The 143,777-nt window shown below is 42.8% G+C and overlaps 6 protein-coding genes, 1 non-coding gene and 1 pseudogene across 8 annotated transcripts; 6 read left to right on the top strand and 2 right to left on the bottom strand.

Moving 5' to 3' along the window:
- Window positions 1-23,700: 23,700 nt before the first annotated feature.
- Window positions 23,701-33,284, bottom strand: REM1 (RRAD and GEM like GTPase 1). Of its 2 annotated transcripts, none has more exons than XM_065919742.1 (5): window positions 33,164-33,284; window positions 31,762-32,135; window positions 30,436-30,518; window positions 25,754-25,955; window positions 23,701-24,310 (listed from the first exon to the last, which is right to left on the bottom strand). In XM_065919742.1, exons 2-5 carry the CDS (start codon window positions 32,099-32,101, stop codon window positions 24,039-24,041), a joined length of 897 nt encoding a protein of 298 aa, XP_065775814.1. In that variant the 5' UTR covers window positions 32,102-32,135; window positions 33,164-33,284; the 3' UTR covers window positions 23,701-24,038. The 2 variants fall into 2 exon arrangements, with proteins under 2 accessions (XP_065775814.1, XP_065775815.1); XM_065919743.1 differs by having other exon boundaries at window positions 31,762-32,290; window positions 33,164-33,267.
- A 4,102-nt stretch (window positions 33,285-37,386) lies between these two features.
- Window positions 37,387-40,129, top strand: DEFB124 (defensin beta 124). Its single transcript, XM_065919741.1, has 2 exons — window positions 37,387-37,444; window positions 39,981-40,129. Exons 1-2 carry the CDS (start codon window positions 37,387-37,389, stop codon window positions 40,127-40,129), a joined length of 207 nt encoding a protein of 68 aa, XP_065775813.1.
- Window positions 40,130-55,490: 15,361 nt separating this feature from the next.
- DEFB123 (defensin beta 123) lies at window positions 55,491-67,589 on the bottom strand. Its single transcript, XM_065919176.1, has 2 exons — window positions 67,532-67,589; window positions 55,491-55,636 (listed from the first exon to the last, which is right to left on the bottom strand). Exons 1-2 carry the CDS (start codon window positions 67,587-67,589, stop codon window positions 55,491-55,493), a joined length of 204 nt encoding a protein of 67 aa, XP_065775248.1.
- Window positions 67,590-70,453: 2,864 nt separating this feature from the next.
- LOC136157953 (ATP synthase subunit g, mitochondrial pseudogene) lies at window positions 70,454-70,898 on the top strand (annotated as a pseudogene).
- A 2,482-nt stretch (window positions 70,899-73,380) lies between these two features.
- On the top strand, window positions 73,381-73,487 carry LOC136162001 (U6 spliceosomal RNA). The gene has a single exon (XR_010661854.1). It is a non-coding gene; the product is annotated as a U6 spliceosomal RNA (small nuclear RNA).
- A 28,612-nt stretch (window positions 73,488-102,099) lies between these two features.
- DEFB121 (defensin beta 121) lies at window positions 102,100-103,434 on the top strand. The gene is made up of 2 exons (XM_065919740.1): window positions 102,100-102,154; window positions 103,307-103,434. Exons 1-2 carry the CDS (start codon window positions 102,100-102,102, stop codon window positions 103,432-103,434), a joined length of 183 nt encoding a protein of 60 aa, XP_065775812.1.
- Window positions 103,435-119,552: 16,118 nt separating this feature from the next.
- LOC136157951 (beta-defensin 119-like) lies at window positions 119,553-120,947 on the top strand. The gene is made up of 2 exons (XM_065919739.1): window positions 119,553-119,610; window positions 120,763-120,947. Exons 1-2 carry the CDS (start codon window positions 119,553-119,555, stop codon window positions 120,945-120,947), a joined length of 243 nt encoding a protein of 80 aa, XP_065775811.1.
- An 8,600-nt stretch (window positions 120,948-129,547) lies between these two features.
- Window positions 129,548-130,027, top strand: LOC136157174 (beta-defensin 119). Its single transcript, XM_065919174.1, has 2 exons — window positions 129,548-129,551; window positions 129,834-130,027. Exons 1-2 carry the CDS (start codon window positions 129,548-129,550, stop codon window positions 130,025-130,027), a joined length of 198 nt encoding a protein of 65 aa, XP_065775246.1.
- Window positions 130,028-143,777: the final 13,750 nt, after the last annotated feature.

Genomic DNA, 143,777 nt, shown 5'->3' with positions numbered 1-143,777 from the left:
GAAAAGACTTAACATATGTCAATTGGCAAGGGAGAAATATTTACAAGGTCCAGCTCCATTATCACAGAGCTGGCAAAAATGGTAGATTTAGAGCAGTAAGTTGATTAGTGATACAGATAGTGTAAAAATCACACCGCCTGGATCCAAGCCAGACAGGTGGTGAGGTGGGGTTGGAGTATACGGTTCATAGTGAGAGGAGACAAAGGCAAGGGGTCAGACTAAAAAAATTGAATAATAGAGTTGTTTGTCTACTTAGTGCCAGGCACTGTACTAGTAACTTTAAGAGCATTTTGTTTGATCTCACTGCTGAGATACGATTAGTCCCATTTTGCAGATGATGAAGCAGGCTCACAGAGGTAAACTAGCTAGCCAGGTCACACAGTTCAGCAGAGGAAGAGGATAGACTTGGACTCTGGTCTGTAGGGCTCCAAAGTCTCTGCTTTTTCTAATATTTCAGCTACAAAGAAAGCTAAGGAGTTGTTCCCAGAGTAACTTAGTTCTGGGCAGATGGTGTACAGTTGCAGGCTCTGTTTTTCAGAAGCTGGACATGACCTGGGTGGATGGGTGAAGGCAGTGTGCCTGATGAATTCATCCATCAATAATTCAGGCCACAGGATTTGCCCAGCAGCTGGGCCTCATGGCTCCAGGCTCTTCATCTGAGAGCGTACAATTGGAAATCAGAGACACTCTAGCTTTGTGCTAGGCTGAGCACTTGATTTAGTTTGGCCCGGGGCAGATCTGGCCATCTACCTTTACCCTCGTGGGAGACTGTGAATATGACCTAGGAAACTGAGGGGTCGACTCAAGTTCAGAAAGCTCCTGTCAAGGCTTCTGAAGAGTTGGATTTCTGGCTTGGAGCTAGCCTGTCTTGATAGTCTCTGGAGACAGGGAAAAGACAATCTTGAGGAGGGGGGATGGTGCCCTGAGGCTTTATCTGCTGGAACCTTCTGTATGGTGTTACTTTCCCAGAGAGATCTGAGCTGAGGTCAAAAACAGGGCCTGTCTAGTTAGCCTGGAATAGTTAAATTACCAAACACTTGCTCCAAAGAAAGATGTAGATCCTACCCCCTCCCCTTTCACTTATTACTGTGTTTGGTCACTGTAAATGGATTTCAGGTTTTCCAGTTTTTTTTCTCATATATGCTCTCTCTCTCTTTCTCTCACACACACACACTTGCACACACTATGTGCTCAAATAATTCTGAAAATACTAAGTAAGGATCATTATTGGATGCTAAACTGTGGGAGAAAGGTTTTTTAAAAGCACAGGATAGTCACACAATAGCAGATGACTTGTTATTTATAAAAACAAAAACTTGCCTTTATAGTGGAGTGATCTGGTGGACACTCCCTTATCCAAGTTATCAAACTTAGCCATTACTGAATGGGATGGGACAAAAGGACTAGATGTGATGCAATGTGGGGGACACATCACCTGAGCAGTCTTCTTGCCAAACACATTTAATCTATATCTACTGACGAGGAAACATCAGGAAAAACCTGAAGATGTCAGACTGTGGCATATTCAGGATAGCTAGCCAGAACTCTTCAAAAATGCCAGTGCTGTGAAAGAAAATAAAATTCATGGTGTAGATGAACAGAGACTGAAGAGAGGTAAAAAGCAAATGTAATGTATCATCCTTGATTGGATCTTGGATCACAGCAGTTTCAAGAAGGCTTTAAAGATCATTTTCAGATGCTTGGGGAAACTGGAATGTGGATTTTTTTGTGTGTGATGATGGTATTGTGGTTCGGTTGCACCTTGCTGATCAGGGTGTGATTCCTGGACTAGCAGCATCGGCTGGAAGCTATAAGAAATGCAGATTCTCAGGCTCCACCAGACCTACTAGATCTCCAGGTGATCCAGACACACATTTCATGTGACAAATGCTGGTATAGGAGACCTCTTGTATTTGTAGGAGGTATATTCCTGCCTCAGGAGCCCAGGTGAGCCTGTGCTCTTGATCCCTGGGAGAGAACAGGTAGGAAAACAGTGTAACTCTGTGTAAATGTTTACTGTTATATTATCTGCTGAGGTCACAGGGCCTTTAAATATATGTGCTCAATAAATATTTGTACGTGAATGAATGAGTATATTGTTCCCTCCACCTAACCTACTTAATCTTTCCCCACAACCCTGCTTAACCCCTACACATCCCTCAAAGCTTGAGTCACATGTGATTTCCTCAGAGAACCTCAGGGAACTCCTGTTACTTCTAGCAGCACAGAGCCAGCTAGTAAAACTCCGGTTTTTAACTAAGGTAAAAGAAACAAGGAGAAAAAAAAAAAAACAGGGGGAAGCAGTCTCTGTGCCCCTATACCTCCTTACAGTAAGGCTGGAATCCTCATTTGTGAAGATCTTCTTGGAGGCCCAAACTGCTCATGTGGCTGTTTTCAGTTCTATTATCCTAGAGAAGTTCTCACCCAGCTCTAGAACTTGTCTAAGAATTTTCCTGCAGTGTTTTTTTTTTTGCAGTGTTTTTTTTTTTTTGTCTGTTTTTCTTTTTTCCCCTGGTGGTCACAGGAAGTTAGAGTGAACCCAGATGTGTGCCCCTGGGGAACAAATAGACAAAATGTGCTAGGTGTATACCATGGGATACTAGACGGCAACAAGAAGCAAGGAGCCAAATACCTGCTCGGTTAGCGCATGTCCTGGTTTGGGCAGGACAGGTGTGGTTTCTGCCCTTTGCCATGGCTTATTATTATTATTTTAAAATATTCATATTTATTTATTTGGCCGCACCAGGTCTTAGTTATGGCACACAGGATCTTTGATCTTCGTTGTGGCATGCTAAGTCTTAGTTGCAGCATGTGAAATCTAGTTCCCTCACCAGGGATCGAACCTAGTCCTGTGCATTGGAAGCATGGAGTCTTAGCCACTGGACCACAGGGAATTCCCTGATTGTTATTATTATTAATTTTTTTTGACCCCCCCCCATTTATTTTTAATTGAAGGATAATTGCTTTACAGAATTTTGTTGTTTTCTGTCAAACCTCAACATGAATCAGCCAGGTGTACATATGTCCCCTCTTTCTTGAACCTCCCTGATTATTATCATTTAAAGAAAATATTTACTTATTTGGCTGTGCCAGGTCTTAACTGCGGCATATAGACTCTTTAGTTGCAGCATGCTGACTCTTAGTTGCGACATGTGGGTTCTAGTTCTGCAACCAGGGATCGAACCCAGACCTTCTGCATGGGGGGCCCAGAGTCTTAGCCATTGGACTATCAGGGACGTCCCTGGCTGATTATTAATATAAATAGAACCCCTTGCATCCTCAAGTGTATACTAGTTTGGATGATAATGTGTGGTCATTCTCATAGGTCAGAGAGCCTAAGATGAGAATTCTTCTTTTAGTGCCTTTGGTGGGGAGTGTCCTTAGGAGGAAGGGAAGGAAGGAAGGCAGGAGATAAAAGGCCAGGTGAGAATGGGGTCTCAGCTGGGGACTTGCTCCAGCATGATTCCAAGGGGACCTCTGGGGCGCACTAACTGCACAAATTTGAGGCTTCCTTTACTCTATGTCTGTTGGTCACTGGTCACAGTCTAGAGGTGAAGGAGGAGGGGAAGTCTCCCTGTCTAGTTGGCTTCTGTTTGACCAAGGGCAATTCTCCAGAGAAGGTGGCAGCTGAGTGTTTCTTAGCCAAAACTCACAACAGGTAGGGGTCAGATCACTATGTCTGGTAAAAAGCATCTGAATGGGGTGCCAATTACATCCCTTACAATACCCCTGCCCTCCTCAGCATGTGTAGATCTTTAAAACATAGAGCTGAGCATTAAGAAAAATGTGTGATACAGTTTATGTAAATTACAAGTACATATCACATTGATAAACCCTAATGGAAAAGAATATGAAAAAGGATGCATAACTTAATCACTTTGTTGTGCAATATAAATTAATGTGCGTGCATGCTAAGGTCGCTTCAGTTGTGTCCAACTCTTTGCAACCCTATGGACTGTAACTCACCAGGCTCCTCTGTCCATAGGGATTCTCCAGGCAAGAATACTGGAGTGGGTTGCCATGCCCTCCTCCAGGGGATCTTTCTGACCCAGGGATGGAACCCATGCCTCCTGCACTGCAGACGGATTATTTACCGCTGGGCCACTGGGGAAGCCCCCATGTAAATTAACACAATGTTGTAAATCAACTATACTTCAATAAAATAAATTTTAAAAGTACATATTACATAGCAACATTGCAAACCTAACAAGGATATTTACATGTTAAAGAACACTTATTGAGCATTAGAATGGCTGCATACAGAGGGATGGGAATAAGAGTGGGTGTTGGTAATGAAAACAAGCAAAAAAAACCATACAAAAGTAAAGTAGGAACCTTGTGGAAAATAGTGAACGTAGTCTACTATGAAGGAAAGAGTATGATGAACTCATCCCTCTACTCCTGATATTCAAAAAGGAAATAAAAGGTCTTTGAAGACTTTAAGAAAAAGTTGTTACTTTGAACTCCCTTTCTTCCTTGTTGGTTTGGGGCCAGATGCTGGGTTTGCCAAGGGAAAGAGTGCTCTTCTGCAGCAGCGAGGCAGGGTGCTGTGGCTGGTGAGGGCTAGAAGACCAGCCGGATGTACTTTAGGCAAAGGTAGGAATGTATGGGTTCTAGAACTCCTAGGAGGTGAAAAACCAACCCCTGACCAGCACAGGCAGGGACAGAGCTGGGTTTAGTTACCCACTCGATACCAGGATGTCTGTATTGTCAGGATCTTTTCTTGGCTTTTCTCTGCACGGTGGCTTTATTTTCTTCCCTAGCAAACCTGTGCGTGACAATGGCCTGAGTTAACATGCTGTGTTTGCCTCAGGAACCCGGAGGCTCTCTTGACTCAGTGCGGTCAGGGTGTCCAGCTCTACTGACACATGTCCTCTTTGGAGGGAGGGGGAGAATGAAGCTTCTATTACATGATCTGAGTCTGGGGTCAGTGACGATTTACATAATCTCAGGTCATACCATACGATGTTGGAATGATGGAATGTTAGTCACAGAATGTTAGCACCACCCTGTACTCAGGTAAAAATGTTATTGTCTTGGCATTGGTATTTTTCCTGGGGAGGGAATTGTATAGTGAAGTTGCTGAGTCATGTCCGGCTCTTTGTGACCACATGGACCCCATGTGACCCCATGAGGAGCCTACCAGGCTCCTCAGTTCATGGGATTTTTCAGGCATGAATACTGGGGTGGGTTGCCAATTCCTTCTCCAGCAGATCTTCCTGACCTAGGGATTGAACCCAGGTCTCCCGCATTGTAGGCAGATGCTTTACTGTCTGAGCTACCAGGGAAGCCCAGGAACAGTATACATATATATATATATATTGTGGGAAGAAAAACCTTCCCAGGTGGTGCCAGCAGTAAAGAACCCGCCCGCCAACGCAGGAGACATAAAGATGTGGGTTTGATCCTTGAGTCAGGAAGATCCCCTGGAGGAGGGAATGGCAACCCGCTCCAGTATTCTTGCCTGGAAAATCCCATGGACAGAGGAGCCTGGCAGGCTTCAGTCCATGGGTTCGCAAAGAGACAGGCATGACTGAAGCGACTTAGCATGCATGCACGCATGGAAAGAACACCTTGACAATCTGCTTGAGAGAATGTGAGACCCCAAGAACCCTCTCTGGCAGGTGCCAAAGAAACAGAGATGGCAAATATGCTTTGCATTAGAAATGATCAGGAATTTGTGGACAGAAGAGAACAAGACAGACAGAAATGAAAGGGAGGATGGAGAAAGGAGAGGAGCCAGTGGGATGGTGAGGCTGGGACACCGTGTGGAGAGAGGGGATACATGTCAGCGGTGGGCGGGCAAGTGCATTTGTAAGGCTTTGATGTGAACATCTCTTTTCTCCTGAATCTTCATACAGTTTTCCATGCCTGCAGTATGCCCTGGGTGGATGGGGCTATGTGTATATTGGGGATTTCCCTACTGGTTCAACACTGAATGGCATGGGGGCCTTCCCTGGTGGCTCAGCTGGTGAAGAATCTGCCTGCAATGCAGGAGACCTGGATTTGATCCCTGGTTTGGGAAGATTCCTCGGAGAAAGGAACATCTACCCACTCTAGTATTCTGGCCTGCAGAATTCCACGGACTATATAGTCCACGGGGTCGCAAAGAGTCAGACATGAATGAGCAAATTTCACTTCACTTTACTTGAATGGTATGGGGAAATATACACCGAGGAGAAAGGATTTTGGAGTCGGAATATACCGTGAGCACTCTGCCTGCTGAGTGGGAAATGGATTGGCCAGGACGAGAATGATAGTGAACAAACAGACCAAAGAAGAGATGGTGCTGGCTTTGGCTAGGGTGTGGCTGATGGAGATAGAGAGAAGTGGATGTGACTAGATATAAGGACATTCCTGACTTAGGATTTTATTTAGAAAATAGAATCAACAGGACTCCCTGGTGGGGATCAAGGGAGAGCTACTGGATGACAGAGATTCTATTAACTCAAAGGGGGAAGATTGGATGTCAGCCAGATATCCTCTCTTTAACTTGAGAACTGTGCTGCTTCAGGAGGCCGCTGCTCCCCTTGCGCTAGTCCACTCCTCTGCCAGCAGAGGGCAGCCGAGGCCAGTTTACAGATTGGGCCCGGGTGAAATGGGGATGTCCAAAGCGGGCCTGGCTATGGGAAGGCCACTGCCTGGCTGATGTAAAAACAGCAGGTCTGCTCTGAGGCTTAAATCCAGACTTTGATTTTGAGGACGATTCAGATGCAGAAATCTGAGCTGTCCATGTCCAAGGCACCTGGCCAATCCAGGACATATTACCTCTTCCAGGCTATTTTAACAACTTCCTTATTTGTCTCCTGAAGTCACCTGCACATTACGCCTCTTTGTTTGAGACCCTTCGATGTCTCCCAAATGCCCTTGAAATGACCTTATGCTCCTCACTATGGCCTCTGAGGCCCTGCTTGGACTGGCCCTGCCCACTTGTCCAACTCATCCTTGACTGCTCTCCTCTTTTGCATTAAACTATTTTCTGCCTCAGGCTATTTGCGTAAGCTTCTTCCCTTGCCAGATCTTCTCTCTCCCTGATTGTTAAGCTAGTTCCTTCTCATGGATTTCAGCTTCTGTCGCCTTCTCTGACCACTTTCCTATTCTTTCTCAGCTATTAAAAAAAAAAAAATCCTCATAGCGCATCACCCTTTCATGTGCAATGTGCTATCTATCAGGATAACCTGATATGTTAATTTGGTTTTTTTTGCTCCCTCTATTTTCTCCTCCCCTTTCTGTATCTCTTGGAGGCTTCCCTGGTGGCTCAGATGGTAAAGAATCTGCCTGCAATGTAGGAGACCTGGGTTTGATCCCTGGGTCAGGACGATCCCCTGGAGAAGGGAATGGCAATCCACTCCAGCGTTCTTGCCTGAAGAATCCTATGAACAGAAGAGCTTGGTGAGCTGTAGTCCGTGGGGTTGCACAGAGTCAGACATGACTGAGTGACTAGCACTCTCAAGGGAGGCTGGGTCATAAGATTCACAGCAGAAGTTGCCTCCAAGACTCTTTCCTTTCTGGCTTCATTTTCCATGTGTTTAAACATCATAGAGCAGATAACTGCAGACTGCATTTCCTAGGCCTTACCCTGCTCCCAGATGTGTTCTGTATGACCTTCACCAAAGTCTAACAACTGCGTTCACTCATTTGCCAAAGTAAAAAAAATAGAGCAATTTCGAAATAAAAATTTGGGTATTTGGCTTTTCTTGAATATTTAGAAGATCTGGCAGGCTCAGCCCTGCATTTCATGCAATGGGCACTAAAAGTTACTGAGTACCTGCTAATGTCAGACACTGTTCAAAGTGTTTTCTTGCTTGAAGTTGTTGTACAGGAGGTATGAGTAGTATTCTTTTTCATGGTTAGGAAAACAGGCACAGAGTTGTTAAGTGACTTGCCTAAAAACCCACAGATGCTAAACAGCAGCATCAGAATTTGAACCTAGGCAACACAGCTCTAGAATGTGGGCTCCTAACCACCAGGCAACACTGCCTTTCGGCAGTTTAGTGAAGCTGAGCTGCGTGGCCCTCTTTAGGTGGGATGTCCTCTCTGATCACCAAGTCTCACACTTTCTTTTTCTTTTTGGTTGCCTGTTTGGTCCCTGGAGTCTTAAAGACTTTGTAAACCTTTGGTGTAGAGAGGGTGCTCATTTCTTTGGAGGTCAAGGATGGGGGAGAGCAAGGAGCTCTTGGAGGTTTTGAAGTGAAGGAAGGTCAGTGGAGTCTGGGATCAGGGGATCCTCCCCGTTCTAGGCAGGGCCCCAAGAGGTGGCCAGACTGTGGGGATTAATGGACAGTGTGCTGCTGAGAGGCTGGACCCAGCCCTGGTGATCCCAGTCTCCATCAAGACTCCCAGGTCCCTCCTTGGCTTGGAAGCAGGGGCTGCTGGACCTCAGGCACCCTTGAGGGCTTGGGTACTGTACTTAGAAGCCTCGCATGGTTCAGTGCCAGGGAGAGCCCCCTCGCTTCCCTCCTTGTCTCCTGGCAGGAAGTAGCCTCTGGTAAGGATGAAGATTGAATTTCCTTTCAATCCAGAGGATTAGGGAATAGGCGTAGAATTTAATTTGGTTTTTGAGAAAACAGGGAAATGAATGTTTCTTGCTCACCTGAGTTTGGGGGTTAAGATTTACATCTGATGCAGCAATTTGTAATTATTATTATTTTTTGGTGGAGTACAGCATGCAGGGTCTTAGGTCCCCAGCTAGGGATTGAACCTGTGCCTCCTAAAGTGGAAGCCTGGAGTCTTAAGCACTGGATTGCCAGGGAGGTCTCTGCAGTTATTTTTACTGTTTTCATTTTTATGAAGTTTTTGGCTTTCAGCTTGTTTCCCACATTAGACTGTAAGCCCCTTGAGGGCAGAATAATGTACTGTGTTTACCAGGGTTCACACTGTACATCTACTGTCTAGAGGGTGCCAGGCACATAGAAGAAGAAAAAGTGTTAGCACATAGTGGAAAATGTCAGTTGTTCAGTTGTGTCCTACTCTTTGCGACCCCATGTGCCGTAGCCCGTCAGGCTCCTTGGTCCATAGATTCCTCTATGCAAGAATACTGAAGTGGGTTGCCGTTCCCCTCTCCAGGGGATTTTCCTGACCCAGGAGTCAATCCTGGGTCTCCTGCATTGCAGGCATATTCTCTACCATCTGAGCCACCAGGGAAGTCTAGCACATAGCAGATGCTCAGTAATCATGATTACAGTATGCATTAATGGAGCACTTGTTTTCATTCATTGTGGTTAACATTTACACATATGTATTAACTGACTTATTTGAGCTTCATACCACCTATCTATGGGCAGGCATCTTCACACAAGTGGAATCTGAAATACAGAGAGGCCAAATAATTCACCCAAGGTCACACAGTTTGGCTGTGTCTAACAGACACTCACTGAATCAATGGATGAATGATTCCCTGGCATGCACCTTGCTCTCTTTGCCTCCAGGCTGTCCCTCATCTCACATAGTAGTATCCACAATATTGGAATTAAGTGGGTCTGACCCTGGCAGGGGACTGTCTCAGAGCCTTCAGTGAGTGCCTGGGGCCCACCCCCACAGTGTCTTCATCCCTGGGGCTAGTGTGACTGGTCCTTTTTAATCACCTTTGACCCCTCCTGTAGTCTCCTCTCTTCACTCCCAGCTTTACACCCTACACTTCCACATGTCAACTACTCACAGGCTCCTAGATTCTTTCCAGCCCCCTGCTTTTGCTCAAGCTCTTCCCTATATGGGGACCATCCTTCCAAATCAGAGATTGGAAGAGATAAATAATGAGATTCCATTATTCTGGAAGATGCTAGCAGGAAGGTGGGCCAGTTCTTTAAACCATACCACCCCATTTCTGGTGATACTCCAATGCCAGATTGTATCTGGTCTCCAGTCACCTTATGGTGACGGAGGTGATTATAAAACAGTATGCTCATCTCCATCTCTCTGGTGGGATACCAAATCCCAGAGAAGAGAAGGAACTTGATAAAAGCAAAACAGGAGATCAGATTCAGATTGGGGCTAGAATGCAAGTTGCTGGCTTCCCAGCCCAGAGTTCTTTCCACAATGAGGCAGCTCTGTCTGGCATCACAGAGGGTCTGACCACCCAGAAAGAGAGCTCAATTCTGAGCTAGCAGTGCCTGAAGTTCCGCCATTGGAGATCATTTCCTCTGGGGGGCTTAGGGTGTTGAAAGCTTTTCAGTCTTCAGGGAGCCCCAGCTAATGATGAAAGCCCCTGTGATGAGTCCTCCACTAAGTTCATGTCAGCCAGTTCCCAGGAAGATGAGTAGCTGACAGGCAGCCAAGGGTGAGATGCCGTGGGAAGGAGATCTTGACTGAGAGCAGGAGGAATATGGGAAGCACTAAGGCAGGCATAAAAACGGGGGCAGGGGTGGGGGTGTCAGCCATGGGAGGGGCGGGGCAGCTGTGACCTTGGGCTCGGGACTCAGGAAACTTGGCTTCACCAGTAACTTGCTCTGCGATGCTGGACAAGCTTCTTTCCTATGCCGATCTAGGTCAGTGCTGTGGAACAAACTTGCTTCAGGGTTTATCTTAGGGCTCTTGGTGTCAGGAAGTTGGGGCTCTGGGTAGTAATTGCCATGACAACTATCTCTGAGGTGACGGTGACCAAGGAGACTGTTGCCAAGTCTATGATTACTAGGTACAAGAACCAAGTGATTGGCTCTCAGTTCTGTCTTGGGACAGCTTGCTCCCTGTTACCTCCTACCATCACCTGCTAAAGTTCAGTGTTTGTGGGGCCAGACAAGTTGACACCCAGGGATTTGTCAGGAGTCATTGTGTTCTAGGGCCTTTCCTTATGCTGACAGGCTGTGTGACCTTGGGCAAGTCTCTGCTTTTCTCTCGGCCTTAGTTTCCTCATCTGGAAAATGAAGGGTTTGCATAAGGCCCTTTCACCTCTAAATTTCTATCAATTTGCTTTTAAACAAGAGCCAAAGTGAAAATGAAAGTCGCTCAGTTGTGTCCGGCTCTTTGAGACCCCATGGACTTTACCGTCCGTGGGATTCTCCAGGCCAGAATACTGGAGTGGGTAGCCTTTCCCTTCTCCAGGGGATCTTCCCAACCCCGGGATCAAACCCAGGTTTCCTGCATTGCAGGCAGATTCTTTACCAGCTGGACCACAGGGAAGTCTAAGCAAGAGGGTCATTTCCAGGAATGATACAAAAAGTGTTAACTGTGCTGACTGCCACTCACTAATGTATCTACACATTATGGGCAGGTACTAAGTCTTCAGTGGCTGTAAGTGGGGAGATCTGTGTGGCTCCAGGGGAGGGTCTGGGGTGGCCATTACTCAGGGGTTATTTAGGGGCATTCGAGACAGGGGTTCTGAACAGCTAGTAGCATTGTATCTAAATATTTTTGACAACCAGTATGACCGTACTTTGCATCCTGGCTGATCACCAGCCCCAATCATATCTATGATGGTGGAATTGCAGGCATTGTGAGCAGCAAAGAGATTTTCCAGGCAAAGGGGCTGCACTGGTGAAACCGTGACTCTCAAGCCCAGCCCTGGTCAACATCTCTGAGAGTAGGATCAGTCCCTCTTCCTGGCCACGGCAGCTCCCTGAGTCAGCTGTGCACAGTCCCCAGAGACTTGGGTTTGCCAGCGTCTCAGTTTCAGGATGGCTGATGCCCAAACAGGCGGGCAGGGCACAGCAGGAGCTGGCAGAGCGGGAGAGCCCAAGGAGGAAGCAGGGAGCTCGGGGGACGCCTGCTCCTCCTCTCCCGAGAGACCAAGCCTTGGGCCAATGCCAGATCCTTGGCCTCCCGGATCTGGTCCCCTCCCCCCTGCTTTCACCTCCTTGCCTCTCCCAGCAGGACTTTGCAAACAGCCTCTCCGGATGGGGGTGAACACGGCTGCTGCCTCCTCCCTGCACACTTTCCATTCCCAGCCCTGAGCCTCAGCCAGGGTTCCTCAGGAAAATTGGCTGAAAGAGACATTTTCCATGCTCTTGACTCCTCTGCTGGGTGGCTGTCCCTGCCTCCACTCTCTTGTCTCTTCTGCAGCTGGTCACCCAGACCCAGCAGGAGGGGAAATACTTGATCAACGGGTCGCTGCTCACTCACAATTTAATTTTATATGTTATTTTATCTCCCTGGACCTCAGGTTCCTATTCAGTGAGATGAGCTAGCTACCCTGGGAAGCAGGTTTGGGAGTCAGACATTGTTGATTTAATCCTTAGCTCTGCAGGTTCCTAACTGGGTGACTTCAGACAAGATACTTAAGTCTCTTGGAGCCTCGGTTTTCCTCACCTGTAAGATGGTGTTGTTTCCTACTGCTGGGAAGATGAATGAAATAGCTCTGGTAACTAGAAGAAAGAACAACCCTCTACTCCAGGCAGAAAAATATGAAGAATGGAGTAGCCCAGGCTAAGATTTCACTCCAGGACTTGGAAGTTGCAATTTCAAAGCTTTACTGGGATTTTGGGCAGTGAATAGGCACAATCGTTGAAATATTGCTCAACTTTGGAAGGATCAGAGAAATGCAAGTAAACAGTGAGACACCTTTTCTCACAAACTTCTTTCACCCTGTGCCTGAGAGAATTTGTGTGTGTGTGTGTGTGTGTGTGTGGTGTGTAGTGTGTATGTTTGTGTGTGTTTCCTCATACCAACAAGCATTCTTGGGCACCCTGCTAGTGTCAATTCTGACCCCATCTACCCAGAGATAGCATCTGATCATGCAGACAAAGGGCTCAGTCCCAACAGAACATCCTCCATTTTGGATGCCAATTGTCAGTCTGGGTTGTTACCTGGCTGACCGGCTATAAATCAGAGGTTCCCATGATCCCCTTGGGTTTGGTGAATGGCTCACAGAACTCAGGAAACCCTTTAACTCACTAGATTACTCATATATTACAAAAGATATTAAAAGGACATGGACTCAACAGCCAGACGAAGGGTGCATAGGGTGAGGTCCTGGGAGTCTGCCAAGGAGACACATGGAAACGGTCTGGAAGCTCTCTGAATGCCCTCTGTTGGGATTCACCTGGGCATGATGGATTAACCCATTGGCCATTGGTGACTGATTCAACCTTCAGCCCCTTTCCCCCCCCTGGAAATCACAGGGTGGAAAAAAAGTTCCACCCCTCTATTCAGGGTTGGTTCCCCTGGCAACCAGACCCCATCCTTAGATGCTTTCCAAAAGTCACCTTCATGAACATCAACCCAGTTGTGCTGACATAGGGCTTATGAATAGCTAGAAACTCATTTCATCATTATGGTTCTGAAGCTAGTTTTCAAGAAATGAGGACAAGAGACCAAATATTATAACAAAACATTCTCCCATTGCTCTTACGACTTATCCCAAGAGTTTTGGGATCTGTGAGGCAAGAACAGTGGATGAAGACCCAATATATATGAAGAATATACTTTGGTTGTCTGAATGACCAAATATATATTTTCTATAAATTATAATATAGCAACTGGTAAAATTTAGTGTGGAGAATTGGGCACTGTTGATATGAATATAAACAAAAAGAGCTCTCTTGGAGGGCAAGTGGCAGTCTGTCAAAATGTAAATGTACATGCCCTCTGACTTAGTGAATGTCGATTTGGTAATTTACTGCCACACTATAAAACAGTTACATTAACCTAAATTCACCCACCTTTGATTGGTAAAATATGTGCATCCATATTGTGGAATCTTTTGCAGTGATGAAAGAGAATAAGTTAAAGAAAAATGGATGGACTGAAAGGAGAAAAAGACCCATCACAATCATAATAGAAGATTTCACCACTCCTTTCTCACAAATTGATAAAACAAGTAGACATAAAATCACTGAGTAAATAGAAGACTTGAACAGCATGTTCAATCACTTAGACCTAATTGACATTTTAAGAAGACTGCATGCAACAATGGCATAGTGCATATTATTTTCAAGTACACATGGAACATGAATCATGATAGACCCTATATATAAAACAAATCTCAAATTCTCAATTGGATTAAATTAGAAATCAATAACAAAAAGGGCATATAAAAACCTTTCAAATATTTAGAAATTAATATATTTTTGCATAACCTGCGGGAAGAAGAAATCACAGGGAAAAGGGAAAATATTTTGAACTGAATGATAATAAAAACACAACATACTACAATTTGTAGGATGCATCGAGAGCACTGCTTAGAGGAAAATTTATAGTTTATAGCTTTTTTTTCAATATAGCTTTATGTGCTTGTATTATAAAAGAAGAAAGATCCCCCCAAATAATCTAAGTTTCTATGTTAAGAAGCTAGAAAAAGAAGGACAAAATAAATCTCCAGATAATAAGGTTCATCTATATGTACTGGCATGGATAGAAGGGCAGGATAAATTAAGTGAAAAAAGCAAATTATAAGGACTTCCTGGTGGTCCAGTGGTTAAAATTCCTCACTTCCAATGCTGGGGGCCTGGATTCGATCCTTGGTCAGGGAACTAGATCCCACAAGCCATAACCAAGTTCACATGCTGTAACTCACGCCACAGCTAAAGATCCTGTATGCCACAATGAAGTTCAAAGATCCCGAGTGCTGCAACTAAGACCTGGTGCAGAAATAAATATGAAAAAGAAAAGCAGATTATACATAATATGTATAGTATCAAGGGAGAAATATCAATAACCTCATATATCCCTGGAGAAGGGATGGCAACCCACTCCAGTATTCTTGCCTGGAGAATCCCAAGGATAGAGGAGCCTGGTGGGCAAAGAGTCAGACACGACTGAGTTACTAAGCATATGCAGATGGCACCACCTTTATGGCAGAAAGTGAAGAGGAACTAAAGAGCCTCCTGATGAAGGTGAAAGAAGAGAGTGCAAAAGCTGGCTTAATACTCAACATTCACAAAACTAAGATCATGGCAGCCGGTCCCATCAGTTCATGGCAAATAGATGGGGAATCAGTGGAAACAGTGACAGACTTTATTTTCTTGGGCTCCAAAATCACTGCAGGTGGTGACTGCAGCCATGAAATTAAAAGAAGCTTGCTCCTTGGAAGGAAAGTTATGACCAACCTAGACAGCATATTAAAAACCAGAGACATTACTTTGCTGATAAAGGTCCGTATAGTCAAAGCTGTGATTTTTCCAGTAGTCATGTATGGATGTGAGAGTTAGACTGTAAAGAATGCTGAACGCTGAAGAATTGATTTTGAACTGCGGTATTGGAGAACTCTTGAGAGTCCCTTGGACTGCAAGGAGATCAAACCAGTCAATCCTAAAGGAAATCAATCCTGAATATTCATTGGAAGGACTGATGCTGAAGCTGAAGCTCCAATACTTTGGCCACCTGATGTGAATAGCTGACTCATTAGAAAAGATGCTGGGGAAGATTGAAGGCAGGAGGAGAAGGGGACGACAGAGGACAAGATGGTTAAATGGCATCACTGACTAAATGGACATGAGTTTGAACAAGCTCTGGGAGATGGTGAAGGACAGGGAAGCCTGGCGTGCTATAGTCCATGGGGTCACAAAGAGTCAGACAAAACTGAGCGACTGAACAACAACAAATTAATATCAAGCCAGCAATTGCTTGCTGCCCCTTGCTGTCCCTTCTTTCTTTAAAACATAGAATCACTGATATTCCCTGATTTTGAGCTGGTATATGGCTATTCAGAAATAAAGTATCCTAGACTTCTTTGCAATTAAGTATGGTGATGTGACTAAGCTCTGGTCAATGGGATATAAGCAAAAGTGATAACGTACATTTTCTGAGAGGTAGTGCTTTTTTTTGAGCTCCTAACTACTTCTTGTTGGCTGAAATGTGAATGTGACTACTGCAGCTTGGGCAGTATAATGGATCAAAGATGGTGGAGTCACAAGATAGAAGGAGCCATGCCAGCCTTAGACTGTTTCTGGATTTCTTTTCCATGAGAGAGACACATACTTCTATCTTGTTTCCATCACTGCTATTTTGGATTTCATCTCTTCCAACTTTTCAGTCTCTTGTAGCTTTCATCCCTATGCAACTGAACACATATAACTATGACCCCATTTAGGTGGAGAAAAAAAAGCAAAGAAACCTATTTATGTGCAGGTGGTTGATTTTTGACTTTGGCACAGAAATCCCCAAGGTAATTTGCTTCAACATTGAAGAAGTATTATCTTATATAACAGTAAGTCCAGAGGCGGGATAGCTTCGTAGTGGGCTCATTCAGTGGCTCAACTTCATCACCAAGGACTCAGGGGCTTCCCATCTTTCAGCTTTGCCACCTTCTGACTAGATCCCATCATAATTGCAAGATGGAATCAAGCTCCAGGAAACATGTTCATACACTTCAATGACCAGAAGAAAAAGGACTTCCCCTTTTCGCTGTAACTCTTTTGTTTGCTTGCTTGTTTTTCATCTCTTTTTCAAAGGCAAAGAAACTTCTTCTAGAACCCTCCAGGTTTGTAGGTCCATCTTTAATTTAAATTAATTAATTAAGCTGTGTTGCGGGGCTTGTGAGCTATTAGTTCCCTGATCAGGGACTGAACCTGGGCCCTTCACAATGTGAATGGTAAGTCCTAAACACTGGACCACTAGGGAATTACCAGGATTTGTTCTTTATTCCATGGTGGAAAAGGAGAATAACAGAGCAAACTGTGACTCTTGACAGCGTGGAAGAAAAGAAATATGGCCAAATGTCTGCTGCGATGTATATCTAAGTGGGCTGAAAAATCAGGATGGATACACCCCAAACTGCTAACAGTGGGTACTTTGGGGGAGAGGAATGGGATGAAGGGAGAATGAAAGGAGTCATGTAGAAAGTACTAAAATTGTTATCCAATAACCCTGACCCACTTCTCTGTTGCTTGCAAAAGGGATGACTCATTGACTCAAGCCATGTGTGGTGGTCTCATGCCTTTTTGACTGATGGTTGCTTTCTCAAAGTCCCTTGCAGTTAGTGATGGCCAGGAGACTCAGTCTTGTAAGTGAGATACAAAAGGAAACAGTCAAGGGAATAATTTCCTCCTTAATAAAAAGAAAACCTTTTTCTGTCCTTTCCCCTTCCATTCTTACTTGAAACACTGGTGTGAGGATGTGATGCTTGGAGTGGTGGCTGCCATGTTGCAACCATGAAGGAAATGCCTAGAGGTTTATGGAAATGCAGACCCAGTGTCCTGGTATCATAAGGTGGATGAATCAACCTTAGAATTGCTTACTTCTGGACATCCTATAAGAAAATATCCTTATAAGGATTTGTATTGGGTGCAGTTGAGGGCAGTTTAACAGATAAATGCATTTTTACTTTTACCATATCTTTTATGTGGTTCTGATTTATCTTTACAATTAAAATGTATTATTTATGTAACTCAAAGTTCAATTTAAAAAATGTACCACTTGGCGTTGGGCACCTTTGGAATCCCAATAAGTCTGAAGAGGCACTCTTGAACAAAAAGAACAAACTGTTCTTTATAAGTACTAACTTCATAGTATGAGGGGTGACCTTGCTGACTGGGGGATGGCTGAAAATACATTTCTCTATCACTATTTGGGTTTAAACCAGAGATTACAAGCTCTCAACCTCTGGTCAGAATCCTACTGGGGGACATGATTTTTTTTCCTGTCCAGGGCTTAAAAAAATTGGAATTAGAAGTAATCATTTAGGAATTGGGATACTTCACATAAATATCTGGCTTGCTGCCTTCCTTAGAAAAATTGAAATATCTGGCAATATTAGGTTCACATCCCAACAGGACTAACAGAAAGCTTAGTCCTGTCTCTCTCTTTAGGCAAGGCAGGACTTCAGTTTGCCACAGAACTTGATGCTTCCTAATGCCCGCTACCCAATTGACTTCACTGATCTATATTCTCTGATTCTGCGAGCACTTGCATTAGTGACCCTTTTAGGTTTTGGAGTCACCGTGCACATGTGTGTACATACACACGTGTATATAAGATTCAACTGTTTCCTAGACAACAGACTGTGAGAAAAGGCATGGAAACTTATTCACACAGGTGGGCAGACCTTAAAAAGGACTAAGTTTGAAGTGGTCACATTTACTGTGGACTGTTTTGTAAGATTAGAAGTGGTAAAAAGAGCCAAGAGCACCCTTGACTGCCCTGCTGGGACACCTGGGGTCTTCAGTGAAATTTGCTCAGTCGTGTCCGACTCTTTGCAACCCCATGGACTGTAGTTCATGAGGCTCCTCTGTCCATAGGGATTCTCCAGGCAAGAATACTGGAATAGGTTGCCATGCCCTTCTCCAGGAGATCTTCCAATCCCAGGTCTCCCTCATTGCAGGTGGATTCTTTACTGTCTGAGCCACCAGGGAAGCCCAAGAATACCGGAGTGAACAGTCTATCCCTTCGCCAGGGGATCTTCCTGACCCAGGACTCGAACCCATGTCTCCAGCACTGCAGGCAGATTCTTTACCATCTGAGCCACCAGGAAAGCCCAATAGCTGGGATCTTAATCCAACCCCAATAACTCAGACTTCTGAAGATTATTGCTGAGGGAAGGAGATCGTTCTGAGGCAAGACTTGCATCTGTCAGTAGAGAGTAGGGTTTTCCGGAAGGTAAATGAAGATTTCCTCAGGGTAGGCTTGAAAGAGCTGGTGCTTTTGGAGAGAACCATGGTCTTGAAAAAGGAAGACAAGGTCAGACTCTGGGGACAGTGTCCTGTGCCCCTGACATCCCACTAGGAAGGAACCCCTTTACCTTAGGGCCTTCTCTGTGTACTCATTAGAACAAGACTGAGTTTGTGTGTTGGGGGAAAGTAAAAACCTAGCCACAGTCTTCCTACAGCCTCCACTTTATCCTGGCATGGGTTGGCTCCCCCCTCCCCTCAAATGTCCATGTCCTAGTCTTTGGAACCTGTGAATATGTTACACAGCAGAAGGAAATTGAGGTCACAGATGGAATTTCAGGTTGCTTATCATCTGACTTTAAACCAGGAAGATTATTCAGGATTGTTGGGGTGGGCTCAGTGTAATCACAAAGGTGGAAGTGTGAGGCAGAAGAGAGAGAACCAGAGAGACGATAGCATGAGATGGACTTGGCTTCATGATGCTGGCTTTGAAGATGGAGCGAGGGGTCACAAGCCAAGGAAAGCGGCTGGCTTCTAGCATCTGAGAAAGATGAGGAAACAAAGTCTTCTCTAGAACCTCCAGAAAGTAATGCAGCACTGCAGACACCTTGGTTTTAGCCCAGTGAGACTCAAGTTGGACTTTTAGTCAATGGAACTATAATCGTTAGCTCAGTTAGCTATAATAGTTCCCAATTAGCTCAGCTGGTAAAGAATCCTTCTGCAATGCAGGAGACCTGGGCTCGATCCCTAGGTTGGGAAAATCCCTTGGAGAAGGGGATGGCAACCCACTTCAGTATTCTTGCCTGGAGAATCCCCATGGGCAGAGGAGTCTGGCCAGTTACAGTCCATGGGGTCATGGAGTTGGACATGACTAAGCACACACATAAGATGATAAGTTTGTGCTATTTTAAACCATTAAGTTTGTGGTAATTTGTTACAGCAGCAACATGTAACAAAAGCACCAGGTCACCTGGAGAGGCCCCGTGTAGGTGAGACTCGACTTTACTGGCCAGGATCAACCTCCTCCAATGTGAATGATTCCAGCTCCAGACGTGAGATCACTCTAGTCACTCCGGACTTTGTGAGTTTCCCAGCTGAGGTCCCAGAGAAGAGCCGTACCCACTTTGCCCTGCCCAAATTCCTGACTCACAAAATCTAAGAGTATAATAAAATGATTGTTTTTATGCCACTAACCTTTGGGTGGTTTGTTATGCAGCAGAGAAGCTAAAAGAGGATCCATCTTAGCCTTGAACTTGAATCAGGTGGAACTGGGAAAAATGACACACACTGCTGAACCCAGAGCTCCCATCCCACTGTTAATATTATTTTTCACTAAACCCTGAGCTGAACAGAAGGAAACAGGACCAAAATTGAAACTGAACTTGTATGTTTTCTCAAGCTGTTCCACTAGAATATTCAAATATTCTTGAGACAGCAGCACAAAGAATTCTACCCTAACCCCTTCACCCCATATATTTTGATGTGCCTAAGGTTACCCAGTCATGGCAGAGCTGAGAGATTCTTAATCTTTAAAAACAACTAAAAAAAAGACACACAGCAGCCAATTGTATCTGTCTCTGTCCTCCTTAACTTCCTTCAGAGCACACACTCTTGTCAAAGTTTGAATAAAGGAAGGATTGAACAGTGCCTGTGAGATTCCACCATCCAAAACCGAGGGAATTTCAGCCTGAACCTGATTCCTTCCTTGGGGGTCCCTGAGTGGATGCTCCATGCCCGTGGCTGAGAAGCTGGAACTTTCTATCCAGGCCAGGATCAAATACGGATCCTCAGTATTTGAGCAGCCAGGCTGGGGTGTGTTGGGATCCAGGTGGCCTTCATCTCATCTGAATCAGGCCAGCACAGTTTGTGGCCCTCCCCTAAAGCTAAAGGAGGGGGGGAGATTCTGAGGCGACTTGGGGCCCCTGGGGAGACATTCATCTTTCCAGAGCTTTATCACTTTTTCCATAACAGTACCCTCCCTTCAAGGTGGAAAGTCCCAGCTGGCAGCTGAGGATACTCTCAATGTGCTTTTGTTCTTCACCCTGCCCCCAGCCAAGGCAGCAGGGTGCGGGGCAGACACCAGCTGCGCTGAACTTTCTATACCATTGAACACCACCATATAGATGGCCCCTCACAGCATGGGACTAGATTGCCTTGATTCCAATCTTGGCTCTGCTATTTGCTAACTGTTCCACCCTGGCAGGGTTTGAATCTCTCTCTGCTCTAGTTTCTCCATCTGAAAACTGGCATGGTGATGATATGACCTGTTTTGAGGATTTAATATATGAAAAGCACTTAGCACAGTACCTGATACATGATAAGAGTGAAGGAACTGTTTTCTGTTATTATTGCATAAGCTTGGGCAATTCTCCTTTCTCTGGGCCTCCGTTTCCCCATATGTACAGTGAAGATGGCAGTTCCTACCTGCCTCTTGACAATTTATCTGGTTGTGAATCCTGACTACCCTTTCTTGCTGTGTGGCCTTGGACAAATTTCTTCGGTTCTCTTAGCCTCAATGTGCTCATCTGTTATGTTACTTAATGATAACTATTAAGTAGATGGTGATGATGAAATGAGAAAATGCATGCCAAATATGGAACATAGGACCTACTACATAGAAAGAGCTAAAACAAAGTTAACTTTCGGGGTTTTTTTTTTTTTTTTTTTTTTTTGGTTTGTTTTTATGTCTGAGAAAGAACTTTCTAAACTGTCATAGGCCATGTCCCTGGGAGGAATATTGTGGTTTTCTGGCATGCTTTCCCAGCCATGCTTTATTCACAGACTCCTAGAATCCGAGAGACTGGGATTGGAAGGGCCCCTTTACAGATTGGTTAATAAATCGATTCAGCAAATATCTACTACAATGAATAGTAATCTTCTATGATGAGACAGGTTTTTTCCCTAAGGTTTTAAGATATGATAGTAAGAACCAGCATTTACTGAATCTTCCTAGACACAGGAACTGTTATAAGTCCTTTACACATCTTAAGTCATTTAGTCCTCCCATCAATCCTGAGGGAAGGAACTGGCATGAATTTCATTTTATGGATGGGAAAACTAAGGCACAAGAGATGGAGGGGGGCAGGGGTTGACCACCAAACCCCTGGTTTAGGGTCCATGCCCTCCACCACTGCGTTGTCTTGCTGTGTTGGTTGCATACCCAACCTTGTATGCAGTTTGCACTGTTTCTTTCATCTTTCCCTCCACTTCCTCCCCCTAATCCTAGTCTCAGTGATTTTTCTCCACAATCTGAGTAGCTTCCTCTTGCTTTCTGGCCCTCAGTTTCCCCATCTGTGACTTCAGAGAATAGGATTATTTTCATGACCACTCTGATTTTTAGTGCCTTATAGTTTGTAATTATTTTAAACATATACTTGTTTTCTAGTGTGTTCCAGGGAGTAACACCCTAGTCCGTCTGTCCACCACTGTCTCCCTAGAATCTGGCACTCTGCCCTGGACTTAGTAGGCCCTCAATTAATATCTGTGGATGAAGAAGAGAAGGAATCGCGGTGATTATCCCCGGGTTTTCCCAAACCAGCTCCTGTGCTCTCTCCCCGGCCCCTCTTCTTTTCTGTCTGTGGGGCCTCCTCCTTCCCTCCCTCCCTCCCACCTCCCAGGGCCAGCTTGGGCCCTCCATCCGGCCTGCATTTTTCCGGGTTTGATATCATTTTTTCCACTCTCCCGCCTGCTGCCGGCTGCCTCTGCCAACTTTCCACAAGTATAGCCCCTCCCCCATGACCACAGGCCTCCAGAGACCGCTTGGGGTTGGGGGAAGACCCTCCTCCTTTTCCCTTCCCCAGGCTGAGGCTGGGACAGGAAAGTTTGCCAAGACTGCCCACCGGCAAGATTGGGGTGGGGGCAGGTCAGAGCTGGAGGACATGGTGGCTCGCCTCCCTGTGCTTTGGCGTCCTGGCAGCAGGGACTTGGCCCACGTGTGGGGCTGAGGCATCTGAGCAGGCAGCTGGACGGGGGCAGTGGTGTCAGGCATCAGGGACACAACGGTCCGAACCTTTTGCATCTTGTTCTCCTCTCAAAGTAGTGTGACACCACTTCTCCTTAGGCTGGAAACTCCTGACCTGACCCCCAAGGCCCATCCCCACCCAGACTGGATGCTTCACTCCCTCCTACTTCTCACAGAGACGTAGGAGAAGGCTGGGCCCTGGGCTCTGGTCCTTACTCTCACTGGCTGGGTGGCTCTGGGGCACTCACTTCACCTCTCTGGGCTTCAATTTCCACAGCTGCAAAAATGAGCGACTTGGATTACATTGCGGGTCCATCCTGAGGATTAATGGATTGAATTTTATGGAGTCCACCCACCCCCTTTATGTTGTATGCAAAACTGTGTTCGAAAGTCCATTTCCCTGAGAGTCTATAGTTTTTTGTCACATTCTCCAAGAGAACGGTGGGAGATGTGAGGGACAAGGACGCCTGGTGTGCTGCAGTCTATGGGGTCACAAAGAGTTGAACACTAGTGACTGAACACCACCACCACCAAGGGAACTATGGGGAAGTTGGGCCCAGCCTTCTAGTCTCACAAGCCTGGATTGAATTCTGGCAACTTCACTTACAGCAGCTGTGTGATCTGCAGCATTAAGCCTTCACTGTTTGTTCCTCTGTTTTCTAGCTAGTTAAACATGGGTTGTGAAGATTAATTGTTGTGACAGCTTTGTATCCAGCCAGCTCCCAACAAACACCAGCTATTATATTGTTAGGGTGCAGGCTAAAATTCCTTTCAGAGAATATTTTGTGAATTTAAACTAAAAAATGGATTAATGAGAAAATAGGAGGTTATCACACTGAACTGTGGTTGTTTGTGCTCTACTAGGTCTCCCTCAGAGTTGTGGGGCAGGGGCTGTGCCCAATAGTTCCGGGAGGAGCCTGAATATACAATTTGTCCAGTGATCTTACTGACTAACCCTGATACCCAGAAAGTGAAAATTAGTCGCTCAAGAGTCCTGTCCAACTCTTTGGGACCATGGGTGGGAATCTCCAGGCAAGAAAACTGGAGTGGGTTGCCATTCCCATCTCCAGGGGATCTTCCTGACCCAAGGATTGAACCCGGGTCTCCTGCATTGCAAGCAGATTCTGGGCTACCAGGGAAGCCCCTACCCTGACACCCAGGTCAGCAGGCTAACCCAGTCTGTGTATATGGGCAAGCAGGACACAGAGACACCTGGACGAACCGCAAAGAAGAGGTCTGGGCACTCAGACAGGAGATCCTTCTGGTCTGGTTTATTGTGGTGGGCATTTCTGAGTGTTGGCCAGAGCCCAAGGACAAAAGAATTTTCGTTTTTTCTTTCTTTCTTTTTTTTTTTTTTACAAAAAGACACCCACTGCATAAAAAACCCAATTTAGGCTTTGGCCCCGTAGTCTGTCCATCACTTCCCTAGGGCAGAGGTCCGTGAAGCTGTGGCTGGGGTGATGCTCTGTCCCATGGGGCAGCGGGCGGCCAAGACCCACGCTACACACTCTAACCACCAAGACTCTGCCCCTCGGCGGTGCTAGTGGAGCCTAGAACGCACCCCAGTGTCTCATCACCCCTTGGAGGGCAGGTGGGCGACCTCAGAGCACGGCCAGGTTGTGGCAGGACTTGGAGCGGGCCTTGAGAGCCCGGCGGCGTGCGCTGCGGGCTGTCAAGCGAGCCAGGAAGCGTCGAGCACGCTGCCCCAGGCTCGCCCTTCGTCTGGGCGCGGGCGGCTCCCGGGCTGCGCAGTCCCGGCGGCGCAGGCGCAGTTGGCGCACCACGCCTTCGAAGAGCTCGGCTACGTTGTGCTGCAGCGTGGCTGACGTCTCGATGAACTTGCAGTCGAACACCACAGCGCAGGCGCGGCCCTCTGAGAGGGCGGGGTCAGATAAGCCAGGACAGAGCCACAATCGGAAAGAGATAAAGGTAGCAGAAGGTGTGGTCAATTTCAACCAGGAAGCACAGTTTTTCCTTTCCCCATACCTCGTGCTCCATGCCAGGGGACTCATATAAATCTGGCTTTGAGGAGTTAGTTCACAGGCTAGTGATTGATACTGGTGGCAGAAATGAGGCTGGGAAGACAGGGAGGTTCGGAGCAGTTAGGTCCCACAGAAGAGTCTTGAAAGCCAGGGAAGGGGTCTAATCTGTGCATCAGAATTAGATGGGGGAGTTTGTTAAAATGCAAGATTGTTGAGCCCAGCCACGGAGATTCTGATTCTGTAGGTGAGGCTTGGAACCTGCAATTTAACACAACCTCCCGGGGGTCAAGTTGCAGAATTTCGGGATGTCTGCTTATAAAGCATATGGTCTTCCAGCTGCAGGATGCCACTGGACTGGATGTAGGGCCCTGGGGTCTAGTCCTCAGTGGCTGGTGACCTTGAGGAACTGGCTTCCCTGCTCTGGGTCTGAGTTTCCATAGTTTTCAGATTTTACCCTATGAGTAGGGCCATTTTAAGATCTGTATCTTGGGATTTTCCCAAGGTGACACAGGGAATTATGGCTGCATTTGCCCCCTGATCTGTCTAAAGTATAAACCTCATTCCCATCCTACTAGTTAGATCATCCCAGCACTTCTTCCTCAGCCAGGGTCTCAGTACCCTGAGAAAGACCTGTATCTGTCTCACCTGATACATCAATCATATTAAAATAGTCTCCATCCCACTTTAAATACAATTTGAATATAACTTTAAACATTTTGGTTTGCAGTTGCTGGCTGAAAAATATTATGTTTTGTAGACAAACCTCTGTGAAATTTGAATTTATAATTTTCTAACTATTTTGGAGCCAATAATTGTCTTTTTCAGGTCTCAGATGTTAAGTCCCTGAAAAGTTTATAGGCACTGGGCCTGTCATGCCTGGTGAATTGTGTCTCTGACTAAGGGCACTGGGGCACATAGGGGGATTTTTAGGCAGAGAAGTGACAAAGTCCGCTCTAGTTCTGGAGAACTCCGGCAACTGGTGGGGAGAACCCATGGAATGGGGACAGAGAAGTATAGGGGTTGGCCCAGGCTAAAGTGGAGATGCCAGGATGGGGCAGAGGTTGTGGGCATGGCAGGGGGAGGGAATGTGGGGTTAAGGGAAGCAGACTTGACAATATTTGGGGACTGGTTAGAGGGAGTGAGAGAGGAGGCAAAAATGGTTTCTAGCTTTCAGGTATAGGCAAATAGATGTAGGATGGAGGTGGCCGGGGGGATGGGGTGGGGTAGGACTGAGGTGGGGGGTGGAGCACGAGTTACTGAGAGGAAGAGCGCTGGAGGAGACACAGTGACGGTGGGGCTGAGAGAAAGGCGGGGAAGGAGGGTGGAGGGCTCACCTTCCACGGAGACTTCTCGGCAGCGTGCCAGATCTGCCTTGTTGCCCACCAGGATGATGGGCACATGGTCCGCCTGATGTGTGCGCCGAAGCTGGATGCGGAGCTCAGAGGCACTCTCGAAGCTGCCCCTGTCTGCGATGGAGTACACGATGACGTAGGCGCTGCCCACCTGCAGGCACGACTCCTGGCTCCAGCTTTCATCCTGCAGGGCAGGGAATCAGAGGGTACTGAGGCCCTAGCTGAGAAAGGAAGCCTGGGATGGTCTAACGGGTGGGATGGGACTGAGGTTTATACTTTGGACAGACTGGGGGGCAAATTCTGCCATAATTTCCTGAGTCACCTTGGGAAACCACCAATCCTCTCTGAGCTGCAGTTTCTTTGCTTGAAAAATGGCACTACTTCGCTCCATTCTCTCGTTCATTGATTCCTTCTATAGGCAGGACAGAGGGGCTTCCCTGGTTGCTCAGCTGGTAAAGAATCTGCCTGCAATGCAGGAGACCCCGGTTTGATTCATGGGTCAGGAAGATCCACTGGAGAAGGAATAGGTTACTCACTCCAGTATTCTTGGGATTCCCTAGTGGCTCAGATGGTAAAGAATCCACCTGCAACATGGGAGATCTCAGTTTGATCTCTGGGTTGAGAAGATCCCCTGAAGAAGGGAAAGGCTACCTACTCCAGTATTCTGACCTGGAGAATTCCATGGACAAGGAGCCTGGCTACAGTCTATGGGGTCACAAAGAGTAGGACACAACTGAGCGACTTTCTCACACACATAGGCAGGACATCGGAGACAAGATTTATTTGGTTCCTGTTCCTTCTAAGGAGCATTCTGACTTTGCCTGTTTAGCTCTTTTGTCTCGTCTGAGGAGGGTCTGGTCTTGCTGGACAGTTCTTTTGACCTTTTGCAGTCCAGAGTTAAGAGAGAAAGGAAGGGAGAGAAGTGAGGACAGAAGGCTGTCTTCTAGGGGAGGACTTTTTCTGGATAGTCTTGGAGAGTTGGAGGAGCAACAGTGGGTGTGAGGGAAGGGTGTGGGTGAGAGGCAAGGGGCATTTAAAAAAGTGGAGTCCTTTCAAGATGTTTGACAAGGAAAGGCAAGAACTGAAATAATTTTGGTATTCTGTTTTGGATGATGGTCTTTTGACAGGCACAGCACTCAGACTGAACCACCTGGGTACGAGTTTTCTAAGTGTTTAATAAGTCACAGTTCCTGCCCTCCAAAAGCTCATGATCAGGAAGGGATGCTATGGAAATGGAGATATAATGCAGTGTGATATGTACCATTAAGAGAGGCATAGGCAAGTGACTGCAGGAGCCATGGGGCTTGAGGCAGGGGTAGACCAGAAGAACTCAACTGGGCAGAGTGTGAGAGGGCTTCTAAATAGACTGGTAAGTGGGGTTAGAAAGGATGAGCAGGCTGAGCAGCAGGGAAGATGGTGGGCAGGAGTGGGAGATGCAGAGTGTGGTAGAAGCCTTGTTTGTTAGGGGAAAAGAAGCCAGGAAAGTTTTCTGATAACCAAATAAAGTAGATAAGTAGGGAGGCATCGGTATCCATTATTGTCAAAGCGGGTAAGTTCTCAACAATCATGCTGATCCTTCCCAGATAACTCTGAACTGAGTCAGACAGATGTGGGTTCTCATTCTGGGTTCTTAGCTTTGACTACGGACAGGTTCCTTTCTCTCTCTGAATCTGTTTTTTCATCTGTAGAATGAGAGGGGGTCTTGACCATTCATTCATTCATTGCACATATTTATTTATGAAGGATTTGCTATGTGTTAGGATCACAAAAGCTGGTTGGTACATAGATTAGTAGGTAAGAACCCCTTGAGGGTTGATTAAAAATGTAGATTCAGAACCCCACTTTTATAGGTTCTGTTTCATTAGGTCTGGGGTGAGACTTGAGAATCTGATTTTTAATACTCTCCAGGTGACCCTGATGGACAGCAAGGCTAAGGTACTACTGTGAGCCAACAGTCCTCCCAATCCTGTCAGATTTTGTCTCTCTGACATAAAAAAATATCATCTAACCCAAGGATAGAAAGAATGGATGTTTATTTCAATAAGGCTGCTGCTGCATGGACCCTCTTTGGGAAATGCCTTCACAGACACTGGCCAGGGAATCTGCAGGGAAACCAAAGGCCAGACGAGAAGAAAACACTTTCTTAGGCCACACAACAGTTGGGCGTAGAATTCCAATTCCTGCCACCTAGTCCAGTATTCTTCCTCCTCTGTCTCCCACATGGGACTCTTAGACTGATCACCCTTCTTAAGTCCCTGGACTCTGCCCCATAGGATTCTCAACTGTATCCAAAAAGTGGACCCTCTCCAGACACTAGTCTGTGAGCTCCATGAGGCCAGAGGACTTGTCTGCTCTATTCACTCCTAGGTCTCCAGTGTCCTGGCCCATGGTATATATCCACCAATGTTTCTTTCTCCCTCCTTCCCTCCTTCTCTCACTCCTCCCTCTTTCCTTCCCTCCCTCTATTCTTTAATAAATAGCCTGGGGTATGAATCAGCCACTGGATCCCCAAGGCTTTCCACTGGGGCAGAAGTATATGGGACCCTGAAGGCTGCCGCCACCTGGTTGACCCCAAGGCTGGCCATGTGCAATGGGGCCACAGGGACCCAAGATGAGACCCTGGGGTGGGCCTTGCACACCTGGCCCTCCCCTTGCCTTGGTTGAGGTGTGGACCAACCAGTATTTCTTAATGAACAAGTGAAGAAGTAGAACCTTGGATGGAGGAGGTTCAGAAGGTGATGCTCCCAGTGGGGATAGAAAGGGGCAGTCCTAGTGCATAAGAGCACAAACTTGGATTTCCCTGGTGGTTCAGTGGTTAAGAATCCCCTGCTGATGCAGGGGACACAGGTTTGATTCTTAATCCGGGAAGACCCCACTGGCCGAAGGGCAGCTGAGCCTGTGTGCCACAACTACTGAAGCCCTTGCACCTACAGCCTGTGCTCCACAACAAGAGAAGCCAGCACAATAAGAAGCCCACTCACCGCAGTGAAGAGCAGCCCCATTCGCTGTAACTAGAGAAAGCCAATGCACAGTCAAAACAAATAAATAAATATTTTTAAAAAGAGTGCAAACTTTGGGGTCTTATAGATCTGAGTTTGAATCCTACTTGCTATCTGAGAACTTTGGACATGTTACTTAACCTCTCTGAGCTTTTGATTTCCTCATCAATAGAATGAGAATCAGAAGTACAATCACTCAAGTTTTTGTCTTGACCGAATGTCATAATATATATGTCTAGTGCTTAGCACTCGGGGCTGACACTCAAGAAGAGGGTGTTCCATCAGTGTCAGCTGCTCTTAGGAGAATCATCATCATTATTATGATGTTCATTTGGACCTGGGTTTCCTTTTATGCTGGGGAAAAGGAATTGGTCCCATAGCTCCTTCATCCCTAAATTTGGGCCTATCACTGGAGCTGTCAGCCATTCTTGTCAATGACCCAACACTGTCCCTCTAAGTCCCACTCTGTGGACAGGCCTACCCCTTAGAGAGATGGGATCCAGGCGATTTTTGGATCCTTCTCTTTGCTTAGTTGTATTTCTTCAGGGTTCTATAGTGAGCATACCTGTATAGCAAGAAGAAAAGAACTCCCAACAAGATAAGAAAAAGCATACTGGGAACATGTCCTTGCCTGATGCTCTCTTCCTGCTTTGGAATGGGCTATCGAGGGACATCCTTGGTGTCCTTTTTTTCACTAGCTACCAAGTTATGATTAATAAGAATTATCTTTATTGCCAGTTCTTCACTCATATTCACCAATTTTTTCATGCTCCAAACTGTGCTTACCTCTGTGAAACTGCATACTGCTGCTACTGCTAAGTCACTTCAGTCGTGTCCGACTCTGTGCGACCCCATCCCTGGGATTCTCCAGGCAAGAACACTGGAGTGGATTGCCATTTCCTTCTCCAATGCATAAAAGTGAAAAGTGAAAGTGAAGTCGCTCAGTCATGTCTGACTCTTCACGACCCCATGGACTGCAGCCTACGTCCATGGGATTTTCCAGGCAAGAGTACTGAAGTGGGGTGCCATTGCCTTCTCCGTGAAACTGCATAAGAATGTTAGAAAAAAAAAAAGCGACTAGCTGGTAAGGAAGGCAGGAATGATCCACCCATTTATCAGGTGAGAAAACTGAAGCTCAGAGAGGGTAAGCCAGTTGCAGAAATCCTATGTGTAAGACAAAGGAACGACGGTGTGGGGGGGTGTTCCCTCCTCTGTGCAATGTGAGTGGGTGAAGTGGGATGAGGGTGCTCATGAGAGGAGGTTTGCAGGGGTAGAAGCACATTCTGGGATGCTATCAGGAGGGGATGAATAGACTGAGAAAAGAGGGTCAGCGTCATTAGGTTCTTCTGGCTTTGGTTGGAAAGGCTGCTGAGGAGCTGTGGATTTGGGTACCGCTCACAGCTCCATGAGGAGCTGAGGATGGGCCCTGCCCCATCCCTGCTCTGGATGTCCTACGAGAAGACAGGGGTCTGGTACTAGCCTCAGCACTGCTGCCCGGCTGAGTCGCTCAGTCGTGTTGGACTCTGTGCGACCCCAGGGATGGTAGCCCGCCAGGCTCCTCTGTCCATGAGATTCTCCCAGGCAAGAATACTGGAGTGGGTTGCCGTATCTTCAGGAGATCTTCCTCAGCACCCCTCCCCCCAAATCCTGCCTTCTGTGCCATACCAGCTTCTCAGCCTCCCAGGTGTCCATGACCAGCAGCGTGGTGTCCTCTCCATCCACTGTGAGTGTCCTCTCGTACACATCTTCTGCAAAAGAAGAAAGCTGGGTTTCAGGGAGGAGACGCAGGCCTGAGGATGGCTGTAGCCCTTCCTAACCCCTCTTTTCGGTCACATCGCACCCTCCACTTCTTGAAGTGTTCACCATACTTGTTTGACGTCTGTTCCTCCTGATGGGTCAACAAGCGCCAGGAGTCCTGGCTCCCCTGCTCCCAGCACAGTACCGGGCACATAGTTGGTGCTGAGAAAGCTTTTGTTGGTTTGTTTGACTGAACAGATGTGGAGCAGTGGGGTTAAAGTGGGGCTGGGAATTCTCCCAGTCCTGCTCTGTCCCTGGCTTAGTGTGTGCTTCAAGAAGGTCACATCACCCTCTCTAGACCTCCGTCTTCCCATCTGTTGTACATACCGGTATACATGTATAGACCTTTCATACAAGTTCTCACTCTGCGCGACCAAGGCTGGAGAAAGGGCCTGGTCAGAGTGTCTCCACCTCATCTCTGTGGTTAAGCCTCCCCTCCCCCTGCCCACTCCACACACACACTCATCCTGGGTCCATTCCACCAGCCCTGAAGGGATCCATCTTCATTTCTTCTGTCCTGTCCCTGATCCCCATCATCCTGGGACCTCCAAGCCCTCTCAGTTCACTGCGCCTCTTGGGAGTAGAGGAACCCAGGGCCCAAAACTTAGAATCTGGGAGTTTCCATTTGGGGCAGGATTTCAGTTTGGCTGCAGGTCATGATGGATATGGATGGTTGTCTGTGGGGCTGGTAGGGTCTGAGAGTTGGGAGAAGTCCACTGTTTCTTTATAACTGGGACTTGTGGAACTCAGAACTGCTTCCCTTATGACATGAAAATGAAGCACACACCTCTCAGCCATGAGAAGTTAGCAAACTTCTCAGCCGCTATTCAAGGAATTCCCCTCCTAGATCTCTCCCCTCCCCTAGATCTTTGTGTGGGTTATGCCCTGCATAGCTCTGCTGCTGCTGCTAAGTCGCTTCAGTCGTGTCAGAGTCTGTGCGACCCCATAGACGGCAGCCCACCAGGCTCCCTGGTCCCTGGGATTCTCTAGGCAAGAACACTGGAGTGGGTTGCCATTTCCTTCTCCAGCTGCACAGCTCCAGGGGGCCTCATTCACTTCCCAGCTTGGGTGAATGACGCCCCTTAGGGTTGAGCAGGGCAGGAGTTTTACAGCAGTTCTTGGCAGCCTTTTGTCCCAAATGAAAGGGATTTGACTCCTTTGACCAAAACCCAGCCCAGCCCACAGGCTCCCTACCTCCCAGCTGTTCGTGGAGGTCCCTCTCTTGCTTCCCTGCAAAGAGACTGGCCAGACTGGTCTTCCCGACACCAGGATCTCCGAGCAGGACCACGCGATAGAGGGCCTCCCAAGAGCTTTCAGAGTCGCTGGATTCAGAGGACCAGCCGTTGGGGGCAGGTGAAGGTTGCCAGGTAGGGGCGTTGAGGGAGACTGACTGGCCCAGTCGGGGATGCTGGGACTGTGTAGAGGGTGCTGTGCCCAGAAGGCCAGGCTGGTGGCCCCGGGCGGACAGGGGCAGTGGAGTGCTGGCTCGGCGACGCAGGGGGGTCTTTGCTTCTTGCTGAGTATTTAGGGTCATCCTTGGGAAGGGGGGTTTCCTTCCTTCCTTCCTTCTGCAAGAAGTGGGAGTGGGTGGTGAGCCAGGTGAGGTGCTTTGAGCCCCTTCTGTAGAGTCCTGATGAACTGCTGCGCGGGCTTCCTCCAGAGCCCTTTCGAGTCCCGATGGGAGGAGGCGGCACCCAAGATCCTCCAGATGGGGGCTTTCTGGCTTCAGGCCCAGAATGAACTTGGGTCAGGCCGGGAGGGGTGAGTGCGCGTGAACACACACACGCATACACACCCAGAGGCCACTTCCTATGCTCTGAGGACGACCCACTCCCCCCAGACACATAGGCAGAAGGGCAGCAGGGAGACAGGATGTCCACACAAGCATGCACACAGAGCTGCCCCCCGTATTCTGAACAGGAGACCCACGTTCATGAAAGACCCCTGAATTGCCCCCTTCTCCGCTTCCCCACGGTTGGATTGGGGTTGAGGAGTACAAGGAGAGTTGAGAGCTCCTTGGTTGGGGGCGGGGTGGGGTGGGGTGGGGAATTCACTTCTGTGGCATCCCAGGAGAGCTGAGGAAGAGGCCCGGGAGGACAAATCAGTACTGCCAAAGACTGGGGGTCTGGCGGGGGCGGGGGGGGGGGTTCTGTCCGGCTGAAACCTGAGAGCCCCGGTGCCATGGGAACAGCGTGTCCGGCCCGCCCCCTCCGTGAAAAATTCAGGAGCGACTGGCACGACGGCCTCCAGCTGCTGTTGGAGGGCGGGGCTGTGACAAGAAGGGGTCCCGGAGGGCAGGGGGGTGGGTGGAGAGGAGACCCACAGAGCCCAAGAGGGCATGGCATTCGCAGAGTCCGAGCTGCCCCAGTCTCGAGGGTCCTGGGTGTGAGTCCCCAGATCCCAGGAGGGTTCCCAGGCCATCTAGCTCTCCCGACCCCAGATCCGGGGACCCTCACCCCGGGGGGCGGGTTCGAGGGCCCCCTCCTCCTCCCAGCTTGCGCAGCAGAACCCTTCCGCCCCCCTCCCCCCCAACAGACGCCTTGGAGAACTCCGCTCCAACTCGACTAAGTTGGTGGCGGGCTGCGTGGGCCTTTACCTTGGAGTGGGAAGGGATCCAGGGTCCTCGGCGGCCGCAGCTGCCGGGTGCTCCAGGCTGTACCACTGCCTCGCCGCGCAGCCCCTCGGCCGGGTCCCGCCCAGCCGCCAGGGCCGGGGAGGAGCCGCGACCCCGCCCCGTCCAGCCCCGCCCCATTAGGGCAGCCCCGGGGTCTCCGCCCCATGGCTTTGGCTGCTGAATGAGTTTTTGCAGAACTCCGCTGACCCATTGCTTTAAGTTCCTTGCCAGGGAGCGGGGAATAACAGTGCAAGGACACAGGTCCCAGATTCCTGAGCCTGGATCCGCTTTGCATCCACATCTATCCACTCCATCAGTGGGGTGACCAACTGTTGTTGTTCTCGTTCAGTTGCTAAGTCATGCGGGACTCGGCGACCTCATGGACTGTAGCACGCCAGGCCCTCCTATCCTTCACTATCTCCCAGAGTTTGCTCAAATTCATGTCCAGTCTGAAGATGCTATCTAACCAGCTCATCCTCTGCCTCCCCCTTCTTTTGCGTTCAGTCTTTTCCAGCGTTAGAATCGTTTTCCTATGAGTCCGCTCTTCATATCAGGTGACCAAAGTATTGGAGCTTCAGCATCAGTCCTTCCAGTGAGTAATCAGGGTTGATTTCCTTTAGGATTGACTGGTTTGATCTCCTTGAAGTCCAAGGGACTCTCAAGAGTTTTCTCCGGGCTTCCCTGATGACTCAGTAGGAAAGCATCTGCCTGCCAAGGTAGGAGACTCGGGTTTGATCCCTGATCTGGGAGGATCCCACATGCTGTGGAGCAGCTAAGCCCATACACCAAAACTACCGAGCCACCATGCTAGAGCTTGCAAGCCACTGACCCCTGATGCTCCCCTGCCCTAGAACTCATACGCTGGAACAAGAGAAGCCTCCACAGTGAGAAGCCCATGCAACCGGAGAGTCGCCCCTGCCCACTGCAACTAGAGAAAAGCCCAGCAACTAAGACTAAGCACAGCCAAAAAAATGTCTTCTCCAACACCACAATTCAAAAGCATCAATTCTTCAGCTCAGCCTTCATTATGTTCCAACTCTCACATCCATACATGACTACTGGAAAACCCATAGCTTTGGCTATATGGTTAGTCTAATCTTCACAAAAACCCCTTGGGAAACTTGTTAAATATTCGGTTTCCTGGTCCCACCATGCAAGAAAGACAGATTCAGCAGTCCTGTAGAGAGGTTTGAATATCTGCATTTTAAACAGATGGCTAACTGAGCCTGATGCAGGGTTCATAGACCCCACTTTGAGTAAGTGCTTTGGATGGAGAATTAATTTTGGAAGGGGGTTGGGGGGCGGAGGGAGCCCAGGAATTCTGCCCTGCAGGGTTCTGAATGTCTTGTTTTGATCATTCATTCATTCAACAAATTCTAAAGTAAGCACCCCTTATGCAGCTAGGGCTGTCCTGTGCCCAGAAGAATGACTGTCCCTTACTTGATGAATATTTACTGAAAATAAATAAAGTATTTATTTATTTTTGGTTTCACTGGGTCTTTGTTGCTGTACATGGGCTTCCTCTCGTTGTGGAGAGTGGGGCAACTGGCAGTGGCTTCTCTTGTTGCAGAGCATGGACTCTAGGTTCCCAGGCTTCAGGAGTTCCAGCTTGAGGACTCTAGAGCTCTGACTCAGTAGTTGAGGTGCAACTCAGACTTAGTTGCTCTGCAGCATGTGGAATCTTCCTGGACCAGCGATCTAACCTGTGTTTTCTGCATTGGCAGGTGGATTGTTAACCACTGGACCACCAGGGAAGTCCTTACTGAACTCTTGTGCTGTGCCTGGCATGGTTTGAGCATGTTGCCTAGATTATTAGCTCGTTTAATCCTGATACCGCACTACAAGGATAAACATAGTGTGGCTTACCTGGGCCTGGCACTCAGATCTCTGTGTACTGACCCTTTCTATCATGGTCTGTGCTCCTCCCCATCCCCTCCAGTTTTCCTAGGCCTGTAGGAGGAGAAAAGTGACATTGTGAACTTCGTAAAGAAGAGAAGTTGCCTGTAGGAAACTTGTGGTTTGGCCATCCATGGGTCTTTGAGCAGGGTGCTTCCTTTTAGGTCGTGATAGACTAGGGTAGGTATGCCTGTGGACCCCATACGGACCAGGCTGTGCCTGTAGGTAGGCCTCATTGTCATGGCTGAGGGGGTCCAGGGGTCCAGCTCAGGGCAGCTCCCACAGCAGCCTGGCAGACTAGCTCAGCCCCTGCAGGGCTTTCGGCAGATGCTGAACTGTCCCCGCCCCGCCCCGCACGCCTGGTTTCCTTCTGTGGCTGGGCCCTCTAAACTTCTCTTTGCTACCTACAAGATGGGCTGTGAGTCGTGTAGCATTGTTTGGGAGTAACACAACTTTTAAAACATTTATTTATTTATTTGGCTGTGCCAGGTCTTAGTTGCGGCCTGCAGAATCTTCCATCTTCATTCCTTGTGCCATTTAGGATCTTTAGATGGGTCCAAATGCTAAAGATCCCGAGTGGCACAAGGAATGACAGTATTCTGGCTTGGAGAATTCCATGGACTGTATAGTCAGTCCATGGGTTCCAAAGTCGGACACAACTGAATGACTTTCACTCCCTGGACAGGGATTTTTTTTTTTTAATTGGGGTAAAACTCATTTATTTATTTTTAATTGGAGGATAATTGCCATACAATGTTGTGTTGTTTTCTGCCGTACAACAACATGAATTAGTCATAATTATATATATGCCCTGCCTCCTGAGCCTCCCTCCCACCCCTAATCTAGGTCATCACAGAGCACCAGGTGGAGTTCCCTGTTGTTATATAGCAACTTCCCACTAGCTGTCTATTTACACATAGCAGTGTATATATGTCAATGCTACTTTCTCAATTCGTCCCATCCTCTGCTTCCCCTGCTGTGTCGACAACTGCCCAGGGATTGAACCTGGGCCCCCTGCAATGGGAGTTAGCCACTAGACCACCAGTGAGACTAGACCAGTGGGAGTGAGACAACTTTGAGTCCCATCTCTGCAACTCTATTGCTGTATGACCTTAGGCAAGTCACTTCCCTTCTTTGGGTTTCAGTTTCTTTATTCAAGGGCTTCCCTGATATCTCAGTTGGTAAAGAATCTGCCTGCAATGTAGGAGACCCCAGTTTGATCCCTGAGTTGGGAAGATTCACTGGAGTAGGGATAGGCTACCCACTCCAGTATTCTTGGGCTTCTCTTGTGGCTCACCTGGTAAAGAATCTGCCTGCAATGCGGGAGACCTGGGTTCAATCCCTGGGTTGGGAAGAACTCCTGGAGAATTCCATGGACTGTATAGTCTATGGGGTCACAAAGAGTCAGATATGACTGAGCAACTTTCACTTCTTTATTCATAACTATAGTCCGAACAGGTTACACTGTTGCTACAAAACTTAGAGTTGTCTACCAAATAGAAGCCTGAACTTGGCATTCAAGGCCCTTTGTGCTCTGGCTCTAGTCCTCTACAGCGCCATTTCTAGTCTCTCCGAACAAATCCTTTGCTCTAGCTAATACTCTTTTAGCCACATTCTCTTCCTTCAGACTGGAATACCCTTCCCTCTATTCATCTTTCAAGATGCAACTCAGGTGCCTAGGTACCAGACACTGTTATGAGCTCTGTACATGTATTATCTAAGTGGTCCTCAAGCTTTCAGTTCAATTCAGTTCAGTCGCTCAGTCGTATCTGACACTTTGCGACCCCATGAATCGCATCACGCCAGGCCTCCCTGTCCATCACCAACTCCCGGAGTTTACTCAAACTCATGTCCACAAGCTTTAGTGGTGCATAAATTTACCTGGAGGACTTGTTAAACCATAGCTTGCTTGGATTCACCCCTAGAACTTTTGATTCACCGCATTTGGATTGACCTTGAGAATTTGCATTTCTAACAAGCCCTGGGTGTTGCCCCACCTCTCAGGTGGGGAAGTTGTCCAGGTTCTGACCCCAGGATATTGCTTCAAGACATTCTGTCCCCAGCTTCAGAGCTCAGCAACCTGCAGATGGTATGGTTGATCAGTTCCCCACATAGCTGGCTAAGATCCAGCTATACCCTTGGAACCACAAGGCCTCAGACTCCCACTTAGGTCTCCTGCTGCCCACACCCCTGCCTTGATCTGCAGCCCAATAAAGGCTGATCCACAGGCAGCAAGACTCAGCGTGCGTGGTTCCTCTTCTCTTGTGCTCCCCTCAGTGGTCCCCTGCCCCCTCCAGCACCCTGTGGCCATGACACAGCGGCTTCTGCTTCTTGTGGCTCTCCTGGTCCTGGGTCATGTGCCGACAGGTAACATCACCCGTGTGTGTGTGTGTGTGTGTGTGTGTGTGTGTGTACAGAAATGAAGGACAGATTCTCAGCTGCTGGGGAATAGAGGAGGCCTAGATCAGTGTTTAAGTTCTGGCCTCATCACTGACTTTGCTGGGCAATTTAGAGTGAGTTGCTAAATCAGCCTGCACTTCAGTTTCCTCAGTTTAAAAATGGGATTCACTCAACAAATATTCATTATGAAAATATTTACTGTGTGCCAGGCACTATTACGATTTCTGGGAATCAAGCAGTGAAAGCAAACAATGTTCTTGCTTTCATAAAGCTGATATTTTAGTCAGTAGAGACAGAAAATAACCAAATAAACATATAATATGTTAGGTAGAGATATAAAAGCGAGACAAGGGGCTATGTGTCAGGTGCATGGGGAGAGTGATGGAAGTGCTGATGGGGTGGTGAGAAGGGGCTCTGATCCTTATTTTTAAAAAACGCTTTTTATTTTGGATCATTTCAAGTTTACATGAAAGTAGCGAGAATAATACAATGAACATGGCAAGTTAAAAATCTGTTTATTATGGAAAAATTTAAACTTATACAAAAATAGAAAATAATGTAGTGTTTTTAAAAGAACCCTTCTTATTTTTAGAAATTTTCAAGCATAAATAAAAGAAATAGTATAAAAACTCACATGTATCTATCACCCAACTTCAACAGTTATCAACTGGAACCCGTGCTGTTTTGTTATTCACCTGCTGCCTCTTCCTCAGTGAACTATTTTGAAGTGAATTTCAGATCTTTTATGTGGGGGAAGCATGAGCAGAGATCTGACTACAGTGAGAATACAAAGGAGATCATTGCAGGCAGAAGGAGCAGCAAGAACCAGGGAGGCAGGAGGCGATAGGTGTGCTGGAGGAGCGGTGAGGAGGTCAGGGACGCCAGGGAGCAGAGCAAAAGGAGAGAAGTGGAGAAGGGTGAAGTCCAAGATATGAGGAGGGGACAGCAGATCATCAAGCAGAAAATATTAACCTCTGTATCTCAGGATTGCTGGAAGGTTGAAATGCAATGATATGTGAAGAGCAGTTGTTGTAGGAACTGACCTCACCTGAGAGTCAAAGTCTTGAGTTCTGGTTCCAGACCCACAACTTACCGGTGAGGAGAAGTCAGGCAAATCCCTCCCCTTCTTTATCTGGAGTGAGAGGGGTTGTCCAGAGTGAGCCCTAGGTGCTCCAACTCTCTAAGCTGTCATACTGATAAACCTTTCCATTTATTGAACATGTACTGTGTGCCTGACACTGTACCCTCTGAAAGGGGGGTATACAGACGAAGAATCTGAGGCCAAGGTCATTCATCTGGGAAATGGCATAGCTGGGATTTGGACCCAGGGAGTCTGAGCTGGGTTCACACCAAACTATTAACCATTGCACTGCATGCCCTCTTTGGAGTGTGGGTTCTTTGTCTCATAGAGATTTTGATACCAGCTCTGTATCATTGGAAAATTCTCTTGGCAGGATGTGATGGGCTGAATAACACTTATGGGTAGGCCCAGGGGATCATGGGAGGATTCCTTGGGATGTCTTTTAATCCAGGGAGAGGCAGGCAAGCTTCCCCCATCCCCCCACCTCCCACTCAACCCCAGTTCTTCTGAGTTTCTGGGTCATATATCTGGAAATAGCGCTGTAACAGACCAATCTAAGTGGTCCTCCTTTGTCCTCACTTCCCACACCTGTCCTAATTGCATCACAGCACCCTGATCACTTATTTCAGGACACATACTGCAACTCTACTTATTGTATTTATTTGCTTGAGTTTTAATCCCCTTTTCCCAGTTGACTGAAAGTTCCCAGTGCCCCACGTTTGCTGAATGAATAAATGAAGGAGCTGCCCCTCGTCCCCCCATGCTGTGACCAAAGACCTTTGGAAGGGATATTGACCCAAAGCCTTAACTTTTTCATGGCCCATTTTTTTTTGGAAATTTCTTCACTAAATCTTAACATTAAACAGGTCCCTATGTATAAAATACAGTTTGAATAATGGTTGCAAATGTGGACTCTGGAGCCAGACGACTGTGTGACCTTGGACGAAGTTGTTAACCTGTCTGTGCCTCAATTTCCTTACTCATATACTGGGAATATAACAAGACAAACTGTAATTGAATACTGCTGTTATGAAAAGTGCTTAGAGTGTATTTGGGGTGTGCGTTAACGTGGATGAGAAATTTGTCTTTGACTTGTAACCAGTGGTCTAAATTGTGACGAATGGGTTAAACTGGACTGAGATCTGTGGTTTAAATTGTAACAGGTTGTCTTATCTATGACTCGTGGTCTAGCCTGTTACCTCTAGTCTGACCCTTGACCTATGTCACAGCTCTTGTTCTGTGGCTCAACTTATGATCTGAAGGCTGCTCTATGGCCACAGTCTAAGAGCTAACTGGTGGCATGTGTTCATCCTTGTGGCCAGTGGTCTAATCGGTGACCCTGTTCTGTAGTGAAATCTGTGACCAGTGATCTAACCTGCACCCCCTGGGTGGCTCTGTGACCCTGGGCTCTCCTCTGCATAGGGAGAAGTGAATTCAAACGGTGCTGGAATGGCCAAGGGGCCTGCCGGACTTACTGCACGAAGTATGAAACCTACATGCACCTGTGCCCGGATGCCACCTTGTGCTGTCTGCCTTACGGACTCAAGCCTGTCAAGACCCAAAAGGTTTAGTTGGTTCTGGGACTGACACCCTTGCCCTCCAGTAAAATGCAAGCTGCCAGCTGTCTCCTGTTGTCATTACCTCGCCACCCCCAGGGCTGGAGTGAGGGGTCAGGGAGGTCCAGAGTGTGGGAGGGATGGAAGGATGGTTGATGGAGGGAAGTGAATTGCCCAAGGAGAGTGGGCACTAATAGTCACTGAAAATGGTTCCGGTCCAGCCTGTAACACTTTCACTCTAACTCCAGAAAAATTACTCAGCTTCCATAAGCCTTTCCAGATTCCTCATCTGTAAAATGGGGATAATGATACTATCAGGAGGTTAGGAGTTTATAGAAGGGATGAAAAAAAGAAAGGTAGAGTTAATAGTAATGATAACAAGAATTAAATAATGGTAATAATTAGTAAATAATAGAGTTAACAACAAGCTTCTGGTGTTCAGAATGGGATAGTACATCTGGCTTGAAGGACAGAGCCTGCTGAGAGTGAAAGGATTTTTCTATGTTCGTTTATCTTCTATGTTAATATTTCAAGAGTCTGCTCAGATAGAAAGGACCAAGAGGATTTTGTGAAAGCAAAGTCCAATGCAGGGGACACGGGTTCATCCCTGGTCAGGGAATTAAGACCCCACATGCTGCAGGGCAACAAAACCCAATGAGCTGCAACTAGAGAAGCCTGAGTGCCATGTGCATGCAAGACTCTGAACAACCAAAAACAACAACAATAATAATAAAAACCAAGCATCCCCCCCCCCCCCCGCCCGGCCTCTAAAGTACTTAACCTCAGAAGACATTGGAAGCCTGGAGCCTGAGCACAGTCTTGGTGGCTTCCTGCCGTGCCAGGTGTTAACTCTTTAGTTTCTGGTATGAGAAGGATCTGGAAATCCCTAGACCAGACACAGGAAGCTGCAAGTGAAGGGGGAGACACCTGAGGGCTTGGCATGGTAGCTTTTACCAACCAAGAGGGAAGCAACGCATTATTTAATGACAAAGCTTACCACCGGAACCTCAGTCCTTGCTCTGCTCCTTCCTTAGTTTCTGGGTGGTCCAGACCAGAGGTCCCCAACCTCTTTGGCACCAGGGACCAGATTCACAGAAGACTATCTTTTCCATGCATGAGGTAGGGGCTGGTTTCAGGATGATTCAAGCGAATTACATTTATTATGCCGCTGAAGATCTGACAGGAGGTGGAGCTCTGGCAGTACTGTGAGCGATTCAGGAGTGGCTGTAAACACAGATGAAATTTGCTAGCCCCGTTGCTCACCTCCTGCTGTGTGACCTGATTCCCAGCAGGCCACCAACTGGTACTGGAACGAATCTCTGGCCCTGGGAATTGGGGACCCCTGCTCTAGACATTGAACCGATTGCCAGTGGGCCTGTTTTAGAACCCAGTGTGGTAGAGGCAAGGTGGGCATGGTGTCTAGAGCCTAAAAAGAGGATAAGAACCCAGACATGGTCACAGGACCACAGAGATCTGATATGGAATGGCGTGTCAGTCTCCTGTTCTGCCTCCAGGCCTCAGTGAGTCTGAGAGAGGCCAGAACAGTTCACCAGCAATTTGACTTAAGCGGGAAGCAGTGGATGTTTTCAACGACAGGCCCAGACTCTCCAGACTCCAGGGGATGTCAGCCAGCATCAGACCAGCGATCCTCCTCGCTCTTACCCCGCCACTGTGTTTGGGAGGAGCAGGGAGAGGAGAGGAAGAATCCAAAACCCTGAGCAATTTTACCAAAGAGACTAAGTCCCTAAGAACTCAAGAAACCTCAGGAGACTATTTAAATTGTTGAATTAAACTGGATTGAACTAAATTTAGATCTGCACTCAGACTCCCCTGCCCTCCCTCTCCCCCTCCCCGAGTTTTTTTTTTTTTTTTTAATTTTTTTATTTTTCAGTGGGTTTTGTCATACATTGATATGAATCAGCCATAGAGTTACACGTATTCCCCATCCTGATCCCCCCTCCCACCTCCCTCTCCCCTCCCCGAGTTGTTTTACAAAGAATACAGAAGCTGTTTTCTTTGTGCACTCCCAGACATAGTGCAAGGGAATTTGTGACTTTTCTTGCAGGAAAGATGGTGATGATTTCTAAGTGAGGAGTCAGACAGACTCAAGTTCATACTCTGCCACATATAGGCCACAGGCTGTGTCAGTGGGGCGAGTCACTTCCCCTGTCTGATGCCAGGGACCTTCTCTGCAAGATGGGCATAATGACAGCTTCTTGTGGGGTAGCTGTGGGGTCAGAGGGGATTGTCTGGCCCTTCATAAGTGCTCAGCAAATGAAAGCTGCTGCAGCCGCTATCACTTCTACGGAGCAAGAGACACGCCACTGGCCTTCTCCATGGAATTTCAGACCTAACAAAAATCTGCAGGAACAGTACAAAGAATTCCCATAGATCTTTCACCCAGATTTCCCAAATATGAATATTTTACCACTGTAACCTTTCCATTTCCGCCTCTATATATACATGTATACATGTATGAATATATGCGGGCATGCTAAGTCACTTCCGTCGTACCTGACTCCTTGAGACCGCATGGACTGTAGCCCTCCAGGCTCCTCTGTCTACGGGATTCTTCAGGCAAGAATATGAGAGTGGGTTGCCATGCCCTCCTCCAGGGAATCTTCCTGACCCAGGGACTGAAATCAAGTCTCGTCTCCTTTTTCTGCATTGGCAGGTGGATTCTTTACCACTAGCACTACCTGGGAAGCCCATATACACACACGAAAGTGAAAGTGTTAGTCACTCAGTAGTGTCGGACTCTGTGATCCCATGGACTGTAGTCCAACAGGCTCCTCTGTCCATGGGATTCTCCAGGCAAGAGTGCTGGAATGGGTAACCATTTCTTTCTCCAAAGATCTTCCTAACCGAAGGATTGAATCTAGGTCTCCTGCACTGCAGGCAGATTCTTTACCTTCTGAGCCACCAGGGAAGCCCATATACATATACATATATATAAAAGTATATACAAATATAGTTTTTTAAAAATATCTGTTTATTTGTCTGTGTTGGGTCTTTTTTAAAAAATAATTTCATTTATTTATTTTTGGCTGTGCTAGGTCTTTGCTGCTGCACAGGCTTTTTCTCTAGCTGCAGAGAGCGAGGACTACCTCCAGTTGTGGTGGGCAGGTTGCTCGCTGCAGTGGATTCTCTTGTTGTGGAGCATGGGCTCTGGGCAGGTGAGCTTCAGTAGTTGTAGCACGTGGGCTCAGTAGTTGTGGCTCCTGGGCTCTAGAGCACAGTCTTAATAGGTGTGGCACATGTGCCTAGTTGCTCTGCAGCATGTGAGATCCTCCTGCATCGGGGATCAAACCCATGTCTACTGCATTGGCAGGTGGATTCCCCACAACTGAGGCACCAGGGAAGTCCTGTGTTGGGTCTCTTTGTTGCATCATGTAGGATCTTTCGTTGAGGTGCATGGACTCTCTTGTGGTGTGTGTGTTTATTTGCTCTGTGTCATGTGTGATCTTAGTTTCCCAACCAGAGATCAGACCTGCACCCCCTGCATTGCAAGGTGAATTCTAAACCACTGGAGCACCAGGAAAGCCCCACAAATATAGTTTATATATGTGTACATATATATCAGATATGACAGCCTTTTATAGCTAAATAGTTTTGGATTTTTCCTAGAAGCAAAGGCATTTTCTTACATAACCACAGTACAATTATAAAAATCAGGACATTAACATTCACAAATTTCTATTGTCTAATCTTTAGCTACGGAAAACCCCTGGATCACACATTCCATTCAGTTGTCATGTTTCTTTGATCTCTTTTAATATGGAACAGTTCTTCATTCTTTCATGACACTGATGGTTTTGAGGCATCCAGGCTGGTTACTTTGTGAAATGTCCCTCAGTTTGAGTTTGTCTGATGTTTCCTTGTGATTGGCTTCAGCTTTGGCATTTTTAGTGGGAATTCTACTGAAGTGATGCTGTGGGTCTCTCAGTCATGTCAGAGGCAGCCATTGTCCTTCCAAGACTGAAACAGGACAGAAAAGATCAGACGTTTCTGAAGTTTACACACGTGCCGGGCTATTTCCCACCCAGTATCCTAACAGGCCCTCATTTAAGCCTACATTCAACCTCCTAAATCCCAAGGATGCATCTAACAAGCCAAGGAAACAGGGCAATTCTAGGGTAGAAGATTCCTCAAGATACTTTACAAATGAGGTTCCAAGCCAGAGAGAGAAAGTGACTTGTCTAAGGCCACACAGTTCCCAAGGCACACAGCTAGAGCTTGGACTTAAAGCTGTGGACTTCAAGTCGAGACTAGTTTTGAAGTAAAACAGGAGCCACCCATTGGTAGGACAGGCCAGTGTGAAAGGGAAACTTTTGGAGGAAGGGAGTTCCATGGCACTGGAGGTGTGCAAGGTGAGCCAAGTAGGTGGGGGATGTTAGAGAGGAAGTTTTGCTTTGACGTAGGTGCTTAGACATGCTATTCAGAGCATAGACATTCCCCAAGAGTCACCGAATGGTTAAGTTAATGATAAATATAGTATCAGTTAGCCTTTAGGAAGTACCAACTGCCTTATGTATATCATCTCACTTAATTTTCACAGTCATTTGATATTAATAGTTGTGGCACTCGGGATCTTGGTTGTGGCATGCGAACTCTTAGTTGCAGCACGTAGGATCTAGTTCTCTGCCCAGGGAATGAACCTGGGACCCTGCATTGGAATCTCAGCGTCTTAGACACTGAACCACCAGGTAAGTCCCCTTTTTGTACTTTTTATTAACATTTTTTTCTAATTGTAAAAGTGATACATGTTCACTGGAGAAAAGTTAGAAAACAGAGAAGCACAAATAAGAAGGCAAAAGTCAATATTTTCAGTATACATATACACCCAAAATAAAAAAATCCATAAAGTGTGATTTACAGATAAAATGGAACCAAACTGTACACTTCTGGTGTGTCTTGGTTTTTTTAAACTTGTCTAAGTATCATGAACATTTTCATTTGTGCTTTGTTTTCCAAAATAAGATTTTTAGTGCTAAAATGCCTCTGGAAATTTCTTTTTTTTTTTTTTTTTTGAAATTTATTAAAAATTTCCAACTTTTGTAACTTGAATAATATGCTTAGAACACATTGTGGAAAAATAAAACATAGATGAGCTTCAAAATATTCACCACTTTTTCATAATCCCTGTTAGCTTTTGTTACATAGTTTGTCAGAATGGATATATACATTTTATATAATCACTAAAATTTATATATATATTTTAAAAGTTATATATATATAGTGCACATATACAAAATATGTAATATTCATATATGTGTATTTTCACATGCATCAGAGTTTAGAGTAGAGTTCAGTTAGAATGGAGGTTAGAGGAGTTTCTCATTCTGCTGATCAGATGGATCCCTTCGGGCTTACAAGAAAGGAAAAGAACAAAGTTAAAATGATGGATACTGTAGGAGGTTCAGGGTGGGATTGGGGGACATCCTACCCCCTTCCCCACCTGGGTTTTTGATGGCAGACTGTTGAGTGGACTTTTTGTACTGGGCCAGGGCTACATTTAAGTCTGAGAGCCAGCTGACAATTATATTTAGCCCAAATAACTCTTTTTTAAAAATTTTGTTTATTTATTTTAGTTGGAGGATATTTACTTTACAATACTGTGGTGGTTTTTGCCATATATTAATATGAATCAGCCATAGGCATACATGTGTCCTCTCTATCTTGACCCCCCCCTTCTCTTCCCTTCCCACCCCATCCCTCAAATTACTCTTGAATCAGGACATTGCCTTTCAGCAGACTGACATAGATAGTGAGTTTTCCTCCATCAATGGAGCACATCATGTCTCCCTGGTGATAACACAAAAGTATGTGATTGTTTATCTTTAGGGGCCATTTTAATGAAGGATAAATACCTCTGTGCAGTGGAATTACACAATGCAGTGTGATGTCTTCAATGACAGATACTTTCTGTGTGTAGGGATTGAGAGAAATCTCTTCTGTTCAGGCAACCACTGGCTCAAGGAGGGATTCTCCTGGCTTATTTAAACTGCTATTGTTCATCTTTGCAAGACATTTATCTGACAAAGGACTCATTTCCAGAATACACAAAGAAGGCTTACAAGTCAGTAAGAAAAAGCAATGTAATAATGGAGTGGGTAATACGTAAATAGAAATTTTACAAAAGAAGATGTATAGATGGCCAATAAGCCCATGAAAGATGCTCAGAATCATTAGGCATCAGGGAAATGCAAATTAAATTCACAGTAGGATGCCATTACCTATCACCAGCATGATTAATATAAAAAAGACTGACTATAATGAGTGTTGGTAAGGATATGGAGCAACTGGAATGCTAATACATTGTTGATGGGAATGTAACATGGACAACCACTTTGGAAAACCAGTTGCAGAATTACTTACAAGAATAGAAATATGTACATATGAAGACTTCCCTAGTGTTTGTGGCAGTTTTATTCATAGTATCTCATAACTGGAAACAACAGGTAAATGGATAAATTGAGTTACATCCATAAAGTACAATAACAGTAAACAATAATAACAATATACTGAAAGACACAGCATGAACTAATCTCCAAAAAACACATTATGTTAAACAAAAGAAGCCAGATACAAAGATGTACATACTAAATGATCCCATTTAGGTGAATATTTGAAAAGACAAACCTCCCAAATGCCCATCAACAAATAGTTGGATTAGGGAGATACACTGTCGATCGAAGGATTAATACCCAGTCATAAAAAAGAACAAAATACTGCCATTTGCAGCAACATGTGTGGACCTAGAGAATATTATGCTTAGTGAAATGAGTCCAACAGAGAAAAACAGATATTATATGATATCACTTGCATGTGAAATCTAAAAAGTAATAAAAATGAATGTATATACTAAACGGAAACAGACTCACAGACATAAAAACAAACTTATGATTACTAAAGGGGAGAATGGAGGGGAAGGGATAAATGAGGGATACTGGATGGACAGATACAAACAGTCATATATTAATATAACATAGACAAGCAACAAGGATTCACTGTATAACACAGGGAATTATACCCATTTTCTTGTAACAACCTGTGATGGAATTTAATATGCAAAAATCCTGAAGTGCTACACTGTACACTTGAAACTATAATATTGATGATCAATTATACTTGATAATTGGTTATACTTGATAATCAATTATAAATAATATTGTGATCAATTATAATTCAATTAAAAAAAAATTCCACTTGAAGAGTCAGATCAGTTCAATTCAGTTCAGTCACTCAGTTGTGTCCGACTGTTCACGACCCCATGAACCGCAGCACGCCAGGCCTCCCTGTCCATCACCAGCTGCCGGAGTCTACCCGAACCCATGTCCATTGAGTCGGTGATGCCATCCAACCATCTCATCCTCTGTTGTTCCCTTCTCCTCCTACCCTCAATCTTTTCCAGCATCAGGGTCTTTTCAAATGAGTCAGCTCTTCGCATCAGGTGGCCAAAGTACTGGAGTTGCAACTTCAGCATCAGTCCTTCCAATGAACACCCAGGACTGATCTCCTTTAGGATGGACTGGTTGGATCTCCTTGCAGTTCAAGGGACTCTTAAGAATCTTCTCCAACACCACAGTTCAAAAGCATCAGTCAGACAGAGAAAAAAAGAAGTCAAAACTAAGTTGATGCTGAAGTTCCAATACTTTGGTCACTTGATGTGGAGCCGACTTAACTGGAAAAGAGCCTGATGCTGGGAAAGATTGAAGGCAGGAAGAGAAGGGGGAAGAGAGGATGAGATGGTCGGGTGGCATCACAGACTCAATGGACATGACTTTGCATAAACTCCCAGAGATGGTGAAGGACAGGGAAGCCTGGTGAAATGCAGTCCATGGAGTTGCGAAGAGTCTGACACGGCTGAGTGACTGAACAATGACAATCAAGTTGATTTAAAAAGTAAGAAAATAAGTTGAATGCAAAACCAAAACCCCCACTATCTCTCTCTCAGCACATGTAGTTCAATTTGGGTAAATTATTTTGCTTGTGATGCAGCTCCATTTGTCTCAAAAAATTGAGAATCCAGGGAGAGACTGTTAATGGCTAGATCAGATTCTCAAAGGGGAGATACTGCCCTCTAGGGGTTACTTTGGGAATTTGCTGGGGACATTTTTTGATCAAAATGCAGCCCCTGCTGGAATTTGTACATTGAGCACCTGGGAAGCCACTTGGCATCAACATGAGTGACTGACCTGGAAAGTGAAGTATTGACCCATTTCCCAAACAAAATTCAAATGTCCCCTAGACATTAATTAGGTGAGAACTCGTCTGTAGTTCTCTAAGTCCAGAATCTAAGGCTGTTTTGCAAGTATTTTTTGCCCATTGAGTTTTCCTAGAATGAAACTACCATGTAAATCAAGGAATGATTATATTTTGTTCTGGTTAGAACTTTATCCAAGCTGTTTACCATTTTGCAAATTCAGGACACAGATTGCAAACACTGTAGTTTGTATTTGAATTTGCACATATAACACATTCATTCCTTGGGGCCTGTATTATCAGATGTTGCACTCATGATATGTACAAGATCTGACTACTTCATTCTATTTTTAAGTGTATTTACACAATGAAATGGGCTTCCCAGGTGGCTCAGTGGTGAAGAATACACCCGCAAGTGCAGGAGGCTCGGGTTTGATCCCTGGGTGGGGAAGATCCCCAGGGGGAGGAAATGGCAACCCATGCCGGTATTCTTGCCTCGGAAATCCCGTGGACAGAGGAGCCTGGTGGGCTACAGTCTACGGGGTCACAGAGAGTTGGACGTGACGAGCGACTGAGCACACACGCACACACTGAAGTACGTATGAATAGTTTCTCGTCTCTTCTTTTATATTATAGTTGATTTTTCTTGAAATTTTGTGAGTAGATAGGTTACAATATGGGCTTCCTGGTAGGTCAGCTGGTAAAGAATTCGCCTGCAGTGCAGGAAACCCCAGTTCCACCCCTGGGTTGGAAAGATCCCCTGGAGGAGGGCATGGCAACTTTTTTTGGGGGTTAAAAAAACTTTTTTTTTCCAGTAAAGAATCTGCCTGCAATTCGGGAGACCTGGGTTGGGAAGATCCCCTGGAGGAGGACATGACAAGCCACTCCAGTATTCTTGCCTGGAGAATCCCCATGGACAGAAGAGCCTGGTGGGCTTTGGTTCATGGGGTTGAAAAGAGTCAGACCCAACTAAGCAACTAAGCACACACACACACAGGTCAGAGGATACATAAATTTTTGGATACAGGATATCTCACAATTGAGCCACTGGATCCCCTGAGCCCTTAGGAGATTCTGCTCCATTTTTGAATGTAAATTAGAATAGAAATATTTTTTAGCTGGCAGAGTTTCACGTTGGTACCCTGTTCTATGGAGTGAGGGCTATTATGGTAGAAAGGGAAAAGTGGGAACCATTGAAACGTTCCCTACATACCATAGTAGAGAACCAATAACAATAATGTTTCTCTGGGGAATTGCAGAGACTACAGCCACCATCAAGCACTTGAAGATGCAAGGATATTGATTCTCACCACATTCACATTCTAGTTTTCCCATATGCCCTGTGCAAAAGGCAGATGGAGCTCAGAAAATGACTGTGGAATCTATCACCTATCACCTATCTATTTATCTAAACAAAAAAATATGTTTTCAAAAGCCCATTCCTTATCACTTCAGTACAGCATAGGTGTAAAAAACAGTCACACTGCAAGGATTAGTGAAGTCGCCCAGTCGTGTCCGACTCTTTGCGACCCCATGGATAGGCTCCTCCATCCATGGGATTTTCTAGGCAAGAGTACTAGAGTGGGTTGCCATTTCCTTCTCCAGGGAAACTTCCTGACACAGGGATCGAACCCGGGTCTCCCACATTATAGACAGACGCTTTACCATCTGAGCCACCAGGGAAGTCCTGCAAGGATTAGCGTTAACTAATTCCAATGGCGACTACAGAGAGAGAGGTGGTGGAGTAAATGCCTGGACTTTACTCCCTCCTCCAGAAATCTTGCTGAGGTTACCCCACTTGTGAAACCCAACTGGAGGCCAGAGGCAAGAGATCCTGTTGATGCAGGGGATCAGACAGCTGGGTGGAGAACGGTGGAGAATGGAACTGGAGGGACTGGAGGTGGGAAGGAAGGGTCTCCCAGCCTTAGGAGTTGTAGCCCCTTCCTGTAGTTACTAACCCATAGATAACTTTAGCTTCATTTTTGACATCAATTTTTCCAACAAATGTGTGACCAATTTTCCGTATTACATCCCTTTAAGAAAAAATACTTAAGTCTGTTTTTTTGTTTTCCTGTCTGTATTCTTTCCTTAGGTAAAATAAAATATCTGTTTTCATGCTCAGTTCTTTGACAAATAAGCCTAATGTATATTCAGCGTGGGCTTCCCAGGTGGCTCAGTGGGTAAAGAATCTGGCTACAGTGCAGGAGACGCAGGTGATACAGGTTCAATCCCTGGGTTGGGAAGGTCCCCTGGAGGAGGTCATGGCAACCCACTCCAATATTCTTGCTGGGAGAACCCCATGGACAGAGGAGCCTGGTGGGCTACAGTCCACAGGGTCGCAAAGAGTCAGACACGACTGAGCAGCTGAGCACAGTACAACGCATAATCAGTGTACCTTTATCACATTCTCACGGGGGGCAATAAACACAGCAAAGAAAAAAATATGATCGATGCTGAAACGTACTGTGGGGAAATTCAAGCCCAAAAGAAGCACAGGAGAGCCGTTTTTGAAGAAAATGTTAAAATAAGGTATTTGGTGCAGGCTGCCGTGAGAAGGTGATATATGAACAAGGACCCAAAAGATGTTAGAGACAAGTAGAGGATTGGGGATGAGAGTTTCAGTCAGAAGGAACAGCTGCTGCAAAGGCCTTGAGTTGATGAAACAGCAGGAGCCTACACATTGTCTTTGCCTCCCATGGTTTCAGCCTGTTTTTGTCTGTGGAAAAAACTTCAGCCAAAGAATCAGTTTAATCAGAGAAGTGAGAAAATGCAGAAATAAAGCAAAAGAGTCCAACAAGACTGAATAGTCATTGAAACAAAATCAAGGACCTCCTTCTCAAGGGCTATGGATAATATTCTAAGCCATAGCCTATGAGCTACCTTGTTTTACTGAACTCCTCTCCTCCCTCCTGCCACCCCCATTGCCAACATCCAAAATAAAACAAACTTTCTTTTCTGTCAACCTTGCCTCCATATTGGCATTTGAGTGGTGAGCAGCTGGACCGCACTTTCAGTTACATTGGGATGATGCCTGGTGTGTCTGAGGACTAGCAAGGAGGCCAGGATGACTTGCGTGGAGTGAACCACTGGAAGAGTAATTGAAGATGAGATCATAAAATAATGGAGTCCAGACTGCATGGAAAGGAGGGCACCCAATAACCAAATGGACAAAAGCAGTCAGGGGAGACTGGACTGAAAGAACACTAAAGATTGGGGGATTGATCTGCTGCCTGAAATGGATTCTCTGCCATTGATATCTATATTTGCAAAACAATTTTTTAACTTGGACAGTCCTTCACTATCTAGCCCTTGTCCACCTCTTTGGTTTCATCATATATGATTCACTTACTCTCTTTTAAGTAACATCTATTTTCCTTTAGCCTTTTTTCTCCTAAAAAGCATCACTTATTTACTTTATTGAGGTATAATTGATATATAATCAGTTCAGTTCAGTCGCTTAGTCATGTCTGACTTTTTGCGAACCTATGAATCGCAGCATGCCAGGCCTCCCTATCCATCACCAACTCCCGGAGTTTACTCAAACTCATGTCCATCGAGTCAGTGATGCCATCCAGCCATCTCATCCTCTGTCATCCCCTTTTCCTCCTGCCCCCGGTCCCTCCCAGCATCAGGGTCTTTTCCAATGAGTCAACTCTTCGCATGAGGTGGCCAAAGTATTGGAGTTCCAGCTTCAGCATCAGTCCTTCCAATGAACACCCAGGACTGATCTCCTTTAGGATGGACTGATTGGATCTGTAAACTGTACTAATTAAAAGTGTGCAATTTGATGTCATACACGGCATCCATATGAAATTATCACCAAAAATCAAGATAATGAACATATCCCACCATCCCCCCAAATTTCCCTGTGCCTCTTTGTAACCTCTTAGTACTCCTCTCTGTTCCTCCTCCTCTTACCCTCTGTCTAGTACAGATGTACTCTTACTATAGAGTAATAGTTGCTAGAGCCTTTTACTAATGGAGTCATACAATATATTTATTTCTATCTGTTTTATTTGGCGTTATTATTTGATGAGTCATCCACGGTTTTCTGAGATTCAAAAGTTAATTGCTTTTATTGCTGAGTATTCTGCTATACGGATACACCACAATTTGTTTATCCATTCACTTGTTGATGGACATTTGGATTGTTTCCATTTTTGGCTGCCACAAATAAGGTTGTTGTTCACATTTATGTGTAAAGTCTTCATGTAGACCTATGTTTATATTTCTTCTGGGTAAATACCTAGGTATGGAGTGGTTGCATCTTGTGGTTCACTAGACTTCTAAAGAAACTCCCCAACTGTACAAAACTCCAAAGTGGTATTTTACATTCCTACCAGCAGGGTATAAGAGCTTCTGCTGCCAATGCTTGTCTCTCATCAGCAATCATTATGATCAATTATTTTAATTTTGAACACTCTGATATATGTGTAGTAGTATTTTACTGTGATTTTAATGTGTATTTCTCTATTATCTATCCATTTTCATGTGCTTATTTCTTACATGTATAACTTTTTCAGTGGTGTCAGTTCAAATATTTAGCTCATTTTGTTATCCAATTTTGTTTCCTTACACTGAGTTTTGAGAGTTTTTTACATTTTGAACATTTCAAACAAAACAAAAAGTACTTGTCCTATAAAATGTTTTTTTCATTTCATTTGAACCCAGGGATCAAACCCAGGAGATATATATATATATGTATATATATATACATATATATATATGTATATATATATATATATGAAGGTGAAGTCTTAATCACTGGACTGCTAGGGGAGTCCCAGAATTGACAACTTGAAGATACTGAGTTGTCTAAGTCACAAAATATTATGTCTTTATTAATTTAGGCTTTTTATAGTGTTATTCAATAAGGGCTTCTGATATTCTCCATAAACATTCTTGAACATGTTTTGTTTGAAATGTTCACAGTTATCAGGAAATACTTTTTCTTTTGGTTGTTAATAGTTTGATTATGTTATGCTATTTTGATTTTCTTTGTGTCTATCTTGCTTGGAGTTCACTAAATTTTGTGAGTCTGTGGATTAATATCTTTTCACAATTTTGGAAAATTTTCAGCCATTGTCTTTAAAAAACATTTCTTCCCAATCCTCTCTTTCTTCTCCTTCTGAGACTCCAGTTACATATATGTTAGACCATTTGGTATTCTCCCATAAGTTTCTCATGTTCTGCCCTATTTGTTCTGCATTTTTTTCTCTCTCTGCTTTGATTGCATGTCCTATTCATCTGTTTTTGAGTTACTGGTTCTTTCTTCTACTCTGTTCAATCTGCTGTTAAGTGCAACCAATAAATCCTTAATTTTAGATTTTGTATCTTTTAGTTTAGAATGCCCAGTTTATTCTTAGAGATTCCATTTATGACAGATTGATAACGTTGATGATCACCAGTGGAATCATTCCTCCAGTATTCATGTCCTTGTGTAGTTTTTCCTATATTGACCTCGGGTCACATGACTTCCTTTGCCCAATGGGACTTTTAAAAACATAACATCACAAGTTTGATAAATGATGCATATTGAGGTTTACCTTCTTAGACCTAGCCATTGTGTTAGAAGCCAAAGTTAACTTCCTTGAGATGGGGAGGCCATATGGTGAGACATGTGATTATATCAGTGACCCCAGGTGAGAATATCAGAAGAACCAGTTAATTAACACACATAACTCTGAGAAATAATGAATAGTTGTTATTTTAATCCACTAAGTTTTAGAGTGGTTTGTAATGTACTGATAGAAAATTGGTACCTTTTTTTTCTGTGTATTGATTAAATTATTCTTTCAGTCAATCTTTTCCTCAAATTTCCTTGACAAATTTATAATAGTTACTTAGAAGTTGTCTGTTGCTTCTACAACTAAAGATATAAAGAAGGAACCATAGTGAGATGGATAGGAGGGGGTGGAGTCATGGTAGAAGTCAAGACCTATACCCTCTGGGGTGGGTGATCCACACATAGGAGGGTAATTACAATTGCAGAGGTTCTCCCCAAGGGGTGAAGGGTCTGAATCACACATCAGATTTCCCAGTCCAGCAGTCTTGCACCAAGAAGATGAGAACCCAGAATGTTTGACTTTGAAGGTCAGTGGGGTTTACTTTGGGGACAGCCAGAGCACTGTGGAAATAGAGACTCCAATTTTAAAGGGCGCACACTCTGGGACCTGTCTGCTGATCAGACCTGCCTGCTGATCTTGGAGAGCTTCCTGGAGAGGCAGGAGGCAACCGGAGTTTACCCTGGGACACAGACACTGGTGTCTGTGGACACTGGTGCTGGCAAGTGGCAGTTTGGAATCCTCCCTCTAGCTTTACAGTTCCAGGGGACCTGATTCCACCCACTAGCCTTTTGGCACTAGTCCTGGGACACCTCAGTGTCCGGGAGAAGAGGGCATCAGAGGATAAGATGGCTGGACGGCATCACCGATGCAATGAATATGAACTTGGGCAGGCTTCGAGAGATGGTGAGGGACAGGGAGGCCTGGCGTGCTGCAGTCCATGGGGTTGCAAAGATTTGGACACGGCTGGACAACTGAACAACTGGGACACCTCAGGTCAAGCAACTAGTTGGGAGGGGCACAGCCCCACCCCCCAGCAGGCATAACTGCCTCAAGATTCCCTGAGCTCGCAGCTGCCTTGGAACCCGGCTCTGTCCACCAGAGGGCCTGGACCCAACCCTGCACACCAGTGCACCAGCACTAGCTCTGGGACCCTGAGAGCCCTGCATCCAGTGACTCTGGGATCTTGCTCCCCCACAGTGGGTGGGCGCTACTAGCCCCAGGACCCCAGTCTTGGGACTCCCAGATCCTGCAGACAACAAAAATGCTTTTGGTTCTTGTTGTGTTTCCATATAGGTTAAAGGAAAATTTTGGACTTTCAAAGCAATGATTTATTAGATGATAACCTTTCACTAACTGCCAGAACAATGGGGTTATTGTATGTCATGTAGATTTCAGAAAATTCCGATGAGTGCTTGTGAAATATAATGAAATGGTTTTGACTTAAATTAACCACCTGAAAGAGGACCTTCTGAGAACCACTGGGTAGACTAACAGGCCAACACAGGGATCAGCCAGAGATGTTTATTGACAGAGTTCAAGAATCTACTGGGGTCAGACTCGGGGTAGCTTCATCTGCCTTTTGATAACTTTAGGCTTCAAGGAACTTAGATTTGCCATGGTAAGTTTTTTGGCTGGTACCTGGGCTTCACACAGCACAGTTTATTATTTGTGCAGTAAACATAGACCTTTTCCTTCTTGAAGCATTTCTGGCGGCACTTGCCATGAAGATTCCAGCATTTTAGGGTGCCACCTGAAAAGAAAGAGCAGAGACAGTGTCAGCCCTAAGAAGAGGTAGATTCTGGATTTGAAAGGTCTGTAAAAGGATGAAAACCGATGTGATAGAGGGTGCTCAGTGTCCTTTGACTTTCACCCTGGTCCTTCTTTCTCTTTTTTCCTTCTCTCTCTTTCTAAAAATTGTGGTAAAATACAAATAACATAAAGCTTATCAGTTTAAGTATTTTAAGGTGTACAGTTCAGCGGCATTACGTAAAGTCACAATGTTGTGCAACCATCATCACCACCTAGTTCCAGAACTTTTTAATCATCCCAAACAGAAACCTCGCACCCATTAACTATTCCCATTTCCCCTCTCTTCATCCTTGGGCAATGACCAATTTGCCCTCTTCTCTACAGATTTGCCTAATCTAGATATTTTATGTCAATGGAATCACATAATATGTAGCATTTTATATCTGACTTCTTTCACTTATTCACTTACTTTCAAGGTTCATCCACGTGTTGTTTTTTTTTTAATTAAAAAAACTGAAGTACAGTTGAATCCAGATGTTTCATGGATCTGCTTCTGTGCTCTGTTGTTTATACTGGTTCTCAGCCATGTTTTCTTATTTTCCTGTGTGCCTAGTAAATCTTTGTTGTGTTGTTTAGTTGCTAAGTCATGTCTGACTTTTTTTCAACCCTATGGACTGTAGCCCGCAAGTCTCCTCTGTCTATGAGATTTCCCAGGCAAGAATACTGGAATGGGTTGCCATTTCCTCCTTCAGGGGATCTTCCTGACCCAGGGATTGAACTCACGTGTTCTGCATTGGCAGGCAGATTCCTTATCACTGAGCCACCAGGGAAGCCCAGTAAATCTTTAGTAGTGTAATAAACATCATAGTTGAAAATAAACTGAAGTATAGTTGATTTACAATATTATGTTAGTTTCAGGTGTACACAACAGTGATATATCTATATCTATATCTGTATCTATATATATATCTATATATATATATACACACACATATATATTGGGGCTTCGTTGCTGTCTCAGAGGGTAAAGCGTCTGCCTGAAATGCGGGAGACCTGGGTTTGATCCCTGGGTGGCGAAGATCCCCTGGAGAAGGAAATGGCAACTCACTCCGGTACTCTTGCTGGAAAATCCCATGGAAGGAGGAGCCTGGGAGGCTACAGTCCATGGGATCACAAAGAGTCGAACATGACTGAGAGACTTCACTTTCATTTTTCACATATATATTTCTTTTCAGATTCTCTCCCTTGTAGGTTATTACAAAATATTGCATATGTTTCCCTTTGCTATACAGCAGGTCCTTGTTGGTTATCTATTTTATATATATAATAGTGTGTATATGCTCATCTCAACCTCCTAATTTATCTCTTCCTTACCCACCTTTCCCCTTTGCTAACCATAAGTTTGTTTTCTATATCTGTGAATCTATTTCTGTTTCATAAATAAGTTCATTTAGATCATAGTTTAGATTCCACATTAAGTGATAGTATATTATATTAGTCTTTCTCTATATGACATTTCATTTAGAATGATAATCTCTAGGTCCACTCATGTTGTTGCAAATGACATTATTTCATTCTTTTTTTATGGCTGAGTAGTGTTTGATCATATATTTATCTGTCTGTCAACACAAGAGACGCAGGAGATGCGGGCTTGATCCCTAGGTCAGAAAGATCCCCTGGAGGAGGAAATGGCAACTTATTCCAGTATTCTTGACTGAAGAATCCCATGGACAGAGGAGCTTGGTGGGCTACAGTCTGTGGGGTTGCAAGGAGTCGGACATGGCTGAGCGATCAACACTTTCACTTTCTTTCAGGACTGTGCCTATACAGAGCAAGGTTCAGTAAACACTTGCCATATGTGAAAAAGTAAACCTTAGAGGAAGAATACTAGAGTGGGTTGCCATTTCCTTCTCCAGGAGATCTTCCTGACCCAGGGATCGAATCCGTTTCTCTAGCTTGGCAGGCAAATTCTTTACCACTGAGCCACATGGGAAGGCCAGCCTTAGAGCAATGATTTAAATAAAAAGGTATAGTTAATAAGGCAATGGTAGATAAAAATTTGAATCATAAAAAGACTCAAGTAATCTGAAAGAGGGCAAGGAAAGAAGATAAAGTAAACAAAGAAAGGATAGGCAGATAGAAAACAAATAGATGGTAGGTTAAATGCAACCATATTGATAATTATATTAAGCATAAATAGTCTGAACATCTCAATTAAAAGGCAGAAATTGTCCGATTGGATGAAAAAGCAAGATCTATTACATACTGTCTAAAGAAATTCATTCTAAATGGAGAGACATAGTTATGTTAATAGTAAAAGGAAAAAAATATCATGAAATCACTAATCGAAGATAAGCTCAAGTATTATTAATATACTAGCTATGTTAAGGTTTAAAAAGGAGACTTCAGAACTAACTAAGTTGCTAAGTATAAAAAGGTCATTTCATGATGGCAATCTCACCTGATCAAGAAGACATTGATCCTCAATCAAATGCACCAAATAACAGAGCTTGAAAATACATGAAACAAAAAGCTGAAAGAACTGAAAGGAGAAATAGACAAATTCACAATGATAACTTCAGCTTCCAACATCCCTCTCTCAATAGTTGATAGAACAATGTAATACAAGATACAGAATATTTGAACTGATGAGTTTATCAACCAACTTAATAGATATTTATAGACCACTCTACCCAACAACAGAAAAACAGAGATTTTTTCCAAGAGCTCACAGAGTATTTACCAAGATATACCATACAGGATCTCAATAAAACTAAAAGGATTGAAGTCTTTTAGAGAATGAACTTATGGTTGTTGGGGATGGGGAGAAGAATGGGGGAAAAGATAGGGAGTTTGGGATCGACAGGTACACTCTACTATATTTAAAATGGATAACCAACAAAGTCCTACTATACAGCACAGGGAATTCTGCTCAATGTTATGTAGCAGCCTGGATCGGAGGGGAGTTTGTGGGGAGAATGGATACATGGATATGTACGGCTGAGTCCCTTTGCTGTCCACCTGAAACTATTACAATATTGTTAATCAGTTACACTCCAATATAAAATAAAAAGCTTTTTAAAAAAAAGAATTGAAGTCTTATATAGGTGTGTGTCTGTCCACAGTAGAATTAACTAAAAATTAATAGTAAATATGCATCTGGAAAATTCACAAATACTAGGAAATTGAACAATGTACTGGTAAATAACTAATGGGTGAAAGAGAAATCAAAAGAGAAATTAGAGAAGTTTGAATTGACTAATTAAAAGTACAATACATAAAAATATTTGTGGAACTGAGATAAAGTAGTAATTAGAGGGACATTTGCAGTTTAAAATGTGTACTTTAGACAGAATGGTCTTAAATCAACCATCAATGCTTATACCTTAAGTGAGGAAAAACAAGAGCAAATTAAATGAGGAAAACAAGGGTAAATTAAGTAGAAGAAAAAAGTCACTAAGATTGGAGCAAAAGTAAATAAAATAGGAAATTTGGGGTGCCATTTCCTACTCCAGGAGATCTTCCCAACCCAGGGACTGAACCCACGTCTCTTGTGTCTCTTGTATTGGTAGGTGGAGTCCTGGATTCCACAGGATACCACTAGCATCACCTTGGAAGCCTCAGAAAAACAATAGACAAATTAAAACTGAAAGCTGGTTTCTTGAAAACATAAAAATTTTCTAAATTTCTAGCCAGGCAGCCTGGCCAGGAAGAAAGCAAAAGAGAAGAAATAAATTGTTTATTATCAGGAATGAAAGAGAGGGGAATTCCCTGGCTGTCCAGTGGTTAGGACTCCCTGGTTTCTCCACTGAGGATGGGGGTGTGATCCCTGGTTGGGAACTAGGATGCCACAAGGTGGCCAAAAAAAGAAAAAGAAAGAAAGAGAGGACTTCACTATAGATTCTATAGATATTACAATGTTAATAAGGTCATAACAAAGAAAACTTCATGACTATAAATTGAACAACTTACACAAAACAGACAAATTATTTGGAAAACACAAACTATTGAAGCTCATACATGAAGAAACACATAACTCTAAACCCCTTAATTTTTTGAAAGAAATTGAACTTGTATTTAAGTATTTTCCACAAAGAAAACTCTAGGTTCAGATGGCTTCATTGGTGAATTCTATTAATACCAAGCATTTAGAAAGAAATAATACCAATTCTTTTCAAAATCTTCCAGCATTACCTTGACACCCAAGTCAAAGACATTCCAAGAAAATAAAATTACAGACTTAAATCCCTTATGAATTTAGATGTAAAAATCCTTACAGACTAACATTCGTCATAAACCAGATGTGAAAGTCCTTAACAAAATATAAACTGAATCCAGAAATGTATAAAAAGGATAAGACATCATAATAAATGTGAATCAGTCCAAAAATGTAAAGGTCAGTTCAACATTTGAAAAATCAATCAATATATTAACAATTCACCACATCAGCAGAGTAACCCTCCCACCTCACCCAATCATATGAGCACTTCAATAGATGCAGAAAAAGCATTTGACAGAATTCATAATACCTGATTACCAACATCTGTGAAAATTCTGCAGATATTATCACACTTACTAATGGATTAAAAACAGATTTTAAAGGGAGACATAAAATTACTACTGTTTAAAGATGACATGATCATCTATGTATAAAATCCTCCCAAAAGCTATGAAACCTATTAAGTGAGTTTAGCAAGGCTGTAGGATATAAGATTAATATATAAAAACCAATTGTATTTCTGGATCATATAATAATTCTCCATATTGTTCTCTATAGTGACTGCACCAACTTATAATCCCACCAATAGTGTAGGTGTGCGTACGTTCTAAGTCGTTTCAATCAAGTCCAACTCTTTGCGACCCCATGGACTGTAGCCCATCAAGCTCCTCTGTCCATAGGATTCTCCAAACAAGAATACTGGAGTGGGTTGCCATGCCCTTCTCCAGGGATCTTGCCCACCCAGGGATCGAACCCACATCTCTTGTGTCTCCAGCATTGCAGGGAGATTCTTTACCACTGAGCCACCTGGGAAGGTCAACAGTGTAGGAAGTTTCCCTTCTCTCAACACCTTCTCCAGCATTTATTATTTATAGACTTTTTAGTGATGGCCATTCTGATTGGTGTGAGGTGGTACCTCACTGTAGCTCTCTTTTGGCCACACCTGTGGGATCTCTGTTCCCAAATCAGGAATTGAACCTGCACCCCATGCAATGAAAGAACAGAGTCTTTACCACTGGACCACCAGGGAAGTCCCCTCACTGCAGTTTTGATTTGCATTTCTCTAATAATTAGTGATGTTGAGAATCTTTTCATGTGTATGTCTTCTTTGGAGAAATGTCTATTAAGGCCCTCTGCCCATTTTTCAACTGGGTATATACCCAGACAAAACTATAATTCAAGGGCTTCTTTGGTGGTCAGGTGGTTGAGAGTCAATCTTGCAATGCTGGCTCGGTCCCTGGTCAGGGAGGATCTCACACGCCACAGAGCAGCTAAGCCCATGTGCCACAACTACTAGAAAGTGAAAAAGTGAAAGTGTTAGTCACTCAGTTGTCTCCAACTCTTTGTGACCCTGTGGACTGTAGCCCTTCAGGCTTCTCTGTTCATGGGATTTCCTAGGCAAGAATACTGAAGTGGGTTGTCATTTCTTCCTCCAGGGGACCTTCCCAACTCAGGGACTGAACCCAGGTTTCCTGCATTGCAGGCAGATTCTTTACTGGCTGAGCCACCAAGGAAGCCCCAGAACTACTGGGCCCATGTGTAATTCTGTGTTTTATTTTACAAAAAAGGTAAGGCACTCCTCTCCACAACTTAACAATAAAATCTGAATTTTTAATTAAAAAATGTCAAGATGAACTGTTGTTGAGAGTCAGAGGAAAGATGGTATCATATACTTTGTTTCAGCCTCTCTGGAGGCTACCTGGCACATTTTCAGATGGTGCAGTCTTGACCCACAAATTCCTTTCTAGATGTTTATCCAAGGGAAATACACATGTAGACTGAGAAGCCTACACTGGAGATACAGTTACAAACAAGTTAGAGACAGACAGCTGCCCTAAGGGAACTTCCATTCAAGTGGGGGAGGGGAGATGAGAAACAACTATTAAAGAAATAGCTACCCAGATATTTGATTAGACTAGACTTAGGCTGAAAATTATAAAGGAGGAACTCTGGGTGATATGAGGAGGTATAATGGAAAACGATGTGATGTACCCCACCTAAATCTAATCTCTGCTGGGTTCTTGGGCTTTATACATATGTCCTGAATTCCACAATTAACCTAACTTAAAATTTTTTTAAATATTTAGGTGATACATACTTCATTCCCCTTTAATCATGAGACCCTTTGGCTGCTGAAAAGCAGAAACGGGCAGAGTTTCTGGCCTTTGGGGGAATGGTAAACAACAGAATAACAAAGTTCATTGCTCAGTTTAAATGAGATGAGTTGCTCACTGTTTGCAGATGACATGATCCTCTACATAGAAAACCCTAAAGACTCCACCAGAAAATTACTAGAGCTAATCAATGAATACAGTAATGTTGCAGGATATAAAATTAACACACAGAAATCCCTTGCATTCCTATACACTAACAATGAGAAAACAGAAAGAGAAATTAAGGAAACAATACCATTCACCATTGCAACAAAAAGAATAAAATACTTAGGAATATATCTACCTAAAGAAATGAAAGACCTATATATAGAAAACTATAAAACTTGCCTGATGAAAGAAATCAAAGAGGACACAAATAGATGGAGAAATATACTGTGTTCATGGATTGGAAGAATCAATATTGTCAAAATGGCTATACTACCCAAAGCAATCTATAGATTCAGTGCAATCCCTATCAAGCTACCAACGGTATTCTTCACAGAACTAGAACAAGTAATTTCACAATTTGTACGGAAATACAAAAAACCTCAAATAGCCAAAGCAATCTTGAGAAAGAAGAATGGAACTGGAGGAATCAACCTGCCTGACTTCAGGCTCTACTACAAAGCCACAGTTATCAAGACAGTATGGTACTGGCACAAAGACAGAAATATAGATCAATGGAACAGAATAGAAAGCCCAGAGAGAAATCCACGTACCTATGGACACCTTATCTTCGACAAAGGAGGCAAGGATATACAATGGAAAAAAGACAACCTCTTTAACAAGTGGTCCTGGGAAAACTGGTCAACCACTTGTAAAAGAATGAAACTAGAACACTTATTAACACCATACACAAAAATAAACTTAAAATGGATTAAAGATCTAAATGTAAGACCAGAAACTATAAAACTCCTAGAGGAGAACATAGGCAAAACACTCTCTGACATAAATCACAGTAGGATCCCCTATGACCCACCTCCCAGAATATTGGAAATAAAAGCAAAAATAAACAAATGGGACCTAATTAAACTCAAACACTTTTGCACAACAAAGGAAACTATAAGCAAGGTGAAAAGACAGCCTTCAGAATGGGAGAAAATAATAGCAAACGAAGCAACAGACAAAGGATTAATCTCAAAAATATACAAGCAACTGTTGCAGCTCAATTCTAGAAAAATAAATGACCCAATCAAAAAATGGGCCAAAGAACTAAACAGACATTTCTCCAAAGAAGACATACAGATGCCTAACAAACACATGAAAAGATGCTCAACATCACTCATTATCAGAGAAATGCAAATCAAAACCACAATGAGGTACCATTACACGCCAGTCAGGATGACTGCTATCCAAAAGTCTACAAGCAATAAATGCTGGAGAGGGTGTGGAGAAAAGGGGACACTCTTAGACTGTTGGTGGGAATGCAAACTAGTACAGCCATTATGGAGAACAGTGTGGAGATTCCTTAAAAAACTGGAAATGGAACTCCCACATGACCCAGCAATCCCACTCCTGGGCATACACACCGAGGAAACTAGATCTGAAAGAGACCCCAATGTTCACCGCAGCACTGTTTATAATTGCTAGGACATGGAAGCAACCTAGATGCCCATCAGCAGATGAATGGATAAGGAAGCTATGGTACATATACACAATGGAATATTACTCAGCCATTAAAAAGAATTCATTTGAATCAGTTCTAACAAGATGGATGAAACTGGAGCCCATTATACAGAGTGAAGTAAGCCAGAAAGATAAAGACCAATACAGTATACTAACGCATATATATGGAATTTTAAAAGATGGTAATGATAACCCTATATGCAGGACAGAAAAAGAGACACAGATGTACAGAACAGACTTTTGGACTCTGTGGGAGAAGGCGAGGGTGGGATGTTCTGAGAGAATAGCATCGAAACAAGTATAGTATCAAGGGTGAAATAGATCACAGCCCAGGTTGGATGCATGAGACAAGTGCTCAGGGCTGGTGCACTGGGAAGACCCAGAGGGATGGGATGGGGAGGGAGGCAGGAGGAGGGATCGGGATGGGGAACACATGTAAATCCATGGCTGACTCATGTCAATGTATGGCAAAAACCACTACAATACTGTAAAATAATTAGCTTCCAACTAATAAAAATAAATGAAAAAAAGAAAAAAGAAAAAAAATAAATGAGATGAGCTGTTGTAGTTTATAGCAAGACAACACATTTAAGAACCTAATGTATTTAGAAGGGTCAGGGGTTTCCAAATTTCAAAGAACTCTTTTATATATTATTAGCTGAGCCTGGTGGATTCAGCTAAAACCACCTTATCGCAAGCCATAGGAGGCAAAGGCTGAGGGTCTGGCCAAAGAAACTTCCATTCAATCTCCTTTACCACCACCACATTCAATAGAAAGGAAGAGGAAATATTCTCCCTAGAGGAAACTGGGGCACTTAAATCTAATTTTGCAGCAGCAGCAGGCTTTAGAGCTCCACCAGAGCCCACATCTTGTCTCTGCCAGCCAGGACAATGAAGGACCTACCAGTAAGCTAGAAACAAAGACCTTCCTCTTCTCCCTGCCCCCGGACTAGGGCCTGCTGGTCAACCTGAACACTGAAGAAGTAGAGATAAGTCATGTGAGAAAAGTAGGGGGCAAGAGAATCTCTTGCTACAAACACCCAGATTGGCCTGGAGAAACTACTAGAGAACAGGGCATTTACTTTCTGCCCTCAGAGGGTAGCCCAGGGAAATTGCTAACAGCATCAACACACTATGGGGCCATCTGGAGGGGATTAGATTAGAAATGCCTGAGGGAAGTGGTTGAGCATCTCCCTCTCCTCTCCTATGGCATAAAGTAATCAGGAAAGTCCACAGTTCCCTCTTGTCTCCAGTGGAAATAGGAGAACAGGTGATGAGCTGAGAGCCTGAGAGACCTGCCAGCAGTGCACCCCTGTGCAGAAAGGGAGTGGGAGGGGCTGTGTGTGAACAGCCTAAACCTAGGGATTAGATGGAAGATTTGACTGAGATGAAGGGCGGAGTCAGTGGGGCTGTCAACAGGACCAAGAAGTTTCCTCAGTCATGGATCACACACAATGAGGGACCCTGCCACAGAAGTCAGTGAATGTCCAGAACTGAGCCCTACCTCCTCATGGGCTGCCCCAGGGCCTTTGCACTTCACATTCCCACTGGCTTGAATATTCTCCATAAATCCATAGGGATCACCTCTTATCCTCCCTCAGGTCAGGGTGAGCCATTCCATGAGTGAGCATCCCTTTAAAACAACAAATTTACATCCATGTGGTATTTGCTATCCCCTTTCCCACCTACTCTGGTCATCATACTCAACATCTGACATTTCATATGTTTCAATTATTTAAAAAAATATCTGTTCTCTCAACAGAATGCAAGCTCCAAGAGGCTAAAGACTTTGCTTACCTTGTTTTGTTCTCGTGTGTTCACTGCACTACCTCCTGCACCTATCACAGTGCCTGGAATATGAAATTTGTTCAACATGTTTACTGATAGCTCAGTTGGTAAAGAATTCACCTGCAATGCAGGAGACCCTGGTTCGATTCCTGGGTCAGGAAGATCCCCTGGAGAAGGGATAGGCTACCCACTCCAGTATTCTTGGACTTCCCTTGTGGCTCAACTGATAAAGAATCTGCCAACAATGTGGGAGACCTGGGTTCAGTCCCTGGGTTGGGAAGATCCCCTGGAGAAGGGAAAGGCTACCCACTCCAGTATTCTGGTCTGGAGAATTCCACGGACTGTACAGTCCATGGGGTCGCAAAGAGTCAGACATGACTGAATGATTTTCACTTTCACGTTTATTGAATGAGCCAATAAATTAAATCATGACATCTAGTTAACTTCTAAATCCAGGTGCTATCCTTGGAAACAGAAGGAGAAATTCTCAAACACTAAATATTTATTCAAAAGAGACTGAATTAACCTGAAACTGCTTTTTATCCCATTTATTTTTATTAGTTGGAGGTTAATTACTTTACAATATTGTAGTGGTTTTTGCCATACATTGACATGAATCAGCCATGGATTTACATGTATTCCCCATCCCAATCCCCCCTCCCACCTCCCTCTCCACCTGATCCCTCTGGGTCTTCCCAGTGCACCAGCCCCGAGCACTTGCCTCATGCATCCAGCCTGGGCAGGTGATCTGTTTCACCCTTGATAATATACATGTTTTGATGCTGCTCTCTCTAATCATTCCACCCTCGCCTTCTTCCACAGAGTCCAAAAGTCTGTTCTGAAACTGTTTTAAACCAGAATTGATGAGCATTTATTTAACTGCAGAGTTTAGGCACAGTCCTTTAGTGCCTTCCACCACCCCTCTCCCCAACCGTCGCATCAGCAGGATGGAATTTCCTGGGAAAATTGAAAGTACATAAAATGAAGAAGCTACACTTTTTTTTTTTGCATACCAAAATTTCAGTGTGTTCAATGTTGTTCCCTCAAACTGATGTTACTATTCACATGCCTTTGTTGTAGTAGATTGAGAAATGGGGACATGGAAACTCTGAGCCACTGAGCTGCTTACTGGAGGTCACAGAGTTAGAAAATGATTGAGCAGTGTTTAACCCAGGTTCTGGGGCTTTCCTCTCTATCCCCAGCTGAGTAGTATTTCAGGCATTTGCCACAGGCAGGTACAAGGGCTGAGGTGAGGAAATTTATACATTTCAGCCCTGTGGACAGGTGAGGTGAAAGCCTTGGCTGAGCAGAAGTTTCTATCAGTTGAGCAAGAGGGGCCAGACAGCGATGCTAGAGTTGGTGGAATAGCCCTTTTTTGCTTAAGCTTTCCCACAGCTCCTCACCTGGCAGTCAAGGCTCATTAAGACCTGGACCTTGACTGCTTCTGCAGTCTTAACCCTTGCCACACCCTTAACCCTGGGCTTCCAGATCATGGGCTTCCCTGGTGACTCAGATGGTAAAGAATCTACCTGCAATGCAGGAAAGCTGGGTTCAATCCCTGAGTTGGGAAGATCCCCTGGATAAGGGAATGGCTACCCACTACATTATTGTTGCCTGGAGAATCCCATGGACAGACCACTGCGCCCCCTGGGAAGTCTGAATCCCTCCCAGGCCATGTCATTTATCTCTGTGGTCCTAGCTTCCCAACACAGGGACTGGCACAGAGATGGTAACAAGTTAAAGATGAGGTTTGCTTTCTCCTTAAGATGGCTGCAGTTTGTACTAAGCCTAGATCATTCTGGGGCCTATTTTGTGACATGGCCACTATTGTGTATCCTCCTCCTGCTTCTCCTACTCATCCTATGCATTCTTCTTCACAGGCTAACCCACCTAAGCTTGCTCCCTGGGACAGCAGGATGGGGTGACTGAACAAGAATCTGTCCATGTTGTAGTCGGTACCTAAGATCTGCTGCCTGGCCACCGGGGAGGGCTCTTCCTCTACAAGGTGACTGCCCGAGGCCCGGCAGCCCATGCTCCCCGTCTGTGGGATTCTGTGTCCAGATCTCTCTCTCCGCACCCTGTGCCCCTCCCCTGAAGAGGCCCAGGTTACCTGGAGTGAGCTGGGACAAGAGCAGCAGTCCGGCCAGAATCAGCGAGAGGAGCTTCATGGCTACAAGTGGCCAAGGGAAGCGGCAATGGCAAAGCAGCTTGGCAATGTGATGCGATGGCAAAGCTAAGGGTGGAGTGCTCTGGCCTCTCTGGCTCCCGCTCCTTTGCTCCAACCGGAACAGATGTCACCCGCACGTGCCTTCCGCCGCCCGCCCGCGGGCACGGCCCCCGCACACCCTGAGCTGGCATGCTTGCTTTTCTTATTTAGGTCACGCGATAGGGTTCGACTGCCAATCAAGGGACCACCAGGGGGCGCCACGCACGCGGAACCCAGAAGGTCAGGGAAGATTTCGTAGAGAAGATGGCAGTGAACCGTGTTTTGAGAAACAAAGACCAAAACGCCAGGTGGATGAGCCCACGTGGCTTTCTAGGCAAAGGGAAGTCTGTACAGAGGCTTCTGTTGGTGTTGAATATGAGAAATATACTGTAACTGGGGCTAAAATCGGCAGGAGAATGGAAAGAAGGGATGCAGTTCCCAGCAGGAGTCTGGCTGTGCCCTTTCACAAGTATTAGCAGCTGCAGCCCCCTGCCATCTCAGGGCTACCCACGTGGTCAGGCCTTCTTGGGGGCCAGGATGTGCCCCGTCCTCAGAGGTCCAAGAACCAGCTATTGTAGTGGGGAGGTCCCTCCTCTGAACTCTTAAGATTTGAAAATCCATTCTCTTCCCTCAGTTCCGGCTGCCTAAGGGTAGTAGCTGCATTCTCTGGCTGCTGATGTTCAGTCAGTCGCTCAGTTGGGTCCGACTTCTTGTGACCCCATGGCCTGCAGCACGCCAGGCTTCCCTGTTCTCCGCTGTCTCCCGGAGTTTGCTGGAATTCATGTCCATTCAGTCAGTGATGCTATCTAACCATCTCATCCTCTGCTGCCCACTTCTGTAGCTTTCAGTCTTCCCCAGGATTAAGGTCTTTTCCAATGAGTCGCTGTTTGCATCAGGTGGTCAGAGTGTTGGAACTTCAGCTTCAGGATCAGTCCTTCCAGTGAATATTCGGAGTTGATTTCCTTTAGGATTGACTGGTTTGATCTCTCAAGAGTCTTCTCCAGCACCACAGTTCGAAAGCATCAATTCTTCCTCACTTAGCCTTCTTTATGGCCCAACTCTCGTATCCGTACATGACTACTGGAAAAATCTGTGGTTACTAATACCTGTTTTCTCAGGGTCCTCTTTTTGCTCTTTCTGCCTTCCAACAGCAATGTAACTGATTCCATACATTAAGTATGCTATGTGACATTCATTTCTTGACTGGACCCTATTTGATGTCAAGGGTATAAAAGCATGATCCCGTGGACAGAAGAGCCTGGTGGGCTACAGTTCATGGGGTTGTAAAGAGTAGGACATGACTTAGCGACTAAACAAGAACAATGGCTTATGAGACAAAATAACATTGAAAACCATTTTTGTAGGGACAGAAAACAGATTGAGGAGGTTGAAGACTGAAAGATAAGTGAAGGAATGAGATCAGTAAGTGTAAGCAACTCTTTCTGAAACCTTTAAGATGAAAAAGAGATAGTAGCTAGCAAGGACTCAGTGCCTAAGGCCTAGAAATCCATGATTGTTGTTCATTTCTGTTGCATGTGTGTACTCGGTCATTTCTGACTCTTTGTGACCCCAAGGACTGTAGCCCACCAGGCTCCTCTGTTTATGGGATTCTCCAGGCAAGAATACTGAAGTGGGTTACCATTTCCTCCTCCAGGGGATCTTCCTGACCCAGAGATAGAACCTGCATCTCCTGTGTCTCTTGCGTTGGCATGCGGATTCGTTATCACTAAATCACTTGGGAAGCCCTTCATTTCTGTTAAGGAAGCTCATTTTTTCAAACATATGTTAGTTAAAACTCAATTAGGAAAGCAGCAGTACTGCTATCAGCATTATGGGCTAAGGAATTTATTACAAGAATGAGACTATTCAATTGTGGGAAGAGCTGGGAAAGTAAAGAGCTCTCTGGGGTCGCCGAAGGAGCTGGTGCAGAAGCCTGTGAAAGGTCACTTGCTCTTCAAAACTACTGCCTATTTGAATTCATTTGTTGTTCAGTTGCTTAGTTTTGTCCAACTCTTTGTGACTGCATGGACTGTAGCATGCCAGGCTTCTCTGTCCTCCACTATCCCCCTGAGTTTGCTCAAACTTATGTCCATTGAGACGGTGATGCTATCTAATCATCTCATTCTCTGCTGCCCCCTTTTGCTTTTGCCTTCAATCTTTCCCAGCATCAGGGTCTTTTCCAATGAGTTGGCTCTTGGCATCAGGTGGCCAAAGGAGCTTCGGCAATAGCTCTTCCCGTGAATATTCACAGTTGATTTCCTTTACGATTAGCTGTCTTGACTTCCTTGCAATCCAAGGGACTCTGGAGTTTTCTTCAGCACCACAATTTAAAAGCATAAGTTCTTTGATGCTCAGCTTTCTTTATGGTCCAACTCTCACATCTATACATGACTACTGGGAAAACCATAGCTTTAACTATATGGGCCTTTGTTGAGTTCATAGAGAGGTGTTTAGTTGTGGGCCTGAACCTGGGTCAGTTTGGTCAGAAGGGCTGGCATTGGGAAGGAGAGCTGACGTGTAGCAGGAAACAATGAAGACAGACTGAAGCTTGCAGACATCCCTTACCGCCTCTAACCAGTGATAGCCTTCAGAACACAGGGATGCTGCTGCATTTCCAACTCCCCAATATCATGCAAAAAAAAAAAAAAAAAGAAAAAAGAAAAGAAAGGAAAGAGAGAAAAGAGTTTGTGGCAAAGCCTAACTTGATTTCACACAGGGAAAGGAATTGCGAAATCCTAGTTTGGGCTACAAAAACAGCACCAAATGCTTATGTTCAAACTCATCACAATGTATGCACTAAATATACGCAGTTTTAAGTTGGGGTGACGGACTCTCTGTCCTAGTACCATGGCCCAGTTTGTCTGTAACCTCGAGGAGAAGGCCCCGGCGCTGGTCAGTGCTGCTGTGACTTACTCGAAGCCTCGATTGGCCACGTTTTGGTACTATGCCAAGGTTGAGCTGGTTCCTCCAACCGCTGCTGAGATCCCTACAGCAACTCAGAGCTTGAAAAAAATTATCAACAGTGCTGAAACTGGTAGCTTCAAACAGCTCACTATTAAGGAAGCTATACTGAATGGTTTGGTGGCCACTGAGGTGTGGATGTAGTTTTATGTTGGCGAAATCATAGGCAAGCGTGGCATCATTGGCTATGATGTTTGAAGACCAATTTTTAACATGTGATTATATTTGCTTTATTATTCAAGTGTTCTTGGACCATGTGTGAACAGACTGCTATTTGAATAAAATAAGACAATGTGTCAGAAAAAAAAAATATATGCAGTTTTTTTTCTACTCAACAATTTGCAAAAAAAATTTTTGCAAAATGCAGTTTTCTATTCTGGTGGCTAGTGAATGGGGCAGAAATATATCTGTTGGATGCTGTCCTCCCTGAGAGAAGAGACCCTACTGTCTAAAGTGCCTGGATACATATAGAATTTTGGGGTGGTGGGTGGAAGAAGTAGAGCTGAAAACATACAGTCCTGACTCTGTGATTTTCTGTTAATAACTTTACAATCTTGGATAAAATTCAAACTCTTCTCCTTGTCTTACCTGGTCCAGTTTCTATGTAGCTCTCTGGCTTTATCTTATATCAGTTCCCATTCATGCCCTATTCTTCAGCCATACTAGCCTTTATTCTTTCCATCGAACACACTATATCTGCTTGCGCTTTTTATGCCTTTCACCTGAAATATTCTTATCAATTTTCTTGCTATTGGCTCCTTTGTGTCACTCATGTCACTTTATATTGAATTTATCAAGCCCCTGCTGTATATTATTTCAGGATCATGAATTTTTAAGTCAGATAGATTTAGGTTGAGTGCCTGACCTTCAAATTGTTAGTTTTCTGAAATTGTATAAATAACTTAGCCTCCACTGACTTAAGGTTTTCATGGATAAAAAGACTTAATGTTACATAGCTCACTGAATTGTTAAAAAGATTAAATGAGTAAAATATGTAAAGTTCTTAGAAGGATATTTAAAACAGTAACTTCTGATTAATTGTTAATGATCATGACATTAAAAATCAGTTAATTAATCCCAAAATGTACAGAAAAAAGCATGTAAGAACAATGCCTGGGGCTTCTTCTGGAAAGACTGTATGGTTTTCTGCTCATATCTGTCAGTTGAAGACTGGGCTTACCTGGGAATATCAGAGTTTCAGGAGGAGGCAATACTGAACATTGATAGTTTAGTAATCAGTGAACTAAAACAGACAGGAATGGGCAAATTTAATTCAGATGACCATTATACCTATTATGGTTGGCAAGAATCCCTTAGGAGAAATGGAATAGGTTTCATAGTCAACAGAAGTCTAAAACGCAAGTACTTGGTTGCAACCTCAAAAATGATAGAATGATCTTGGTTCATTTCCAAGGCAAACCATTCAACATCACAGTAATCCAAGTCTATGCCCCAGCCACTATTGCTGAAGAAGCTGAAGTTGACCAGTTCTATGAAGACCTACAACACCGTCTAGAACTAGCACCAAAAAAGATAGGGAATTTGAGTTCAAAATTAGGAAGTCAAGAGATACCGCGAGTAACAGGCAAGTTTGGCCTTGGAAAAGTGAAACAGGGCCAAGACTAATAGAGTTTTGTCAAGAAAACCTGATGGTTATAGCAAACACCCTCTACCAATCATCCAAGAGATGACTCTACACATGGGCATTACCAGATGGTCAGTACCAAGATCAGATTGATTATGTTCTTTGCAGCCAAAGATGGAGAAGCTCTATATAGTCAGTAAAAATAAGACCTGGAGCAGACTGTGGCTCAGATCATGAACTCCTTATTGCAAAATTCAGGCTTAAATTGAAGAAAGTAGGGAAAACCACTAGACCATTTAGGGATGACCTAAATCAAATCCCTTATGATTATACAGTAGAGGTGACAAGTAGATTCAAGGGATTAGATCTGATAGACAGAGTGCCTGAATAACTATGGATGAAGATTTGTAACATTGTACAGGAAGCAGTGACCAAAACTATTCCAAAGAAAAAGAAATGCAAGAAGACAAAGTGGTTGTCTGAGGAAGCTTTACAAATAACTGAGGAAAGAAGAGAAGCTAAAGGCAAGGGAGAAAGGGAACGATATACCCAACTGAGTGCCGAGTTCCAGAGAATAGCAAGGAGAGATAAGAAGGCCTTCTTAAATGAACAATGCAAAGAAATAGAGGATAGTGATAGAATGGGAATGACTAAAGATCTCTTCAAGAAAACTGGAGCTATCAAGGAAACATTTCATGCAAGGATGAGCACAATAAAGGACAGAAACAGTAAGGACCTAACAGAAACAGAAGAGATTAAAAAGTTGCAAGAATACACAGAAGAACTATACAAGAAAGGATTTCATGACTCAGATAACCATGGTGGTATGGTCACTCACCTAGAGCTAGACATTTTGGAGTGTGAAGTCAAGTGGGCTTTGGGTAGCATTATTGTGAGCAAAGTTAATGGAATTGACAGAATTCCAGCTGTGCTATTTAAAATCCTAAAAGATGATGTTCTTAAAGTGCTGCTCCTAGTATGTCAGCAAATTTGAAAATCTCAGCAATGGTCATAGGTCTGGAAAAGGTCAGGTTTCATTCCAGTCCCAAAGAAGGACAATGCCAAAGAATGTTGAAACCACCCCTCAATTGGGTCTTTGACTGTGTAGATCACAACACACTGTAGAAAATTCTTAAAGAGATGGGAGTACCAGACCATCTTATCTGCCTCCTGAGAATCCTGTGTACTGGTGAAGAAGCAACAGCTAGTGCTCACTTCGGCAGCACATATACTAAAATTGGAACGATACAGAGAAGATTAGCATGGCCCCTGTGCAAGGATGACACGCAAATTCATGAAGCATTCCATATTTTTCCAGCGTCTGTACTAAGGCACAGCTTAATAAACCATACTAAACCAAAAAGAAAAAAAAGAAGCAACAGTTACAACTGGACATGGAGCATTAATTGTTCAGAGTTGGGAAGGGAGTAAAACAGCTGTATACTGTCAGCCTGCCAATTTAATTTCTATGTAGAGTACATCACGTGAAACACCAGGCTGGATGAATTGTAAGCAGGAATCAAGATTGTCAGGAGATTCAGTTTTCTTATTTGTAACATGAAAATAATGATAGCTATCTCATATGATGTTTGTGAGGATCCTTGGTGCAGAGTTGAATATTCAAGAGAAGATGGCTATTATTATTACTTCATTTTTAGAACCATGCATAATAAACTCGTAACAATGGCTGTTTCCAGAAAGAAATGGTTATCTGGGGAAGGGAGTGAAAGGGAGACTTACATTTTGGTGTATTTATCTTTATATACTTTTCAAACTCTCCATCCTCTATATACATTACCAATTCAAAATAAAGATTGGTTGTAAAACTTAAAAAAAAAAAAAGGTTATCAGGAGAAATATCAACCTCAGATATACAGATGATACCACTCTAATGGCAGAAAGTGAAGAGGAACCTCTTGATGGGAGTGAGAGAGGAGACTGAAATTCATTCAGTGAAAGTCTGAATGAATATTTTCCCTTCTCTACTCCTCCACTACCAAACTGGAAAATTACATTTGAAGAAACGAGTTTGCTCAGCTTACACTAAAACATGATAATAGTGGATCTCTAGGACAGATAATGAGGTACTGTATAGAACTTAATAAAGACTACACATTTTTTTCAATGTGTAACATGGAGACTTGGAAAATTTTAGATTGAGTTATAACAAGGGCTGAGATCTATTTTTAAAAGTCCCTCTGGCTTGTGTGATTTCCCTCTGCTGTCCCTTAAAAGGTGGAAGTAGATAAAGGGAGGCATATCAGCTCAGGGGTGTGTGGTCCAAAGGTGGATGCATGGGCATTGGGATAGTAATTGAGAAGCCTGAGGGAGGCAGGATGTTCCAGGGCCAACTGTACCCGTGGGCAGCTGAGAGCACGTGTCTGTGACACGTATCCTAGTTGATTAGAAGGAGCAGAGAGTCCAGAACTCTTCTTCATTTGGTGTCTCTTCGCCAGAACTGAGACTGCCTCCTGGTCTCCCTGAAGTCATGAAGACTCTTTTGCTAACTTTGGCTGCACTGGTCCTCTCATCCCAGGTCATTGCAGGTAACGTAGGCTTTTTCTGGGGAGAGATGGAGGGATGGAGAGTGGGTCATAGTTGGGACACTCCAGGGCTTGGGAGAATGGGCTGGCAGGCAGAAACATGAAACACCTTGATCTGGGGGAAGAGGAAAAAGCCCCCAATCCCTGGGTGAGACCCCACCCCACCATTTAATAGCATGCTACTTGGCTCCTCTGAGTTTCAATGTACTTATTTATCAATTTGAAATAATGAAGTTGAGGGATCAACATTAACACACTGAAATTTTTTTTTTTTTTTTTTTTTTTATTTTTTAAATATTATTTTATTAGTTGGAGGCCAATCACTTTACAACATTTCAGTGGGTTTTGTCATACATTGACATACTGAAATTTTGTTGTGCAACCAATGGAGCTTTTTAATTTTTCGAACCCACATAAGAAGGGATCTGGCACTTAAATGCTCATCTTTGCCAGTGAGAGGTGCCAGGTCTTAGGCAGCAACTATAACCTCCAGAATTCTCCCTCAGTGCCCCCAGATCCCTTCTCTTTGGTCAGCTCTGGGGGTCAAGGGCAGGAGGTCAGATGTGTGAGGAGCGGTGGAGGAGGACATGGAAAACAGGAAAGAAGGAAGGCAATAGTGATCTTTTCTCACAGTGTTCCTGAAACCACTTGGATTTGCACTAATCACACCTGCCTTAAGTGAGGTTGAATCTCATGATTACTGTTGCCCATCTGTGCCAGCCTCAATACTGGAGCCATGGAAAGCTTTTAAGCAAAGACAAGGTCGCTTCAAACTTGCCCAGCCCAAGGGGCTAGCAACACCCCCTCCATTTCATCTGATGAAAGTTGCTACCCCACTGCCCTCCAGATATCTCTTTAAACTTCCCAGAATGTCAGGATGTGGGGGGATTGCTTGAGGGCAGTCTGGACCCACACCCATGCCTGCTCATGGAAGACACATACAGGAAATAGCATCTCCTGATGAGGAGAGAAGAATTCCCAAATCCTGGGTTAGTTAGGGCTGGCTTCATCATTTATTAGTTCTGTGAACCCCAACAAGCCACTTGGCTGCTCTGAGTTCCAATGTAGTCACTTTGAGCTTCCCTGGTGGCTCAGTGGTAAAGAACCCACTTGCCAATGCAGGAGATGCAGGTTCGATCCCTGGATGGGGAGAAAGAAATGGCAACCCACTCCCGTATTCTTGTCTGGGAAATCCTATGGACAGAAGAGCCTGGCAGGCTACAGTCCATGGGGTTCCAAACGAGTCGGACACAATTTAGTGACTGAAACAGTAGTAAAAATTATTAGGTTTAAGGTTCAACACTGAATACACTGAGATACTGCAACAGCAGTATCTTTTTCTACTTCTTATAACTCCTGAGAGTTTTCCTGGGAACTTTCATTCTGTTGGTGAGAAAGTTGGAGGTTAGAAATGCCCCAGGGGCTGTAGGTTAACTCAGCATACAATTTTATCCTTCTTTTCTGGTTTGAAACAGTCTCTTGGATTAAATCATTCTGCTTTGGGTAAATGTTTAGTCTTTCAGTGTTTCTCTTCTTCAGTGTTCCTCTCTCCCTTTCTACTTCCCTTGATGGCAGCTGGATTTAGGGGCCAGTAGCGATGCCATTACTTAGTTAAAGAATTCACTTATTCAATAAATATTGTAGTGTTCATTCCATGTGTCAGGCCATGTGGTAAGTGCTGGAGATGGAGCAGTGAACCCACCCACCAACCAACCAACCACCCAAAGTCCCTGTTGTCTTAGAGCTTACATTCTCTGTGGGGAGGCAATAAACAGTATAAGCAGGGAAATAGCAAGCATCAGAGGAGGGAGATGTGGAATTTAAGAAGGGATGTAAGGGAGTACCCCACTGAAACAAATTAGAACAAAGACATGAAGTAAGTGAGGGAGTGAGCCATGAAGATATACTGGGAAGAACATTCATTTATTAGCTGAACTATTTATAAAAGAGATGCTTCTCTTCATCTACTGTTTGGTTACCTTGTGATTTTGAGAATTCAGAGGGGAGAGGAAAGACAAATGCTTGATTCTGCCTTTGCTTTTTAGTTTGCAAGTAAATGAATTCATTTTCTGTTAACCTCTGAGGACAAACAATTTGTTTCTCCTAAATATTATTTTGGACTCATGGTTCTAAGCCACAGTTCCAATCTATTGCAATTATTCCTGCTGAAGCACAAAGTTTTCTATTCTTGACCGATGGGAATTTCTTCCATTTAGCTCTGGGTATGATAGAATAGTTTTAGACTCATCTTACAATTTCTTACCCAAGAACTGGAAAAAATCACATTGCCAAGGTATTGATTTCTTTTATTTTAGTGGGAGATGGTATTTTTAGACTACAATATGAGTCCTAGGAATACTAATTTATATTGGTTGGTCAACATTTCTTACCTTTTTTTCATTCATTAGAACTGGAAAAATTTCTATCCAACCATCTGTCCACATACTTAGAAAATAAAATACTTGTGGGTTTATACTGGTACCTCCAATTCAAATACAGAACACAAATTCAGAACAATTTCTATACCACATTGGATTTTTAAAAATTGAAGTATAGTTGATATACAATCTGAGTTTTAGGTATATGAAGTAGTGATTCAGTTTTTAATGGTTATATTCCTTTTAAATTTGTTGTAAAATATTGACTACATTCCCTGTGGTATACACTATAACCTTGTAGCTTCCTTTTTTTTTAATATATAGTAGTTTGTGCCTCTTAATCATCTCCTTCTATCTCGCCCTCCCTGGTCCCCTTTTCCGGTGGTAGTTTATTCTCTATATGTAAGTCTGTTTTTGTTGTTGTTGTTGTTTTTATATTCACTGGTTTGTTTTATTTTTTAGGTTTATTATTTTACTTGGCATAATACCGTCCAAGTCATTCCATGTTGTTGCAAATGGCAAAATTTCACTCTTTTAATGGCTGAGTAGTATTCCATTATTTGTATATACCACATCTCTTTTTCCATTTATATCTGTTAAAACCAGTATTTTTTCCTTGTGTTGAGAATCCTGGTTTTCAAGATCACAGAGGATGATAGAGTTAAGAGTATTCCATAATTACTCATTTGATATCTCCCTTGTCACATATACAATAGTTTATGTATACTGTATAACAAAATCAAGAGTACCAGAATAACATGATTACTCAAACTAGTCAAAATTTGTGCATAGACTGTCACCAGTATTCTCCCATTTTGTTAATTGTAATGTCTCTATATTGTCAGAACATATATCCACTACACATTTCAGTATGTTGATACCAGTTTATTTTTGTCCTTTGTATTTAGAAGTTAGCTTTTTGATTATAATACTTTTCTTTTTTTTTTTTTTAAATATTATTTTATTAGTTGGAGGCCAATCACCCCACAACATTTCAGTGGGTTTTGTCATACATTGACATGAATCAGCCATATAGTTACACGTATTCCCCATCCCGATCCCCCCTCCCACCTCCCTCCCCACCCGACTCCTCAGGGTCCTCCCAGTGCACCAGGCCCGAGCACCTGACTCATGCATCCCACCTGGGCTGTTGGTCCGTTTCACCATAGATAATATACATGCTGTTCTTTCAAAACATCCCACCCTCACGTTCTCCCCCAGAGTTCAAAAGTCTGTTCTGTACTTCTGTGTCTCTTTTTCTGTTTTGCATATAGGGTTATCGCCACCATCTATCTAAATTCCGTATATATGTGTTAGTATACTGTAATGTTCTTTATCTTTCTGGCTTACTTCACTCTGTATAATGGGCTCCAGTTTCATCCATCTCATTAGAACTGATTCAAATGAATTCTTTTTAACGGCTGAGTAATATTCCATGGTGTATATGTACCACAGCTTCCTTATCCATTCATCTGCTGATGGGCATCTAGGTTGCTTCCATGTCCTGGCTATTATAAACAGTGCTGCGATGAACATTGGGGTGCACGTGTCTCTTTCAGATCTGGATTCCTCAGTGTGTATGCCCAGAAGTGGTATTGCTGGGTCATATGGCAGTTCTATTTCCAGTTTTTTAAGAAATCTCCACACTGTTTTCCATAGTGGCTGTACTAGTTTGCATTCCCACCAACAGTGTAAGAGGGTTCCCTTTTCTCCACACCCTCTCCAGCATTTATTGCTTGTAGACTTTTGGATAGCAGCCATCCTGACTGGCGTGTAATGGTACCTCATTGTGGTTTTGATTTGCATTTCTCTGATGATGAGTGATGTTGAGCATCTTTTCATGTGTTTGTTAGCCATCTTTATGTCTTCTTTGGAGAAATGTCTGTTTAGTTCTTTGGCCCATTTTTTGATTGGGTCATTTATTTTTCTGGAATTGAGCTTCAGGAGTTGCTTGTATATTTTTGAGATTAATCCTTTGTCTGTTTCCTCATTTGTTATTATTTTCTCCCAATCTGAGGGCTGTCTTTTCACCTTACTTATAGTTTCCTTTGTTGTGCAAAAGCTTTTAATTTTCATTAGGTCCCATTTGTTTATTTTTGCTTTTATTTCCAATATTCTGGGAGGTGGGTCATAGAAGATCTTGTTGTGATTTATGTCAGAGAGTGTTTTGCCTATGTTCTCCTCTAGGAGTTTTATAGTTTCTGGTCTTACATTTAGAGCAGAAAAAGACATAAAAGGAATCCAGATAGGAAAAGAAGAAGTGAAACTCTCGCTGTTTGCAGATGACATGATCCTCTACATAGAAAACCCTAAAGACTCTACCAGAAAATTACTAGAGCTAATTAATGAATATAGTAAAGTTGCAGGATATAAAATTAACACACAGAAATCCCTTGCATTCCTATACACTAACAATGAAAAAACAGAAAGAGAAATTAAGGAAACAATACCATTCACCATTGCAACAAAAAGAATAAAATACTTAGGAGTATATCTACCTAAAGAAACAAAAGACCTATACATAGAAAACTATAAAACACTGATGAAAGAAATCAAAGAGGACACAAACAGTTGGAGAAACATACCGTGTTCATGGATTGGAAGAATCAATATTGTCAAAATGGCTATTCTACCCAAAGCAATCTATAGATTCAATGCAATCCCTATCAAGCTACCAACGGTATTTTTCACAGAACTAGAACAAATAATTTCACAATTTGTATGGAAATACAAAAAACCTCGAATAGCCAAAGTAATCTTGAGAAAGAAGAATAGAACTGGAGGAATCAACCTGCCTGACTTCAGACTCTACTACAAAGCCACAGTCATCAAGACAGTATGGTACTGGCACAAAGACAGAAATATAGATCAATGGAACAGAATAGAAAGCCCAGAGATAAATCCACGAACCTATGGACAGCTTATCTTTGACAAAGGAGGCAAGGATATACAATGGAAAAAAGACAATCTCTTTAACAAGTGGTCCTGGGAAAACTGGTCAACCACTTGTAAAAGAATGAAACTAGAACACTTCCTAACACCATACACAAATATAATACTTTTCTTTTCGTGAATATCTTGAAAGTATGACACCATTTTTTTTTTCTGGGATAAAGCATTGCTCTCAAAAAGTCCATGTACGGTTTAATTTTTTTTTCCTTTATGTCATCCTATATTTTAGGGGCCTAAATACCCAAAGCTTTGTTTCCTTTTGTCCAGTAAGTTTAGGAGAATGTATCTTGTCTTGGGTCAATATTTTCAGGTATGCTATATACTTTTTCAGTACATGCTTTCAAATCTTTTTCTATTTAGGAACATTTATTGAACCTAGTTTGTAGTATTTTTTCCATTCCCTTGATTTTGTTTTCTTCTTTGGTATTTCCTATTATTTGTATGTTGAAATTCTTTTGTTTGTCATGAATATTTGTAACACTTATTTATTCCTGTTTATCTCTTTCTTTTTGATTAAGAAATCCTCTTTATCATCCTGTATTTATCTTAAGCCATTATCTCTTGCATTTTTTGATCATATGTTCCTTCTAGTTTAGTCTTTACTTATGAAATAATTTTTAAAACTTGTGATTCTTTCTGAGGTTCTGTAATGTTATATCTAAATTTATTTAATGCTTGTTTTTTAATGCACTATTTCGCTTAATCCCAACAATAGCTTGAGGCAAGTGCTATATGTTCTTTTTAGAAAAGAGGAAATAGATGATCTGAGAAGTAAAATAACCTGCTTGAGGTCTTCCGCAATATGGCTTGTGTTGTAGACAGATTTCAAATCCAGCTCTATGAGTTGCAAGAGTCCATGCTCCTAATCATTATAACCCACTGACTCTAAGAGAAGGACCACTAGGGGTGGGGTGGGATTGGGATGGGCTGTCCAGAAAGAGTGTGAGACTATAACACCACTCTGTAAATCTAGAGTCCCCATTTTCAATTGGAATTTCTTCCATTTTCAATGGTCCCCATTTTCAATGGTCCTTCTTTTCCTGCCTGGCTGTGCGTCCTCTCAAGCCAGGATTTATTTCCCCACAGGACTGATCCTGCCTTCCTTCTTTTTTTCTCTTTGTATCAGGCAGCACTGAAAAATGCTGGAGTCTTCGTGGCAACTGCCGTGACACATGTTCCAGGAATGAAAAAGTCTATGTTTTCTGCCTGAGTGGTAAACTGTGCTGTGTGAAGCCCAAGTTTCAGCCAAATATATCGCCACAGTTAATTAAAGCTTGAAGCCAAGGGCACAAAAATGAAGATAATGTGGCCCTGAGCAGGTCCTCAGCTGATTCCTGGGTTTCATTAAAACGCTTTTGGCTGACTTCTGTGTGTGTCTCTTAGTATACCTAAGCAAACTCCAGTAGAAGAAGTGGGTAAGGAAGCAAACATTGGAGAGGAACCCGGACCTACTACGTGCCAGGTATGCACATACTACCTCACCTATTCAAGCAACCTAAGAGGAGGATACTGTCATCACTTTTATTTTATGGTTGGGGAAGCTCAGGTTGTTGAAATCATTCATCCAATTTCAGTTATATAGCTAACATGAGCAGGTGTTGGGATTACATATTAGCTTGCATATAGCCTTGCAATTAGCTCCATGCCTCCTGGACATTCATGAATATACATACAAAGGCGTATTGTATTTTTTTGAATCTCTCAAGTGAAAAACTAGGGGATAGGACTTCCCTGGTGGCGCTGTGGAAAGAAATCAGCCTGCCAATACAGGGGACACAGGCTTGCTCCCTGTTCTGGGAAGATATCACATGCCATGGAGCAGTTAAGCCCATGTGCCACAACTATGGAAGCCTACACTCTCTCGGGTCTGCAAGCGGCAATTATGAACTCCTTGGCCACAACTACTGGGCCTGCACTCTAGAGCCCATGCTTTGCAACAAGAGAAGCTACTGCAATGGGAAGCCCACCCACCACACAAAGAGTAGCTCCCACTGGCCACAACTAGAGGAAGTCCTTGGACAGCAACAAAGATCCAGCATGGCCCCCCAAAAAAAGAGAGAGAGAGAAAAAACAAACAAACAAAAAAAAAACGGGTAGACAGCATTACATGCATTTTCATTTGCTCAGTTGTGTCTGACTCTTTGCGTCCCTATGGACTGTAGCCTGCCAGGCTTCCCTGTCCTTGGGATTTTTCAGGTAAGACTACTGGAGTGGGTTGCCATTTCCTCCTCCAGGGGATCTTCCCGACCAAAGGAATCAAACCCTTGTCTCCTAGACAGCCTTATATGGGGTCCTATTTTCTTTGTTATAGAAACTCTTAAGCAGGAAACTGTTAATCCCCAGATCCAATTCTTACCCCATTGCTTCTCTCTCTTTTTAAATCTAGTTTAAATTTTCCTCAAAGTCATACATCCACATAATTTAAAAATTGAATTTATTTAAACTAAAAACAACCCCCAAAAAGTTCATCCATGTGATTTTAAGTGTCAACTTTGAATAAAAAACTATAATAAAATATAGGAGTCACTCATTTCCCTTTCTCCATTTCTTTCCTCTTTCACAAAGAGGCAAAACCACTTGTTTCTTTGGATTCTACTTCTCTAACTATTAATGTAAAAGATATGCTTACTTACATTGCTACTTCTTTCTTTTTCCAGGTTCAGGTGTTATCCATTGAATTCCTGCTAAAAGGATGAGAATTTAACTGTCTTTCATATCTTTTGAATACATTCAGAATCATTGGTAGTTCAGCTGGTAAAGAATCCGCCTGCAATGCAGGAGACCCTGGTTCAATTCCTGGGTCGGGAAGATCCACTGGAGAAGGGATAGGCTACCCACTCCAGTATTCTGACCTGGAGAATTCCGTGGACTGTGTAGTCCATGGGGTTGCAAAGAGTCAGACACAGACTGAGCAACTTTCACTTTCTCCTCCTGTTGGCCTCTCTCCCTGGGCAGTCAGATCTGCTCTACTCTGAATTGGTTGCTTTAATGGTAAAGCGTCCGCCTGTAATACGGGAGGCCCAGGTTCAATCCCTGGGTCAGGAAGATCCCCTGGAGAAGGAAATGGCAACCCACTCTAGTATCCTTGCTTGGAAAATTCCATGGACAGAGGAGCCTGGTGGGCTACAGTCCATGGGATCACAAAGAGTCGGACACGACTGAGTGACTTCACTTTCACATACCTGGTGACCAGCTGCCATCCTGGAACTCCAATTACATCATCCTGGAGTTCTCCTTGATTTTCTCCTTAGACAAATGTCCTGCTTTTGGGTTTCGAGGTCTTTCTTGATATATTCCTTTATTTTGGCAGGACATCTCCTGGTAGCTTCCTGAAAACTTCTGACCTCATATACTAATCTCTTGCTTGTTTAGTAGTTTGGTTGCTCATTTCTTATTGGAAGTGATTTTCTCTGAGAATTTTGAAGGCATTTCTCCTCTATCTTTCTGCTGAGTGCTTAATGGGCCCTATCAATCTGGAAACTCATAAACTTCGGTTCTAGGACATCTTTTTTTCCTTGACTCATTTCTTTCATGATTTCTTGCCCTTTGGTTTTCTGCTTCCTATTTCTGGAATTCTTATTTTTTAAGTGTACTGCCTGAATGATTCTCTGTTTTATATTGGTCTCTATTGCTTTTATCTCTGGCATTTTATTCTCACTCCTAGGCATTTCTTTGTACTTTGAGTCTCTAAGGTTTTTTCTCATTGTTTCTACTTTATTATTATTATTTTTTCTTTTAAAAATAACATCCTCTTCTTGTTTCATGGTTTCTGTCTTGTACTAGTTGTATTTCCTCTGGAAGAATGCTCTACAGTCCAGATAGACTTAATGTGCTCAGTCACTCAGTCGTGTCTCTTTGTGACCCCATGGAGTATAGCCTACTAGGCTTCTCTGTCCATGGGATTTCTCAGGGAAGAACACTGGAGCGGGTTGTCATTTTCTTCTCCAGAGGATTTTCCCCATCCAGGGACCATACAGTCGTCTCCTGCACTGGCAGGTGGATTCTCAACCATTGTGCCACCAGGAGAGTCCCAGACTTAATGTGCCCCCTCTACAAATTCATATATTGAAGTCCTGAACCCTGATATGATTGTACTGATGGACAGAACCTTTGGGGAGGTGATTAATTCATGAGAGTAGATCCCTTATGAATGAGTTTATTGGCCTTCTAAAAATGACCCCAGAGAGCTCTCTTGCCCCTTCTACCAAGTGAAGACACAAAGAGAAGGCCATCTCTGAACCAGAAGCTGAATCTGCTGGTGCATTGATTTTGGACTTCCCAGACTCCAAATCTAAGGGAAATAAATGTTTATTGTTTAAACCACCCAGTCTGTGGTAGTTCATTATAGCAGGCTGAACAGATTAAGACACAGGTGTCTACGTCTTCAGGTTTTTCCTCTGATACTGGGCCAATTTCCCTGGGAAGGATCCTCCATAGTCTTGCTCAGGAGGTACAAGTTTGTCACTATCTTCAAAATGGAGATGAGAAAGAAAACTGAGTTTTTACTTTCTTTATTATTTATTTATTTTTGATTACACTAGGTCTTCATTGCTGCACATGGGTACAGGCTTCTCATTGTGGTGGCTTCTCTTGTTGCAGAGCACAGGCTCTAGGCTCACGGGCTTCAGTGGTTGTAGCACACGGGCTTGGTATTTGCGGCCTGTGGGTTCTAGGGCATGCAAGCTTCAACAGCTGTGGCACAGGAGCTCATTAATTGTGACTGGTGGGCCCTAGAGCCCAGGCTGAGTAGTTGTGGTGCACAGGCTTTAGTTGCCTGTGGCCTGTGGAATCTTCCCAGACCAAGGATTGAACCCATGTCCCCTGCCTTAGTAGATGGATTTCTATCCACTGTGCCACCAGGAAAGTCCTGGGTCTTAACTTTAAATATGTAAAAGTTTACTTGACTCTCCTGGGTTCAACATGATACCCTTGCTTTCAACTAGCATAGTATCCCTTGCTCCTTTAACCAGACACTGTTTGAATTAACCTCCTCAGACAGTAAAGCTCTAATTTTCTGCTGGGATAGTAGAGGGATGGTCATGGCCATCACTGAAGAACTCTACAGAGCTTGCCTACAGGGGATCAGACAGAGATGGAGAAGGGAGCCAGGGCTTACAGCGACCGGGGCTCAGATCTTGGTGGACAATAGTCTTGCCTGCAGAGAGTCTGGGCAGGAATCCTGGCCAGCAGCTCTGCTCATCTGCAGAGCCAAGCAAGTGACCTCATCTGACCAGGGAGTTCAGTTGATCTCAGTTGGCTTTTCTGTCTGATTTGATTTCCAGCCAATTAGCCATACCAGTTGTGGAGTCCATTCTATTACCACCCAGGCAGGGAAGCCAATTCACAGCCCTGCCCCCGTGCTGAGTATAGCCTCCAATGCTTGATCAGAGCCCTGGGAACCCACAGAGCCCACTCTACGGCCCCACAGGCAACCAGGCCAGCATCTTGCTCAACTGTTCAGTTTTGCCTCTGGGTCTACCTACCCAGAGAGCCTGAACAATGACCCTGGGCAGCCTTAGAATTCAACCCAGGGCAGAGTCTAGCCTACAGCTCTGCCCTGTAGCTCAGCCCAGCCTATGTCCTTATCCAATTGCTAAACAAAGCCTGTGACCCTACCCAGGCAGAGAATCTAGCCAGCGACACCACCCCATCATGGAGCATAGCCTGCAGCACCGCCCAACTGTAGAGCACTGTCTTCCCTTGGGTCGGTCGTTTGGATTAAGAAAGTTAATCTTACTTAGGAACATGGGTGTGCAAATCCTTTGAAAATTTCCCCATTAGTTTCCGAGAAATTTTAACCTGTTTATTTTCTAGCTTTTTTATTAATATTAATTTTCCATTTTATGCTATCATACTTTAATTTCTAATTGTGTGGGGTGGGAGAATATGGTTGGATTATTTTGCATGTAGCTGTCCAGTTTTCCCAACACTATTTATTGAAGAAACTATCATTTCCCTATTATATATTCTTGCTTGTTTTGTCGAAGATTAATTGGCCATATAAACTTGAGTTTGTTTCTTTGCTCTCTGTTCTGTTCCATTGATCTATGTGCCTTTTTTGTCCCAATACCACACTCTTTTGATTACTGTAACTTTGTAGTGTAGTTTGAAATCAGAGGGCATGATACCTCTAGTTTTGTTCTTCATTCCCAAGATTGCTTTGGCTATTTGGGATATTTTGTGCTTCCATACAAATTTTAGAGTTATTTGTGATTATTCTGTGAAACAATACACTGGTGTTTTGACAGCAATTGCATTAAACTTGTGTATTTCCTTGGGTCATATGGTCATTTCAACAACATTAATTTTTCCAATTTGTGAGCATGATATATCTTTCCATTTGTTTGAGTCATCTTCAGTTTGTTTCATCAATGTCTCATGGTTTTCAGGGTATAAATCATAATCATCTGTTGTGGGTTGAATTGTATCCCTTCTTCCAAATGTGGGCTTCCCTGGTAGCTCAGTTGGTAAAGAATCTGCCTGCAGTGCAGGAGACCCTGGTTCAATTCCTGGGTTGGGGAGATTCCGTGGAGAAGGGAAAGGCTACCCACTCCAATATTCTGGCCTGGAGAATTCCATGGACTCAAATCCTAACCCAAGTACCTGACAATGTGACTTCACTGGAAATAGGGTCTTACCATGTAAGAACAGGGTCTCCTATCTTCCTTTATTAGTATCCCATGGATCTTACTCCTAAAACAACCTGGTGTGGTGAGATCCATTCAAAGATCCTAGAGAGAACTTAAGCCTTCACAATAACCAGAGCAAATATTTGTGCATTGACTCTATAAGGAGCAGCACAAAGTGGGACTGTGGTTTATAAGTGTCAAATAACATATAAGATGTATGTACCAAGGGAAGAGGCCTCTGGTCCCAGTGTATAAAGACAGTTGGAATCTGATGAGGTAGCTCTAGGAATCCTTAGATGTAAACTCAATCAGCATGGCTTCTGTTGGTGGTGAAAGCATGGAGTTCTGCAGCATTCCATTTTTTGTGCCTTTTTAGCACCCAGAGAACCATAGCATGGGCCTCCCTTTGACCCAGTGGTTAAGAATCTGGCCACAGCGTCTGAGACACTGTTTCGATCGTTGACTTGGCAAGATCCCCAAGTGGAGCACATGGCAACCCACTCCAGTATTCTTGCTAGGAGTACCCCATGGATAGAGGACCCTGGTGGGCTGGAGTCCATAGGGTCGCAAAGGATCAGACATGACGGAAGTAACCGAGCAACAGCAGCAGAACCATAGCATATAAGGACTGCGCTGATCTTGGTGACCCATCTATTCCGGACTGTGCATTGGTGAGATTAAGGTCCAAGAGGAAAGGCGACGCTCCTAAAGTCACATAGCAAGCAAGTGGCACAACAAGTGCATGTTGCTGAGTATTTTCAACTCTCCCCTCTCTCACTCTCAATGCCAAAAATCTTTTCCAAATTGAGCATTTCAGGTAGTGGAGTCTACTCTCAGAAAGTAATTATGTAAACGTAGTCTTTCCTAAAGTCTGAACGAATGCTTTCCTTTCTCTACTCCTCCACTACCAGTCCGGAAAATTACATTTGAAGAAACGAGTTTGCTCAGCTTACACTAAAACGTGATAATAGTGGATCTCTAGGACAGATAATGAGGTACTGTATAGAACTTAATAAAGACTACACATTTTTTTCAATGTGTAACATGGAGACTTGGAGAATTCTAGACTGAGTTATAACAAGGGCTGAGATCTATTTTTAAAAGTCCCTCTGGCTTGTGTGATTTCCCTCTGCTGTCCCTTAAAAGGTGGAAGTAGATAAAGGGAGGCATATCAGCTCAGGGGTGTGTGGTCCAAAGGTGGATGCATGGGCATTGGGATAGTAATTGAGAAGCCTGAGGGAGGCAGGATGTTCCAGGGCCAACTGTACCCGTGGGCAGCTGAGAGCACGTGTCTGTGACACGTGTTCCAGTTGATTAGAAGGAGCAGAGAGTCCAGAACTCTTCTTCATTTGGTGTCTCTTCGCCAGAACTGAGACTGCCTCCTGGGCTCCCTGAAGTCATGAAGACTCTTTTGCTAACTTTGGCTGCACTGGTCCTCTCATCCCAGGTCATTGCAGGTAACGTAGGCTTTTTCTGGGGAGAGATGGAGGGGTGGAGAGTGGGTCATGGTTGGGACACTCCAGGGCTTGGGAGAACGGGTTGGCAGGCAGAAACATGAAACACCGTTAATCTGGGGGAAGAGGAAAAAGCCCCCAATTCCTGGGTGAGACCCTACCCCACCATTTAGTAGCATACTACTTGGCTCCTCTGAATTTCAGTGTACTTATTTATCAATTTGAAATAATGAAGTTGAGGGATCAACATTAAACACACTAAATGTTTGGTGTGTAGAAAATGGAGTTTCCTAATTTTCTAAACCCATATAAGAGGGGATCTGGCACCAAAATGCTCATCTTTGCCAGTGAGAGGTGCCACATCTTAGGCAGCAATTCTAACCTCCAGAATTTTCCCTCAATGCCTGCAAATCCCTTCTCTTTGGTCTGCTCCAAAGGTCAAGGGCGGGGGGTCAAATGTGTGAGGAGCGGTGGGGGAGGACATGGAAGCAGGAAAGAAGGAAGGCAATAGTGATCTTTTCTCACAGTGTCCCTGAAACCACTTGAATTTGCACTAATCACACCTGACTTAAGTGAGGTTGAATCTCATGATTACTGTTGCCTGTCTGTGCCAGCCCCGATACTGGAGCCATGGAAAGGTTTTAAGCAAAGACAAGGTCGCTTCAAACTTGCCCAAACCCTCCTTTTAAATTGACTTAAGTTTCTACTCCCACTGCCCTCCAGATATCTCTTTAACCTTCCCAGAGTGTCAGGATGTGGGGGGATTGCTTGAGAGCAGTCTGGACCCACACTCATGTCTGCTCATGGTAGACACATACAGGAAACAGCATCACCTGACAAAGAGAGAAGAAACTCTAAATCCTGGATCAGTTAGAACCAGCTTCATCATTTACTAGTTCTGTGAACCCCAACAAGCCACTTGGCTGCTCTGAGCTCCAATTTAGTCACTTTGAGCTTCCCTGGTGGCTCAGTGGTAAAGAACCCACCTGCCAATGCAGGAGATGCAGGTTTGATCCCTGGGTGGGGAGAAAGAAATGGCAACCCACTCCCGTATTCTTGTCTGTGAAATCCCCGGGACAGAGGGTCCTTGTAGGCTACAGTCCATAGGGTTGCAAAGAGTCGGACACGACTGAGCATCTAAGCAGAGCACAACACAGCTATGTTATTACTTGGTTAAAGAATTCACTTATTCAGTAAATATTGTAGAGTTCATCCCAGGTGTCAAGCATTGTAGTAGGTGCTGGCCATAGAGCAGTGAACCCATCAATCAATCAAAAAAACCAACTATACAAACTCCCCATCCTCTTGGAGCTTACATTCTCAGTGTGGAGGCAATGAACAGAGTAAGCAAGGAAATGGATAGCAAGCATCAAGGGAAGTGGATGTTCAATTTAATAAGAAGAGATGTAAGGGAATGCCTCACTGAAACAAACTAGAATAAAGACATGAAGGAAGTGAGGGGGTGAGCCACACAGAAATTTTGGGAAGAATATTCATTTAATAGCTGAACTACTTGTAAAAGAGATGCTTCCCTTCATCTACTATCTGGTTACCTTGTGATTTAAAGGGTTCAGAGATGAGAGGAAGGGCAAATGGCTTGACTCTATCTTTCCTTACAGTTTGCAAGTTAATGATTCATTTTCTGTACCTCTGAGGTCGATCAATTGGTTTTTCATAAGTATTATTTTGAACTCATAGTTCTAAGTCACAAAGTCCAATCTATCGCAATTATTCCAATTGAAGCACAAAATTTCCTATTTTTGACCAATGGAAATCTCTTCCATTTAGCTCTGGGTATGACAGAATGTTTTTAGGCTCATCTTGCAGTTTCTTACCCAGGAACTGGAAAAAACCATGTTGCCAAGGTATTGATTTCTTTTATTTTAGTTGGCAATGGTATTTTTAGACTACAATATGGGTACTAGGAATACTGATTTCTTTTGGTTGGTCAACATTTCTAGCTTTTTTTTCAGTGATTAGAAGTGGAAAATTTTCTATCCACCCATCCATCCACCTGTTTAGAAATAAAATACTTGTGGGTTTATACTGGTACTTCCAATTCAAATACAGAGCACCAATTCAGAACAATCTATACCACATAAGAATTTTTAAAAATTGAAGTATAGTTGATATACAATATTATAAAAATTTCAAGTGTGTGACATAGTGATTCACAATTTTTAAAGGTTATATTCCTTTTAAATTTATTGTAAAATGTTGACTATATTCCCTGTGGTATACAATATAATCTTGTAGCTTGTGTTTTTATATACATAGTAGTTTGTGCCTTTTAATTGCCTACCTTTATGTTGCCCTCCCCTGGTTCCTCTTCCCACTGGTAGGTTGTTCTCTATCTGTGAGTCAGTTTCTTTTTTATTACATTCACTAGTTGGTTTTACATTTTGGGTTTATTATTTTGCTTAGCATAATGTCCTCCAAGTCATTTTGTATTGTTGCAAATGGCAAAATTTTACTCTTTTTTAATAGCTGAGTAGTATTCCATTATTTGTATATATCACATCTTCTTTATCCATTCATATCTGTTGAAACCAATATTTTTCCCCCTAAGGTCACAGAGGATTATAGAATTAGAATATCCCATAATTAATCATTTGATTTCTCCCTCATCACATATATAATAGTTTCAGTATAATAAAACCAACACTACCAGTATAACATGATTACTCAAAGTAGTCAAAGTTTTTGCATAGGCTTTCACCATTATTCTCCCATTTTTGTACTGCGCTATTTCTATATTGTCAGAATGTATATCCATTACATACTCTGCTCTCTCTTTTAAAACTCTAATGATAATTCTATGAGTAACTATATTTAATTTTTATTACTAGTCCTGTGTCATGGCCTCTCTCATTTGGTTGTTTAGCTCTTTCCCTGTTAGATTTCTTAGGAACTGCACTTGGGAACAATATCTCCTGAGTTTCAATATGTTGATACTTGTTTTTGTCCTTTGTATTTAGAAGTCAGTTTTGCTGGATGTAACTTTTTTTTTTTACTTGAATATCTTAAAAATGTGACACCATTTTTTTCCAGGGATCACTGCCAGAAAGTCCAAGTACAGTTTGATTTTCTTTCCTTTATGTCATCTTATATTTGGGGGGCCTTCTAGTTTAATCTTAACTTATGAAATAATTTTTAAAATTTGTAACTCTTTCTGAGGTCCTGTAATGTTATACCTGAATTTATTTAATGCTTGCATTTTTATGCACTATTTCACTTAATCTCAGCAACAATTCTTTGTGACAGGTGCCCTACTTTCTTTCTAAAATAGAGGAAATGGATGATCTGAGAAGTGAAATGACCTACTTGAGGTCTTCTGGTTTGGCTTGTGTTGTAGACAGATATCAAATCCCGCTGTATGAGTTCCAAGAGTCCATGCTCCTAATCATTATAACCCGCTGACTCTAAGAGAAGGACCCTTAGGGGCAGGCTGGAATTGGAATGGGGTGTCCAAAAAGAATGTGAGACTTCGGTCCTGGTAGTTTAAGTCTCCAAGTGGTGTCCAACACTGCAGCCCCATGGACTGTACTCTGCAAGGATCCCCTTCCCATGGGATTTCCCAGGCAAGAATGTTGGAGTGGGTTGCCATTTCCTTCTCCAGGGGATCTTCCTGACTCAGGGATCGAACCAGGGTCTTCTTCATTGCACCAGGATTCTTTACCGACTGAGCCAGCAGGGAAGCCCCTGAGACTATACCACCACTGTAAAAATCTAGAGGTGACTTTTCCATTTCCAACGGTCCCCCTTTTTCAGCATGGCTGTTAGTTCTCTCAAACTAGGATCTATTTCCCCACAGGACTGATCCTGGCTTCCTTCTTTTTTTCTCTTTGTATCAGACAGCACTGAAGACTGCTGGAATTTTCATGGCAACTGCCGTGACAGCTGCCACAAGAATGAAAAAGTCTATGTTTTCTGCCTGAGTGGTAAACTGTGCTGTGTGAAGCCCAAGTACCAACCACATGGTTTACCAAAGAAAATTGAAAGTTGAAGCCCAAGGGCACAAAGATGAAGACAACGTTGCCCTGAGCCTAACTTCAGCGATTCCTGAGTTTTATTAAAATGCTTTTGGCTGACTTCTGTGTGTGTCTCTTAGTATACCTAACCAAATTCCAGTAGAAAAAGTGGGTAAGGAAGTAAACATTGGAGAGGAACCTGGACCTACTACGTGCTAGGAAGGCACTTACTACCTCACCTATTCCTTTCAAGTAACCTGAGAGGTAGATGTTGTCATCACTTTTTTGGTTGGGGAAGCTCAGGTTGTTTTGAATTGGTTCACCCAACTCCAGTTACATAGCTAACATGAGGAGCTGTTGAGATTACACATTAGCTTGCATGCCTGCGTGTGTGCTAAGTTGCTTCAGTGGTGTCCGACTCTTTGCGAAAGTAGCTTGCCAGGCTCCTCTGCCCATTGGCTTTTCTAGGCAAGAATACTGGAGTGGATTGCCATTTCCCCTCCCAGGGGATCTTCCCAACCCAGGGATCGAACAGTCGTCTCCTGCAATGGCAGACAGAGTCTTTACCAATGAGCCATCTGGGAAGCCCCAGACTGAAAGTGTTCCCCTCTAAATTCATATATTAAAGTCCCAAGCCCCAATATGATGGTATTAAGGGGCAGAGCCTTTGGAGGGGTGATTTGGCCATAAAAGTAGATCCCTTATGAATGAGGTTAATGCCCTTTCTAAAAAAAAATCTCGGAGAGCTCTCTTGCACCTTTTACCAAGTGAAGACACAAAGAGAAGGCCATCTCTGAACCAGAAGCTGAATCTGCTGGTGCATTGATTTTGGACTTCCCAGACTCCAGATCTATGGGAAATAAATGTTTATTGTTTAAACCACCCAGTCTGTGGTAGTTCATTATAGCAGGCTGAACAGATTAAGACACATGGTGTCTATGTCTTCAGGCTTTTCCTCTGATACTGGGCCAATTTCCCTGGGAAGGATACTCCACAGTCCTGCTCAGGACGTACAAGTCTGTCACTATCCTCAAAATGGAGATGGGAAAGAAAACTGAGTTTTTACTTTCTTTATTATTTATTTATTTTTGGTTACGCTGGGTCTTCATTGCTGCACATGGGTACAGGCTTCTCATTGTGGTGGCTTCCCTTGTTGCAGAGCACAGGCTCTAGGCTCACGGGCTTCAGTGGTTGTAACACACGGGCTTGGTATTTGTGGCCTGTGGGTTCTAGGGCATGCAAGCTTCAACGGCTGTGGCACAGGAGCTCAGTAATTGTGACTGGTGGGCCCTAGAGCCCAGGCTGAGTAGTTGTGGTGCACAGGCTTTAGTTGCCTGTAGCATGTGGAATCTTCCCAGACCAAGGATTGAACCCACGTCCCCTGCCTTAGTAGATGGATTTCTATCCACTGTGCCACCAGGAAAGTCCTAGGTCTTAACTTTAAATATGTAAAAGCTTACTTGACTCTCCTGGGTTCACTATGATACCCTTGCTTTCAACTGGCATAGTATCCCTTGCTCCTTTAACCAGACACTCTGTTAGCCTCCTCAGATAGTAAGGCTCTAATTTTCTGCTGAGATAATAGAGGGATGGTCATGGGGATCACTGAGGGACACTACAGAGCTTGCCTACAGGGGATCAGACAGAGATGGAGAAGGGAGCCAGGGTTTACAGCAACTGCGGCTCAGATTTTGGTGGCTATGTTCTTGCTTGCAGTAGAGCCTGGGCAGAAATCCTGACCAGCAGGTCTGATTATCTGCAGAGCCACGCTCAGTTGGCCTTTCTGTCTGATTTTGGTTCCCAGCCAATTAGCCACACCAGTTGTGGAGCCCATTCTATTACCACCCAGGCAGGGAAGCCAATTCACAGCCCTGTCCAAGCGCTGAGTGTAGCTTCCGGCCTTCTGATCAGGAAGCTTGACCAGAGTCGTGGGAACCCACAGAGCTCATTCTACAGCCACACTTGGGCAGGGAGCCAAGCTATCAGCTCTGCCCAACTGTTAACTTTCGCCTCTGGGCTTTCATAGCCAGAGAGCCTGAACGGTGACCCTGGGCAGCCTTAGAATTCAACCCAAGGCTGAGTCTAGCCTACAGTTCTGCCCTGTAATTCAACCCAGCCTATGGCCTTATCTAAGTGTTAAACACACTTAGATAAGTGGTCTACCTGTGACCCTACCCAGGCAGAGAATCTGGCCAGTGACACCACCCAATCATGGAGCATAGCCTGCAACCCCACCCAGTCACAGAGCATTGTCTTCAGTCCCATCCAACAGTGGGATACATCTGTAGGACCCTCCCGGCCAGAAAGCTGGCCAGCAACCTTGCCCAGCAGTGGCCATAACCGTGGCCTACCTGAAGTGAAGAGGATCTAGAGAGCCTCTTGATGAAGGTGAAAGAGGAGAGTGAAAAAGCTGGCTTAAAACCCAGCATTAAAAAAACGAAGATCATGGCATCCGATCATATCACTTCATGGCAAATTGATGGGGAGAAAGTGGAAGCAGTGACAGATTTTATTTTCTTGGGCTCCAAAATCACTGTGGACAGTGACTGCAGCCATGTAAATTGATATAGCCACTATGTGAGACGGTATGCAGAGTCCTTATTTTTTTTTTTTTTTTTTTTTGGCACACCAGACATATACCCTGAGGAATCCAAAACTGAGAAAGACACATGTATCCCAGTGTTCATTGCAGCACTGTTTACAATAGCTAGAACATGGAAGCTACCTAGATATCCACTGACACAGGAATGGATAAAGATGCTGTGATAAATATATACAATGAAATATTACTCATCCATAAAAAGGAATGCATTTGAGTCAGTTCTAATGAGGTGGACAAACCTAGAGCCTATTATACAGAGTGAAGTAAGTCAGAAAGAGAAATATAAATAATGCATACTGACACATATATATGGAATCTAGAAAGATGGTGCTGATGCATTTATTTTCAGGGCAGCAATGGAGAACCAGACATAGAGAACAGACCTATGGACATGGGGGCAGGGGAGGGGAGTAGGGAGAAGATGAGATGTATGGAGAGAGTAATATGGAATCTTACAATACCATTTGTAAAATAGATAGCCAGTGGGAATTTGCTATATGACTCAGGGAACTCAAACAGGGGCTCTGTGACAATCTAGAAGGGGGGATGAGAAGGGAGATGAGAGGGAGGTTTGGGAGGGAGGGGACATGGGTGTACCTATGGTTGATTCTTGTTGATGATTGACAGAAAACCACAAAATTCTGTAAAGCAATTATTCTTCAATTTTAAAAATAAAGTGGCAAAAAAAGGACACCTTCTTCTTGGAAGAAAAGCTGACAAACCTAGACAGCATATTAAAAGCACAGACGTCTCTTTGCCGACAAAGGTCCATATAGTCAAAGCTATGAGTTTTCCAGCAGTCATGTATGGATGTGCGAGTTGGACCATAGTGAAAACTGAGTGTTGAAGAATTGATGATTTCGAATTGTGGTGCTTGAGAAGACTCTTAAGAGATCAAACCAGTCAATCCTAAAGGAAATCAATTCTGAATATTCACTAGAAGGACTGATCCTGAAGCTGAAGCTCCAATACTTTGGCTGCCTGATATGAAGAGCCAACTCTTTGGAAAAGACCCTGATGCTGGGAAAGATCAGGAGGAGAAGAGCGCAACAGAGGATGAGATGGCTGGATGGCATCACTGACTCAATGGACATGAGTCTGAGCAAACTCTGAGAGGTAGTGAAGGACTGGGAAGCCTGGTGTGCTGCCGTCCATGGGATCGCAAAGAGTCAGAAAGCAGCAATCAAACAGCAACAACCAAACAACAACAACAACAACAAAACATCCCATAACTGGTTTACACTTATACATAACAAATGAATTTCAAGTAAGATTTTTAGGTACTTTAAATTTGTTACTCTGAGTGTTTTAAAATTTTATCATTTTGTAAGCTTCTATATGAAACGGTTCCATTTTTACTTTCCCTTTACATTTTCATGTCTTCTCCAATAATTTCTCTTGTGTCTTTGCTCCCGTATTGTCACTCTGAGACTCTGTACCCACATTTTCTGAGACTTTACACAGACTGACTTTTATTTTTGGTGTTCCCTTTCCTGTCATACTTCCTGCTCACGTTTCCTTGACCATGTATCTTTATGCCTCCCCTTTGGCATTAAACGTGGTTCTGAGTCTCAACCAACCAACCAACAAATAAATAAAATTTGGCTGATTTAAAGAAAAACAATTTATTAAAAATGTATAATCAGAGATAACGTCAAGTTTGGTGAGAAGGTACAGCAACTCTCCTTGCAGGGTTGATAGAAATATGAATTGATAAAATCATTTTGGCAAATTGTTTAGAAATGTATTTGTGGGCTATGAAAGAGAAAATACACTTAAAACACCTAACTGTAGTGCATGGGCTTCTTGTTGCAGTGGCTTCTCTTTTTGCAGAGCACAGGTTCTAAGTAGTGAAGGCTTCAGTAGCTGCAGCTCGAGCGCTCAGTATTTGTAGCCCTTAGGCTTAGTTGCTCTGTGGCATGGGGGATCCTAGTTCCTGGTGCAAGGACTGAACCCATGTCCCCTGCATGGGCAGGTGGATTCTTAACCAATGGACCACCAGGGAAGTCCCCATCTATACCAAATTTGATGAGAGCTTTTATCATGAATGGATGTTGAATTGTGTCAAATGATTTTTCTGCATCTATTGAGATGATCATGTGATTTTATTCTTTGTTTTGTTAATGTGGTATGTCACATTGATTGATTTTTGGCTTTTGAACCATCCCTGCATCCCTGGAATAAATTCCACTTTATCATGGTGCATGATCCTTTTTAGATATTGTTGAATTCAGTTTGCCAATATTTTGTTGAGATTTTTGCATCTATATTCATCAGAGATATTTCCCTGTTCATTTTGATGATGACTTTTAAGATTTACTCTCTTAGCAACTAGCAGAAACCTTTTCAAAGTCAAAAACTAGGAACTCAAGGCATCAAACAGATTGGAATGAATTTGCTCGGCTTAAAGCAAGGATTGAGAAGGAAGGGACCAGAGCCCTACCTTCTTAGCCTCTCAATTCCCTGATTTTGCCTTGAGAACCCAGTCTAAGTATCTTAGATTTACACTCAAGGATTTTAAAATCTTATCACTATGCAATTCTCTGATTTATTTGGTGCCTGAATTCCTGGCGAAGCCATGAAGTATTTTAATTGTCTCCAAATGGCTTACAAGCCACCATTCCTCTGTTTATATAACTCCCCTATCTGGAGTATCCTCTCATGCCTCTTCTTCTTCACCATTTCTCTGAAATCTATCTTCCTTCAAGACTTAAAGGAGTTTCATGAAGACTTCCCTAAAATCCTGCCCTTTGTTGACTGTCTCAATGTTCTGTCCTACCATAATGTGTTTTTTGATTTGACTCAGCACAGGTTACTTTGTATCATTTCTAGTCATGTAGCAGTTCTGCCTGACTACAGTGAGGATATATTTGAAGGTCATTAAAGCTTTTCATCAAACATTTCTGGCTTTAGGCATTCATGGTAGGATTCACTTCTTGGCCCTCTTGTGGTTGTATAGGGCCATGTCACTGTCATAGGTAGTGAGTTATGAACATCACTTCCAAGGTCAGGGTGTACAATGGCCTGTTCAAGGCCCTCCAGAACTCTCTTTCCTTCTGCCGTGGTGATCAGCAACAACTGAGTGGCTATTCAATCAGTCAGGGTTCCAGAGTGAGAAAATATGTAGAAGTGACCCTAGCAAACCTGCAATGGATACGCAGCATGAGTGAAAATTAAACTTTTGTTCTTATAAGATTTTTTTTTGATTACTGCATCATAACCTAGTTTATTTTAATAGATTGGATAATAGAGAACAGTATTCTATATTGTTCTGTATTTCTGGTTCAACAGAGGACCCTATATATTGTATATACTTAAGCGAGATTCAATTTATTTGGCAAATTATTATTGAATGTTTTTGAAAGGATATGGAGGTCATTGAAAATTGCCTACTTTCCTTTTTCTAAAGAAGGTGTAAGCTTTTTAAGAACAGGAACCCTCTTAGACAGCTCTTCTCCCTTCACTCCCTAGCATTTTAGCCTGCAGTCTACAAGAAACTCTAAATAGCCTGGGTAGTTTTGGGTGGGGTGATGTTAAAGAAGGACATTCTAGAAGGGATAGAAACATGACCTGTTGTGAAGAGATCAGAGTTGGTTCCTGGGAAAGAAGACAATGAAATGAAGTATTTAGGGAAAGAACAACTTTTAGAAAAGTTTAGGCAACAATAAAGATAAGAAACCCAGGGAGACATCCTGGGAGGAACAAGGAGAGCTAGGAACAGGGATAAGCCTGGAAACACTCTCTGATAAAATGCTGGGAACCTTCCTTATCATCTTTCACTAAGGCTCAGTCAGAGTTACATTGTATACACTCAGACATAGAGGACAGATGTGTCCTTGAGGTTGGGTTCTGAGTAAGTGCTCTGGGTCTCAGATTTGAGACCCAAAGTTTCAACAGTTCCAACCTTGATTTTAAAAAGCATGGTGAACATAGTGGTCTCTGAATCACTGAAGATTCTTGTCCCTTTTACTTAATATTGACTATGTTGACAAGGAAGGAGAACCAAGGGGGCTTCAGGGAGGAAAGAAGTCAAGTCAAATGCTCCAAGAAATCAAGAAAGTTGAAAATTCATAGAAAATAACACTGGGGGCTTCCTGTATGCCAGGTACTGTTCTATGGGCTTTATTGGCATTTCCTCATTTAATCTTCACAGCAAAGCTCCTGAGGTCAGTGATGAGGTTCAGATACATTAATTGGCTTATTCAGACGAGATCGGGCGCGTTCAGGGTGGTATGGCCGTAGTAATTGGCTTATTCAAAGTCACATGGCTAATAAGTGGCAAAGTGAGAATTTGAACCTAGATTTGTCTGTCTCCAAAGTTCATATTATTTTCATTACCTCACACAGGCATTGGTGATAGATTGTCAAATATCATTTCAAGTAATTTGAAAAAAAAAAAAACACCCCAGTATATCTATTTGTTATTGCTAATTGCATTTAGCACCAGGAGGAATCAGAGTAGGAATGTAATAAAAGACAGCAAATTTCCTAGCCTTATTTGAACTAGGTAGTTTCATCTTCTTTCCCCACTTTCCTCCAATATCTCCCACTCCTAAAAACTATAAAGAAATGAAATGTAGAATTTTACTTTCCTTTGATGCAGTGGTAGAAACAGGGAAAAACCAGGGGCTGGTGGCTGAAATCTGAGAAAGTTGTGGAAGGGTCCCAGGAAAGATGTGATAAATACCCTGGAAACCTAAGAAAGTTCATTTTCTAGGCTAGGCACTCTCCGATGAGAGAGGCTTTGGTTTACACTGGACCACTGGGTTTGATCCCTGGGTTGCGAAGCCCCTAGAAAAGGGAATGGCTACCCACTCCAGTATTCTGGCCTGGAGAATTCCATGGACTGTATAGTCCATGGGGTCGCAAAGAGTCAGACATGACTGAGTGACTTTCACACTTACAGTTAATAGTCAATAGTCAGGCGGAGAAGAGATGCAGTTTTCTGAATCTCAGACACCACCCTATCTTGCACTAGGCCAGAGATGGCAATGGTACCCACTTCAGGCTCAGAAAGAGGTAACTGGTGTTGAGTAAAGGACCACAGCACTGCAGGAGCCTATTTCAAGAGGTCAAGCTCATGTAGTTGGCATCAGGGCTGGGTTTCTGACCACACCTTCAGTATCAGGACTTTAAGCTTCTGAACATTTCACAGCAAAGTCCACTCATCAGTGTGAACCCCTTCTTGCTGAATGGCTCCTACTTTTTCACACTCTCAGATAATCTTCTCAATGGACCATTAATAGATTTATAGACTCCATTTTTTTTTTTTTTTGGCTTTGTCGTATAGCCTGTGAGATTTTAATTACTCAACCAGGGATTGAACTCAGGCCCTCAACAGTGAATTGGTAGAGTCCTAACCACTGGACCACCAGGGAATTCTCTGGATTCCTTCTTTCTAAATCTGTAATCTTGTCTGGAAAGCACATATTCTCACAAAGATTACCTCTAATCTTCATTCATTTCTCTCTCTCTTTTTTGCTCTGCTTCCACAGTTTTCTTTGCTCCTTTTCTTACTGACAGGCATTCACCCACTCACCAGGTGCCTATAACTTCATGCTTGACAATAGAGAAAAGCTCAGATTTGTAGATATCAGTAAGAGAGGCAGTTCTATTGTTTTCTGTCCTTCTATAATAGTTTATGTCTATTAGCTAATGAATCAGATTCTTTTTAGCCAGTCAGATTATTTTTCTTGGAGAGCTTTGAATGAAAATCATGGCAAAATAGTTGGCTATCAGTAGAAATGAGGAACTGGAGATGTCTAAGCTGAAGAATGCTGGATACCCCAGAGATGGAGATGAATATAGCTCAGGTGTGGGGGGATCCCTTTTTAGCTTGTGAAGTAACCAGGGCATTTTATTTTTTAGTACCTTGTGCCAGATGGGAAAGGATTTGTTATGAGAGTCTCCTCTAATGATGAAAACCTATTAGATAATGAACATAATGGATTCAGGCCATCTCTTCATTAGGTGACCTTATTTTGCTAATCAACAATCAGAAGAATAAACATGCAGGGCTATGATGGAATTCTTTACTGAAGGAGAAGTAGATCTCAAAACAAGAGTGCAATAGTAAGAGAAACTCTGTGTCACTAAGGGGTCTTGGATGTACAAAGGAAGCTCTTTAAATTTCTGTAAGAATGGTGCCCCTGTGAGTTTCCCTACTTCTCAGTGGCTAGTCCTTCAAGACTCTCAGCCGAGTGTCCTACTCTTCTAACTGGAAACATTTCCTTTCTAAAGAATGGAGAAAGTTGTGCCCCTTCGTCTTGTAACTCAAATGGCACCTCAGGTTTCTTTTCTACAGTCCTTTCTAGAAGGAGAGGAAATGAGTTTCAGAGCTAATTTCCTCACTACTAATCCTTAGAAGTAAGCCCCTTGTCAATAGAGCACCTTTTCGTTTTTCATTCCTCTGCTGCCAAGGGTTCGGTCAATTATTAAGACGAATTTGTTATCATTGGTCTTATACAAAGCCTTTTCCTGTTTATTTTACTGATTTATTTATTTTTACCCTCATAATCATGTGAAATCACAAACTTGAATCAAGATTGCCAGGAGAAAACATCAACAATCTCAGATGTGCAGATGATACCACTCTAATGGCAGAAAGTGAAGAGGAACCAAAGAACCTCTTGATGAGGGTGAAAGAGGAGAGTGAAAAAGCTGGCTTAAAACTCAGCATTAAAAAACCTAAGATCATGGCATCCTTCTCATTATTTCATGGCAAATAGAAGGGGTAAAAGTGGAAGCCACAGAGACAGATTTTATTTTCCTGGGCTACAAAATCACTGCGGACAATGATTGCAGCCACAAAATTAAAAGACACTTGCTCCTTGGAAGGAAAGCTATGACAAAACCTAAACAGTGTACTAAAAAGCAGAGCATCACTTTACCACAAATGTCCATATAGTCAAAGCTATTATTTTTCCAGTAGTACTAGTAAGCATCTTGTAGTGTATACAGAAGTTAAAATACATATAAAATGTATATAATGTAATAAAAAATTTACCTCAACAAAAGATTTGGGGAACAAGACACAAAAAGACAAATACTGCATGATATAACTTCTTTGTAGAATCTAACAAATTTTTTAAAAAGTCCAACTCATAGAAACAGAGAACGGAATGGTGATTGCCAAACTCTGGGGGTGGAAGTGGTGGGACAAATATATATATTTATGGCCGGAAGAGCACAAGAAGGTGGGGTATCCAACAGCCATTCTACCACTGTGGTTGATTACTTATCTGTCTGTCTAATCTTAAATGACTGTTCCCTTTCTGGTTCACTGATCATGGCTCTGCCATGCTCATTGGGGCAATAAATACCAGTCTGGACTGCTCAGCATGGAGTCCTCTGATTGTCTTGCCAGCCTAGAAGCCTCCTATCTCCATCCATAATTCATGAAGTTCCTTCTGATTTTGACTGTTACCCTGCTCCTGGTCCAGGTCACCTCAGGTAACCAGGATCTTTCCCAAGAGAGAGTGGGTCAGGGAACCTGCTGCATATTCAGGGAATTCTGGTGGCTCTAATAGTTTGGGCTGGGAGAATGGCCTTGGGCAGGGAGAATGGCCTTTGGATATCTCTCTAACCATATCTAGGATATCTCTCAAACTCAAAGGGGAAGTTTGAGTTCCCTGGTGCTGATTTTTCAGTGGCGTTAGTTGACCACTCTGACCTTCTCTATGGTTGGCTCTGGAGAAGTTGAACATGTTGATGGTGAAGACAGGGTGGATACTTGGAGGGGAGAGACTTGGACACAGAGCATGGAGGAAATGGGAGTTTTTCCCAAAACATTCCTTGGGATAATTTGAGTTTTGATCTATTGTTGCCTCTATGAAAACGGTTCCTTGATTTCTGATTGTTTGAGGATTCTGATTCTACTCTCTCAGGCATCCTCAATTTATCCGGGTTACTTTAGGTTGTACCAGAGAGCTGTTTCTAATTCTAATCTTGACCTGTTAAGACCAGTGAAAAGCTCTGGAATGTTGTGAAAAAGAGTCTTACAGATGGTGTGCTGCAGTCCATGGGGTTGCAAAGAGTCAGACACGACTGAGAGGATGAACAACAACAAAGAAGACTTGCAGATGTTCTGATGGATGTATTTCAGATTCCCGTCCCTTTTCGTTGATATGGTCAGAGAGGGTACCCAAAAGTGAAGGGAAAAGATGGTTAATTGACACCTGGGCACCTGTGTGCATGCATGCTCGGTCACTTCAGTCATGCCCTGGGCACCTGCGTACCTTATAATGGGGGGAGATGAAATCCTACCTGGGTACCTCGTAATATGGGAGAGATGAAACCCTGGAGACCGGGCCCCTCTTGCCTCCCCAAAGGGAGCTGGCTGGGGTGGGGAAACGGCCAAGTACGTCCCAGGCCACTGAGTGGGGAGAATTTTGGAATTGTGACTGGGGACACAAATGAGAAAAAAGAAAAGACAGTGACTCTAATCTCCCTTAAACCTGGAGGAAGCCTTATGAGGGCTTTTTCTTCACATGTCTCCTTATTTCCTTATAACTGTCTTTTCTGTTGGGCTTTGGCCTCCCCCTTCTGCAGCCTGCTGCTTATTTCTAGACTGATCCACCCCTCTCCTTTTCCTTTTAATTTCAGCCATGAAGTGTTGGAATATGTTGGGAAGATGCAGAGAAACGTGTGAACAGAATGAAGTGTTCTATATAATGTGCAAGAATTATGGTATGTGCTGTGTGTCTCCCAAGCACGTGCCTGTCCGAAACTGAATCTTAGCTGAAGACTAAGAAGAATCTTAGTCTGAAGAAACTGAAACATAGCTGGAAGACTGAGATAAATTTCCGTGATCTGACACACCTTATCCAAACTTGAGTCTAACATCATTGGACCCTATGGTTCTGGTAAATCATTCTTGCCTGTACTTTTTGTGTCTGAGAGTTCTATTCAGTTATATTTAGAAATGTTAAATATATTATATTGTATATAACTTATATATATTATATTTAGAAATAAGGAGTGGAATAAGGTGATATGGGTATTGTGGAGAACAGGATGGGCCCGTTAGTAATAATTTCAGTCTTCTGCACATCTCTTGGCCTGCTGGCCCATGGCTGGTCCCACATGATGTAAATAAGGAATGTTCATTCTACTCTGTGGTTCTTGTTTTCTAGACCAACACTGTCAATAGAACTTTCTGCATCAAAAGGATGGTTTCTTATTTGTGTTGTCCAATATGGTAACTTCTAGCCACGTATGGCTATTAAGCAATTGAAACGTGGCTAGTGTGACTGAGGAACTGAATTTTTAATTTAATTTATACTTCAATGTATATAGCCAACTATGGCTAGTGGTTATTGTATGGGACAGTGTAGCTTTAGAGTCTAGAGATATAAAGCAGAGACAGGCTGGGGGCTCAGTCTCAGGCATTTTAGGTGAAGTCAAGGAGGCAAGCTAGGATCTGCAAAGAACATAAGAACCCATTCTTAGCCTGCCGGTTCTCTTTCTGTATTTTCATGCCAAGGGCTTCAACTCTCCCTTGATAATACTTGCAGTTCTGTCCTGTTTGGGACTCCAGGATTATGTCATTCACCCTGGAGAGAGTTGATATTGGGCCGCATGTGGATTCCCGCCCCATCTCTTTCCTTCCTTTTCTCCCTGGTTGGCACTGCTTGCTACTGAACTTCTGGCCAGTCCTTTTCCAGAACTGAGTTGGACCTGAGACAACAGGGATTTTCTTGCCTCCAGCTCCATGATTTGTGTCATGGTTCAAGTAGTCCCAACCCATCGCTACTTATCTGACTAGTCAGAAAGAACTGATTCTTTATCCTGAGTTGGAAAGTTCTATGCAGAGTTATCTGTCTACTTACTATTCAGTCCCATTGTATGAGAACACTGAATCTGGTCTCAGCCTTATGGCTTGATTCAGTCATCTCCAGCCTGCCTATTTGATGATTACCTCTAACCCTAGAGTTTAAGTATTACTGCTGTTGTCAAAGGATGAGCATTGGATTCAGGATCAGAAGGTCTGGCTTCAAATCCTTATCAGATGCTTCTGGGCAAACCATTCGATCCTCCCTGCTTTATTTTCTCATCTATAAAACAAGCATTTATCTTACCCAAAGCACAGGGTTATTATGAGGATTAAATAAAATAACAGGAAAGTGCCCAGTGAAGAGTCTAACACACATTTCATTCTAATAAATACAAGTTGAATCTAGATTGATCTGACTCCTTAATTTTCTGCTTTTAGACTCTGCATAGAAATTGCCTGCCTGTTAAAAATTAAGATCCGCCTTCTCCAGTTTGTCCCAACTCCTACTTGCCAGAATGAATCAATCTTAAAATTGAAATGAAGCCCTTAACCTCACTACGTTTTCACTAATCACCTGAACCTCCTGATTTTACTTCCCTCTGTGCTCAGGTTGGAGATAATGATCTAGCCCTGTAGCAGTTCTTTTGCAGACAGTCTCAATACCCATGTTCCACGCTGCTTGAAATAGTCCCAGTCTGGCAGAATGCAACCACTTTCTTGGCTTCTCCATATGTATGTTTTATCAGCTGGTTATTTTTGGAGAAAATTATCTACCTGGCCTCAGTGATTTCATAGGAAATTCAGGGCCTCAAACCTCAAATAGCATTCAATTCTCCTACACCTAATTTATTCTTTTCTTCTAGGAAGCTTGGCTTCTCACTTTCTGAAATCACTATTCCATGATTGTTTTCTCTCTCCTCAATTTTTTACTACTTCCTCAACAACTCTTTCATCTTCTCTTGACTGCTGCTGCTGCTGCTGCTGCTGCTAAGTCGCTTCAGTGGTGTCTGACTCTGTGCGACCCCATGAATGGCAGCCTACCAGGTTCCTCTGTCCCTGGGATTCTCCAGGGAAGAATACTGGAGTGGGTTGCCATTTTCTTCTTCTTAGCATGCATGCTAAGTCACTTCTGTCGTGTCCGACTCTGTGCGACCCTATGGACAGCAGCCCACCAGGCTCCTCTGTCCACAGGCGTCTCTAGGCAAGAATACTGGAGTGGGTTGCCATTTCCTTCTCCACTTTTCTTGACTAGATCTACCTATTCTTTCATTCAGTTCTATAACTCCTGTCTTCCTTTTGGAAAGAACAGCTTTGCCTGCTCCTGAGAAACCAACCCCTCCACTTGTCCATATTCCGCTTTTCCTTCCCTACTCAAGGATTTCATTTTCAATTCTTCTCTTCATCCTCCCTTCTCTTCTGCACCATTTATAACACTACACAAAGATGTTCTCATATCTCCCATCTTAAAACAAAACATCCCTTAGTCCCATTCAGGACTATGCCCAATTTCTTTGCAATTCTTCAAATAAAAATTTCTCAAAATGCTATCTGTCTCCACTTCCTTACTTCCTCATTTCCCATTCACTTTTCAACTAAATTCAATTTTGGTTTAACCTTGCCATTGAAACTTTTCTTGTAAAGGGTCCCTAACTATCTCTGATGTTGCCAAACTCAACTGAGGGCATCCCTATTTTCCTTTCATTGACTTCTAGGCAATATTTGACACTGGGGCCACTGCCTGCTCATTGAAATGCTTTCTTCTCTTGATGTCTAAGTTACCAGATGCTTGAAAGTGAAAGTGAAAGTGAAGTCGCTCAGCCGTGTCCAACTCTTTGCGACCCCGTGGACTGTAGCCTACCAGGGTCCTCTGTCCATGGGACTCTCCAGGCAGGAATACTGGAGTGGGTTGCCATTTCCTTCTCCAGGGGATCTTCCCGACCCAGTGATCGAACCCGGGTCTCCCACATTGCAGGCAGATGCTTTAACCTCTGAGCCACCAGGGATTAGGTTGCCTTTAACTGGTCAAGCAATTTCCTTTTGGTCTTCTATGCAGTCTCCTCCTTCTCTCCTGCCTAATCACAGGGCTTCTTTCTATTTTTTCCCCCCACTGGGTGCTTTGAACACCTTCCACGTGCTGATCACTTCCAAATTTATATCTCTGACCCCATTCTTTCTCAAACCTCTAGTTGATATATCTGCCTTCTTAAGTGATGTCTCCATTTGGATGCCTAATGTATCCTTTTGGTGGGGACCTCACTTCACCCAGCCTTGTTATTACCCTATTATCTCCCTTTTCAGTAAATAGTAACAGTATGTAGCCAGTTGTTCCAAACTAGAAGGCATCCTTGGTTCCTTACTTTGCTTCACTGCATTCAATTTATCAGCAAATCCTATGGCTCTATCCTAAAAATGTGTCTCAAGACCATCCATGTCTTTCCATATAGTTCAAGCTATTATTAACTTTTTTGCCTAGCTTTTCTTTTTAAAAAAACTTTTTTATTTTATATTGGAGTATAGTTGATTAGCAATGTTGTGATCGTTTCAGAGGAACTGCAAAGTGATTCAGATATATGTATTGTATTCTTTTCCCTTTTAGGTTGCTAAATGATATTGAGCAGAATTCCCGGTGCAGCAGGTTCGTGTTGGTTATCCATTTAAAATATAGCAGTGCAACATGTCAATTCCAAACTCTCTAACTATCCCTCCCTCCACCTTTCCCCTCACCTCTGGTAACTGAAAGTTTGTTCTCAAGTCTGTGAGTGTGTTTATGTTTTGTAAATAAGTTCATTTGTATTATTTCTTTTAAGATTCTGTATATAAGGGATATCATACAATATTTCTCTTCCTCTGATTTACTTCACTCAATATGACAATCCCTAGGCCCATCCATGTTGCTGCTAATGACATTGTTTCATTCTTTTTAATGGCTCAGTGGTATTCCATCATATATATGTACCACATCTTTTTTATCCATTCCTCTGCGAATGGACATTTAGGTTGCTTTCATGCCTTGGCTATTGTAAATAGTGCTACAACGAAGCCACTATTAATCTGAATTTCTAAAACAGTATCCTAACTGATTTCTTGTTTAATCCCCTAATGGTGGCTCAGAGGTTAAAGCATCTGCCTGCAATGCGGGAGACCTGGGTTCGATCCCTAGGTTAGGAAGATCCCCTGGAGAAGGAAATGGCAACTCACTCCTGTATTCTTGCCTGGAGAATCCCATGGATGGAGGAGCCTGGTGGGCTACAGTCCATGGAGTCACACAGAGTTGGACACGACTGAGCGAATTAACTTCAATTAACTTTAATTTTCTACACAACCAAAAGATAAATTATATCTTGTAACTGTTTTGTTCGGGCTTCCCTGGCAGCTCAGTGGTAAAGAATCCACCTGCCAATGCAGGAGACACTAGTTCTACCCCTGGTCGGGAAGATCCCCTGCAGGAGGAAATGACAGTCCACTCCAGTATTCTCACCTGGAAAATCCAATGGGCAGAGGAGCCTGGTGGGCTACAGTCCATGGGGTCACAAAATGGTCAGACATGACTTAGTGACTAAACAACAACTCTGTTCTCTTTTACCCCAAACTATGACTTCCTGTTTCCCTAAGAGTAAACTTTAAGCTCCTTGCTATAACTGGTGAGGCCCTGCCCAACCTGACTTTGCTTACCTCTCTGGCATCTTCCTTCCTCCTTACATTCAGGTCACTCTGGCCTCCTTTCTGTTCCCTCATATCAGCAATCTCTTTCCTGCCTTAGGGCCTTGCTGCATGCCATTCCTTCTGTCCAAGAAAGCTCTTCCTCTGATATCTGTGTAGTTGTGTTTTGGTCTCATCTTGCAGGCCTTACATCTTTTCTTCTGGATAAACTCTATTTTCATATGAGTAAACTGAAAAAAATTTTTAAAGTTTACCCACGCTAAGTGGTATGGTTCAATGATTTTTGGTTTCAGAACGTTTCCATCATCTCCCAAATTTCCTTTGTAGTCATTTGCCATTAATCCCTGCTCCCACCCTCCAGCCCTAGCTAAGCTTGAGCTAGGAATATACTTGCCCCAGTCATGGCCTCAGCCTTAGCCAGGTATTGGCCCTCCTTAATCCTTCATCACCTACATCATCACTCCCACCAACAATGCCACTGGACCTGGGTGTTCAGGTCTGAAGTTTAAATATCACCCTTGATTATCAGCTAACAAGACACTGCCATGTCTTTCTTAGCACTTCTCAAAAGTCAGTAATTATTTTGTTCATTTACCTGTTTCTTGTCTATCAGAAGAATTTGGATTTCTTGTCAGTTTCACTCTTTGCTCCATCCGGAATGTAATACATATTTATTAACTCTATGAATATTTAAAGCTCAAGAAGGCCACCTTTCCACTTGAATAGGTATCCCTTCCCAAGTTCTCATGCTTTACCATCGTCTGAGATATAAGCCTTTTGATGCTACCCTCTTCACTTTTCACGTCAAGTCAGCCCTCACAGCTTCTTGATTCTTCCTCCACAATATCTTTGTACAAATTTCACTCTCCCTCACTATTGTCAGGGCTGCCCTTTCACCTCAGTCTCTCATTAGCATCCTCCCTCCTCTTTTCTCCAGGCCTTCTCTCCTGAGTTTTGCTGCTGATCTCTTACCTCCCTGCCAGGTCATATTCTGGCATCCAATCTCACAAGAGTTCCTTGTTGAATAACAGAGCAATGTTTTCTCAACATATTTGATGACAAAACACTTTAAATTTATTATTGGATATAATGGTTAGAGTTTATCAGAGACCAACTTAAGCAGAAAGAAAGGAAGGAAGGGAAAACATGGAACTCACAGAACTGACTGGAAGTGTAGACAGTTGTACTTGGAAGGACAAAGGGAGTGTGCAGAACAGAAAAAATGTACCAGAGTCCCACCACCAGCATTGTTGCCCTGGGACTGGACACCAACATCAAATCTGCCTGGACTTCTCCCACAGTGGCTTTGCCTGCTGCGCATACATGAGTATTTTCTCCACTTCTTCTGTGATTTGGATTTAGTTCTTTATGATTCAGATTTTTTTCATTGGAGCATCCAGTTGGCTGGGCCTGGGTTGTGTGTCTCCCTGCTAACTCCCAAGGTGGCACAAAAATATTCACCCTTAGTACTTTCTGTAGTACTCAATCTTTCTCAAGATTGAGAAAGGGGTATGAGAGGGCTGTCTGCTGTCACCCTGCTTGTTTAATCTATACGCTAAGCATATCATGAGAAATGCCAGGCTGGATGAGTTACAAACTGGAATGAAGTTAGGCAGAAGAAACATCAACAACCTCAGATATGTGGATGACACCACTCTAATGGCAGAAAGAGAGGAGGAACTAAAGAGCCTCTTGATGGGGGTGGGGGGGAAGGAGGAGAGTGAAAGAGCTGGCTTAAAACTAAATATTAAAAAAACTAATATCATGGCATCCGGCCCCATTATTTCATGGCAAATAGAAGGGGAAAAGGTGGAAGTAGTGACAGATTTCCTCTTCTTACGCTCTAAAATCACTGTGAATGGTGATTGCAGCCATGAAATCAGAAGACATTTATTTGCTTCTTGGCAGGAAAGCTATGACAAATCTAGACAGTGTGTTGAAAAGCAGAGGCATTACTCTGCCAACAAATGTCAATATAGCCAAGGTTATGGTCTTCTCAGTGGTCACATATGGTTGGAGAGCTGAACCGTAAAGAAAGCAGAATGCTGGAGAGTTGATGTTTTCGAACTATGGTGCTGGAGAAGACTCCTGAGAGTCCCTTGGACAGCAAAGAGATCAAATCAGTCAATCTTTAGGGAAATAAACCCTGAATACTCATTGGAGGAACTGATGCTGAAGCTGAAACTCCAGTATTTTGGTTATCTGAGGTGAACAGTCAACTCATTGGAAAAGTCCTTGATCCTGGGAAAGATTGAGGGCAGAAGGAGAAGAGGGTATCAGAGGATGAGATGGCTGGATGGTATCACCAATCCAATAGACATGAACTTGGGCAAACTTTAGAAGATGGTGAGGGACAGAGAGGCTTGGCGTGTGGTAGTCCATGGGGTCACAAAGAGCCGGACACGACTGTGCAACTGAACATCAACAACTTCCTGTAGTAGAAGGTCAGCCCTCCTTTCCATCAAGATCCAAAGAATGGAGAAGTATTCCCAGACGAAAAGAGATTCAGATGCTGAGTGTCCAAAGATGCGGCAGCAAGTGATCACTACTGGGGACTATTATCCTCAACCCTTTCCTTTTACCTGGAGTGTTTTCTCTTCCACTTTGACCTTTCTGATTGCCAAGGCCAGGACAAGGGAGAGAAGAGCGAGGTGCCTAGAGTGCAACCTAGAAGGAGGCACTCACTCTCAAGATCGCGCAAGTGTCTCCTTACATGTTGCACACTAGACACTTCCTTCCCCTCACCCTGGTCCCGACCTTGTCAATGGCATCCTGCATTTCCCTTTTTCAGCACCCTCCACACCTGTACTTATGTTTGTTCAATGTTTGTCTTTATGATAGACTGTAATCTCCAGGAAGACAGAGACCACAGCTGATTCATTTTCTGTCCCAGAACAGAATCGGCATAAACTGGGGACTCAACCGATATTATTTTAGCAATTGTCTGACTTAATGACTTATACATTTGGCTTAAAATAGACAGTAGAAATGGCCTTGCAAGAAAATTCCTTCTTTTAGGCATAGCTTCACATTAGAATAGTGCAAGTGTCTGATATGAATAATCATGGAATGGTACAAAAAATACATGTTGAGATAATAAGACAAGATACATAGCAGGAATGGGTGACACTGTCCATTACTGTCATACATCAGTCACTCCTTCTATTAATGCTGAGCAGATTGAAAGGTATGCTTTTGTGAGTCAAGTGACATCTTCTCTGAATATAGGGAGTTCTTGAGGACAGCGTGCTTTGCCCTAAAAGAAACATTATTGCACATTAATGAGATCAGCAATATAAATGTATTAGTATTTTTTAAACAAACATTGTGGCAGAGTGATAAATTAAGAATTAGATGTAGCAATTACCTGATAATTTACTTATCCATTTTCTTGAAGCATCAGCAAAGAGTACAAAGATAATTTTTTTTTCTACCCAGTTATTGGAAGGAAAAGGATACTTTGTGTTCCTCCTTTTTCACTGGGGAATTGTGTGTGTGTATGTGTGTGTGTGTGTGTGTGTGTGAGTTTGTGTTCTGAAGTCAACCTTGTCTCTCCCTCTGCCCTCATCTTTGTTAGGGAGGCCTAGGTGCAAGAGAACAGTTAGATTGGCTTGTCTCAGAAGTGGGATGAAGACTTTGTTTTAGGGTCAAGAGAGGAAGAGAAGCCCATCATTTGGGGGTGTTGAATCTCCTTGACTGGGAGAAGAGGCAGGGTTTGGTTTCACGGGTGTTTGATAAAGTACTCCAAGGTGACAGATACTCAGATGGGGTTGCCAGCATGGCAAGCAGAAGCTGCGAACCCAGCCACTAGGTTCGTGGTCCTGAGAGAAGCAGCAAAGGCCTCCAGCTTGGACTTGAGGTCAGTGGAGAAAGCCATGGTAGTGAGCAGCTCTCCAGCTGCCCAGTGAATAACTGGCAGAGTTCATCAGCAGTATCCTGAGCATGAGAAAAAGAGAAATGAACATCATCACCATGGAGTAGGGATCGGGTCCTTCCTCATTTCCCAGAACCATGAGGAACAAGTGGAGAAGATCAGGAAACCCCAGTAATAACTGGCTCTGGACTTCTCACTTACTTTGCAAGTGGAATCTTGGAGTGAAAAAAAAAAAAAAAGAAATACAGCATTTCCCAAGTCTTGAATGTAGTGGGGCATTCATAACTGGTATGTGACTATTAATATTTTAAAGAATTTTAGAATTTTTTTTTTACTAGTATCTATTTCTTTTACAGAACATTGCTTAAAACAAGACACAGTTGGGGGTATCTTGGTGTAGGGGTTTCTCTAGCATCCACACCCTCTTTAGAAGCCTGCCTCCCAAACACACACTTTCATTGTGTGGCCTTGGCATTGGTATCACCTTTTCCTGAGTTACAGATACTGGATACTGGATACTTTTCCTTCCTTGCTGGGGAAGTGAGGAAATGATGTGAATGCATGAGAGTGAGAAATGTCTGTAAGAGGTGGTGATTCTATGATTCTCATTTCTTTTACCTTCTTGTTATGTTATTAACAAGGTTGGGGATAGGAATAAATAAGTCAGGTAAAAATACTTGCCCTGGGAACTTAATAATTGGTACTTCCCTCCTCCTCTCTACTGTGGGATTCAGGCTGTAGGAAGTGGGCAGTCCCTTCAAAAACTTCAAAATGCAACTTGTAAAGATTTCAGGGGTGGGTGGTGCCGGTCTCAGAGCACTGAACAGGCCGGACTGTACCCAAGTGGGAGGCATTACAAGGCCAAGGCTACAGTTTGTTCTGGTCTTGGCAGGTCCCAGGTGATACCATACAATAACCGGGTCCAAGTTGACTCTCTCACCAAAGCCTGCCTCTTTCCCTGTCTCCTGCCACCTTCTCCCGCAGCGGCTTAAGCTTGGCCACCTGGAGAGCTCCTGCTCCCTGTTCCCCCTTAGCCCCTTAGCCATGGCCCGGATTTCCCAGTTCAGCAGAAGAATCACCATGCAGCTGTCATGGACGGAGCTCTACGCCATGGCATCTGAAGATCTGAGAAGAAACACACAAGCACATATATACTCAGAAGTACACAAACACTTGCCCACCCACCAATTACACATCTACACACAAACTGCAGGCAAATACAAACATTCTTGCACATTCAAATACTCATATATACAAAATACAAACAACACATGCACAAAATAAAAAATATATATATATTTGAGCATACACAACTGTTTTTAGATTTTATATGTATACACATTGAAGTTGAAATTGCTAGTCCCTCAATCGTGTCTGACTCTTGGCAACCCCGTGGTCTGTGGCCCACCAGGTCCCTTTTCCATGGAATTCTTCAGGCAAGAATACTAGAGTGGGTTGCCACTTCTTTCTCCAGGGGATCTTACTGACCCAGGGATTGAACTTGCGTCTCCTGCAGTGCAAGCAGATTCTTTACCACATGAGCCACTTACAAAATAAAAAAAATGTAATACATAAATGCAGACACCCAAATATGAATGTGCCATAGCAATTAAACCAACTTTTACAGTTTCTCCTAATCTCAGTCAAGGCCATTTCTCTGAATCATTGCAGAGCTTCTTTGGCAATCTGTGTATACAAGGATTCATAGGGGGCTTATGAAATATTGCAAAGAAGAAGGGCCTGGAATCTCTGGGTTGGAATCCTCTGATTTATTTCAGTAATCACAGCAAATACTGCAGTCACTAAATGTCAGGTGATGTTCTAAGGGCTTTATAGTATTCACTCATTTGATCTTCATTAATAACCTTATGAAAAAAATTACTATTATTACCCCACTGTATAGCTGAGGAAACAGGTATAGAGTTAACGAAAATTTCCAAGATGATACAACCAGGAATCTAACTTCAGAATACAAGCTTGTCAACATTTTGCAATGTTGTCTCATTCAATGCTGAGTCCTGCAGCATTGAATGAAACCATCTTTTTCACTGACTGATAACATCAACGATACAGAGTAAGGTGCTCCGCCCCTAACCCTGAGCCAAACCCAACCCCTGGCATCGCCATCACATGACTGGATACTGCCCCTCACATTGCCTCATCCTGAGCAGCATCCCTGCCCACTGAGCAAGTCCTGCCAACACCTGGAGCCAGTGACCTTAAACAGAGTTCACGGTGCTGCCCGAGCAGCTTTCAAAACCAAGCAACAGTCAACTCTGGAAAAAGACTGTACTTCTGAAGAATGACAAAAACATGTTCTTAGGCTGAAGGGAAAGCAGATTTTCAGATTTTTTGACTTTATCTTTGGCCTGTGCCTTGCCGGGATTCCTGAGGATATACTGTTTTCCTGTTGGGCCGTCCAGCCCTGGTCCTGCTCACAGGTTTTTCCCTCTCACACTCCGTCACCCATGGTGGCTTCTCTAGACTATTCATTTCCATTCATTTTCTCTAAGTCCCATCTCTCTACCCCTCCGAGGAATTTAGCACCGCTGTTACTGAGGCCGCAGAAGCTGAACCTGCTCAAGGTTCCCATTCCTTTCTCTCTCACCTCAAAACAAAGAAGTTGGGACTTCCCTGGCTGTCTAGTGGTTAAGAATCTGCCTGCCAATGCAGGGGACACAGGGTTCGATCCCTGATCTGGGAAAATCCCACGTGCCATGGGGCAACAAAACCCATGCTCTGTAGCAAGAGAAGCCATTGCAGTGAGAAGCCCACGCACTGCAATGAAGAGTAGCCCCCGCTCATGGCAAATAGAGAAAACCCGTGTGCAGCGAGGCTGACCCAGTGCAGCCAAAAATAAATAAACAAACATTAAAAAGAAAAACAAACAAAGAAATAGTAAGCAAGTGTTACTACCAGCCATGAACTGCACTTAACACTGGATAGACATTTTTAACCACTTAAAGGTCACAGCAAACCATCAGGTACATATGATTATCATCTCCAAATTGGTTAAACAATTTGCCCATGCTCACTGCGTCAGTTAGGGTTTTTAGCGAAGGAAACTTTGACTATTTGGCAGCTCAGAGAATGCATGGAGTCAAGCTGAGAAAATGGTGGGGTAGGTAGAGCCAGGGTGAAGAATCAGCCTTCAGACCCAGTACACTGAGGATAGAGCTGCCGTTGAACCCCATTGTTTGGGACCCTGGACTCCACTCCTAGTTACCATGCTTCCCTACTGCCCAGGACACTGGCTTTCATTGTGGATGGGTTCTTTTGTTAAGATAAGCCCTCCACTGTTAACTGCTTCCTGGAATCCCAAGCAACTGATTCAAAGGACAGAAAGGGAATCTAAATTGGCTGAGCCTAGACCACGTGCTCACACCTCAGCTGCGAGAGAGGCAGGAAAACAAGTATTTGAACAATGGGAGGTGACACTGTCCCTCCAGGAGACCACTATGGTGACAGGATTCCCTACAAATGGGAAGGTGAGACAAGATGAGACTGTCTTGAATGGTAAACAAGACAAAAATCCCCAAACAGACAAATCTCTACAGTAGTCACATAGATAGCAACTCGCAGAGGTGGATTTGAATTCAGGTTTGTTTGACGAAAAAAGGGCTTCCCTGATAGCTCAGTTGGTAAAGAATTCACCTGCAATGCAGGAGACCCTGGTTCTATTTCTGGGTTGGGAAAATTTGCTGGAGAAAGGATAGGCTACCCACTTCAGTATTCTTGGGCTTCGCTTGTGACTTAGCTGGTAAAGAATCCACCTGCAATGAGGGAGACCTGGGTTCGATCCCTGGGTTGGGAAGATCCCCTGGAGAAGAGAAAGGCTACTCACTCCTATATTCTGGTCTGGACAATTCCATGGGTTACAGTCCATGGGGTCACAAAGAGTTGGACACAAACCGAGCGACTTTCACTTTCACTTTTGACATAAAAGTTTCAGGTTTTTTTTTTTTTTTTGTACTTTAAAAAAAGTTTTTATCAGAGTATAGTTGATTTACAATGTTATGTGGTTTCAGGTATACAGCAAAGTGATTCAGTTATATGTATACATGTATTTATCCTTTTTCAGAGTTTTTCTCATGTAGGTTAGAATATTGAGTAGAATTCCCTGTACTATATAGTAGGTCTTTGTTGATTAAGGTTTCAGGTTTTAAGGGCAATGCTCTGAAGTCATTCTATAAACTCCCTTTCTCTTAAAAGAAGTCTTCCTCTGTTAAGGTTCAGTGTTTTTATCTATTTCTTTGACTCCATTCCCTTTGACTTGTCTTGAATTTTTCTCCACCAGAAAACCTGTCTTCTTTTGTATTTTCAATATCTCTTGTTATACAGTGTATTTCACCTCAGCTTAAAAAATGATACATTTCCCACTCTTTACAAGTACATTTCTTCAGGATCTCCCCCTTGATCTGGACCCTTTTAGAGAAAGTTCTGAGTTTGAATCCTGACCACCTTAGTGACCCTGGTTTATTCATTTTATATCCTGAGCCATGGCTTCCTCCATAGTCACACATATCTTCTCCTTGTGAGAATTAACCCCAGATGATATTTAATACATAGTTGATGGTATTATAAACAGTGGTTCCATCATGGCTGGGGGTGGGAAAGGGTAGTAACTACAAATGGGTGTGACGGATATCTTTGGGATGATGGAAATATTCAAGATTTGACTATAATGACAATGGTACAACTCTGTATATTTCATTGCTTTGTACACTTAATGAGTGGATTTTATGGCATGTAAATTATACTTCAATAAACCTGTTATAAAATAAGGAGGGTCACAAACAAGTGACCCTCATTTCTCTGATCTTACCTCTGCCTACTTTCTGCAGAGGCTCTTCAAATTTTTCTAGGTAAGAATCACTAGAGGTTTCCTTTTGACTGGCTTCCTCACTTAGAAGAGACCCTTGCTATTCCAAGTCTGAAGAAACAATGGGAGACCAGGTTGTGGATAGAAGTACCATAACTGGGAGCCAGTCAGACCTGAGTTCAAATCCTGAATTCCCCATTTGGTCAGAGTTGGGCAAATTGCTTGTGCTTCTGTACTTTAGTGTTCAACTAGAACAATGAGGCAGGAACTCTTTTGGTTTTGTGAGGATGAAGTGAGACTATACTTGTGAAATACTTGTCACCAACTTAGCAGAGTGAAAGTGAAAGTTGCTCAGTTGTACCCGACTCTTTGTGACCCCATGGACTATACAGTCCATGGAATTCTCCAGGCCAGAATACTGGAGTGGGTAGCCATTCCCTTCTCCAGGGGATCTTCCCAACCCAGGGATTGAACCCAGGTCTCCCACGTTGCGGGTGGATTCTTTACTGTCTGAGCTACTAGGGAAGCCCATCCTAGCAGAGGTTATTGTGGCCACTCCCAAGCTTGGGAGAGAGTGTCTTCTCTGAGGGTTCCAACTTTCAGTGGTGTTTTTCTTCTCTCACACCTTTTATGTGAATCAGTTATACATATATGTGTATCCACTCTTTTTTAGATTCTATCCACATATAGGCCATTACAGAATATTTAGTAGAGTTGCCTGTGCTATGCAGTAGGTTTTTTATTACTTATCTAGTTTATATATAGTAAGGTACAGTCTCTTAAAGGGTCCAGCCCTTATTTAGCTTCTTCTTAAGCTTGGCTGAAGGGGCACAGTCCACATACTTCCTCTACACTCTAGAATGACTTGAATTGCCTCCCCTTTAGGTTATTTCTTATAACCATATTCAATGTGTATGATTTTTATTCAGTCTACAAACATTTTTGAAGCACGTGCCATGTGCCAAGTGTGTCAGAAATTGCTAGCTCTTCCCTAGTATCTGTCTTCCCCTTCTTCTTAGTAAGACAACCCCTAAACTTCAGCTAGCCACGGTTGCCCAGAATAAAGAAATTATTTCCAGCCTACCTTCCAGCTAGGTATGTCTGTTTGAATGAGCTCTGGCCAATGGACTGGAATGGAAGTGATGTGTGCAGATTCTGGATGGGGTCCTTAAAAGAAAAATGGTGCACTTCATTTCCTTCTTTCTCTTCTTCCTGATGGCCCACTGGGGACTCGTGGAGGGAACCAGAGCATCAGATGAAGCTGCCTGATAAGAATGGCACAGAATCAAATCAGAAGGAATCTTGCGCCCTGCTTTTAATGGTATGGTTTATGGTTTAGTCACTAAATCGTGTCCAACTCTTTGCGACCCCTTGGACTGTAGCCCACCAGACTCCTTTGTCCATGGGATTTCCCAGGCAAGAATACTAGAGTGGGTTGCCATTTCCTTCTCCAGGGGATTTTCCTGACCCAGGGATTGAACCCAGGTCTCCTGCATTGCAACCTGGCTCTTTACCAATTGAGCTGCCAAGGAAGCCCTTGCTTTTAATGATGAAGCTTTTTACGTAAGAAAGAAATTTATTTTACATAAGACAGAAATCAATGTCTGTCTCTTCGAATTACTGTTTGGGGAGATCATCTGTTAAAACAGTTGAATTAATATCCTGATTAATACACCAGGTGATATTATTATGGGCACTGCAGTCACAAAGCAAATTTCTGGCATTCTAATGGGAGAGGCAAAGATTAAACATGTAGAATAAATGGAAAAGGAACAAGTAACTATATGAAGGTCACAAAACAAGTTATTATGATACAGAGTGACTGTGTGTGGGAGTACCCTTAATCTAAGGTGACCAGGAAAAACTTCTCTAAGAAGTGACATTTAAGACGAGACTGAATGGTGAACAGGAGCCAGACTGAAGGAAGAACTTTTTAGGAAGAGCAAGTTACAAATGCTAAGGGTCTGAGCTGAGAATGAGATTGTTAAGTTCAAGGTTCAGAAAGACATACACATGTGTATTTTTCTGTTAGAAAGTTAAGAATAAGAATTTTTAAAAGATTAAGTATTTTGTCTTATGGACACAGGGCAGGGAGTGGGGAGTAAGGAGAGTGTGGGATGCATGAAGAGAGTAACATGGAAACATACATTACCATCTGTAAAATAGATAGCCAATAGGAATTTGTTCTATGACTCAGGGAACTCAAATGGGGGCTCTATAACAACCTAGAAGGGTGGGATGCGGAGGGAGGTGGGAGGGATGCTCAAGAGGGAGGGGACACATGTATACCTATGGCTGATTCATGTTGATATTTGGCAGAAACCAACATGATACTATAAAGAAATTATCCTTCAATTAAAAGCAAATAAATTTAATTAAAAAAGAAAAAAAATTAAATGTGTCTTGATATGTATTAATTGATTAATCCCTTTGTGGATCTCAAAAGGCCAAATGGCTTTAATTTGCCTGTCTCCTTACTAGGAAAGAAAAGCTCTTTTGGCAAGGATGCTGGCCAGTTTCCCACCCTCTCATCTCGTGCTTTGCTGCAGAATCTGCTACACGTTGTCCTTCGGCTTGTTTGATCTGATATAAATCCTCTTCTGCTGTAATTTACTGCCCACAGTCCTGCCAATAAAAACAAGACTCATCCCTGCAGAGGACAGCTCTATTCTCCATAGCCTGCAGCACAACCACGTCCTTCTCCTGTGACCTCCCAGTCATGAAGTTTATTTTCCTGTTTCTTGCCATCCTTCTGGCCATGGAATCAGTGGTATCAGGTAATTTGGGTGTCTCTCAAATGTCTGGGATCTTGGTCATAAATGTCTTTCCCTCCACTTCCCCTTCACTGTGGGCAGTATCTGAAGCCCTTTCTCAATTCATGTGGTTTTGGGAGGTTTTCTTATAATCATCTCATGTTCACATTTCTCCCTGATTCTTTTTTTTTGCCAAGGTAGGGGGATGGAGACATTTGGAGTACCTAACACTGAAGGGAAGGCTGCTATTCTGCTGGCATCATGGAGGAGGGCCTAGGGGAAAGGGTCTGGTGTGGGTAGAGGACTTCTTGGGGGTTTGGGGGATTACATTGAAGGTTGGGGGTGAGTTGTGAAGGGGTGGCAAGACTTTGGATTGGAGTGATAGCGGGAAAATGAGGAAGAGCCGGAGGCGAGGAGTTGGGCTTCCTTGATGGTTTGGAGTAGGCTGGAGGGGGCATGGAATTTTGGGTTGAGTGGATGTGGTGTTGGGAATTAGATTGGGCTTGGACTGAGGCTGAGAGTTTGTGCTGGATGGTGCCCAGGTGTCTGAGGTTCAGCTAGGTGATGGAATGCTGCTTCGGATTGAAGTTGGTGACTTAATTAGACTTGGGTTTGACTGGGAGTTAGGGCTCCAGGGGCATTGAGTTGGGTAAGGCTGGGAGTTCTAATTAAAATTGGTCTGGGTATTTGAGTTTGAATTGGGTGAATATGGGATCAAGGAGGATTGGAGGTTGAGTTGGGTTGGAGTTGGGATTTGTTGGGTTCAAGCTAGACAAGTGATAAAAGAGCTGAGTCTGTGGAAATGTGAGGGAATCTCCTCCATTCCCTAATAAGACAGATGTTAATTGTCCTTTTCCCATCATTCCCAAGCTCTGTTAGGTGGGAACTTCATTGACATCATTTGATCTTAAAGTTAGGAATAGGAGGTGGGGGGACAGGAAGACAGAAATGTGAGATTATGAAAAAGGCTTTCTTAAAACCCTTGAGTTCCCAACCTTGGAAAAATTGTTTCAATTCTCTCCCCTTGTGAGATCTCTTCTCTCCTTTCCTGGGACTGACTCTAGCATTAACTCTCTCCCTCCACTCCTCCCCTGAACTCCTGTACCTCCTCTGCTTCCCCTTGTCTATCCAGCTGAGGAATACTAACATCTACTTAATGGTTGTTCCTATGTCCAGAGGAAGAATGTTGGATGAAGGGAAAATGCCGGTTGGTGTGCAAAAATGATGAAGACAGTGTCACGCGCTGCTCAAATCGTAAACGGTGCTGTATTCTTAGTCGTTATTTGACAATTGTACCAATGACAATTGATCGAATGCTCCCTTGGACCACTCCTCAAGTGAAACAAGAAACAGAGAGTTAAGGCCAAACTTGTCAATACAGGGAAGATATATGGAAATCATGGATAGAAATGACTTTGTTTCCTGTTCTTTAGTTCTTACATTCCATTAAAACTTGCAAATCTGTTTCTTGTGTCTGTCAATCATGAGGAATGATACTCCAAATGGATTGAGGGTGGGGAAATGGCAGTAAGAGTGTTAAGAGTTAGCAGAGAGATGTCTCTTGTGTTAAGAGCCAAGCAGAGGGCTTGGCTACAGCAGTTGGGAAATGATTGCAGTCCTGAACGTAATTCCTCATCTGCCAGTTGCAGGGAAGACTACTGGAGCTGGAATGGACTGAAGAGCATGTGTGGGAAGCCAAGAGACTTAAAAACACAGTTGCTCCCTAGTGAGTGGGAGCGTCTCTAGGCTGAGACAGTTGGCCTTGTTTTGGAGTGAATGAGCTGGTGTGGACAGGGACGTAGCTGAGCCCAAATCCTTGGATTTCTAGGGAAGCTGACTGACATACCTTTTGATGCTCAAGAGACCACAGCCCAAAGAATCAGAAGGTTTCCGAGTACTAAAGAACGATAAAGCACATGAATTTACTCATTGAAATGATAGCTCAGCTTCATTTCCCATGGCTGCTGCTCACAGACTTTCTCTTTCAGCTCTTACCATCCTCCCCTGCCCCTCCTGCTGCCTTGGTCCATAGTTCCCCTTCACCTTGTCCCCATCACTAGGCTCATCTCTGTGATGAACTCCTCATCCTTCAAAGCCCAACTAATGCCCCTACCATTAAAAGCCTGCAAGGAGCTCTGTCTCAGTTCAGTTCAGTTCAGTTCAGTTCAGTTGCTCAGTCGTGTCTGACTCTTTGCAACCCCATGAATCACAGCACACCAGGCTTCCCTGTCCATCACCAGCTCCCGGAGTCTACTCAAACTCATGTCCATCAAGTCAGTGATGCCATCCAGCCATCTCATCCTCTGTTGTCCCATTCTCCTCCTGCCCCCAATCCCTCCCAGCATCAGGGTCTTTTCCAATGAGTCAACTCTTCGCATGTGTCTCACTGTTTCTTAATGATTATAATAACAGTCGCTATAAAATAGTTGTCATTGACACTTCTTATGTGCCAGGCACAGTGATGGGTGCTTATAGACGTGAAATCATCCTATTTGACACAACCCTCTTAATTATCCCTATCTTACCGATGCAGAAACTGAGGTCTAGGGAGGTGATATAATTAGCCAAGTTTGCAACATTAAGATAGAGGAGGTGTTCAAACTGAGTTCTGACTGGCTTCACAAAGTGTTCGTCTTTTTTAACTTTTTAATTTTAGATCTGTTGCTTTTATTTAAAAGAATAACTACTTGACAAACTCTTAAATCACAAAGTTTGAACCAAACTATCACTCCTCTGAAATAACTCTGCAAGGTAGGTATCTACAAAGTCGCAGGGACCAACACAGTCCTTTCTTCCCATGTTGTTTTCAGATGCCCGCAACAAGCCATTATTAAGGCACGTATCACGTTCCTGTATAATTATTCCAGTCACTGTTCCCTTCAATCCCCAAGTACACACACACCAGATGGAAAGCCTTGGGGGTTTAGATCACTCTTATTTACATCATTATGCCTGTTGTTAAGCCCAGCACTTGGGTCAGATTTGACATAGTGTGTCTGGGTGAATGAATAGGTGAATCATGAATTCATATGTGAAAGTACAAGTGGATTTGGTGTGTGGGGGGAGTTGTATAAATAGCTGCTGCATCAAGCATGATTCAGGGTGGGATCCTTTCTGGACTAGAGGGATCAGAGTCCCACCGTCTCAGGTGAATTTGTCTCCAGCTAGCATATTAGGAAGGTTGAGGAGCAGCTCTGGGGCCTTGCTCAAGGGGATTCTTACAATTTATTCATTAGTTTGCTCTTAAAATACATAGGTTTCACAGTGTGAAAGGGAAGAGTCTAGGGATTCCCCAATACCTGGGGCCTGGTGTTAACTTCTTCACACACAGCCAGTCATACTCTCACCAAATTAATTCGCTATGAGGCATGGCTTTTTCATTTAGTCAACAACATTTATTAAGAACCTCCTCTGTACTTTAGGTAGAGACAGCCATGGGGAGTGATACTATGGTGGGATGAAAAAAGGGCTTGGAACTCACTGGTGAGTCACCATAAGTCTTCAGAAGACACATAACTCCCTTGTCTGAATCTCTGGACTTGAGTCTCTGGGGTCTGGGCATGTGAAATTTTGAAAATTCTCTTAGATTATTCTTTCAGGAAATAAAACCCTAAATCCCACAACTCCCTGTCAAACATTCTCTATTCCAGATAGCCCCCAAACTGTGAGAATCTCTGATCTAGGCAACCTTCTTCTGTCTTCCTATTTCACAGATTGGGAAACTGAGGCCCAAGGAGGAAAAGTGATCCATTTTCAGAAGTGGGTCCAAGACAATACTGGGGTAAATAAGCAGATTTTCTCTGGCTGCTGGTGAGAGGGCTGCGGGAACATTGAAGGTGATGCTAGGTTGCCATGGTGATAAGTGAGCGGTGGGGCACAGTGATGGGGGCTAGTAGGAGTGCAGGTGCTAGGAGGTGCAAAGACTGCAACAAAAGCTTTGAGGGTAGTTTGAGCACTGTTGAAACTTCTTTCTGGAGTGCCATGGCCTTTCTCCAGGGGAGAAAGGTTGAAGCAGGCTGGCCTGCTTGCTTTACCATGTCAAATGCACTCTTCTGTGTACACTTCTTTTGGATGTAAATCTCACATTGCCCTTTCTTCTCAAGGAAAATGGAAAGGAATCTTCTCTGGGGATATGGCAGAAAGAGTTGTTTTTGCTTTTGGAAGGCCTACTTGAATCTTTATTTTTATTCCTTGTAGGCTGAGAGATGAAGAGGAAGAGTAGAAACTTTGACAGGGGAGACCAGAGCCCCTGGGGTGGGGGGTTGACCTGGCAGTTGTAGAAGCATTGTGGCCCCAAAGCAAGGAAGACTGGGTGTCCATCCCGGACCTTTTTTCAGGTTGATACATAGGCCTGCTGGGGTAACTTAAGCTAAAGTCAGCCTCAGTCTGTACAGCAGTACAACTGATACTGGTGCAATGAATGTGCCTGCTTCCATGACACTTTATCACAAGTGTAATCTGACTATTATTATGATCAACATTACAGAACTCTTCTATCACCAAAAAGATCTCCCTCCTGCTATTCCTTTCTAGTGACACAGACTCTCATCTCTGCCCTCACCTTCTGTCACTACCCCTAATCCTGATAACTACTAATCTGCTTCCCATCTCTATAATTTTGTCATTTCAAGACTTATATAAATGGAATCATATCTGATCTTTTGAGACTGACTTTTTTTTTTTAACTTTTCAGTGGGTTTTGTCATACATTGATAAGAATCAGCCATAGAGTTACACGTATTCCCCATTCCGATTCCCCCTCCCACCTCCCTCTCCACCCGATTCCTCTGGGTCTTCCCAGCCCACCAGGCCCGAGCACTTGACTCATGCATCCCACCTGGGCTGGTGATCTGTTTCACCATAGATAATATACATGCTGTTCTTTCGAAACATCCCACCCTCACCTTCTCCCACAGAGTTCAAAAGTCTGTTCTGTACTTCTGTGTCTCTTTTTCTGTTTTGCATATAGGGTTATCTTAACATCTTTCTAGATTCCATATATATGTGTTAGTATACTGTAATGTTCTTTGTCTTTCTGGCTTACTTCACTCTGTATAATGGGCTCCAGTTTCATCCATCTCATTAGAACTGATTCAAATGAATTCTTTTTAACGGCTGAGTAATATTCCATGGTGTATATGTACCACAGCTTCCTTATCCATTCGTCTGCTGATGGGCATCTAGGTTGCTTCCATGTCCTGGCTATTATAAACAGTGCTGCGATGAACATTGGGGTGCACGTGTTGAGACTGACTTTTTTTTCACTCACCATTATGTTCTTGAGATCTACCCAAATTATATGGGTCAATGGTTCATTCCTTTTAATTCTGGGGAGTTCTAGACAGTTCATTAAGTCAAGAAAAGGAAATAAAAGGCATGTAGATTAGAAAAGAAGGAATAAAACTGTATTTTCAGGTGTCATAAAGATTTATGCAGAAAATACAAGAGAATCTATGAAAAATCTGGAACCAAGGAATAAGTTTATTAAGGTCACAGGATACAAGATAAACGTACAAAAGTTAGCTGTATTTCTGATGATGATACTACCTAAAGAAATCTACAGATTCAGTGGAATCCCTATCAAATTACCTGTGGCATCTTTCACAGAATTAGAACAAAAAATTTCTCAATTTGTATGGAAACACAAAAGACTCCGCATAGCCAAAGCAATCTTGAGAAAGAAAACTGGAGCTGGAAGAATCAGCCTTTCTAATTTCAGACTATGCTACAAAATTACAGTCATCAAGACAGGATGTACTGGCACAAAAACAGAAATATAGACCAATGGAACAAGATAGAAAGCCCAGAGATAAAACCACACACTTCTGGGCACCTTATCTTTGACAAATAAGACAAGACCATACAAAGAGCTTAAATCTATTTCTCACTTCCACTGTATAGTCATAAGGGATTTGATTTAGGTCATATCTGAATGGTCTAGTGGTATTCTCCACTTTCTTCAATTTCCACCTCCCAGAGTAATGGAAATAAAAGCAAAAATAAACAAATGGAAACTGAAAGTGAAAGTGTTAATTGCTCAGTCATGTCCAACTCTTTGTGATCCCATAGGCTATACCCCGCCAGGTTCCTCTGTTCATGGGATTCTCCAGGCAAGAATACTAGAGTAAGGAGCCATTCTCTTCTCCAGAGGATCTTCCCAACCCAGGGATCGAACTGGGGTCTCCTGCATTACAAGTGGATTCTTTACCATATGAGTCACCAGGGAAGCCCATAAATGGAATCTAATTAAACTTAAAAGCTTTTGCACAGCAAGGAAACTGTAAACAAGATGAAAAAGCAACCCTCACAATGAGAGACAATAATTGCAAATGAAGCAACTGACAAAGGATTAATCTTCAAAATATATAAGTAGCTCATGCAGCTCAACATCAGAAAAACAAATAACCCAATCAAAAAATGGGCAGAAGACCTAAACAGACATTTCTCCAAAGAAGACATCCAGAGGGCTAATAAACACATGAAAAAAAAAATGCTTAACATTGCTTATTATTAGAGAAACGCAAAGCAAAACTACAGTGAAGTATCACCTCACACCCGTCAGAATGGCCATCATAAAAAATCTACAAAAAATACATGCTGGAGAGGATATGGAGGAAAGGGAACCCTGCTGCACTGTTGATGGGAATGTAAATTGATTCAGCCACTATGGAGAACAGTATGAAGATTCTGAAAAAACTAGGAATAAAACTACCATATGACCCAGCTGAGAAAGCCACAATTTAAAAAGACATATGTATTCAAATGTTCATTGCAATACTATTTACAATAGCCAGGACATGGAAGCAAACTAGATGTCCATCGACAGATGAATGGATAAAGAAGTGTAGTACACATATACAATGGAGTATTAGCCATAAAACAGAACAAATTTGAGTCAGTTCCAGTGAGGTGGATGAACCTAGAGCCTGTTATATGGAAAGAAGTAAGTCAGAAAGAGAAAACAAATATTGTATATTAATGCATATATATGGAATCTAGAAAAATGGTAGTGATGAACTTTTTTGCAAGGCAGGAATAAAGACTCAGACATGGAGAACAGACTTATGGACACAGTGAGGGAAGGAGAGGGTGGGACAAACTGAAAGAGTGTCCGTTTTTTACCATATGAGCCACCAGGGAAGCTCATAAATGGAATCTAATTAAACTTAAAAGCTTTTGCACAGCAAAGGAAACTGAACAAGATGAAAAGACAACCCTCAGAATGAGAGAAAATAATTGCAAATGAAGCAACCAACAAAGGATTAATCTTCATTTTTATATACATTACCATTTGTAATATATACATTACCATTTGTAAAATATTATATACATTATCATTTGTAAAATGGGCTTTCCAGGTGGCACTAGTGGAAAAGAATCTACCTGCCAATGCAGAAGATGTAAGAGATGCGAGTTCAATCCCTGGGTTGGGAAGATCCCCTGGAGCAGGGTATGGCAACCCACTCCAGTATTCTTGCCTAGAGAATCCCATGGACAGAGGAGCCTGGTGGGCTACAGTCGGTAGAGTCGCAAAGAGTAAGACACGACTGAAGCGACTTAGCATACATGCATGCATTTGTAAAATAGATAGCTGATGAGAAGTTGCCTTGGCACAGGGAGCTCAGCATGCTGCTCTGAGACAACCGAGAGGAGTGGGATGGTGTGGGAGGTGGGAGGGAAGTTCTAGAGGGAGGGGACACGTGTATACCTATGGCTGATTCCTGGTGATATATGGCAGAAATGAACACAACATTGTAAAGAAATTATTCTCCAATTAAAAACAAATAAATTTTAAAAATTAGTTATATTGCTATGTCCTATCACAGATCATAAGAACACTGAAATTAAAAACACATCAGTCACAACCATTCCAAAAAATAAAATGCTTACGTGAATATATAATAAAACATGTACAGAAATTGTAGGCTGAAAATTACAGACTGTAGATAAAAAATTGAAGAAGATATAAATAAATGAAGACACACTGTGATTATAGATTGTAAGATTCAGCTGGGAAAGATGTAAACTCTCCTTAAATTTATAGATACATTTAGCACAATTTCTATCAAAATCCCAGTAAGGTTTATTGTGGATATAGATAAGATTATCTGCTCTATATTTCATCTGTAGAGAAATTTGCAAAGGAATGAGAATAGCTAAAACAAAGAACAAATGTGGAGAAATTATTCTACCAGATATCAAGACTTATGTAGCTAAAGTAACCAAGATTGTGTGGTCATGGTGGAGGGATAGACACACAGTTCAATTGAATAGAAATAGCCCTACACAAGTGCAACCAACTGATATTTCACAAATGTGCAAAAGTAATTCAATAGAAGAAAATATCTTTTTCAACAAATATTGCTGGAGCAATTGGAAGTCTGTAGGCAGAGAAAAAAGGCTCTCAACCTAAACCTAACAATTTACACAAAAATTAACCCAAATTGTATCAGATTTAGAAGTAAAATGTAAACTTCTGGAAGAAAACACAGGAAAAATGTTCAGACCTAGGGCTAGGTGAAGAGTTCTTAGAGATGAAGAGCATAATCCGTAAAAGAAAAAAAACATAAATTAGATTTAATCAAAATTTAAAACTTTCACTCTATGAGATCCTGTGAAAAGGATAAATGAAAAGACAAATTAAAAATTGGAAGAAAAAATTGGGTGAAATATTTGCAAACCATATATGTGACAAATAACTTGTATCTAGAATATAGAAACAACTCTCAAAACTCAACAGAAAAAAGTACACAATCCAGCTGGAAGAAAAACGTGAAAAGATATTTCACTGAAGAGGGTACACGGATGGCAAAGGAGCACATGAAATGGTGCTCAGCATCACTAGCAATTAGAAAAATGCCAATTAAGACCACATGGGATTCCTTACATATCTATTAGAACAGTTAAAATTAAAAATAGTGACAATACCAAATGCCAGCCATGATGCAGAGAAACTGATTCTTTTATACATCGCTTGAGTGAATGTTAAATGGTACAACCACACTCTAGAAAATAGTTAGGCAGTTTTTGTTTTTTTGTTTTTTAAACTAAACTAAATATATAATGACTATACTACCCAACAAATGCACTCTTGGGCATATATTCCAGAGAAATGAAAATGTAGTTCCAAAAACCTATAGACAAGTGTTCATAGCAGCTTTATTTATTTTAAGGTATTCACTAAAACAGGTTTTATGTTTTTAAGCAAGTTTTAGGTTCACAGCAAAATTGAGAAGGGACAGATATTTCCCATACACTGTCTGCCCCTACCCATTCAAGGCTCCTCTATTTTAATATCTGCCACCAGAACTGTGCATTTATTACAATTGACATATCTACATTAACCCGTCATAATCACCCCAAGTCCATAGTTTCATATGAAGATTCACTGTTGGCGTTGTACATTCTTTGGATTTGGACACATGTATATTGACATGAATCCACTATTATAGTATCACATAGACTATCTTCACCAGACCCCCCCCCCCCCCGCCCCTGTTATCTGTGCCCTACGTACTCATCTCTTCCCCCATTCCAACCCCTGGTAACCAATGATCTTTTTATCATATCCCTTTTGAGAAAGTCACATAGCTGGAATTATACAGTAGGTAGCCTTCTTGGTTCAGGTTCTTTTACTTAGCGACTTGCATTTAAGCTTCCTCCATGTCTATTTATAGCTTGATAGCTCTTTTTTTTTTTTTTTAGAGCTGAATAATATCCCATTTTCTGGATGTGTCTTAGTTTATTTATCTTCTCACCTACTGAAGGGCATCTTGGTTGCCTCCAAATGTTGTCATTTATGAATAAAGCTGTGTGCAGATTTTTGTCTGGACATAACAAAACAGAACGAGGAGTACAGAACAAGTACAGAACAAGCGCACAATTTGGGTGCAGATTTTGGATCTGCAGAACAAGGGTTCAGAACAAGGGTACAGAACAAGGAGTGCAATTGTAGGATCACATGGGTAAGAATATGCTTAGTTTTGTAAGAAACCACCAAGCTGTCTTCCAAAATTACTATACCATTTTTCTTTCTCACCATCAATGAGTGAGACTTCCTATTGCTCCACTTCCTTGCTCGCATTTACTGTTTTCAGTAGTCTCAGTTTAGGTCACTTTAACAGGTGTGAAATGGTACTTATTATTGTTTTAGCTCTTTACGCTTTTACTATGCTCCCTGACTTGTCAGATTTATTACTGCTAAATAGAAATTAACTATCTGTATTTTTTTTTTCTTTTTTGGCCAGGCAGACGTCACATGCTTCGATGCATGGGTGACTTGGGAATCTGTAGACCGGCTTGCAGACAGTCTGAAGAGCCCTACCTCTATTGCAGAAATTATCAATCCTGCTGCCTCCCTTCCTATGTAAGGATAGACATTTCTGGCAAAGAGGGGAAAAATGACTGGAACCGAGAGAATCGCTGGCCAAAAGTATCTTGAGAGGTAGTGGTCACTATCCTCAACCGGCTGCCAATACTCCTTTATTAAAATTAATGCACCTGTCACTCTTGTGTGTTTCTCATCCATTGGAAAACATGAAAGTGAAAGTGAAATCGCTCAGTCATGTCTGACTCTTTGCGACCCCGTGGACTATAGCCCCCCAGGCTCCTCCGTCCGTAGGATTCTCCAGGCAAGAATACTGGAGTGGGTTGGAAAACATAGTGAGAGATTAAATTTTGCATGGTAAGATATCTTTGCTATTCTGGATTGCCATTTCCTTCTCGGTGGGATCTTCCCAATCCAAGGGTTGAATCCACGTCTCCTGTGGCTCCTGCACTGGCAGGTGAGTTTTTTCTTTTTTAACCACTGAAACACCTGGGAAGTCTTTTAGGTCACTATTCAACTAATTTACTCAGATAAAGGAAAATGCAAAGATTAAGCCCTAAATTGTAAAAAGGAAAGGAAAGTGAAAGTCGCTCAGTCGTATCCAACTCTTTGTGACCCCATGGACTATAGTGTCCATGGAATTCTCCAGGCCAGAATACTGGAGGGGGTAGCCATTCCCTTCTCCAGGGGGTCTTCCCAACCCAGGGATCAAACCTAGGTCTCCTGCATTGAAGGTAGTTCTTTACCTGCTGAGCAACAAGGGAAGCCCCCCAAATTGTAAAACATACAAGGAAATAAGACACCATGAATTTAAATCAGCAGAAACCATAGACCAGAGATTCAGCCTTTCAAAGACTTAAAATATTAGAATTGCTAGTAATAATAATATAAAAATTGAATTAATGAGATTTTAATTTCCTATCATCAATTGGGTATTATCTGACCCTTATGAAGAAGCACCCTAATGTTAAGCGGAAATGGTATGTTCAGAACTGAGACTTACTAGGCATGGAAAGCAGAAATGAACTGCATGAACAAGTGGCTCAGGTGCCTATGTTATTTGCTTTATTGCCTCTCCTTTGTCACATATTGATAGTGTCACTAATGGTATCAATTCCTATGGTTAGCTAACAAATGAGAGATAAACAAGGCTTTACATGGTACTTTACATGGTAAAGTGGTTTACATGATATGTGAACACCAGCCAAGAGTTCTGATAGCCTAATTTAGAGGTGGCCCTGAAATTAGACAGTGAGTAAGAAACTCCCTTTGGTAGAAAGAGGGAAACTCTAAGGTTTTGATCTATAGTAATTCATGGGCAGTGATATAGGGTTGAGGGGTGGGTTGCTCAGGATCTCAGAGCAAGATTAGTAGATTTGTTAACAGTGAGGTATGTGGTAGAGTTTCATGGACCTTTCTGAGAAGAGATGGGGTGTGAATATATGTTTGTGCCATCAGGGGGAGACAAAGCTTTCAGCAATAAGGTGGACAAAAGGACCCACCTTTTCACCCCTAGTTAAGGGAGCATCCCGGTCCCTGGATGTCCATATGTGAATAAGGCTTGGTTAAGGAAACAAGTCTATGAAGCCAGCTTTTCGATAACTTCTATTCCACCTTGAAGCAACTGGGGTAAAAAGGAGTTCTCATAGCTCATACCTGGGCCAGCCAGTTTCCTACAGTGAGTGATAATGTTAAGGCATTTATAAAATGCATCCTTTCCTCTGAGGTATCTGCTGTTATAAAGAAAGCCTTTGGTGTCCTAGGACTACTCTCCTAAACACAAGGACTTAGAATTTTTATTGTCACCATTTACGCTGCCATCAAGAGGCAGGACTAATACAAGGAGTGCCTCTGGTATCTCAAAACACTTGCTGAGAAGGCAGAAGGACAAATGGAAAGATCAGAGCTGGAATACTTCAAGTAATCAAGGCTGTGCATAGGTAAGCTACAAACTAGGAACACTAAAAATTGATTAAAACTTGTGGAAATAATTAGAAATTTCAAGAAAAGCACCAAGGAGTTTATCTACTGGAAATGCTGGAAATTTGGGGAACTTCTTTACACAGCCTAGAATTACACATTGATGGAGGGTGGGAGTGGGTGACTGTGATATTTTTCAGTGCGTTTATCTATATGACTTGAGCTATCACTTTGAAGATAGGGAGGGTGATGGTCAAGGGGAAGTCGTGAGCTTTGAAGAACTTATGGGAGAGAAATATGGTTTTCAGGGCTGGGTCAGACTTTTAATCTTCTTTATTCCTGTTATTTATTCCCAGTAGGTTGAAGCAGGTGCTACTGATACAATTCTATCCATAGCCTCTCCTTCCCAAGCATACGTGGATGGGGAAGAAGTGATAGTTTCCTTGACCAAAACCATTTGGCGTGGAACACAGCAGGATTGATGATTCTTACATACTGCTTTTATTACTTCATCAGCAGCGCATTTTTTCCTGCAGTGCCCTGAGTTGTTCCAGCATTTTCTTCTACCACCATAGGCTGAAAAGTAAAAGGAAAGATCACTGATTTTAGGTATGAGGCTCTCAACTTTACAAGCATGACTGTATATTTGGCAACCAACAACTTGTAAGATTTCCAGCTCAGGCCTGGTAAATATCATGTTTCTAAAAATATCTGTTCTGAACCTCATATCTGCCCATCTAAAAATCTTTCCTGAATGTAGAGATGCATCTTGCATCTCATAAATAAAAAGCAACTTGTTAGTCACAAGGAATTGGAACTAGTAATGAAGTTCCCTGGGCTTGTGTGAAGCAATCTGCATAAAGCAAGTTCATCCTGTTGTCAGTGTGATTGGGTTATTTGCATTGCTCATACCCCACGAGGCTAAATTTCTTTGAATGCATTCAAAATATACATTCAAATAAGTGTGTAAAATATATCTCTGTACTTTAAAAATAATAAAATGAATACCCATGTACCTGCATTCTGATTAAGAAATAAAACATTACTAGACCCTTAGAATGGGCCTTCCCAGTGGCTTGGTGGTAAAAAGCTTGCCTGCCAGTGTAGGAGATGCAGGTTTGATTGGGAAGATCCCCTGGAGAAGCAAATGGCAAACCACTCCAGCATTTTGATCTGGGAAATCCCAGGTAAGAGACCAGAGGGACAGGACAGAGGAGACCAAAGGGCTACAGTTCATGGGGTTGCAGAGTCAGGCACAACTGAGCAACTGAGAAATAGGATCTCAGAACAGTGTAGATACTCCTAAGTGAGATGCTTTTGGCTCAAATTTTAGGCCAGTACTTCTTACACTTTGTAATTTTCATACAGATCATAGAAGTCTTGGTAAAGTGCAATTTTTACTTCAGTTGATGGGAAAACACCTGAGTTTCTGCTTTTCTAACAATCTTCTAGATGATGTCAGTACTGCTAGTCCATGGACTACATCTTATGTAGCAAGGTTTCAGGCCATTAAAAAAACCTTAATAAGTTCTATTTGCTTAATATCAGACAATAAATATTTCTCAATCAAATGCAATAAAATTAGAATTAAAACCCCCATGTATTTGAAAATTAAACAATATGATAAAAATAAAACAATTAGAAGGGCAGTAATAAAATCAGAAATGATAAAGTTAGAAGTTAAGGAAATCAGAAAACTGGAAAGAAAAATCAAGAAAAAAAAGAGGAAAATAAAAATGATGTCCCTGGTGAAATGGTGAAGTAAAACCAGATACAACATATTAAAAACAACAGAAAGGACTGATCAACAATTGTATGCTAATAAAATTGAAAACCTAGATGAAATGTGTAAATTTCTAAAAATATTCCAGTGATGGCCTAGGAAGAAAATGTAAACTTCAATAAATCAAAGTGTTTGGAAATTGACATGGTAGTGAAAAACTCTTCTTGCCCAAAGACTCAGCCTAGATGATTTTTACAATTTCGGTAAAATACATATAATGCACAATTGATCAATTTAAGCATTTTAAAATAGTACAGTTTGGTATAATTCAGGGCTTCCTAGGTGACTCAGTGGTAAAGAATCCTCCTGGCAATTCAGGAGATGCAAGTTTGACTCCTGGGTTGGGAAGATTCCCTGGAAGAGGAAATGGCTGCCCACTCCAGTATTCTTGCCTGGAGAATCCCATTGACAGAGGAGACTGGCGGACAACAGGGTCACAGAGTTGGACCTGACTAAGCGCGCCTGCATGCGCGCGTGCAAACACACACACACACACACACACACACTGGTATAATTCACTTTGTTGTATTGCCATCACCAACATACACCTACTAAACTTTTCATCTTGCAGTGGAAATTTTGTACCCATTAAAACCCTCACCACCATTCCCCCGGCAACTGTCATTTTGTTTTTTGTGTTTTTGACTGTTTGACTACTCTAAATACCTCATGTGAGTAGAATCCTACTGCATTTGTCATCTTGTGACTGACATTTCACTTAACATTGTATCTTCAATGTTCATTCACACTGCAGCATGTGTCAGAACCCTTTTCCTTTTTAAAGCTGAATAATATTCCATTGCATATATGTACTTCATTTTACTTATCTATTCACCAATTAATGAACATTTGGATTGCTTCCACCTTTTAGCTATTGTGAGTAAAGCTGTTATTCTGGATGACTTGAAAGGTGAGTTCTACTAATTTCACAGAAGATCCAAATATTAATCTTGTATAAAATGTTCCAGAAAATAGAGGTGGAGGGAGAAAGGAAAGCTGTCTGGATCATTTTATGAGACAACTATAATTTCAAACTAGAAAATAATAGGTCTATTTTCTTTTTAGATATAGATTTAAAAAATCTTAAGTAAATTAAGATAAATTAAATAAATTAAATAAAGTATTAATTAACTGAATTCAGCAATGTATTAAAATACAGCATGATCAAGGAGAGTTAAACCCCAAAAGCAAAATTACCATCTAACATTATGAAATTCACTACCTATATAGAATTGAGATAAATAATAAAATTATTTTATTTTATACAGAAAAATTACTTTATAAAGTTCAGTGCTTACTTATGATGAAAACTAGGCAAGCAAGCATAATGGGGATTTCCTTAATTTGGTGAAGGTTATGTATCAAATCTAGAACTAACTATCTATTGGAGAAACTAATTCCCTCTGAGATCAGGAAAACAAAGATACTCTTCTCTTACTACTATCATTTGAAATAATAGTGGGGGCCTGGCTATTGTTTTAAGGAAAAAACCAAAACCAAACAAGAGTATAAGGATTGGAAGGAAAGGGAGAAAACTGTCATTCATTCTAGCAGTCATGATTATAATATAAAAAAGTAACCAACAAATTATTACAATTAACAGGAGTTCAGTAATTATGTCAGATGCAATATCAACTTACAAGACTCAATGGCACTTTTCTACACCCACAGTAACTGACTAAAAAGTATAATAAAATATATGTCATAGTCATGAAATATCTTGTTTTAAACTGGAAATATCTAAGACCTCTATGGGATATATTTTAAAACCACAACATAAAGTGTGATCTTAAAAGAGATGACAATTAATATATAGATTTACTTTCCTGTAAATTTATCCACAAATTTAATGAAATTCTCATCAAAATCCCAGTGGGATTTTTGGGAAACTTCATCCTTTTACTTTAAAATTTATAATGAAGAATAAAGACCACCAATAGCTAATATTACTTTAAAAAAGAAACAAGACAAAATCTTGACCTTCTAGACACTGACAGCCTATCAAGCCATTGTAATAAAAAAATACATAGTAGCTTGTCACCAGAACAAATAGACCAATAGAACAGAGTAGACAGTTTGCAATAGATCCATGGAGAGCTTAATACACTCTAACAATGACACTGAGTCAATGAAGAAGCATACATTATTTAGCATACAGTATTGGGAAAACTGGTCAACTCCATGAGAAAAATAAAAGTGGATTTACACATTCCATCTTGTGGCTTAAAGATTTAAATGTGAAAGGCAAGGCTGAAAAGTTATTAGAAGATAACATCAGAGATTTCCTTTGAGACCTAAGAAGAGGAAAAACTTCTTTAAGAAAATCACCAAGCATGACTCACAAGGCAGAATATTGTTGAATTTGATTAGACCAGAATTAAGTTTTCTGTTCAGTTGAAGAACATGTAATGGGCAAAGTTCATAGATAGGTAGATGACAGGATAAGGAATAATACCCAGTGATTAAAACTGACTAGGGAATAATATAAAAAATAGATAAAGATCTACCTATCAGCAAAAAAGCATCACCACCAAATAGAAACAATGAGCAAAGGATATAAACAGGCAATTAACAGAAGTTCAGTTCAGTTCAGTCACTCAGTGTCCGACTCTTTGCGACCCCATGAACCGCAGCACTCCAGGCCTCCCTGTCCATCACCAACTCCCGGAGGCCACCCAAACCCATGTCCATTGAGTTGGTGATGCCATCTCATCCTCTGTCGTCCCCTTTTCCTCCTGCCTTCAATCTTTCCCAGCATCAGGGTCTTTTCAAATGAGTTTGTTCTTCGCATCAGGTGGACAAAGTATTGGAGTTTCAGCTTCAGCACCAGTCCTTCCAATGAACATTCAGGACTGATTTCCTTTAGGATGGACTGGTTGGATCTCCTTGCAGTCCAAAAAACTCTCAAGAGTCTTCTCCAACACCACAGTTCAAAAGCATCAATTTTTCGGCGCTCAGCTTTCTTTATAGTCCAACTCTCACATCCATACATGACCACTGGAAAAACCATAGCCTTGACTAGACAGACCTTTGTGGACAAAGTAATGTCTCTGCTTTTTATTTTTTATTTTTATTTTTTCATTTATTTTTATTAGTTGGAGGCTAATTACTTTATAATATTGTAGTGTGTCTCTGCTTTTTAATATGCTGTCTAGGTGGGTCATAACTTTCCTTCCAAGGAGTAAGCATCTTGTAATTTCATGGCTGCAATCACCATCTGCAGTGATTTTGGAGCCCAGAAAAATAAAGTCAGCCACTGTTTCCACTGTTTCCCCATCTATTTGCCATGAAGTGATTGGACCAGATGCCATGATCTTAGTTTTCTGAATGTTGAGCTTTAAGCCAACTTTTTCACTCTATTCTTTCACTTTCATCAAGAGACTCTTTAGTTCCTCTTCACTTTCTGCCATAAGGGTGGTGTCATCTGCATATCTGAGGTTATTGATATTTCTCCCGGCATTCTTGATTCCAGCATGTGCTTCCTCCAGTCCAGTTTCTCATGATGTACTCTGCATATAAGTTAAATAAGTAGGGTGACAATATATAGCCTTGATGTACTCGTTTCCCAATTTGGAACCAGTCTGTTGTTCCATGTCCAGTTCTAACTGTTACTTCCTGACCTGCATACAGGTTTCTCAAGAGGCAGGTCAGGTGGTCTGGTATGCCCATCTCTTTCAGAATTTTCCAGAGTTTATTGTGATCTACACAGTCAAAGGCTTTGGCATAGTCAATAAAGCAGAAATAGATGTTTTTCTGGAACTCTCTTGCTTTTTCGATGATCCAGCGGATGTTGGCAATTTGACCTCTGGTTCCTCTGCCTTTTCTAAAACGAGCTTGAACATCTGGAAGTTCACGGTTCACATTAACAGAAGCAGAACCTGTTTATTCATTCAACAAATGTAACTTGTTTATTTATTCAACAAATGTTGAAGGCACTGTTCAGGATACAGGAAAATATATCTGTTAGCAAAATAAACTAAGCTTTCTGCTCTCATGGAGATTTGTCTTTTCGAGAAACAATCAATGAGACTGTAAGTAAGAGAAGAAAGTAAAATGTTCTTTATTTAAGACGCCATTAGGTATAGATGAAAAGTATTCTGAAGAGCATTGTAACAAGGAAAGCGGAATAGGAAGCATGTGTTTGGAAGATAAGTAGTAAAAGACCTCACTGAGAAGGAAGTGAGAAAGCGAGCTTTTGATACTAATTGGAGGAAGAGTGTACCAGGAGGAGGAAGTTACAAGTACAAAGGCCCAGAGGCAGGAATTATATCAAAGTTTTTGAAGAAAGTTTTTGAAGATAAGGTTGTCATGGTGACTGTAGAATAAATTAGGTGGAGAGGAGTGGAGAAATATAATGGAGGTTGAGATCTCATGGGGTCTTGCAGATCTTTGAAAGCAGGCTGTTCATGAATATTTGGATATATACAGGATAAGAGAAGTGCAAAAAAAAAAAAAAAAACCAAACAAACCATAAAAACCCTACAGAGTGCTATTACTCAGATAAAAGTAATGCTGAGCACTGGAGGGATTATGGTGACGTGGTGACCCTTGTAAAATGTTGGTGAGAGATAGAAGGATTTCCCTGTTCCTATAAATGTCACTGATTTTTATTCTTCTTTCTTAAACATAGGGGCTGTCCAAGATAAAACATGAAGACCTCATGCTTCCTTTATCATCTCAACTATTCCCTCTAAAGGGATGGTGTTACATTTATATCTCTTACCAGAATACTCAAACTTAAAACCTCAGAACATGTAATATTTCCTTCACTTCCCACTTACTCTAAGTTTCCAAGATTTATGGATTGCTTTCACCTCTGTCTTTTCCTAGTCTCAACACCCCCACGCATATAAAGGAGGAATTAATGGAATAAGATCTTTTACACTTACCATTTGACTTCTAGGTCATTTGATTTCAGGGAATCTATTTTGTATAATTCTTGTCCAAATATGTAAAGATATGTATACAAGTATGTTTATGATGTGTTCATTAGAAAGTTAGGAAATTCCCAAATAACTGTTCATCAATTATGGCTTATCTCACAATGGAATTTTACAACATTGCAAAGAATGAGGCAGATCTTTAGGTGGTGACAGGGAAAGATGATCACAAAATATTATTAATGAAAGATGAACACCACATAACTATGTGTACAATGTGTTTGCTTTTTTAATAAAAATAAATATATAGACTAACTTTTATAAAGCTTTGTTTATACATTGAAATGTATCTTGAGAGATATACAACAAAGTAGAAAGTAATGTACTTTGTATAAAAACTCTTCAGTTACAATTTCAAACTGGAAATAGAACTGCCATATGACCCAGCAACCCCACTGCTGGGCATACACACTGAGGAAACCAGATCTGAAAGAGACACGTGCACCCCAATGTTCATCGCAGCACTGTTTATAATAGCCAGGACATGGAAGCAACCTAGATGTCCATCGGCAGACAAATGGATAAGAAAGCTGTGGTACATATACACAATGGAATATTATTCAGCTATTAAAAAGGATGCATTTGAATCAGTTCTAATGAGGTGGATGAAACTGGAGCCTATTATACAGAGTTAAGTAAGTCAGAAAGAAAAATAGCAATACAGTATATTAACACATATATATGGAATTTAGAAAGGTGGTAATGATGACCCTATATGCAAGACAGCAAAAGAGACACAGTTGTAAAGAACAGACTTTTGGACTCTGTGGGAGAAGGCAAGGATGGGATGATTTGAGAGAATAGCATTGAAACATATATATTACCACATGCGAAATAGATCGCCAGTCCAGGTTCGATGCATGAGACAGGGTGCTCAGGACCGGTGCACTGGGATGACCGTGAGGAATGGGATGGGGAGGGAGGTGGAGGGGGGTTCAGGATGGGGGACACATGTACACCCATGGCTGATTGATGTCAGTTCAGTTCAGTTCAGTCGCTCAGTCGTGTCTGACTCTTTGCGACCCCATGACTTGTAGCATGCCAGGCCTCCCTGTCCATCACCAACTCCCAGAGTTTACTCAAACTCATGTTCATGATTGATGTCAACGTATGGCAGAAACCGCTACAATATTGTGAAGTAATTAGCCTCCAATTAAAATAAATAAATTAATAAAAAAAAACCTTCAGTCACAATTTCAAAGTTTTGGTCAGACATTAGATATACTTAATAAAGCAGTAATTATTTTTTTATTTAAAATTTTTATTTTTAATTGGAGGATAATTGCTTTACAATATTGTGTTGGTTTCTGCCATATGACAACGTGAATCATCCATAAGTGTACATATATCCCCTCCCTCTTGAACCTCCCTCCCGTTCCCCACCCCCCATCTCATTCCTCTAGACTGACAGACACATGCACCGGGTTGAGCTCTCGTGTTACACAGCAACTTCCCACTAGCTATCTTTTTTACGTATGCAATATATATATTTCAGTGCTACTCTCTCAATTTGTCCCACTCTCTCTTTCCTCTGCTGTGTTCACAAGTCTGTTCTCTATATCTTAAAGCAGTAATTATTAAAAGCCTAGATTTTTATCATAGAAGAGAGAATGAAAGTCAATTCTATTTTTTGAATAACAGCTCTGCAGATACTTTCTGACCTGTTTGCTAAATTCCAGACAATGAAAAGAAAAAAAAGAAACTCATTTAAAGCTATAACAGGACTTTCAGGGTCAGGAAAACATAGGAAAGTGGACTTTGGGAATTATTTTCAAGAGCTGGCACAAACTGGAAGGACAACTGAACTGAGTCAAGCTGCCACCCAGTTCCTTATGTAGCAACTTGGGACACAGAACCAAGGACAACTCTGGATGTTTGGGGTCACTCCTGTCTACAGCACACAACTTGTCCTACCCTTAGGTTCTACCCTTGCCAGGGACATGGTTCCAACATGGGGACCACGGAGACACTCAGGTTGGGGGAGTGCCATGCCACATTGGAAATTTACATGGACCGGAATCTAGTCTACCTCTGTTTTTGCAGCTTCCCTGGGTTCTGATTACCTGGGGTCACTTGTGGTAGGAACACAAGGACAGTAAATGTCAGGAGCAGGAGTCTCATGGTCCTTAGGAAGTTGGAGGCAGTGGATCCAGGAGTCAAGAACACTTTGTGCAGTATGAATTTGAAATAGAGTTTTATTGGCCTCTCTGGAGTGGGGGCAGATGGATGGGGCACTGAACTGGACAGATATGTAAATGTTAATCCATGCAGAACATTAGTCTGTTGGCTGGTACCTCAATCAAGCATCTGTTACAGGCACGGGGAGGGCACACAGAGGTTTTATAAGTTATAGGCTTTTAGGAACTGCACACCAAGACATTGTCCCTGGCTTCTGCAGAGCCTCTCACCAGGGTCCTGCCTTCTCTGGTCACAGTCCCTGTCACTCCAGGATAAGCCTGCTTTTGCATTATCTAGTTGTGTCTGTCTCCTAACTGGATTGTGAGATTCCTGAGAATAAGGACTGTTCTCTCATTTTTGAACTCTCAAGATATTCTCAGTAAAGGTTTGTGGAATAAAATGTAGTGAACATGTGTCAATTTCTAGTCCCTCACATATGTGTCTACTTGGGGAAGTTACTTGTCTAAGATAGTAAAGCGGATTTGCTGTAGTTTGGGGAGATTGTTTAAAACAGGGCTAAAAGGGGGGTGTTACCCAGTGTCACCAGAAATGCTTTCTACCGAAGGCAGCTCCATGGTAGCCTGGGATGTTACCTTTGACAAGGCCACCCTGAAGTCCGTTGACAGAGTTACCTGTGAAATGTTTACTGAGTTATAATTAACAAACCATAATTGTACATATTTAAAGTATACAATTTGATAATTTTGACATGTAGGTACTCATGGAAACAGTGACAGACTTTGTCTTCTTGGACTTCAAAATCACTGCAGATGGCGACTGCAGCCATAAAATTAAAAGACGCTTGCTCCTTGGAAGGAAAGCTATGACAAACCTAGATAGCATATTAAAAAGCAGACATCACTTTGCCAACAAAGGTCTATATAGTCAAAGCTAAGGTTTTTCCAATAGTCATGTACAGATGTGAGAGTTGTACCATAAAGAAGGTTGAGCACTAAAGAATTGATACTTTCGAATTGTGGTGCTGGAAAAGACTCATGAGAGTCCCTTGGACAGCAAGGAGATCAAACCAGTCAATCCTAAAGGAAATCAACTCTGAATATTTTTTGGAAGGACTGATGCTGAAGTTGAAGGTCCAATATTTTGGCCACCTGATTCGAAGAGCTGACTTATTAGAAAAGAGCTTGATGCTGGGAAAGATTGAATACAGAAGGGGACAACAGAGGATGAGATGGTTGAATGGCATCACCGACTCAATGGACATGATTTTGAGCAAACTCCAGGAAATGGTGAAGGACAGGGAAGCCTGGTGTGCCGCAGTCCATGGGGTCACAAAGAGTCGGACTCAACTGAGCAACTGAACAACAGCATAATAACCTTATCCAAGTCAACTATCTTGCAAATGAAAGCTCATTCTCTTAGGACCCACAAGTGTACTAGAACATATAAATAGCTATTTTTATAATCTTTCAGTGGGGAAAACACTTTCCAAGTATGAAACTCAGACCAGATTTCAAGGAAAAGATAGGTAGAATGAATACTTAAGTTTATATTGGGAAATTTTACTGCAAAATATACCTAGCAATTAAGTGACAAACTGCAAACATGTTAACTTATTCAGGGTTTCTGGAGGAATCCTGTAGTTACATTTCTGATGAGCTATGTGTTCTGAAAAGTTCTAAATTTATATCCTTTGCTTCAAATTTGCTTTGAGCTACTGTCTCACTTATCAGATTGTATGTGGGTCAACTCCACTTGGATTTGTCATAGTTTTGTCCCTAAACCCATTCTACTTGCTTCCATTTCTGTCTTCCCCCATTTCAGTAAATGGCATCACTGTTCACATTAGTGCTTAAATGTTCAGAGCCATTATTGATCCTGACAGTTCTCTGCCTCATTTCTTCTAATTACACCTAGTCCACATAAGGCTTCCCTGGTGGCTCAGAGGGTAGAGTGACTGCCTGCAATGTGGGACACCCGTGTTTTGTCCCTGGGTTGGGAAGTTCCCCTGGAGAAGGAAATGACAGCCTGCTCCAGTACTCTTGCCTGAAAAATCCCATGGATGGAGAAGCCTGATAGGCTACAGTCCATGGGATCATAAAGAATCAGATACGACTGAGCAACTTCACTTTCACTTTTCACACCTATCCTATTAGCAAATCATTCCTTTTGTGCCTCCACCTCCAAAACATATTGCTTACATGTGAAATCTTAAAAAAACTACAAATGAACTTATTTACAAAACAGAAATAGACTTAGAGAATGAACTTATGGTTACCGGAGGGAATAAGTAGATTGGGAGTTTGGAATTGATATGTACACACTGCTATATAGCACAGGGAATGTTGTTCAATACTCTAATAACCTAAGTGGGAAATGAATTTGAAAAATAATAGATATAGGTACATGTATAATGGAATCAGTTTGCTGTAAACCTGAAACTAACACAATATTGTTAATAAACTATGCTCCAATATAAAATAAAAATTAAAAAATGAAGTAAAATAGGTATCACAGTTACATACTTTTTTTTTTTCCCTACCGTGAACATCCTGATCAGGCCACCTTGAATGCCTCCTAAATCATCTTTCTTTTTCCATGTTTCCCAGCTTTAATTTAGTCATCACAATAGCTACACAAAATCTCTTTCCTACTGGAGCAGAAATTGTTAGAGTTCATCAAATATTCAAGTGCTCCTCTGCATTCCTCAGCTTCTCATGGGACAATTTGACTGGCCTATGGCTAATAGGATTCTTATATAAGTGTTGTGTGTCACTTGCAGGCCTGGCATGTGGCACATTCCATGTGTCTAGTCAGTCCTCATTTCCCCTGCCATAGTGAACTTGGGGGCCCTGTGTTCCACATTTTATAGCTACAAGTTCTGAATGGACCATTTGATCTACATGGGACTCTGCATTCAGTTCAGTTCAGTTCAGTGGCTCAGTCGTGTCTGACTCTTTGCGACCCCATGAACTGTAGCACGCCGGGCTTCCCTGTCCATCACCAACTCCTGGAGTTCACCCAAACCCATGTCCATTGAGTTGGTGATGCCATCCAACCATCTCATCCTCTGTCATCCCCTTTT

Source organism: Muntiacus reevesi, chromosome 2 (assembly GCF_963930625.1).
Source record: "Muntiacus reevesi chromosome 2, mMunRee1.1, whole genome shotgun sequence".
Taxonomy (NCBI): domain Eukaryota; kingdom Metazoa; phylum Chordata; class Mammalia; order Artiodactyla; family Cervidae; genus Muntiacus; species Muntiacus reevesi.
This window is presented reverse-complemented; position numbering and strand designations above follow the sequence as displayed.

What these genes read in the sequence shown, in the direction of transcription:
- DEFB121 (XM_065919740.1), top strand. Translation starts at nt 102,100, where the DNA reads ATGAAGTTCCTTCTGATTTTGACTGTTACCCTGCTCCTGGTCCAGGTC. An exon ending in CCTGGTCCAGGTCACCTCAG is followed by an intron (nt 102,155 to 103,306) that starts GTAACCAGGATC and finishes TTTTAATTTCAG; the next exon opens with CCATGAAGTGTTGGAATATG.
- REM1 (XM_065919742.1), bottom strand. Translation starts at nt 32,101, where the DNA reads ATGACCCTAAATACTCAGCAAGAAGCAAAGACCCCCCTGCGTCGCCGA. An exon ending in CCTCCACGAACAGCTGGGAG is followed by an intron (nt 30,519 to 31,761) that starts GTAGGGAGCCTG and finishes CTTCTTTTGCAG; the next exon opens with AAGATGTGTACGAGAGGACA. An exon ending in CCTGGGAGGCTGAGAAGCTG is followed by an intron (nt 25,956 to 30,435) that starts GTATGGCACAGA and finishes CCTGCCCTGCAG; the next exon opens with GATGAAAGCTGGAGCCAGGA.
- LOC136157951 (XM_065919739.1), top strand. Translation starts at nt 119,553, where the DNA reads ATGAAGTTTATTTTCCTGTTTCTTGCCATCCTTCTGGCCATGGAATCA. An exon ending in CATGGAATCAGTGGTATCAG is followed by an intron (nt 119,611 to 120,762) that starts GTAATTTGGGTG and finishes TCCTATGTCCAG; the next exon opens with AGGAAGAATGTTGGATGAAG.
- DEFB124 (XM_065919741.1), top strand. Translation starts at nt 37,387, where the DNA reads ATGACACAGCGGCTTCTGCTTCTTGTGGCTCTCCTGGTCCTGGGTCAT. An exon ending in CCTGGGTCATGTGCCGACAG is followed by an intron (nt 37,445 to 39,980) that starts GTAACATCACCC and finishes TCCTCTGCATAG; the next exon opens with GGAGAAGTGAATTCAAACGG.
- DEFB123 (XM_065919176.1), bottom strand. Translation starts at nt 67,589, where the DNA reads ATGAAGCTCCTCTCGCTGATTCTGGCCGGACTGCTGCTCTTGTCCCAG. An exon ending in CTTGTCCCAGCTCACTCCAG is followed by an intron (nt 55,637 to 67,531) that starts GTAACCTGGGCC and finishes CTTTCTTTTCAG; the next exon opens with GTGGCACCCTAAAATGCTGG.